The sequence below is a fragment of the Megalops cyprinoides genome, chromosome 8 (assembly GCF_013368585.1).
Source record: "Megalops cyprinoides isolate fMegCyp1 chromosome 8, fMegCyp1.pri, whole genome shotgun sequence".
NCBI classification, from domain to species: domain Eukaryota; kingdom Metazoa; phylum Chordata; class Actinopteri; order Elopiformes; family Megalopidae; genus Megalops; species Megalops cyprinoides.
In genome coordinates, this window is record NC_050590.1 from 35,938,384 (window position 1) to 36,057,863 (window position 119,480).

Sequence of the window (119,480 nt, forward strand, 5' to 3'; positions counted from 1 at the left end):
AATTTCAGTAAAACATCTTTTCACAATCAATGTTAATAAAACAAGAGCAGTCGTGCAACCTGTAAGTGCTTTTATGTTGGCTGATATCGGCCACGTCACAAAAAAAAAACATAAGTTGTAATGCATAGACGATGCGAAGCGGTTTCAGATCAATAAGCATTAAATATTCGCTGTGAACTGCCAGTTGTTTCTGGTTACGTAAACTCGCTGGTGCCCGTCAAGTGTTTCAACAACGTAAAATGTTCACACATGTGGTACAAATTGGGCAGGAAGACAGCATCCGAATACTCATACTTCCATACTATCATAGTACGCAAAAAGCAGTACGTCACAACCCGTAGAGTGTTCGAATACTCAGTAGGCATTTAATGGTAGTCGAACGGTACCTGGATGACCTACTACATCCGAAGTATGCAAACGTAGTACACTACGCTATCCCATAAGTCTGCTGGAGCCCGAATAACCGAAGAAGAATTTCACGGGAAAAAGAGAAAGAAGACGGCGATGTTGTCAACTTGGTTAAGTTAACAAATCAATTGACTTGTTACTTAACGTTAGCTTTTCGTTTTACCTCAGGTTGACAGTCAGCTAAGTAAAGCAGACTGATTTTTAAAACATGTAAACATGTAATCATCAGAGGTCAAAGGACAAGTAAGATGGTGGCGGAGTACGTCCGAATTGTGTCCTTACTATTCACTTGCATACTCAATAGTACGTACTACGGTAACGGTCGGGTAGTACGTTCTTAATCTAAGTTAGTGCATACTGAGTATTCGGATGCAGCTGTTGTGTTTCCCAGCGAGCATGTGCGGGCATGTGCAGAACGGATCGGGCAGCAAGCATGGAACGTGTAATGACAGGGTGCTTCCTGCAGCTGATTGCACCAGCAGAGCGTAAGGTCGATCGTATGTTCGAGTGTAAAGTCCATCTTAACCTTACTTTCGGAGTAACTAGTGACAATGTAAACAGGAAATACAGCATTTTCCACATTTGTTATGCACAGTAGCCTGCATGTGTCATTGTGCCGATTCAGTTGTTCTAGCTTTCCAGTCAGAGGAAAAAAGGCCTACATCTGTCAAATTTGTAATAATTATCATAGACAATTTTGCCTCTTTTAACCTTTCATACTAGCCTGATAGCTACCCGGCTGCCCTACATGAATGCCGTTAGGTGTATGTCTTACAAGGAACGGCGGTGTATTTTACAATAAAGTACTTAACATATTCATTTCTTGTGTGTATTTATTTTGTACCAGTGTGCATTTGCTCATTCACGATGGTTTGTGGACTGCGCTTTCTCTCGAGGTGCTGAAGGTTGTCTAGCAACAAATTTTAACTGAATTAACGGAATAACTTTCGCTGAACAACTAACAAAAGAGCCAACTGGAGTTGCAAACCACATTAAAACTACACAAGAACGAAGAAACAATAAGAGGTAAGTTAACGTCATAATAGTAACAGAAAAGTTATCAAGGTTCACCTTTAGCTGACTTATTACCGTAATCTTTAGTGTAAAATTGTTCAAGTTGGCGATAACAAAAATGTGTTATACTAGCCTGTCAACTGTTAGCTAGCATTACGCATTACGCATTCAATGTATAAAAAACTGTAAGCCTATGTAAGTCACTCCGGATATTGAAATTCCATCCCCTCAATTAAATTACATTTCAGTTGTTTCATTATTGCCAACTGCTTTATTTGTTTAAAAAATGCATAATAATCATCTTGGCATTGTTCAAAAGCGTGAGTGTTCTCAAAAATGTGCGAAATAATGAGTAAAAGTGAGTAAGATTGGAAAGTGTATGATCTATGACACTATGATCAGTCACCTGGCTCCAAGCAATGCATGAAACATGTAATGACATAGACTACTAACTTCTATAGACAAAACTGTAACTTAAATAGACCAAAGGAGAATCTACTTTCTTTGAGGAGAAAAGAGGTAAGATCCGTTATTCCTTCAACCATATTCCAAAGCAACAGTTTCTCCTAAAATCACCCCCAAGCTCTACCCTATTTTTTCAATTCACACCTCTCCCCAAATCTGACATCCTCAATCTCATTTCAGCTCATAAACCAACCACTAGCACTTTAGATCCAATACCAATGCCTCTCCTCCAATAAATTGCATCCACCATCCTTCCAGATCTCTCTCGTGTAATTAACTCATCCAAACCTCTAGCATTGTCCCTGAGTCCTTTAAGCAGGCAAGGGTCCACCCACTAATTAAAAAACCCACTCTGAACCCCTCTCTAGTCAACAACTATAGGCTGGTCTCCCTACTCCCATACCTCTCTAAAGCTGTGCTGTGCTGTGTTTAACCAAGTCTTAATTTGCTTGACCCTAACCAATCTGGTTTCAAAGCTAATCACTCTACTGAAACTGCTCTAATTGCTTTAACTAATGCACTTCAAGCTGTAAAAGCTGCCTCTCTCTCTTCTGTCCTTATCTTCCTATATCTATCAGCTGCCTTTGACACTGTCAGCCACCAGATCCTCCTGTCTAAGCTGCCAGCCCTGGGAATCACTTGAACGGCCCTGGAATGGGTCTTCTGGCAGGGCTCCATCTCCTCGCCCCAGTTCCTGAAGACAGGTGTTCCACAGGGATAAGTGCTAGGACCACTCTTGTTCTCTCTCTACACCAGAACACTTGGAGAGGTCATAACAGCACCTGGCCTGTCATCTCATTCATATGCAGATGATACACAACAGTTCAAACACAACTCAAGTTGTGATCCAGGCTCTTATCCTGTCACATCTGGACTACTGAAACTCGCTGCTTGCCGGCCTCCCAGCATATGCCATCCGACTGCTGCAACTTATCCAGAATGCAGAACCCCGACTGACGTACAACCTCCCCAAGCAGGCACAAGTGACACCTCTCTTTGAGTCCCTCCACTGGCTACCGGTTACAGCAAGTATCAAGTTCAAGACCTTGCTACTAACCTTTAAGGGATTTAATGGATCAGCGCCCCCCCCCCCCCCCCCATTCATACAGGACACAATCAAGGCCTACAAGCCAGTAGGTGCGCTGTGCTCTGCTATCTCGCCTCACCTCTGTGTCCTGAAATACAAGGGCAGCATTTCTCGGACCTCCACATTGGCTGAAGGTACTGGCTCCATATTGATGGAATGAGCTTCCTGCTGAGATTCGTAAAACAGACTCCCAAGAGTCCTTCAAGAGAAAGCTGAAAACTCATCTTTTCAAGCTGTATCTGTAGTCTACCTTCCTCTCTATCTATCTATATCTATCCTATTTATCCCTATTTTCTATAAAAAAGCACTCTACACTAGTTTAGCACTTAACTCATTATCTTACTGACCTCTTAATAATTCCTGATAACTACTCTTAACATAGTGATGCACTTGGTTGGAAGTCGCTCTGGGTAAGAGCATCTGCTAAATGACAAAATGTAATGTAATAGAAACGTAATATAGTCAAGGTACCTTCTATCTGAAAACAAAAAATACTGCTGTTGCTGGTTGGAAAATGTAAACCTTATACTTTCCACAATCAAGGTTAAGTTTATAGCACAACAATGACACCATTGTGAAGTTACTAGACTAAAGGCCTTACCATGTTTTAGAATGTAATATATTTTACCAGGGGAACACTCACCTGGACTGGGTTCAACTACTCAATTACACATCCTCCAAACCTTTGCAACCTTTCTGAGGTTTTTTAATGCACCAAAATAAGGACAGTGCAGTAAAAAAAACCATCAGGCCTCCTTCTTACTTTTTGAGTGATTTAGAGGGACGTCACCTTGAAGACAGAGCTTTGTATCTGTCCTAGGTTGCCAGATGGGTCACTAACGAATTAAAGCAAAGAACACAATATATATGTGAGTTGAAATTAACACCTAGATATTGCTAAGGAAGCACAACAGTTCTGGTCATTATTTTTTTCAAACTTTGGTGGAAACAGGTGCGCCTGTTAACTATTGTGTTCAGACCTTCAGACGTGGGCAGAAGACACACCTCTTCAGACTCTACCTGGACTGACACCCTTGCCATTTTGACCTTGTAAATCTAAGATTCTTGGCTTGTACTTGTAGCTCTATCGCTACAAGTACAAGCCAAGTAATACCTTGTATTTGTAGCATATTTTTGCCTAGGTAGTATAGCGGTACTTTTTGTTTTATTGTCCCAGTGACCCAGTGTATTCGATATATGTGACCTTAGATCAGATTAGTTCTGTCTCCTCCTACACTGACCTTGCGCTCAGCTTCAGCACTATCTGCATTGTATGACCTGTACACATCTTGCCCTTGTGCCTGTTTGCCCGCTACATGCACTTTTGTACGTCACTTTGGATAAAAGCGTCTGCTAAATGAATAAATGTAAATGTAAAAGACCTCAGACATCGGTGTGAGCTGGAGTACAGTAATGTGTGTACATAGTGATGTCTATGTGTGTACTTTGTGAAAATTTGCAGTTATGAAGTGTGTATTCAGATACTTGGCACTTGATTTCCTCTAGCACTACGCTACATTTCACATCACCTCCTCTACAAAATGTTGTGTAACATTTTGCCTGCCCACTTCACCTCCATCCCAGAGACAGACAATTATAGTCTATGTTTTGTATCGTTTTGACATACATTTGACCTGGGTATATGAATCTAAAGATGCTGCGCTACTCACAGGAACAACAAGAAGCAGGATTCTGCACACAGGAAATAAGTTCCATTCAAATCCTGAGACTGAACGGTTTTCCCACATCAAACTGGACAAAGTGAGGAACCCCAAGCACATAAGCATGACCAGAAGTTAGTGAAACCAAAAACATGTTTTATTGTAAAATTACTGACATTAAACCCTCACTGATGTGACGAGATAACAGAACTGAAAAGATGATTTCATTCATGTCCTCTTGGATGACAGCACTGGATGGAATTGCATGAATGTTGAGTCCCCCCACCCCCCACCCCCACAAGGGACCTCAGTGCATAGTTATTATGTCACAGATACATCAGATTGGTGTACACAATTATGAACAAAGAAGGCCAGGTCGTACACAATTATGAACAAAGAAGTTGGTGATTATAAGCACCATAGCAAAACCCATACAGGGTTTGTTTTTTATCTTGTATAAAAATTATTAAAAAGTGGCATATAAACACATAAATTACATGTAGTATACATATAACTGAGCACAGAAAGCCTATTGAGCTAATTTGATCAATTGCAAAGTAACTTGAAATTCTTCAGAATTCTTGAATTCTCCAGAAATTCTTCAGAAAAGTTGCCTTTTGGCCACCAAATTTTGCAAGATATGGCAGTGCATTCAAAAACTAGGATATCGTCATTGCTAGCACCAATTAATACAGTATGATTAAAAATGCTGATGTATTCAGTTAGAAAGATGGAGCAGAAAGAGTTAGGCAAAAAAGTCTTTCAAGTCCAAATGAAATCTTTAGATTCTGTCAAGCTGTGATATCCCTCAGCCGCGGTGCCTCCACCTGATTCACACTAAGTGTCGTGAAAATCAACCTACCGCCATTCAAAACCATATTAAGAGCTTCTTAAAACCAGGTGAAAGACAGTGGTTAGTTTTGGGGAAAATAATTATCCTCAGCCTTCATTTTCTTCTGTCTCTTTGGTTACAGGCCCTTTCTGCTTCTGGCAGTTAATGGAGTATGATCTGCACCCTCATTCTCAGCATGTCCCCCAGCTGTCCCATGAGGTAGTCTTTGTCATGCTTGTCCTCCAGGCGAGCGAGCTCCTTCTCTCCATAGAGCGGCACGCTGCTGATCTGTAAGTAGTATGCTCCATGGAGCGGTTTCTTCTTAGTCAGGTGAAGGTAGCTTATTCCTTCCTTCTCATTGATCTTGAAGAGGCCTTCAGCGTTCCCAAAGTCAATGGCATAGCGAACATGCTTGGTGAGAGTGGAGAGAGCAGGGGTTAGCTCCAAGAGGTGGTCTCTGTTGGTCAAACTGCTGATGTTGAAGTTGAACAGGAGGGTGTCTTCAATGTCCACACTGGCCAAGCTGATGGTCTCCTGATCATTCTGCAAATCCAAATCAGTGCAAATCCCAATACAGATCAAATTAAAACCATAAATGCAGATCAAATGAAAATCCCAAATTCCAATCAATTTCTGTTTCACTCAACTAAATATTGGACCATTGTACCCTCAAGCAAGGTACTTAACCTGGAGACTGCGTCAGTAAATATCCATCCAATCTGTATATGAGCTTTATGAATCTGTACGGAAGTGTCTATGTGCCTTGTTCTGGGGGAGTAAACCTGCTAAACAAACTTATGATATAAATAATGATTGGATCAGTGGTGTTTCCCTACATAACTAAGGTCAGAGGAATAATAATGTGACCAGTGAGGGGGGTGCACATGTTGGCTTCCTGTCTATGTCATGAATGTGGGCAGATAGCTCAGAGAAGTCAGTCCTGCATCACCTGAGACTCTCCCAGCGGCCATTTGTCTGTTCTGTTGGCACTCCGGCGACTCCTGCCCTTCTTAGGGAAGCCGTTGATTTTGCACTCATAGCAGGCCTCAGGAGAGAGGGAATTGTCATCCGTCTCTCCCCCCTGTTCAGGTCCTGTGCCCATGCTCCCAAGGCCAACCCCAGATATGCAGTGCCTGTGCAGCAATTGCAAAGATTGAGGAGGCTTGGCTGCCAAGAAGAGAAGAACTCTGTATCTGGAGCTCTTGCAATCAGGCTCAAACAACAGTCTGCTATGAATGCCATTAATGTGCCAAAGACAGATCAAGATCCCTAACTTTTTAACCATAACTAGAAATAGACTTGGATTGCTGCCACATGATATGGTCAAGTACGGCTTTATATGGTCCACACACAATACATCATTGTTTACAAAAACAGAGGCACATACAATAAGAGCTCACACTTCTCCCTACAACTTCTCCCCATGTGAAAATGAAATATACTGTAATATATTGCAAAATATATTACAGTATATTTCATGAATGAATATATAGATTTTCAGCCCAAGAATACATTTCATATATATTTAAAATCTACTGATGTAAAGCATAAATATATTGCAATATAGAAAAATGTCCATCATTTACATAGTTTCAAAATATTGACTGAGTTAAAAATATTTTCTCTAAAATACATCTCAGTATTATCAAAATTATTATTTGTATGGGTCCTCAGCTTCAGCTGCAGGTCACCACTACAGGCAGTATTTTCCTTCAAGTACTGACCTAGGGTCAGATTTCCCTACTACAATTCAAACTTTAACCCTTATAAAACAAACAGCAAAAGTGATCCTAGGTCAGCAGGTTTTCCTGAAGCCAGCATATCTGTTGTGTGACCTATGACCCTGCCCTAGAAACCGACAGGATCATGTCAGTCATACCCTCAAAATCTGTGTGATCATTGTATTCCCTCTCTTGTTTCTATACCTTACAACTAGGCCTGACAAACTCTTCCAAGCAATTCAATTGTCAGTTCAATTGTCAGTTCAATATTAGACTTTGATTAATTTAATAGTTTTAAAAACATCCCCCCCACCCCCAATCAAGGTATGACAGCTGAATTCTTTTAGTGAGAAATCTTTTCATTGTCAGAACCTATGAAAACAATTACTGATGTCCAACAACTTTTTTTTTTTTTTTTTTACCAAATTATCAGTTCTTCTCCTTAATAAATTATGACAAGAAAGAATGATGCTCTGGATCTTTCTACATTTTTCTGCATTTAAGCACTGATGCAAGCAGCTAATGGCCAGTCACTTCCTTAATCAATAATCAAAAAATAATAACCAGTGCTGATCAGGTACAGCCAGAGGGCACTCACCCCTGCCCTGCCCTGTAGTAGCCGGGTGGGCATCCGCATAGGTAGCCACCATCGGTGTTGGAGCAGCCGTAGCTGCAGGGGTTCTGGGGGGAGGAGCACTCGTTGATGTCCTGGCAGGCCCCGCTGTGCTGCTTGTAGCTGAAGCCAGTGGGGCACAGGCAGCGGAAGCTCCCCAGTGTGTTGTGGCAGGAGGCACCCCCACAGATCTGGCTGTTCTGACACTCGTTCTCATCTGCAAAAAAACGCAAAACAGAAAAAGAAAGGCCCAAGTCAGTTCGCTTTTCCATGAGGAACAGGCTAAAGGTTCAGTCTTAAGGTTGCGTAGTGAGAGCAGAGAAAAAAGCTTGGTTGTTTTATTTTCAAATGTCAAATTGTACTATTTAAAGTGATTTTTATTCACACACATGAGCTCCTCTTCTGAGCACCAAGGCTGTAATCTGAAACTGGTACAGAGGAAACATCGCTGGACAGAATACTTCTGAAAAAACTGGGAGACTAGACTACATTCTTAATATTTGTTCACACAGATGAACTCTGAAGGGGAATGTCTAGATGGTCAACTACGGATCTTTTTGAAAACCAGCAGCTTTCACGATGGTTACTGATATTATGAACAGACAAGAAGCTTTCAAAGGAGATGTTAAAAGGAGTTCTATTTTAAAGCATGTGTCTGCATCTGGCTTTTGTCCAAAACTGGTAAACTCTCCACCATTCAAATTAACAAATCCTTTGCTGGAGTTTAAATAATATATTTTCAGTGATTCTTGAGATCTGGGACAAAACATTTCTACCAGATAAAACAGTTTTTGGGTAAAAAATGTGCATAATATTATTCATACAAATAACCAAAAGACTAACCAGGATAACGATAGCACAACAAAATATGATTTCATGTTGTTTTATACTTTTTTTTATTCTAAATGATATAATATGTGACCAATGCCTGAAAAAACCCTTGTCCTGAAGCAGGTCTCATTACATTACAATAGCTTAAAAAGAATTAAAAGTAATGTAAAATTAAACATCATAACTACTACGTGTAAGTAGTTGAGTAAATAATTTCATGAGTATCAAAAGTTACAATTTAAAAATTATTTTAATGTACTTTCTAGTTGATTGAACTTGTGTCCTGAGTTTTTGTCAACACCATCAGACATTTTTTTAAATAAAAAAATCAGGAATTATTGTGGGCAGCTAAAACTCTGAGGACCCCTTTACCACTTCATTGTTCTTCCTCATGCCATGAAACCACTCTAGCTCTGGTAAGTTTTTAATATTCTTTTTATTTTATACCAATTTGTTAATACCTTGCGTGTCACAACCATAGTGTGTCAACACCATAATCAATGAAATGCAAGATTTGTGTGAAATTTTCTGTAATAAAAGCTTAATTTAAGTAGATTATAGAGGTCACAAGCAAGTGATGATAAACAAGATGGCTCCTGTGAGAAACACGTGTTATAAGAGGAAATATGGTATTTTGTCAACTTTGTCAGATGTCAACACCATCAGAATTTGTGTCTGACGGTGTTGACTCTTTCTCTGACAGTGTTGACAAAAGCCACTTCAGTGTGTTATTCACTCATTTTAATGTAGTTTACTTAAATGATATTAATTCCTGTGCAATTGATATTACTGTGGCACAGTTTTATGTATTGAATTTCAAGCAATTGCTGTATAGCTTTATGTTTTGAATTGAATCTCATTTTAATAGCCTCTCAAGTACTTGATATGTAATAAGGTTGTCAGAACTCAGGCAAGGACTCAGTTGCAGACCACAGGTGCGTCGGTTTCTGGGCAGATTTAATAATATCGTAAGCAAAGATCGAATACAGTACACAAGCAGGGTCAAAACCAGAGAGGCAGTGCGAGGGAAAATCCAGGTACAGGTAAACCGGAACAGGCAGGGTCGAACAACAGGCAGGCAGAGAGAGTAGTACACATACACAACATAGCTCAATGCGCATGGTGTACCAAGAAAAGCAGAAAATTAGCAGTATATTTGACAATAAAGCAGTGTACTGTGAATTGTCTTTGTAAACATTTGGAAGGGAATAGCAGCATGTCTTTATAGCAGCATGTCTTTATGGTATATTTGTCAATAAGTTATCTTTTTAGTCTGTACAAAAAAAGTGCCAGGTGCAGCATGAAAAGGATTGCACTAGTGGAGAGAGGTGTCTGTCTGGTCTTATGGGGGGGGGGGGGTAGTGGTTCAGGGGCAAGAGTGTTCATGATCCTCACAGCCTGAGGTATGAAGCTGTTTAGAAGCCTGGTGGTCCTGGTACAGATGCTTCTGTACCTCTTCCCCGATGGCAGGAGGGAAAACAGGCTGTGGGAGGGGTGGTCAGGGTCCTTGGTGATGCTGGAGGCTCTGCGGGCAGAGTGCTGGTGGAAGATCTCCAGCAGGGATGGGAGAGGGGCACCAATGATCTTCCCTGCTGTTCCACCTATCCTGTTCAGCTGTTTCTGTTCAGAAGTTGTGCAGTTTCCAAACCAGGCAGTGATACAGTAGGTCAGAACACTTTCAATGGTGCCCCTGTAGAAGGTGGTGAGGGCCGCAATGGGTAGGCTGGCCTGCTTGAGCCTCCGGAGGGGATGGAGCCGCTGCTGGGCCTTCTTGACGATGGCCATGGTGTTAGTGGTCGAGGGCAGATCCTCCACCAGGTGTACTCACAGGACCTTGATGCTACTTACCCTCTCCACGGCCACGCCATCTATGGTCAGCAGGGGGTGGTGCACTGTGCGGGTCTTCCTGAAGTCGATGACCATTTCCTTGGTCTTATCAACATTCAGGGAGAGGTTGGATCTGTTGCACCATGCTGTCAGCTGCTCCACCTCCATCCTGTATGCTGACTCATCACCAATATTTGCAATATTTTAAAAGGTTCAGCTGTAATTTTGAAAGATTTTGAATGATTTGAATGTTTATGTATAAGCAGCATATATTTGAAGAGGTTGTGGACTTTACAACTGGGTTATATGTGCATTGTCTGTTGCCTGATGTTTAAAGTCTCTCTACTCCCTTGAGATGTGAATCCAAGAAAAGAATGGTTACGTAATGTTTTCTTCATGTATTGCAATGTTACAATGTTTGTGAGAGTTCAACGGTCATTTTGAATTAAATATTTTCCTGTTCCTTACAAGTCACCACCATCAGTTTTGCATCACCACCATGAATACCTTGTCAACTCCATCAGATGGACTTTATGTTTTGTTCCCTCAAGAATATCTGTCTATAAAATCATTGCATTTCCAAAGTTAATGTGTAATTTTCATGCTTCTAAATATCACTGTTCATTAATGAGATTAAATACAAAATTGGTTAATCTATATGACCTAAACTGCAATTATTAAACATTGACTAATCTAACTTTTAAAAGGTGAGATGATTCATTTGAAAACATGTGTGCATAATTAAGAGAACCAAGAAACTGCTAAGAGTCAAAATATCTGTGATAAGTTAATTCAAAATAATTTTAGACATTTCTGTGTCTGATGGTGTTGACAAAAAATGTAGTGCTGATCCAGCAAACATGTAATGTAAAAAAAAAATTCCAAAACCCAAAACATATTTAGATAGCCAAAACCACATTTAACAAAGATGTATACATAGAATGTATACATTTAAAATGTATACATTTTGAAAATAATCAAGATATTCTTTTAGAAAATCAAAACCTGTTTTGTCCCTGATCTTAAGAATCACTGTTGTATGGTAGTTTCTGTGCCAGTTTTAATACTAGTACAACTGGAAATATTAAGGTGAGGAAAAACTATGGGGATATTTATGACAATGCTTTCACACAAAAACAAAGGAGACTCTTTAAGCTAAACATGGATTACAACATTAAGAACCCTTCCATTCTGGGGAATCTTGGAGGGAAAAAGCCAGTTCATTCAGGAAAAGGTGATTCAGTCAGTCCATCTTACGTACACAGTACAGAAGTGTGGTCATTCATGATCATGCTTGACGGATCTTTCTCTCCCTTCATTCCTTTCACTGTCAAACCCTTGCTCCCAATCAATGAAATTAATTTCAATTCTATTTACCCGTACTATGTGGTATACAAAAAAGCATATTCTAACACTTTAGAGTGACTCAGGGTCTTTAAGAGAAAGGCTACTGTTGGTTACAGGCATTAAAATATTTCACAGGAAAAATGTGGGGAACCATGAATAGAAAAAAGAAACTATGTTGGGTACAACACTGAAAAGAAAGCATTACGTTTAATTCAATTGTTCAATTCAATCATTAGAGTGGCCTCAGCTTGCTTTGACAACCAAAATGTCACATTTTACCTTCAATGTGAGTCCTGCATTTTTCTTAAATAATATTGTTTAAAATGGCACAACACCACAGTTGTTTTAGCACAATTCGCCCAATTTGTCAGATAAAGATTTTCACTGTTGTGTATTTTTTTTATCTATATCATTGGATCATAGTCTATCGAGAGAGCAGGAGACAGAGCATGAAGGATAAATAAAACGATCACTTCAGAGGACAGTGGCTTTTCAAAAGGCTACCTTAACATTAGAAAATTAATCATTTCTACTGACGCTTGTTGCATGTGCTGGTGATTATCCAGGCATAAGATTTTAATATCAGACAGATAACTGTCAAAATTTAACTGAAAGAAAGGGATACTCATCTACTGGTCTTGAGACCAGTCTTTATTAACTAGACTGCTGTTTTATCCCCGGCCACTAAAAGGGACTGGCTCTTGTTAGAGAATCTGTATTTGATAGGAAGTTTGTGGTAGATCTTTCCTATGCAGTATTTGTCTGTTTCTTTCTCTCCCCACCCCACTCTGTCTCTGTGCCTCTCTCTGGTCCACTCACCCACACACTGGTTCCACTGGTAGTGCTGGAGGTACCCCTGTGGGCAGCTGCACCGGTATCCACCCACCAGGTTCTGGCAGCCATGTTGGCATCGGTGGTTCCCATCGCATTCATCCATGTCTGCCGAGAAACAACTGCAGCATCAGTGTGACATGTCACTGATAACATAGCAGCACTGATTTGCAGCTGATAGGGGTAAGCGCCAACAACATGACAGCACTGATCTGCACTAACAACTCAATAGGTCTGATTTGTGGCTAACAGGACAAAGTACAACAAGAAGGGACACCTTCCTGGTAATGACCTGTGGCCAGCGGGGCGGGAGGGGGGGGGGGGGGGGGGTTGGGGGCGTTGGGGGGGTGGATAGAGAGTGTGAGCTCCATCTGAAGTTTTTTTTTTTTCAATAAAAAAGGCAAGTGCTGACACTCACACTAACTTGAATTGTGGTTCAATTCAATGCTAATCATGAAGTTCATTCATACATTAGCAAATTATATCACTGCAGGAAAAGTACAACTGCAGGTGGGAGTGACAGGAGTGACGCTGTAGAATAGATGGGAGACTGAGCAGGCACCTATGACAACATCATGTGTGCTAGCAGACAGAGATTAATATGCTAGTCAAACAGATGGGGAATATATGAGGCAAGATACAGTAGCTGCTGCCAGCTAGCTGATTTGTTGTGGTAGAAGACAATGTGACAGAACACTGTGACATAACAAGGTTGCAGAAGCTGAGGGAAAGGAAAAATCTGTACACGATTCAAGTTACACTGTGAATGAGCAAGGCTGAAGGGCAGAGCAACACGCCTGTCATTTAAACGTGCACAGCATGAGCCCTTTAGACATCCTAGGCAGTCATGTGACATCATCACAAATCATAGCCCGGTCCTGGGTTGTTCATGCCCCCCACCCTGCCCCCCTGTGAAGCTGGTCCACCTTCACAATTCTGGCCACTCTGGTCCAAGGAGAACCCACGCTGGCACTCGCAGTTGAAGCTGCCAGGGCTGTTCCGACACACCCCGTTGGACCCACACAGGCCTGGCTCTGTGGCACACTCATTATTGTCTGTAGAGACAGGGGAAAAAGACATTGGTCTTAATACTCTGGCAAAGAAGCACTACAGTCATATAGACATATAACATTTCTAGGCACACACTCGTGCACACGCACACAGGCACACACACACACACACATTGAGCAACAAAAATTTGAACTAGGTGGTCAAATTTCAAAGTGTATTAATCCAAAAAGGATGGTAGTTGTATCTGTATTCTCTAAATGAATGACCCTGTAAAACTGTCTCTGTGCTACAGTATATGCATGAGTGTCGATTTGCATGAGAGAATCTGTAACTGTGACCTTGTTAGTCACAAATTCAACGTTGCTGATCTATAACAATGCCCAATTTTCTTTTCCAATAAAGGCAACAATCTAACAGAAGGAGGCTAAAGTGAAGAAAACTGATCCCTTTCCAGGAAAGGCACTCTGTCATTTTTCAACATTCAATAGTTTGATTCAGTTCAGCTTAAAAATCATCATTGTGAATAAACTCTGCAATAAAAATAATGCCAAAATAACTAAAATGACATGTGGTGTTAGCTAGCTGGCTGTTGAGGAGTTGTGTTAAATACTACAATAGTGCAAAAGCTTAATTAGCTAAGGGATGGATACCAAATTTTAAAAATCACTCTTTAGTTCACCAGGGGTTTACCTAACAGTAAGAAGATATAAATCAAAAACCAATTAACAGATGAGTTTGGCATACTTAGAAACAGTGTGAAGTTATGTGAACTCTACCTCCATCTCTTGTGTGCTATTATCTCTCTCTCTTTCTCAGGTTGTCTGGCTCTTGAAGCCTGATATTGGTATACTTTCGTTGCCTTTTAAAGTTTTATATTAAGTTGTTTTTGCCTGTAACTCTGTGTGCTGCTAACGTCTTCTGCCAGGTCTCCCTGGTGTAAGAAACGACAGCATTCTGCCCCAAAATGTCTATTCCAGCAGGTATGATCTAATTTGAGTAGCCGCATCATCTCAATGGGCTTGAGATCATAGAAACCCCCGACAGAATGGTCCACACCCCTGCCGACACCCTAACAATTGGGTCAGGCGAGATGGCAAACAATCATAGAATGGAACTGGGAATGGGCAATCGAGAACCTTCTCAGACAGAGGGGTATCCTGGCTTACTCAAAACTGGAATTCTGATTCCATTATCATACAGGCGACAGCTCCGGTTCATTTACATTAAGAAACATTAACTGTATATATGGGAATTAGTTTGAACAATCAGGGTTCACTCTGACACTGCTGAACCTGAAGCCTGTGTTTTTCACGTGCTCCGATACTGTTTTCTACTGAATTAAAGACTTTCATATCAACATACATTCTGCTTCTCCTTCCTCTTTTTTTTCTTATAACTGGTGAGCCACCCAACATGGGATTTTTCTGAAAAACAAAAGTGGGGAAGGTGAACATACTACTAGCCTACTGCTAAATTTCTTTCAGGTAATTTCCTTGTATTAACGAATGCAGAAAAGAGTTTTAAGGATAGGGAAAAGGTTGTTTTGCTTAGTCTTTGTTAAGTATTAAGTGGGAGGTGTCATAGGCCTAATTCCTTATGACTCTGTAAAAAATTCGAAAGTAACTGAATCAGCCCGAAGTACTGAGGTGGTAGAGTTGTATTGGAATTATAGTTTCTAAAGTAACTGAAACTTGAAGTATTGTTGCAAGCCCAACAAACTGTGGCTCTGTGAGGTTTAAAACTAACCCGACGTAGTGTGGTTCCTGCCCGATGCACTGCGTAATAGTGAGAAGGAAGAGGGGCCGATACTCTCTACCACTGCTAGGAGGTTTAGTCCCATGGAGCTACAGGCTGTGATTAATAACACTGCAAAATCTGACCCATCCAAGCACGACCCATTGGAATTTCCAGCAAGCCTAGAACAGTACGCAGATGTGTACAGTTTAATTGACAGGGATGCATGTATCCTGTTAACCACGTGCCTACTCCCTACTCTGTCCAGAGCCTTAAACTGCAAACAAAATGGAAAGGAAACAGGCATTGTTTCAGGTTTTTGGGGTGGTGACAGTAAACTTGGTCAAGATAACAGAGGTGACAATGAGAAAAGGGGAGCATGTGGCGATGCACTTGACCCATCTCTCCAATTATAATGACATAATTGCAAGAATAACTGAACTAATTGATAAATGGTAAGAACTCCCAGAAAGCAAGCCGGTTCTTGGAAGTTCTTGGAAGAATGAGGGACATAGTGGCAAAGATAGAAAAGAGAGACCACCACCTTACAACCCCGATGCAGTCCCTGTGTGTTATTCATGTGACAAAGTGGGCCATATTGCTAGAAAGTGCAAGTCCACTTTGAGGAGAACAGCTTCCAAAGTATCTCTACATTCTGAAGTGACCAAACTGTTGTAAGCCAAAGAACAGACAGTTTGTAAGGAAATGGTTCCATGCCAATCAGTCAAAGGCAATCAAAAAGTCAGATGGCGAGCCTACATAGCTGAATACATAGTGTCATATAATGTCTTGTTATGTGTTTGTTATGTTATTCATCTTTTTAGTTAAATGTTTTATGGATTGTCTTGTGTGGGGGGGTATTATTTCTGTTTGCATGAGTTTTTCACATTACTCCAAAACCAACATAAACCATAAACCAAACTGCACACCTACACTATATGGACAAAAGTATTCGGACACCTGACCATTACACCAACAGGGACTGTAATGACATTGTATTCAAATACATATACTTTAATATGGAGTTGGTCCCCCTTTTGCAGCTATAACAGCTTCCACTCTTCTTGGAAGGCTTTCCACAAGATTTTGGAGTGTTTCTGTGGGAATTTGTACCCATTCATTCTGTAGAGCATTTATGAGGTCAGGCATTGATGTTGGACGAGAAGGCCTGGCTCGCAATCTCCGTTCCAGTTCATCCCAAAGGTGCTCGATGGGGTTGAGGTCAGGGCTCTGTGCGGGCCAGTCAAGTTCTTTCACACCAAACTCATCAAACCATAAATGTGTTTCCATTGGAATGGGGCCGGAGTAGTTTTATGGGGCCGGGCCGTTTACAGGTGTAGGTACAGTGTCGTCCACAGACAGATTCGTCTATTATAGTCGTTCAACTTTTATGGACAGTAATGCGTAAATCGCATTTAATGTGAAACGCGATCTCACAGGAGGTGATGTTGCAGTTTTATGACCTCTCACCCAACCAAAAAACAGCTACAGTAAACAGGAACTGAGATGTGGGGTCTTTGTATGCGTATCGTTTTACTAACCCCCGGTATCTCTTTTTAATCCGCACAGAATAACCCCACGGTTATCAATCGTCCGAACATATCCTGTACCAAACAGACGTTATGTTCGTTCACACATGCACATAGGCAACTCAAACTCGCCGCCACACGCATGTTCCTTTGTTCTCTTTGAACGCGTGTGTTCAGCAAGCACGCGCAGCACACGCACCACTCAGAACAAAGGGGCACACATCCCATGACCCGCTCACACATTTGCGCAAGACATTCACTCATACCTACATACATGTGTAAATACACACAAATGCCTCACTCATATTGTGTATAACTGTACTGCATTACTACTTCGGTTTTATATTTCAATAAATGCATTATTTTTCCAAGGTTGTGTGTTGTAATATTACACGTGGAATGAATATCGCCAACCTCTGCTGATCATAATTCTAAAGACCTTCACCTCTTAGTTGAATCAACAGTGTTATTTGTTTAGTTAGCTAAATAGATACTATTGTGAGTTGATTAAGATTAACTATTGATGTGGTAATTTCGATTATGATTATTAATTTAATTATTAATTGAAGTTCCAAATTAATAGTTTAGTATATTTTATGAGACTGATATACGAAACAAATTTGAGACTGATATTTTATTTTAACCACTATGGTAGACGCCATATTCTGTATGGCGCCTCCATGTGTTTAACTTAATTATCACAAACATAATTGGTACCTCATGTAAGGATATTCCTTACACGGAAGCGGTACCCCTCTCTAATCATAGGCATTGTCCCTACATAATTGGCATTGCCCCTGTGAGGAACACTAACTTCCCCCTACATAGGGCCAACCCCCTCCTCGGTCCTTTCAGCCGTTGTGTCTCCATTAGGAGAGTAAAGACCCAGGTAGGACCCACTGGCCTTTGGTATTGACGTAATCATTCTTCGACAGTTTCGATTGCAACATCAACATGAACACAGGGTAGGTGCGAAAAACAAACTAGAACAACGAGATCAACATGGAAGGAGCTGAGATGGTTGCTGCGTTTCTGTTGGCTGTGCTTGCATACACAGCTTTGATGTCGATGAATGAGAAGAGAAGAGTCGAACTAGAAGAGGACATTGAGAGGGCTGAGAGAGCAAGAGAGGAATCTAGACAGAGAATCCTGCAAAGGATTGCTTTGTTTGAATTTGCGACGACACAGGACAGAATTCAGCATCAAAGACAAAGACAAAGGGTAAGTGTAATTTCGTGAACCAAAACTAAACAAGAGCATGGCAACCAACAGCTCAACTCTCCACAACAAGTAATGGTTAAGGTACCGTAACAACAAATCAGTCGAGCCTAATTTGTATTTCTAAGATATAAAACTTAAAGCATTAACTCTAGACCAAATTAGAAGAAAAAATGTCATAAAAGGAGTTTTTAATGGAGAACAATGAAAAGTTAATGTTTACATTAGTTCAGCCATGGCAGAACTAACCCTAAGAGTTGCAATAATTAAAGAATATGTGTGTGTGTGCATGTGTGTGTGTGCGCATGTGCAAGTGTGTATATGCTTGTGTATGCCTGCATCTGTATGTGCGAGCATGTGTGTGTGTGTGTGTCTGTTGTTACGGGTATGCCACATGACGTCAGGTAAAGGGTGCACGGAAGTAGGGGTTATGGGGCATGTGACGTCAGGGTCACGGGTGCACAAAGGTGTGCACCTCAGGTATTTTAAATGTATGGCGGCAAGCACAGCCGTTGGGGAATTACTGTGAGTACCAGCGTGGTATATTGTGCGAATATAGTTGTTTTCTCACTTAGAGTTTATGTGCAACTGTGTGTATAAAGTCCGTGAGACAGTGGTGCAATTTTGTCGCATTTATTTTCTAGTTTTTGTTTTGTTGTTTTGTGTAGGACGGTGGAGCCGGTCCGATAGTCCAGTGTTTTTCAACCACTGTGCCGCGGCACACTGGTGTGCCGCGAGATATTGTCAGGTGTGCCGTGGGAAATTATCCAATTTGTGTGCCTGTGCAGTCTAGCGCCTGGCAGAGTAATCATGTAGTACTCTTCCATACCAGTAGGTGGCAGCAGCAGCAGGTAGCTAATTGCCTTGTGCTTAGAGTCTAAGCCTTAGACTGGTATGGAAGAGTACTACATGAGACAAGCGAATTAGTGACGCATGGATGCAGCGACAGGTGGATAGCAGGACGACGGTTAAAGCGATGGATAAGTTTTTGAAGAGGAAAAATGCTGACTCTGAATTGGACCCTGGACAAAATCCGGACCCAGATGAAGGCCCTAGTATGAGTGGAGGTCAAAAGAAAGCAAAGACGTCCAGCAAAGTTTCTGGCGCGAGGCAATACAACGAAAGCTATCTTGCATTTGGATTTACTTTTACCAGAGATGCAACGGCACCGACTCCGTTGTGCTTGGTATGTGGTGAAAAGCTCTCCAACAGTGCTATTGTCCCAAGTAAGCTTAAACGCCATCTCCAAACGAAACACCCTTCACTTCAAAACAAAAATGTGGAGTATTTTGTTCGCCTGCGTGAACACGCGGAGAAACAAGCAACTTTCATGAGAAAAACCGCAAAGGTAAACGAGAGAGCCCTCAAAGCTAGCTACCGCGTCGCTGAACTTGTGGCTAAATCAAAAAAGTCCCACACTGTGGCAGAGCAATTAATACTTCCCGCCTGCAAAGCCATTGTAAATGAGATGCTCGGACCCGAAGCGGCTAAAGAAATAGCCAAAGTCCCTCTCTCAGATAACACAATTTCCAGACGTATTGATGATATGTCTGCAGACATCAAAAGTGTGGTTTTGGACAAGATCCGTATCAGTAATAAATTTGCGTTGCAACTTGATGAGTCTACTGATATAAGTGGACATGCTCAACTCTTGGCCAATGTGCGTTTTGTAGATGGAGACACAATCAGAGAAAACTTTCTATTTTGCAAGGCTTTGCCAGGAAAAACAACAGGAGAGGAAATTTTTCGGGTCACATCAGAATATCTGGAAAAAGGAGGACTTAAGTGGGAAAACTGCACGAGTGTCTGCACTGATGGAGCCTGCAGCCATGGTCGGGTGCACCAAAGGCTTTGTAAGCAGAGTGAACGGAAAAAACCCCAGATGTGATCATTACGCACTGTTTTTTACACCGCGAAGCCCTCGTAGCCAAGACTTTACCAGCAGACCCTCGTTCCTGTGTTGGATGATGTTGTGCGCATGGTAAACTTGTGAAGTCACGACCTGTGAAAAGTCGCATATTTGCGGCTTTGTGTGAAGAAATGGGAGCGGAGCATAAAGCCTTGCTGTTTCATACGGAGGTCTAATGGTTGTCGCGCGGCAAGGTGCTGGCCCGTGTGTATGAGCTGCGAGAGGAACTTAAAGTGTTTCTGACAAATGAGGGGTCCGACCACGCAAAGCTGCTTGCAAGTGATGAGTGGTGTGCAAGGCTGGCATACCTGGCAGATATTTTTTCATCATCTGAATGAACTGAACACACGAATGCAAGGCCGAAATGAAAACCTGCTTACAAGTACAGATAAAATAAATGGATTCCGTTCAAAGGTGCAACTCTGGCAGCAACATGTGGAAAGTGGCAATCTTGAAATGTTCCCACTCACCAATAATTGGCAAGATGTTAATACTGCTGCACTGTGTGAGATAATAGTTAAACATTTGAAAACTCTTGAGGAGAAGATGTCATTTTATTTCTCTTCAGCCTCCACGGAGTGCCTTGACTGGGTTAGGAACCCATTCAGCTCAGCATCAGCTGTTGGAAAGGACATGACTTTACAGGAGCAGGAGGAACTAACTGAACTGAGACAAGATCGTGGTCTCAAGCTAAGCTTTGCTGATCAACCTTTGGACAGTTTTTGGTTGGCAGCTGCCAAGGAGTTCCCCATGCTGGCCAACAAAGCTATTTTGACATTGCTCCCATTTTCCACAACATACCTGTGTGAGGTGAGCTTTTCAAGCCTGACTGCTGTAAAAACTAAAAACAGAGAAAGACTGAGAGCTGTGGAGGAAGAGCTTCGTGTGTGTCTTTCATCGATTCCTGCCAGGATATCAGCTCTGTGTTCATCCAAACAGGCCCAGGTTTCACACTGAGTGAGTATAAATATGAAAGATTATAAAATACTTTTTTCTTTGTGTTTATTTGATTCCTATTCAAGACGTTATAATATAACGTCATTCTTCAATGTTAAAAAACGCTTATATTAACAATATAACACTTATATTGTTAAAATAAGCTTTTTTTTTTCACATTTTCAGCTGGTGGTGTGCCGCGGGATTTTTTCAATGAAAGAAATGTGCCTTGGCTCGAAAAAGGTTGAAAAACACTGCAATAGTCTATTGCAGACTGGCCGGTCCCCACCGTTTTATTTCATTCTTTTGCGCACCGATCTCCAGAACTCATCTTTTCTCTAATCCACATTACCTTCTTCCCTCTCTCAAACCACTTTCTGAAATTCCTGTGCACTGCCATCTCTTAATCTACCCTTTCTCTGACCCGTATAAATACTGTTCAGCTAGTTAAAACTCCGAAGCACTCGCCACCACGTCGTCTGCCCAGCTGGACCAAACACGGAAGAGTGAGTAGCCAGGTTGTTGTACTTTTATGTGCGGAGTATTTATCCTGCCAACTGCCCTGTAGCCTGTAGTCTCCTTTGGCAGGAGTCTGGCCGTAACATTGTGTATGTACATGTATGAATGAATGTGCAGGCATGTATATCTATGTTTGTGTATGTGAGTACGTGTATGTGTGTGTATTGTATGTGTGTGCGTGTTTATGGCTCTTACCAATGCAAGCCATGTGGTGCTGAGTGAACCCGGGGGGACACTTGCAGGTGAAACCACCAATGGTGTTGACACACAGGAACTGGCAGTTGTGCTGTTTGGTGGAGCACTCGTCCAGATCTGTGGGGACAGAGAGGACAGTGTTACAGCACATCAGCTCGCCGCATCCTTGGGGACCACTGCAGATGGCAGCTAAGCTGCGTTCTTCAGTAGATAAAACCAGCTCTGTATGTCTCTGTCTCTTCCTCCACTCTCCTCCGAAAGGCAACCCCTCTCCTAATGTAAACCATCCACATGTCCAGGGCAGTAAATCACAAAAAAGAGTAAATTGTGGACAGGAGGGCCAGAAAGTGTGGCTTTTATTAGGGGAGGAGTCAGATGGCTGTTTGTGACTCGAGGGGGCTGATGGAGGATTGGGTTACGAGGCGGCATGAACTCCCATAGAGATGGACAGGCTATGCTTTCTGCTCCAGGAAAACCAGGCCAAAACCAACACACACAATCTTCTGCTCCAGCAAACAGACAAGCCCCAAAAACTAGCCATTCATCACAGCCCAAATGGGGAAGGGGGCTAATTGCAGGTTATTTTTCTCCCATCCATAGGCAGAGACCTGCATATGAGCGAGATAGTGGAACCCTGAGGAAAAATCTATGTGCAAATAAAATACAAATAAAAAGACATGATATTATAAGATGCAAAAGATGCAAAGTTACTTCTTCTGAAAGTGGGTTCTACTGCCTAATTCACACAAATGAACTAAATTAAAGTTGTGGCTTCTTCGTGTATGTTAAACTCAGCCAGCAAATGGGGAAAATGACCAGATGGGGTGTGCTTTAGTACTCCATCATCTTTACCACAGGAACACTGGGGATTCAGCCACAGGCCCCCCACCCCCCCCACCAAAATGCTGACCTTCCAGTCAAGCATGGGACTCCTCAGCAGTCTGAGCTTGGCTGCAGTCAGAAACCATCCTGGGTTAATATTCCAAGGCTTGGGGCTCCTGAGTGGATCAGCCAACTAAAACATTTGCCCCCAGCACAGACTGAGCCCAGGTTTGAGCCTAGCCGTGTCATCAGCAAGCAATGACTGGGAGCCCACACTGGTGGCACATGTTGGCTTTGTACTCCTGTGAAAGGACCAGGTTTGTCAGCAAAGGGATTCCATGTCTCTCCACTCTCAGGCACCTTGTAACCTGTCAGGTGCCTCTGAGCTGGGTGCAGTGAGTGGAGCTATGTTGATCCTCCTATCAGTATTTCCTTCACTGTGACACTCTGAGAATGGAAAACAGTCCCTAAAGGTGTGTGAGTATATTGGAGGACTACATTCACTACTCCCAATGCTCTTGTGCAGATATTGTGATAAGGTGATCCTAATATGCAACTGGGGAAAACTGTAAAAAGGAAAAAAACATGTAAAAATTCAGAAATTTCACATGATCATCAAGTAACTGCACACCTCTGTTCTGGCTCCAGGTAGTGGAAGCTGTGCTACTGTGAGTGCCGTTGCAGAATAGCAATGTAGGGAACTGGAGATTTAGCACTTAGAGAGTCATCGGTTCTAGATCCAGTGAGGGGCACAGCCCTTGGGTAAATCCTCAGTTGTGTCAGGGGATGATACATATTCCCTAAGCTTTGTCAGGTGTAGTGGATTAGCACATTAGCTCAAACATATTAAGCGAGTCTTACCCTTGCAGCTTTTGCCATCCACCTGCAGGATGTAGCCTCTGGGACAGGAGCACAAGTAACCCCCCTCTGTGTTTTTGCAGATGAAGTTGCAAGGTTTTGGTGCCTGGATGCACTCATCCACATCTGTAACACAGAGATGCCTTTATCAATGTCTGTACCGTATAGTAAAAGCTCCCTTAAGCTTTGCTCCTGTGTGTAAAATACTCTAAAACCTGTTTGAGGTTTTGTGAGAACAGTAATAAGTTGCATTAACTTACAGAAACAGTTTTACTGTAAGCAGTCAAAACACAGGTAAATGTCACAAGCAAGCAGCAGTATCATATCACGAGCAGTGTATCATATCGTCTGCAAACATATCCATCACTGCATGAATGAAAAACGATCATCCTAAAGGTATGCATTGTTTTTTTGTGTGGACACTGCAGCAAGGGGGTAAAGTCCAGGTATACAGCTATGTCTGTAATAACTGTACATGAACCTTTGTCCAGGTCTATAAAGTGTATAAGGTGTATAAATCTTACATGAAAAATTTCTCAACAATGAAGTATGTCTGGACCCAAAGGTCCCTGTGGAAGTTGATCTTGGCTGTACAGTATGTGGGGTGTATAACAGCAAAGCTGCCATTTCATGTACGCCATCAGAACATAGTTGAGCATTTGGGGAATCCCTTACCTATGCAGGTAGTGTCAGTGATGTCAGTGGTGTACCCTGGTTTGCAGATGCAGTTATAGGAACCAAGTGTGTTCACACACTGCCCATTATGGCAGAGGTTTCCCATGACATGGCACTCATCAATGTCTGGAGGGTGGGAAATGAAATAAGACAAAAAAGAGCACAAAAGATCACAAAACCAACGCTCTTCACCATCACTGATATTAACACTCACAGATAACATTCACAGCTTGGTTCTGGTGTGAACTATCTGAAAACAGCCACATCCACAGTACCTTTGCCATCAGTGGTATAGCCAGGCCCGAGTGGGCACATTTTTTTGTAGGCCGTGGTGCCACGCAGCGGGCAGAGCTCGCAGTTGGACCCCCAGCCACGCCCCCCGTCGCAGCAACACTCAGACTTGGTGACACTGTTACGGCTTCTGGAGGCCACCTGGCACAGCGTCTGCAGAACCTCCCTGAAGCAGAATCCCAGCCTGTTATCTGCAGCAGGGGAGAAAGTGTGGTCACACACTACCCACAACGCACCTCTGAGCTGGGCCTCCCCCCTTTCCCACAAGGTTAGGGCTGAATGGGACCAAATGTGCATTGACGACACAAGCTGTGCTGGTCTAAGGCGCTATGAAAATGTACATGGTTACCCCGTGAGGTTAAACAGGTAAAGATCAAAGAAGCTAAACTGTTCAGGATTAGCTGACAACATGAACAGGTCCGCACCCCTCGGGACACAACACATGGCAGTTTTGCACCGTTCCCAAACTTTCTCAAGCAGTGGTGGAAACCACACCAGATAAAAACCAGTTCACAACATCTGACCTCTCGGTACTGTCTGGTATTAGCCCTGCATACCTGTGGGAATTTTGCTTTTTTCTGAATAGTCTTTTTGATTTCATGGATAGTGCAGCATTGACATAGCCAATCAGTCAAATCATCTTCACTACATAAAGGGCAAAGTCACTAACACTCTAGTGATACTATATCTTAATGGGTAACAAGATTACATTCCCATTAGTGGTCAATGTGAATTTTTACCACCTGGATACAAATGTAGAATTCTACTGGGAAAGAGCACAGAAATCCTTGCGAACAAGTATTTCTCCTTTCACAAAGTAGTTATCCACTGCACAACAACAGTATTTTAAACCAAGCCCCCCTATGTTCATGTCTCTTTATGGAATACAACGTGGTTTCCTGTCATATGTTCAGGGCTGCACTATTTGTGTAAAGTATATTTTTAGGTCACTACTGTTTGTCAAGAAGTCTTTAATTGATACATTCAGGATTGCTACCAGGGACACTTATCTTTAAAGACTCTACTAAAAACTGGTAAAAGTGAATGATAAGGAAGTTCAACACACATACACTCATGCACACACACACACACACACACACACACACACACACACACACATACACAGAGCAATAAAATTTGACATTTACCAATGCACTCAGTCTGTGTGGGGTTGGCAGTAAAGCCCTGGTCACATTTGCATCGGTAGCTGCCAACTGTGTTCTCACACCGACCATTCACACAGATTCCTGGCTTGGTGAAGCACTCATTCAAGTCTGGCAGAAATAACAACACAAACACATAGAATGAAACAGAACCATTCACATTTCATGACAAGATGTAGAAATGTAGAGAAAGTTTCCTTTAACAAGGGCACCTGCCATGCCAACACAAAATAATAACAAGGTCATAAAATAATACATAATGTTTCAAAATTTAACACCTTTATTGACTACAAGGTAATTCATTATCTTTTGACTTTAACAATATCACATAACTGATTTATACATAACAAATGCTATGCCTGTTTGAAACTGAAAATTAAACTGGAACACAGTAAAGGATCTCATACTCAGTCTTAGTGACTTACAAGGCTGTAATGGCAGAATTCATTACACACATTTTGCAGGAGCAAACAGAACAAGAACAATGATAACAGCTACAGAACAGAAGGAATTATAGTAAGTAGGCATCAACTTGGGAGAATGCTACAATAAAGTATTCGACAATAAAAACTCAGTGGCTAACAATTATTAATTAACAAATATTTAATGCTGCAAACAGCATTAGAGCAACAGTAGTTTTATAATATGTAGTTTCATATTATAAAAGTAGACAGGCAGTTTATGGTCTCCTATCAAAGGGGATGTGGTATGAGAGACAGGGGGTGTAGCTTTTACCCATGCAGCCATCTCCATTGGGCTGTCTGGTGTATCCAAGTGAGCAGATACACACGTATGTGCCGATCAGATTTTTGCAGGTCATTCCTTTCTTGTCACAGTCGTCAACCCCATCCTCACACTCGTCCTGGTCTAGAGGACACAACGTGGACACATTCATTATGAGTGTGACTCAGCACACCTGTGCGCACATGCAATGTGCATGTTTTCTTTTCTTCATGTGTGTATGCTGTGTGTTTGATTGTAAGTGTATACTGTATATGCATATGTGAGTCCATGAGAGTGTGATATGTGTATGTGTGTGACAGAGAAAGTCCAAGTGTGTTTTAAGTATATCCCTGTTCTGGGTACAAGTTTCTTTGGTGTTAGGGCCTTTTGGTGTTAGTGACCCACTGATGACAGCTGAGTGCATTAAGTTTGCTGACTTCCTCTACCCTACCAGATACACAATCCGTTTCTGTGCAGAATGTCATAGGCAGAAATGCGTTTGACCAGCTGTTTGAAAATCCTGTTTTTAATATTATATTATATTATATTATATTATATTATATTATATTATATTATAATAATATATATCAATGATCTAATATAATTACCACCCTACAGCCCTGAAAAGGTAAAGGATTCAGTCTGTTTGGCCCTCTCTGTGGTAACTGTTGATTTCTTCTGCAGTGGTGGTGCATAGCTTGAGGGCCCCATATGATTTCCCAGACCCCCTATACCAGTGAAAAACTACTACTACTCCACTACACCACCCCCCCCCCCCCCCCTTTCTGGTCTACACTGTCAGCATTGAACACCCTGTCTCATTCAGCACAAACTGCGCAGGTACATCAAAATAAATCTAAAAAACAAGCAAGTTATTAAGTTTTGTTGTGTGTGTGTGTGTGTGTGTGTGTGTGTGCATGTACTTGCGTGTTCGTGTGTATGTGCCCCTATTGGAATCTGACAGCCTCAGTGTAAGTGTCAGTCTGCCTCAGATAAAAGCAGCCAGTCTCTGACTGGTGCAGAGGAAACAGAGTACCTCTACACATTCTCTTGTCCTCATGCAGGACGTAGCCAGGGGGGCATCTACACTCATAAGAGCCCAGTGTGTTCACACAGCGGAAGGCACACAGCAAAGGGTTCTGGGAGCACTCATTCACATCTGCAGAGACAGGCACCTGATCAGAATTTAATACAACAAATTGTTCTGTTTCTTTTTCAGATGACCCATAATGAAATGAAATACTGTATATTGTGATCAAGGTCGATAAGACTAAGAATATGTTGCAATTAAAACATATGTAAATCGGTAATATAGTGCAATATACCAAAAGTTTATTATTATATAATAATTAAAGTGATTGAGTTAGATATATGATCTCAACTTACAGCCTCTTTTTAACTTTAATTGGCATTAAGGGGCAATATTACAACATGGACTAAAACGCATGGTCACAGTGTAAATGTATCCAAAATCAGACAGTGCCTTCACACTGCATCATGGGCCCGGGTTCGAAGCCATCGTCACATAAGCACTTGAACGCCCCAATTGTGTTTTGGCATGTCCCATTGCCGCAGGGGTTTCCCAGCTCACACTCATCAGTGTCTGTGAAAACAGGGAGCCAGGAGCTATCACGCTATGAGTCATGCTGTTTGGTCATATGCATGTGCTTGCATGATCACAGCTCACCAACGCAGCTGATGCCAGTGAAGTCTAGCCGATACCCGAATGAGCACTCGCAGCGAAAAGACCCATCTGTGTTGATGCACTGGCCGTTGTGGCAGATGCCAGGGTTCGCCACACACTCGTCAATGTCTTGTTCACAGATAAGATGCACAAGCATTCAATGAGAATGAGAGAATGGGCAATGACACACATCAGTCTTGATCCCAAAAAGAGTTTAACTCCATCAAAATATCAGACTGACAAGAGTGCATGTTAATGATGAAGGATCCTCTCTTAAAAACGAATATCTTAAATCAGTGTACTGACATATTAAATGCATACATATCCTGAATGAAAGGAAGTGAGAGCCATCCTACCAATGGTGTTATCGTCTGGGCCTATGATCTGCCCGTTGCCTCCACACAGCATGCTGAATCCCACTAGAAGAAAAGAAACACATGCCCCACTTTTCACACTCAGCCCTTACTTTTCTCCATGCAACAGAGTGACAGCTTCAGCAATGTGCCTGTTTTTATTAACACTGGTGTTATACACATATGCTGAATTGGGAAGCAGCATAGTGCAATGGTTAAGGAGCAGTGGTTAAATCATAAGTGTTGTTGGTTTGATTGACTGTACCCTTGGACAAGTACTTAACCCAAACTGACACAGTAACTATCTAGCTGTATAAATAAATAACACATAAAAATTGCAAGTTGCTCTGCATAAGAGTGTCTGCTAAGCAAATGTAATGAAGTGCATCTAAATGGTATAACACTAGAGTCTGAAACCATTATAAATAAATTATCTTAACATCTTGCAAGATTCTTCCATATAGTCCAAACTAACTACCAGAAATGCTAGTCGACTGGCACTCACATACTAATGTTTTATTATGTTATGTTGGTTTTCCCACATACTGCCTGGCATGGTGGGCCATGATTAAACATTCTTGCCGTGTTATGGCACCCTACTGATATGGGGAAGAACACTCAGGGGACACTGCTAAGACACTGACTCCACCCCGTGCTCATACAAAAACTGACTCAACCCCATAGAGACTCCATTCCCTAGTACAAACACACACAGATTCCACCCCTCATACAGACATCTCTCACATGCATTGACTTGTGTCCTTGTGTGCAATTCCAACCTCATGCCACACAGACTCTGCCCATAATACAAACATACAGACTCCACCCCTTGCACTCAAAGGATCTGAATCCAGATTACAAACAAACTATGAGACGAGTGACCACTACAGTCTCTAAAAAGAAGGTCTTACATCATGGATAATAGGGGTGTAAGCCTCTGCGTTAACAAAAATACGATATATATCAATATCTAGATCAATATCTATCTAAGAATTCACTTAGATGGAATACATTACAATTCCATACAATTTGATTTAACAGAACAGGATTTGAAAGAAAAGTTGACACAAGTACTTGTGTCATATTGTCACGGTTCAGGCAAATACTCAGTCGCAGACCACAGGAGCGTCGAATTCCGGGCAGTTTATTAATCACAGGCAGGGTCGTAAAACGAAAAACAAGCAGGGTCAAAACCAGAGAGGCAGTCTGAGGGCAATCCAGGTTCAGGGAAACAGGAGCAGGCAGGGTCGAACAACAGGCAGGCAGAACAATTGCAATCGGCGATCAGGGCAGAACGGCAGGCAGGAATCAGGTCGAACAACAAACAGGTCAGAAAACAAGATAAGTGCACAGACAAAAAACGGCGGGGACGAAACAGGTGAAATACACGCTGCTACGAACTAGCAACAGGACAGGGACACGCAGAGCTGACGAGGGGATGGGAAGCAGGTGTGCAGGCAATCAGGCGGGTGGAGAACCGGGCGGGGAGCCGGAAAACAAAAGCACATGGACAGGAAAAACAAAAACACCACAGCTAAGGGGGAGCACTGACACATCCATGTTGCTGCATTAATATGAATAAAAAAATTAATCAAGATTTTATGCCACATCAGTACAACTGTAACCTTGCTTTTGTGTCATTGCATCGATACAAATCAATGTATCGTAAGTGTCATGCCACTCCAGAATCCTTCCTCCCTGCCCCCAGCCCCTGGCCTTACCTTCATTCTTGGTGGGACAGATTTCGCAAGGGTCCCCCCAGCCCTGCCCTGGCAGAAAGCTGCAGCAGCACTCTGCCTTGGTGGTGTTGAGTGGTCGGGGGGCTTGGCATCGCCCACCCTCAAACTTGGTGTAGCAGTAGTTCACCCGGAAATCTGTGAGAATCACAGTGTTTGAGGGGGTCGTCCTCATACAAAATGAAAGAATAAGTGGAAGAATTAATGATCCAAATGTGTTTGGATTGGATGGCCCTATAATCGTGCCTCCTTGGGGTAATAAAAGTGCATTTAAAAAATGTACTTCAGGAACATCTAAGTGATGACTGTAAAATCAACACAAGAACAGGAAGAATGAAGGTTTTATGTATGGTGGGAGATGGTGCTTCACAATCTGATGAACAGAATCAATGGAGGCCACCATTTCATGACAGGACCATAGGAGGACTATTTAATCAATTAAAACAAATGGTGTTATGGATAGAAAAGTGTTGTGACATCACAGGGCAACAATTTAAACACTTATTTAGCTTTTTCCTCACATTCAATAAAATCAATTTATTAAAATGTTCACTTAGATCTGGCAGTTATATCAAAAAAAAATTGTTCCCACTTCAAAAACATGTTTGTTACAGAACATAAGGAACTACTCTGTGATATACTAGGACACTTTTGATTTTTTGCTTTCAGTATTCATTATTGAAGACAACATTCAGTATGATATTGAAATATCAATCCTGATATTCACGTAAAAATCAGTATCACCTAAATACCAAAGGATACACCTGGAAGAACTTTTAACAGAATAACCACTTGGTACGTAATCATTTTTTTACTGCCCCATTCATTTTAGCGATAAATTTGTTGATTACCAGCTATTAAAGTTACTGTATGTAGCAGTCAGAGATGAGATTATACTGGTACTGTAGTATTGTTACACTTTAGTGCAGGGGTGGGCTGACACTTATGTGTATCTCCTATCTGAATGGCAGCCATTTTAAATCAGAATTTTTACCATGGAAGAATCAGCTGAGGTGGAGAGGGAGGGGATTATTTTAACCATTGAAAATAAGGTACTTCCAGTCGTAGGTAATGGAAAGCAAGTACAAGAGAACTGGGCCTCTAGTGCTGTATATGCTCTGCCTGTGCATACAACTCATATGTCATCTTTACCAGTCCTCTATACAGCACAGACACCTAGCCCATAAGCATCCTGGGAAAACACACCTGGTAGGATCGCTTGTATGCTCCCTGCGCAGATGCCCTCTCCCAATCATCCAAAAGCATAAAGATTTACGCTGGGCACTCTTCCTATAACAGCTGCTTCCCGAAAAGTGGGATCATGGGAAATGTTTAGACTGTTTGAAGTATGTCTAATTTGATCAAGATTAAAGAGTGGATGATGCACACCTGGGAGTTTGAGCCGCAGCTGTGGTATACTGTAATGCTTGGGAGGGCTGGTAACATGCTCACATTTATCAGTTAACTGCATTTCCCTTAGCTCCCAAAGCCCAGTTTTGATTTTTCTGAAAAACAGCATTTTTCCATCAGCTGTACTCCTCCGCTGGTAGGCCTACTCTGTCTGTCCCTAATGTATAAGCCATCCTAGCTCATTCTCAGCCATTGCCCCCTATAGTGGTGGGATATGCCTCTCTCACTGTCTTGAAGTCTGACCTCTGCAGCCTGCATGCATGTTCATCTGAGTCAGACCTGCCCTAATCTGTTGGATGAACCAAGATCTTGGACACATCCACTGCACTGATAACCAACAGCTACTTATGATGAGGATTTATAATGGAGCTGCTCTGGAGATTTGTGCTGAAACTATAGTGGGATGGCTCCACGGTTGGTTTTTGGACAGCTGTCTACTGTAAGTCATATTGTGCTTGCTTCTCTCCTAAAGACAACTCCCCCTTATCCTGGCTAAAGGTCGAGAGTCATGGACAATCAAAAATATGGACAATCTGCAAAATGGCATTTTAGCTGTTTATGAACCCTTTAAATAAATAAAAAAAAGATAAAAGAGGGTGACAATGGTTAAGCTGGATAGCACATAAATGTTCTGTTCTATACATAAAATATGTGTTGTGGTAAGATACAAGAGTAAGATGGTAAGGTAAGATGCAGAATATAAGAAATCATAACACAGAATACAACTTCAGTCCACTATTGCAAGTGCTGTTTACATTTATGTAGAACATGTAGTCTTTTTAACATTTTCCACATGTGAAACCAGGTGGTATATAACAGTTACCACACTTCAAACACACTTAATTGAAATAAATTTAGTTAAAAATTTAGTTAATAAAATTTAGTAAACTAAATAAATTTAGTTAAAAATTAAGTTAAAACAGCTGAATACTACAGTGTATTGTTTAAAAAAAGATAGCTAGGCAGTTACATTTGGCTAAGTCACAATACCAATGAACATTATTTCATTGCCTGCAAGTCTCTGTAAAAGGTTGTTCATCACATGAAGAAATGACAATAAACTTCCCACTGCCACACAAGAGCAGTGGCAAACCAAGAGATTTGAACAGCCCCTCCCCTTTTTGGTTGATTGTGACATCAAAATTTTTAGCAGGGAACTCCCACTTGAGACCTCCACACCCCCCACTTCTGTATGACAATGGAAAACTGCTCTCAGGTTTGTCTGTACAGGCAGCAAGATACCAGAGGGATCATCTGAACTGTGTTGAACTATCATTTAAGTTTCTGGTAAAAGACGTGTCAGGCTATGCCGTGTGTGTGTGTGTGTGTGTGTGTGTGTGTGTGTGTGTGTGTCCATTTCACCTCTGTGTGACCTCTTGGATTGATTTATCTTCACTAATATCACCACACAAAAAAAAAGTTGCACCCTTTAATGCCTGGCTAGATGCCTGGCCTGGCTGAAGGATATTTTGTATGCACAGTAAGAGCAGAATTGTACAGTAGTGTCCATCTCAAATGATGTGGTTACAGATCAACAATTCATAGTTCCCGTAGGAGACAAGGGTTACACTGCAGATAATCTATTATGAGCAGATATTTATCTCCTATGTTCCTTCGATACATCGAATGGAAAAATCCCATTGGAGGTTCTGGTGCTGTTGTTGTTGCTGTGCTGACTATGGATGTTCTGTTTTAGACCATGTCCCTTCATAATTATTCACTACAAGCTAGCAAATCAGAACATTTGTGGCTTCAACAATTGCAGAGGCACAATTTTCAATGTGGAATGCACTAAGCTGATCCATATGTAAAAGATTTGTGGTAACACCATGGGTGGGAGGGAAAGGGGAGACTCACCCACACACCTCCTCCCTGAGGAGGAAAGCTGGAAGCCCGGAGGACAGAGACACTTGAAGCTGCCAGCTGTGTTGGAGCAGGTGCCAAACAAACAGATGTCTGGGGTCTGGATGCACTCATCGATGTCTGTGCACAAACACAAACAAGGACTTTAACCGACCAGCAAATGCTCTAAGCACCCCCATTTCAAACGCTTCAGCTAGTGGCTGTGAATGAAACAGCGCAACCTTTGGAGCTCATCAGGGAACATTTCCTGGAAACCAGGCCAAGGTAGATGGTGAATTCACAAAACTGCAATCTAGTGTAACATCAAACCAAAGAACAAGCAAAACAAGCAAAAACAAAGGAAATTCCTGGATATTTCCATGGAATATTTTATTTTCCGTGACTCGTGTAATACATCAGCAACACTTTTTAGAGATCAGATGCGATCCTACCCCCACAAACTGCAGTGTAGTTTCCTGCTGGTTTGTATGAACAGGTGAAGGTCCCAGACTACCCCCCGACCAAACAAGTGTAGTTTCACATACAACACATTTAGGCCATCAGCTTATGAATGCGCACTTTAGACAAAGAGAACTTCTCTGTTTTTTTTTTTTTTTACTTTACTGTTTTAAGAAGTATTTTTCTTTTTTGTCATGCTCTCATGAATGTTTTTTATTCTTTTTCCATGTGCCTTCAACGGAACAGTCTGACTTGAGAAAATTATGCAAAAGACATACATTTCCTCTAATTCTAACAAAACTCCTAGTACAAATACTGTAAATGCTCTATAATAAATATATAGAATATAATGCAGTGTAACAAACACCGTGTTTTATTCCTAGTCCTTGAGTGCTGAAACAATTCAAAGCTACAATTAAACTTATCTACAGCCCAGCTCTTGGCTAAGTGGCCAAACCTGTGTATTTGTGGTTCAGCTGAATTGTCGTCTCCTTACTGGCGGTTTGACATGCATGATGAGGGACTGGGCTTGCAACCAGAAGGTTGTATGTTCTATTATTCTATTACCTTCACATCTCTCATCTGTCAGGTAGTACCCAGACGGACAGATGCACCTGTAGGAGCCATCCAGGTTCTGACAGGTTCCAGGGCCACAGGTTCCGGGAGTCACCAAGCACTCATTAATATCTGAGTCAGAAATCCAGTGTTTCAGAAATTTTTGTATTGGGGAGCATAAAAAGATACACAGAACATAAATAGATATGTTAAAATGTGCAATTTCATTTTTTAACAGAAGATAACAGTGGGGAGTGACCAGAACAATAGATGACAGAGACAATAGGACAGCAAAAACACACAACTCCCACGCATCTCACTAACCCCACCCTCCACCAAACCTTCAGCCACTTGGTCTCAACAGTGAAGCATACTGTACCTATAAAATTTCCACTTCCTTGAGGTAACAAATAATTTCCAATCTCTACCAAAATCTATCAGCCTATCATTCAGAACAAACTAATTCTCTCTTCTTGCAAAGTACTGATTAGTTCATTGAACCACAACTGAAGAATCTTCATTTTCTTTGTTTTACAAACATTTTAAAACAAATGTTTTAGCAGTAAAGAGGTTATAGGAGATGAAGAACTGTTCAGCAACCCTAAGCGTTGTCAAGGCATTTCATACCCTGTGCTGGTAATTCCAGAGCGAAACATTCATCTTGCATGCCTGATTACTAGCCTGAATCAGATCTCAGGAAAGTGAACCAGCAATTTGACCGGAATTGTAAAAGTTTACACATGAAAACTGCACAGACATTCAAAATCCCTGAAAATCAGAAATGTTCATTTGTGTGTGTTCTGTGCATTGAAATAAGCAGCATATTTTAAAAAGATCTCTTCATAAGTCTGCCATCAGTGAGGTTATTCAAACAGAGGATAGTGAATTATAAAAATTGACCAGAGAAACAATGATGTTGCATAAGGACAAACAAGATGCATAAACAACGGTACTGCAATAACATGCTGCTGCACTCCAGAAGGCAACACATGAGGCTTCTCATGTTATTGCAAAACATGCTGTGGGGATGAGTCATGCTATTCATCATTTACTTTTGGATAGTAAACCTTCTGACACTGAACGTAAATAAACAGCGCACCACACACATTCATAAATTAATATAATCTTGAATGCTGACATACTTGCAAGATCATGCACATAAATCCTGCTGTTCACTTTGTGGTGATTTATTTCTCGGCACTGTTTCATACTTCACTGTTTCATGTCCTCAGCATTCGAATTAAGGTAAATGTAAGAGCTGAGGTCAATTCAGAGATGATGTATTCCCCAAGTCAGTGCTTTCAAAGAGAGAGGGGTGGGGGGGTTGTGGGAGAGCAAGGAGGGGAATAAGGAAAGTTCGGAGAGACAGAGAGAGAGGCAAGAAGGAGCTGTGCATCTGCATGCAACAGGCCAAAGGTGGGTAGAGCCTCACCCACGCAGACCCTGCCATCGGGCGTGAGCTCAAAACCATCGCGGCAGACACAGATGAATGAGCCCAGTGTGTTTATGCAGTCCCCATTCCTGCACAGGCCCCTCTGTGTGGTGCACTCGTCTGTGTCTGAAACAGACAAGTGAAACACAGGGTGAACCTGATGTCCCAGTTTCAGCTGAAGCAGAGGAACTTCACAGAGCATGAGCACAGAGCTCCAGAGCATGTTAGCATCCAAACTCGAACCAGGAACAGGACTACACTACATGTTCCTCTACAAAGCTTTGCAGACGTCAAAACAACTAAAGCTAAAATAATTGATACTTACACAGTAAAGCTCTCAAAAGTAATTAATAACATGAACAACTTTTTGACTACATATGGTTCCCATTTATCAGTTCAGGAGCATCATCAGGAGCACGGTCATCATGTCATTACTCTTCAGTAATATTCAACCTTCCTCAGCTTATGTTGTCTTTACAAGCCATTTGCTAACCTAAATCACCTGGTTACTTTTATTTTGATGTGAAAAACTAAAAGTAGATGTGGGGAAGAGGCTGGGGTGGTATTCTCCTCACCAATGCAATCGTTGTTGTGGGAAAGCTGGAAGCCTGGGTAGCACAGGCAGCTGTAGGATCCCACCGTGTTTTTACACGTCCCGTTCCCACACGGCTGCCTCTCACACTCATCAACATCTGCAACAAACACATGCATGCACATCCAGGCTGGTTACACAGCTGAGTATCTGGCAAACAAGCTCTGGTCACTTAAATCAGCTGTTCATGAGCCATACCCCTTTAGTATATTCCATCACTGCACTGTGTGATAAATCCCATCTCATAGTAAGCACGAAATCAAACAGGCCTTTTTTATGCTTGTCAGGCAAGTGGCATGAAAAACCTACCGATGCACATAGATGCATCCAGTGTTGGCTTGAATCCATTGGGACAAACGCACCGGTAGCTCCCCACCGTGTCAATGCACTGGCCAGGGGTGCAGATGTTGGGGTTCTCTGTGCACTCATTACGATCTGTGGGACAAGGATAGCCCATTTTGCAAATCATCAAAGGAGACAAGCCCCCCAAAATCAATAAGCGGCATAAACACAAAAACCGTTTCACATTCTGATATGTTTTGCCGGGGAGTAACACAAAATGTTTTTAGAAAGCTGCAAATTCCCAGACCTTGAGTCATTTGTATCTCGCACAGATTAATAGCACTGGGTTCATATACAACACAGGAGGGAAAAATTTCTGAAAAAAATTCTGAAAAATTCTCCAATGCCCAGAATAACACATTTTAAAACAAAACAAAACAAAATCCATGTTCTCATATTTTCTATTCCCCATTTAATCCAAGGTTGATCTTATGCTTTGAACATAGACCAGCGTGTTTAATTTTCACAATTTACACAAATCCTGTATACCAACCTAAGGTGATCTAGTTCTTAATTTCTGTTATTTATGAGACTTTATATAAAGATAAAAAGTGTGATAATGACCATCACAGATTTTCCACAATCCTGGCTTCAAGGCCTTATCAGATTCTGTTTCTAAGAGCAGTCAGTGCTTGTGTCGGCACCTGCTTCTGTATTTTCGTGCCATATAAAGCAAGAAGAATAATAAGAAGCGTCCATATCTCATACTTCAGTCACTGAGTCCATATCAAATGCTGCTGTTAAGCCTTTCCTGAGAAAATATGAGTTTTTTTACAATGTGGACTGAAACAGAAGAACTGCAACCCCTGCTGGTCCCTTTCTGAGAAGAAAATTTTAAAAATTAACTAACACAAACAACCTTGTGGATGCCGAAACTACTGACATGTCTTTTCTGTGTTATTCCACACACAGTCTAACAAATATGCCCATTTAATTGCTCATAGTTTATTCCCCCTAAAAACACATTTTGTTCGGCTTCAGACCCAGCAGTAAAGGAGGTGGAACGTACCAAGGCATTGTCCAGTGGGGGTGAAGTGGTAGCCAGGCTTGCACTCACAGCGGTAGCTGCCTGGGAGGTTCAGACACACTGCATTCTTCTGGCACACTGGTCCATTCTGGCACTCATCAATGTCTTTGGGGAATATAGTCGCAGTAAAACACACAGAAACACATAAAAGCACATCTGAACTATGATGTACAGCACATGATTAAAACCCATTCCATGCATATCAAAAAATACCCTTATGTCTGTATGGTTGCCAATTTCAGAATGTCACCATTTCAAAATTCTCAGAATAAAACGTAATAATGGCTGCATCAAGAATGTGATGTTATACAGAATGAAGAAACATTTTTTACATAAAGTAGTCATTGAAAGTATATTTGTCATATTTTGACATTTTGCAATACTTGCACACATTGACCTTTTTTCGTGGGGGGGACAATGGGTAGACCTTTGATCTGACCTTCACAGATGAGCAGCTTGTCATTGTAGATGAAGCCCATAGGGCACTCGCAGCGGAAACTGCCCAGCATGTTGATGCACACGCCATTCTCACACACACCCGGGATCTCCCTGCACTCATCAATGTCTGGGAGACAAATACAATATTACAGAAATAGCAGCACTATTATTACTAATACTGCTACACTGAAACACAGCTCCATTACTACTATGCTGTTATACTCAAACACAGTACTTGTTCTGTTACAGAATGCACATTTCTTATTTTCCACCTAGTTTGTCTCTAGGCAGTTCCAGCGGTGATACAGATGTCAGCATTTCATTGTCACATGACAAGGAAGTTTTGATGTTAGACATCTTGTAGGTTCATTGCTGTCCCATAAAAAAGTTAATATCAATTCATTTATACTCCTTTGACAGCATCGTCAGTAAGTGATATCAATTCTCAGGTCTGTTTTATTAAGAAATATATGGATGTCATAAAGACATAAAGTCATTCATATTGTTTTTAATATATGATTTTGTTAACAGCGAAGCTAGCTATAGGCTATGTATTCTACAGTGACATTATATGTAGTTCATCTCCTAATGTTTGTTACCTCTTGAGCAATGTAAATATTATTAGGTTTATGGTATGACTAATATATGTTTATATATTTTTTCTTCAGTTTCACCCTATCCCACTGTCAATAAGCCGTCAATGTTTTGGATAACGTCTCTGGTGAAGTGATTGTGGGAGGATTTTAGCTATCTGTCAAATTATGCTAAGGATAGCATAAGGAGGACAAAACAGTACTATTACCGTTATATTATTTAACTCAAACACAGCACTATTAATATACTACTGCACACAAATAGCACTGTTACGACTAATAACACTACACACAAACACAGTACTGTTACTACTACAATAACAACTCATGTGTTTAATCATAACACAGCACTATAACTGGTAAGACAAACATATTAACAGAATAATAACAAAGAAAATATGACACTCATGTGCATGCATATCTTACCTATAACCCGTCCGGTGTAAAAGTCAATGTAATATCCTGGTCTCTCACTGCCACATAGGATGGAAAAATCATCTATGGAGAGGTAGCCAAGAGAGGGTGAGGGAGTATATATTTGTGTGTGTGTCTGTGTGTGTGAGAGAGAGAGAGAGTCTGCAAGTAAAAGTGTGCTGTGTGAATATACATGTGTATTCATTACTACAGGATTCTTCTAGAAATGTTTTTTTTTTTTTGCTGTGTGACTACTCTGTTTGCAGTTGATCCCCTTCTACTGAAACTCTTGGACCTCACTAGTATGAGAGGTGTGATTCATTCTTGTTGGGAGGGATCTCACTGGGTTTTGGGATGGGGTTCAGATGTTGACGGTGGGGCTCCGTTATAGTTCTCAGTTGTGTTGGGGCATTGGTGTTTGGGCTGGGATTTGATACAGTTTTCAGTGGTGTTGGGGTTGGGTGGGGCTATGATACTGAGGGGGAGCACTGGTGCAGTTGTTACTTGCCTTGTAGGAGGGACTCTGTCTTTGAGGTGGGGCCCTACCGCTGGCAGAGAGGCTCTAGTACAGTATTCACTGGCACTGGTGGCAGGGCTCAACTACAGTATTAACTGGTCGTGGGTGAGCAATCACTGGTATTGAGGTCAGGACTCTGGTGTTGAAGGGTGGGACTCTAGGCAATTTCCTTTTTGGATCAATAAAGTACTTTCTAAAGTACTATATATCTAATGAAGTACTCACTAATACAGGGGTGGGACTCTAGTGTTACGGGGTGGGACTCTAGTACTCACTGGTGCTGGGAATTGGGCACTGTTCACATGGGTGGTTCCAGGCCTGGCCGATATTATAGGAGCAGCAGCACATCTTCTTGGTCATGTTGAACGTCAGCTCTCCATCACACGTGCCGTTATCATAGAAGTTCCTGTAGCACAGACTCCTCCTCATGTCTGGGGAGTGAATGCAAAGAGGTCATTCTCAGAAGAGTGCTCAAAAGCTGTCCTAATATTTCTTATGTAAGCTTCCTCTGTCCTTCTCTCTCAACTCTTTGTTTCCCAGCAAAGACCATGAAGTTTGTTAATGAAAACTATGAATAAAACTATTCGTCAATGACCTTATTTCCCAAGAAAAAAGAAGACAACTAGACAGAGCACCTTTAAAAAAACATAATCAAAACTAAACATTGTATCATTTTCACGAATGACAACATGACAAGATGAAATTTTCAGTGATAAACATTCAATCCACCACTTTTGCCTGATATGTGTTTGGTCCAATCATAAGGATGGACATGTTGCAGAAAGTAAACAATTTTCAATGTTCTTCCCTAACGCAGTTCTTTCCAACGCTAGCTAAGATATGCTGACTGAAAAAGCTACAATCTGAGTTATACTCTCTGCTGTTCTTACTCTGCTGTTTTCAAACATTAGCTTACATCAACATGCCCAAAGGCTGTGTTTTGATAATAATGTTGTTAAAGGGGAAACACACAGTAGTGTTCACTGAGTATAGAGAGTAAAGTGTTTTATGGCTACTTAGTAAGCTATTCAAGTTAAATGCTTTCCTCCTTGGTTTAACTTCCTTGCATTCAGTCTATCTTGCTGTAGCTAAATATATTCATTTTGGACACCAATTCATCAGTTAGTTTAACTTCTGAGGCTCAGTGCAATATAGTATATCATATCATCATATCATCATAGCAACATCTTAATCTTCCCACAAAATCTAAACCTGATACACTGGCGTCACAAAAACAACATTTACATTTACATTTATATTTACATTTACATTTACATTTATTCATTTGGCAGACATAATAGTAGCTAGTAAGTAACTACCCCATAAGGATATAATGTCGAATTGTTTGAATTTGAATTGGATATACTTCATGAGCTTCAATATGTATTTTAGTCAGAGACTAAGACTAGAACTAAATCTAAAAAAGCTGCCAACACCAGCACTCAGAAATATATTTCAATGTAGCAGCACAAACATACACATGCATGTAAGCATGTTGACACCCACTCATGAAGACACATGCATATGTACATACTGTATTAACACAACCACATGCATACACACACACAGGTTAACACAAACTCACAAACAACACACACGCAAACACACATTACCACAAACACAAGCACATCCACACATGCATATATACTCACACACAAATGCACGCACATACAAACATTCTTACCCATGCAGTTGTTTCCACCGTTGACCTGCATGTAATCAGGAGGGCAGATGCAAGTGTAGTTTCCGATGGTGTTGTAGCACTGGCCCGGACCACAGATCCCAGGTCTCTCACACTCATTCACATCTGCACCAGCAAAACAGGATATATTGTGGGGGAAAGCATCAAATATGCACAGCTGAGCATAAATATGCTCCAATGCAGAAATATAAACATGTTTTGGATTTCTAGACATTGCTCTTCGATACTCGTCTTCAGCAAACACAGCCCAATTCAAAAGACCATCAACTGCACTGACTTCTCCCCTCAGATCGAGTGGTTTGGCTGAGTGAGCTATTACCATTAAGAAAAAACTGAGAAACCAAAACACAGATGACTGGTGACTGGCATTCAGCCATTTTCTGCACAAGCGTGGAAAAATAATTCTCATTTACAGAGAGTCAGCTGTAACTACAGTGCAAGAGGGTGAGCTAAACCTGTGCTAAAAGCCTTCTCAACTTCTTTTAAACTGGTTGAAACAAAACATCCCCATTAAATACCCACAGGCTGAGTGAGTGTGAGACTGGAGCAATGTGCTATTTCATACCTTCACAGATTCGGGTCTCCTCGTTAAGCTCATAACCCTTAGGACATTCACAGTGGAAACTCCCAAAGGTATTGATACAGTTTCCTCCTTGGCACAGGCCAGGGAGCTCCTGGCATTCATTTATATCTGTCAGGGGGTAAGAGGGAAAGAAGGTAATGCTGAGCCGAGCCCCGAACCAAACCCTGGGAGCACTGTATCCCCTCTGAACTCAATCAGATCTCACCTTCCAGAATGACGGTAATAGGGTTTGGTCGAAAGCCTTCACCACCTGGGCACAAGATCCTGTATGCAGCTGGAAGAGTAGGACAAAACATCCATTTGTTCTGACAACAGTGGGTGTGCACATGTCAGAGAACCACAGGTCTCGAGATCCAGCTCGATTCTTAGTGATGCAATTGGAGCCACTGTCTGGGAACCTGGGTAAACTCATGCTCCAGGTGCCAAACAACTGCCAGTATGTAGGACATCTCTAAAACAGCTGGCATGTGAGAGGCAAAAGTGTGGTGGTGGTGGGGCGGACTTACAGGAGTTGAGCGGGGGACATGCTTCACACGGTGTTCCCCAGGCCTGGCCCAGTGAGCAGCAGCAGGAGGCCTTGGACACCCCCACGCCGATTTCATTGGAGCAATCCAGGCTCTCCGATGCATCCCCCCTCGACCGGACATCCAGGTAGCAGTTCCCTGATCGGGTGTCTACAAAAAAACAAAAAAACCCCATGCATGAGGTGTTCAAAACATTCTCAGGAGGTCAGTGCTTTCTCCTGATCACACATTAAATCCAAAATACCTCACCCTGGGAGTGGGAGTTTGAGACTGGATTAATTTATCACAATGGCTCTTACCATTAAAAATAACCACATTTGCTTAAACACAAAATGTGACATGGAGTTGATGATTTTGGTGAGGGGTTTATAGAGGCCCCCTCTGTGTCTCCGGCGCACCCCCTCACCCACGCAGCCAACACGAGTGGGATTGAGCTCAAAGCCTGGGGGACAGTTGCAGATGTAGCTGCCAGGGGTGTTGACGCAGATTCCGCTGATGCAAGTTGTCGGGTCAGCACACTCATTGATGTCTGGAAGACAAAGAACATGAGGCTGAATGGCCATCAACGGGAGGAGAAACAGAGAGTCTCAGAGAGGGTCACTGTGGTCCTGCAGGGCAAGGTGGGGGTCTTCTCCATGGGGAAGACTGGATGTTTTTTGGTGAAGAGTTAAAGGCCTAAACCTAAGGGTGAGCAGCTGTGCATTGCATTCCTACCTGTGCAGTTGCCTCCACTCCTGTCCAGTTCATACCCGGTGTGGCATTCACACCTGAACAGGCCAGGTGTATTATGGCACCTACCATTGACACAGATGTCAGCAAAGGTACACTCGTCTATGTCTGTGGGGTGGAGGGAAACACAAGACAGCTGTTAGGGGTTAACGAACTGTGGGAAGAAGGGTATGGAACAAGAGAGAGATAGACATGGAAACAGAGAGATAGAGACAGATAACCAAACACATGTTTGACTACAAAGTTTGACCTTAAGACCAGACATCACTGTTATAACCTCAGGGTGAGAGGGAAAGGTCTCAAATTGTGAGCACTGGGGACTCCACACCTTCACATGCCTTCCCATCCGGAGTGGGGATGAAGCCCATATCACACTCGCAGCGGTAGCCTCCCGGTATGTTCAGGCAATGGCCACTTTCACACAGGTTCACATTCTCTGCACACTCGTCACTGTCTGTTACACAAATTAACACACAGGGAAAAAAAACATCCACAGAGGCCATCACCGCTTGAGAGATAAATGTCTGCTGGTTGGCTGTAATTGCCTAGCATGTCATGGGAGTCTGGGGAAACTCTATTTCCCACAAAGCTGCAGGAATGGCATTTTTTACAATGTTTCTCACAACTGCACTATAGCTTACATTGTTTGGTGTGTGTGTGTGTGTGCCTATTCGTGTGCACTCTTTGATCAGAAACATGCAGTTTTCAGTGACACCTACTGTCCTTTCCATGACTAAGAGTCATAGGTGTCATTTACGCTAGGGACGCTGGGGACATGTCACCACTGCTTTTTGTCGTGGCCCATTTCGTCCCCACCACTTTAAAAAGGTGTGAACACATCAAACCCGTCGTTGTCCCCAGCACTTTTCAAAACAAACTGACACCCATGCTAAGAGTAACAGGCGTAAGCAGAGGTGCGCATTTCCATTCATTTGAAGTGTGATTAACCTATGGCTCCTATGGCTCTTAAGAAACTCACATATTTGAGTAATCTAACCCCATACTCTGTTCATAACTCTGATGCATTGACTAACACTGCCAGCCCAGAAGAATGATCTGTTGTTGTCCAATGCAGGCCTCTACAGCCTTCTCCTGTACACATTTGGCCTCTTCTCATACTTTATGAATTTCCCTCAGTTTTGTCAATATATTTTGATAATTTTCAAGTTTCTGAACACAAATCCCAAGCAAGTGATTAGTGATATTATGACTGTTAGAGTAATGGAGCACTTGGCCTCAGTCTTCATTTTAAGGCATTGTGCATGTGGGTTCTGGGTATGTGTATGTGTGTGTGTGTGTGTGTGTGTGTGTGTGTGTGTGTGTGTGTGTGTGTGTGTGTGTGTAATAGTGTAATGGAGGACCATGCCTCATTTTAAGGCGCTTCATGTAGGAGTGCATGTAGGGGTGCATGTGGGGTGCAAAAGGGGTCCTGACCTGTGCAGAAGAACCCGTCCCCACTGAAGCCATCCTTGCATAGACAACGGTATGATCCCATAGTGTTCTTGCACTCTGCATTGTGGCTACACATGTGGGTGCTGTTGGAGCACTCGTCCAGGTCTGAAACACACACACAAACACACACACATGCACGGATGTAAGCATGGATGAAGGCACACATGCAAGCAAGGATACACAAATGAAAAAACACACACAAGACACACACAAGCATGTCCTGCATAGATCATGTTCAGTTGTGAAAAGCCACAGCTGGCTCCCGAGCCTGAAGTTAATGCCAAGGAACTGCCAGGGTCCATTTCTGCAGCAGTTCACAAATCCCGCCACAAAATCTCTCTTATTCTGGTGTCACAACAAATATTTTCTGTAAATGGACACAGGTGATTACACTACATTATTCACACAAAATTCTCACTCATGTTTAAATGTAACCTTTATTTAAACAGGAAGTTTCTTGAGATTGAAATCTGATTGGTGGGTCAGGTGGGCCTCTCACCTGTGCACTTGATCCCATCCCCTATCCAGCCCATGCTACAGCTGCATTTGAAGCTGCCAGCGGTGTTTGTGCAGGAGGCGTGCCTGTGGCAGTTGTGAGCTCCGATTTCACACTCGTTGATATCTGCAGAGAGAGAAGGCATCAGAAAACAGTGGGCAGCTACTTTCTTAAACATGCCAGAGCAGCAATACATGCAAACACTGTGTTCCATTCAAATCATTAACAGAAAAATACAGGCTAGCAACAGGCACTCTGGAAAAGATATTTAAAAATTAATCACAACACCAAGATGGATTATCCCAGCAGAACAACCCTAGTGGGAGGATGCCCTCATCACATAACTCATTTCACCTCTTGTTTCCTGGGCAGGTTCTTGTTTGAGAGCCTGTGAAACACTTCATTAGAGATACTCACACTGTAATGATGGAATAATGTGCTGTGAGCATTAGGGCCTAATCTCTGTGTTTCAGTTCTAGGCACCTGTGTTTTTGAAGAGATGCAGAACAAGAAGGCGTGCTACAGTCCTCACCACCATCCAGTTCCTTGTGGCAGGAATCCACCCAGCTTCATACAGGTGAAGCCTGACATCATAGCCCTCCTGACACTCTAACCCTAATTAATCTCACAGTTCTCTGCTGGCAATCACATCACACTATTGTTTTTGGGGAAAGGGGTTTTCAGATTGAAGATGTAAAAGGTTCTCAGCAAGTTGAAGGGGAAAATGTCACAACATTTTGCATAGCTAAACAAGCTGACTAAATGCACTTTAAAAGGAGGTGGTTTGTTAGGGAGGTGGCTTGTTTGCCAGGAAGTTGCACGAGTTTGTGTGGGCTCTGCAGAAAGCTGGCCAGCCCACAAGGCTAATGAACATCAATCATTTAGGTGGACGGGCGCTCGGACAGTGCTGGCATCTTTCTCTGTCATTCTGTCTTTCCTTCTCTCTTTCTCTCTCTCTTTCTCGCTCTCTATCTCTCTCTCTCTCACACACACACACACACACACACTTTCTCTCTCTCTCTAAACTGAAATCAAATCAACAAGAAGCAGGTAAGTAGAATTTTGTTTTTTGTTGCTGTTGATTTGTAATGATCTCTCAATTAGAACATTTTGGGATGTGTGGCAGTGAGTACCTTAATAATCTCAGTTTTAAAGCAGTCAAGGAAATTTGAGTATGAAACAAATACATATGAATGGGATGACAGTGACAGCACACTGCCTGCCATCTGTCACTAAGAGCTTGACAGCAAATAAACTTGTAACAAATACCACCTGAATGGCAATCCTCTACCCAAGCTCATTCTAGACATGTATTCTAGAGGTCTCTTTATTGACGTCACCAGTTCTGGAGACTATCACAAAGACCTAAAATGTTTATGCAAGCCTGTGTTTATGTGAAAATTAATAATTCTGCTTTGGACAAACAAAGAATATTGGAGAAAAAGTCTCAGATGGTCAAAAGTAGCATGATAAGTGAGCACACAGAATGGCATAGTTCGTCCAAATTCAACCACATCAGAAGTCCAAGTTTCTCAACATCAATGTTTTTATCATGCATTTGGATACGGTTTTAATATTGCTCCAAGTCAAGAATATGAATGCTCAATAAATATTTACAGTTTTCTCTGATTTTCACACCAAAAACTCTTATTAAATTCCTTGCCATAAAACCAACCTCATATATTAATGCAAGGTCTAGAAAATCTGACTGCAGGAATATTGGCAATATTGATTTGATTACACACACTTCCTATAAACCTCTGGAGAAACAACAAGAAACACACATGGAAATAATGTGCCAATAAAGAGAATAAAATATAGGTTAGAGCTGGTGCGTGTTTCAGTCACAGGTGGAGGCCAGGTGTCGTTATGTCAAACACAGATTTTAAAGAGGCAAATCCTCCACATTTTTGGGCTGCTGACCTCAGCTAGATATCCCCCTGTGGAAGCAAAATTCAGTTCTACTAACTCATTCCACTGGAGTTCTCCCTGGCCCGCTCCTAAATTTGTAAACCCCTCTGTATGGGGCTTAATGGTTAGATTCCTGTCCTGAGAAATTCATCGCAGGGTTCTACATGAGAAGAGCAGAATTTGAGATGGGGGGCTAAAGCACACAGCATCAATATAAAGTAACTGCAGCATGTGTCAGGGCTTCCCAAAAAGCGATCCCTGCTGGGGCCCCTCTTGTGTGTAGCTTTTTTTTTTACTTGAAAGGGTCTTTAAAACTGAAATGCCAACATACATGTCTAGAAAAAAATAATCTGAATTGGCCCATGATAATCAATTTCAAATGAGTTAACTTCAGGAGCACTCCCATGTTTCTGGATAGAACGATTTTGTTTAAACTGATTTCTGATTCAGTCAAGGCAGCCTGCATTTTAAGTGCTACCATGACAGGGTTTTCCCACTGAAACCAGGTGCCAACACAGCTGCATTAGAATTGCTGTGATGATACACTGCCTTGCTGCTGATGCTGCTAGAAATTATGTCCTTTTTGATTGTCCTGATTGCTGTAGATATTTTGAATGAAAAATTAGTTTTTGAACGTGAAGGTGGTTGCTTGCTCACAGTGTCCTAGTAAACATACTGCTGAGTCACTTCAGTGTTATTACTAGTATCTGTCTTATATATACCATCTTATTCAGCACTGTCAAAAGATCACCTTAATGCAACCATAATCAGGAGATGAGATGGATCCAAATAAGTTTGTTATCTGTCAGAGCTCATCCCACTGCTTAACACCTGATATTTATTCCACAACATACGCATGTCTGGCTACATAATAAGGCTTTAGAGGGCAGACTAAAAACTGGTATTTCAGACCAGAACTCAAATATAAACTCATAACAGGGACTCCCAAGTGGCTTAGTCAGCAAGGCATGAATCAAGTCCTACAGCCCCAGCTGGAAACTGAACAAAATTGGCTTTGCTCCAATATGTGGGCTGTCCCCTGTCCTGTCAGGCACCCCATGATTTATCATGCTCCTGTGAGCTTCTTGGATGACATCAGTAGAGTAGCTCCTACCCCAAATGAATACCCACACACTGTAGTACGCTGTGGGACTTACAGTGTGAAAAATGAGTGTGTTGAAGGACAGCATTTGTCTTGCCTCAGCACTCCTGAGCAACCACAAAGGTTGCCATGAAACCATTGCAAACAGAGCTGGAGCCCCTGGACTGACGGACTGAGCTCTGCTTTATACACAGTAATGCAAATTCAGGGTAAAGAGCAGGCCACAGCTGGCTGAATATCCCTAAAATAACAATGTAATAGCCATTTAAACATACTGATGATTTATATATAAATATGAGTGTGTGTGTGTGTGTTGGTGTGTGTGTGAAAAGTAACCATTGCTGGTGATCATTATGAGGCCTGTCCATGACAGTGGGAATGTGGAGTGAATCACAGGGTATCTATGGTAGGCAGAGACAACAACGCTATTTTTGTTTCCTCCTTTGTTCTGATTACATGCCATCAAAGAGTTGGAAAAACAGTGATGGAGAACAAAGTGTGCTCTTTTTCTATGTGCAACTCCCCCGCAATGTAGTCTGAAAAGAAGGAAAATGTCAGACATCTGCATGAGATGGGAACGCTAACAGGAGTTGCAGGAGACAGGGGGTGGGGGTCCTACAAAGTTTGTTCATGATTTTTTTTTTTTTTTTTGGGGGGGGGGGGGGGGGGGGACTTAAGACACAAAAACCAGTTTGCTTATCAAACTGGAAACAATTGGTGATGACATGCAAACTGAGTAATGCGGTCCGAACGTTAATCAGACCCAGAGCTCCTCGCGCTTGGCTGTTCTCATCAAATGAGCATTTTCCCAGCTGCGCTTCCAAAACCAAAAAACCAAACAACCAGCCTTGGACTGACGCCACTTCTTACCCAATGGTGGGGGGGGGGCACCCCCAGAAGGATTTGCAACTGTAGGCAGACTACCGTGAACATCGACTTGCAATATTCTGAGAGTCTGCAGCATTGGTCCCAGCAATAATATCTGGCCATGGCAAACAGCCAAGGAACACTCTGTGTAACATTATTCTTTTTCTTAGTGGGCGGTCTTATTAAGTGCAACATTCTCTATACCCTGTTAGTTTTTACAGGTGAATGCTGAAGCTCAGGGGGCAGTGCCTCTCCTCCCCCAGGATGTAAGGCTGCATCCTGCGATGGCTCCAGTGGTCCAACAAAGGACCAACAAAGCAACTTGAACCTTACTTCATTAACGCAAGATCTTGATGACATCTCTGGTCTCATTGGAAAATGAGAGGAGCCGGGTCAAGGAGTGTGAGAAACCAACAGTTGTCCAGCAGTTCTCCACTTCCACTTCCGTAAACTACTGTTACTGGACACTGAATACTACCAATAACGCTAGTCCTGAGGTTTCCTGTCTCACAGTGGAATTGCTTTCATAATTTGTCCTGCAGCCAGAAAGTTTATAGGTTTGATTTCTAGGTGGGGCACGGCTGTGGCACACTTGAGCAAAGTTCCTGTCCTGATTCACTTTAGTGAATCCCCAAATGTATAAACAGCTGGTCTATAAGACCAGGTGATTTACTCTGGATAGGAGTGTCAGGCCCTCTAAGGAAGTTTCAACTAATCTCCAGTTGTATAAATGGATAATAACTACATATAAATGGGTGACTTCAACATCCAAACCAAGAGCTCCTCAACAGCTAGCGTATTCTCACTCTTGCACTCCTTCTCCCTCACCCTCTCCCCGTCTCCTGCAACCCACAAAGCTGGCAAACTGCTTGACCTTGTGCTCTCTCTCTCTCACTGCCACCCTCAACTCCTCTGATATCCCCACTACCACCTTCAGGAGGAACCTCCACTCCCTTTCACACTCCACATTCACCTCCACTGTTCTCTCCACCCTCCCTCCCCTCACCTCCTTCTCAAACATTCCTGCTAATGCTGCTACAACTGTTTTTAATGCATGTCTATCTCAATCTCTAGATGCTCTCTGTCCTCTTATCTCCAGGACATCACGGCCGTCGCCCTCCTCCCCATTGTTGACCGACTCCCTCAGCTCTGATAGAGCTGCACTGCGGGCCACCGAGAGGAAGAGGCAGAAATCCAGATCCTATGACGATCTAGCGTCCTACCACTCCCTCCTGACAGCATTTACAGCTGCAACAACAACAGCTAAGTCCTCATTTTTTCAAAACAAAATCTGGAAAAGCATCCAGTCACCACCTGTCCTCCTTCTCTACACTCAATGATTCAGAAGTTCTTCAACTCATCACAACCCACCATGCTACAACCTGCCCTCTCGACCCCATTCCTTCCACCCTTCTCCAGTCTATATCCGGTGAGATCACCCCATATCTCTCCTCCATAATCAACTCATCTCTAAATACTGGCCTTGTTCCCACAGATCTTAAAAATGCTCTGGTTACCCCCTGCTAAAAAAACCTACCTCTGACCCATTTGATATGAACAATTACCATCCAGTATCCTTCCTGTCATTTGTATCAAAATCCCTTGAACATGCTGTACTACCAACTGTCTCCCTTTCTCCACAAGTACAACCTCCTGGATCCCCCACCAGTCCGGGTTCAGACCCGGGCACTCAACTGAAATGACACTCCTGGCAGTGACACTCCCGGAGGGCCTCTGATCTACTGTTTATCAGCCAAGCTCTCTCCTCTTCAAGAGCTCTCAGTTACTGTTGACCGCACCACAGTAACTTCCTCCACATCTGTGAAGAGCCTGGGTGTCACCCTCGACAACAGGCTGGACTTCACCAACTACATCTCACAGACAACATGCTCCTGTCAATTCCTTCTCTTCAACATCAGGAGGATTTGCCCTTTTCTGACCACCTGCCCCACCCAGCTGCTTGCCCAGGCCACAATGCTCTCCCGCTTGGACTATTGCAACACCCTCCTTGCAGGCCTTCCAGCCTGCATCACTCAGCCGCTGCAGCTCATCCAAAACGCAGCTGCTAGGCTGATCTACAATCTCCCAAAGTTCTCCCGCATCACCCCTTTACTGAGATCCCTCCACTGGCTCCCAGTCACAGCCAGGATCCACTACAAAACCCTGACCCTCACCTTTTCTGCTGCAAAAAAAGACCACCCCAACCTACCTCCAAGACCTCATCCTACCCTACGGACCCGCTCGACAACTTTGCTTTGCCACATCCAGACGTCTCGCTCCTCCCATCAACAGAACAAAAGGCCCACGCTCCTCTCAATGTCGCTTTTCCATCATTGCCCCCCAGTGGTGGAATGAACTCCCCACCCCCCTGAGAACAACTCCTTCACTCCAACCTTTCAGACGTGGGCTGAAGACACACCTCTCCAGTCTCTACCTGGACTGACACCCTTGCCATTTGACCTTGTAAATCTAAGATTCTATGCTCATACTTGTAGCACTATCGCTTACGTTGTATTTGTAGCACGTATTTGCCTACGTAGTATAGCAGCACTTTATTGTCCCAGTGACTGTATTTGATATATGTAACCTCAGATCAGATTAGTTCTGTCTCGCTACACTGACCTTGTGCTCAGCTTCAGCACTATCTGCATTGTATGACCTGTACACATCTGGCCCTTATGTTTGTTTGCCCATTATATGCACTTTTGTATATCGCTTTGGATAAAAGCGTCTGCTAAATGAATACATGTAAATGTAATGTAAATAATAAGAAATCATTTATGATGAATAAGCAGCAAACCTAATAATAAAAAACAAAATCATTATCATTGTCATCACCATTATCATAATAATCACAATTATAATAAAAATATGCTTCTTTGAAAAATTAAGTCAATCAGAGAGCTGAAATTCATATATCCCAATTCTACACCCTCTGTCTGATGAAGTACAGGGTGAACACACCCAGTATTACTCCTCACACCATGTGAGCGAGTGATCAGACTGGGTGTGCACCTTTTACCTGTGCAGCCCGTCGATCCTTTCCTGACTGAGTAGCCCAGGTCACAGTGGCAGATGAACGAGCCCTTGGTGTTCTCGCATTTGCCGTTCAGGCAGATGTTTGGGTTGAGCTCACACTCGTCCACATCTTTAAAAGGCAGGAGAAAGGTGTGGGGGGAGGAGAGCATCATAAGGTTTGAGATCTAAAAATAAAAGATCAGTCTGCCCTAACCCAAAAAGGCTCCTCTGACTCTCACAGAGTGCGGGGACAAGCTGAATCTGTCACTTCATCAATTTATGAAATCCAAATATGCTTCTGAATTCAAGCCAATTCATACCAATAGTACTGTCAGACTATTTTAAATCTTCACAAAAATCCTTTCCTGCATTTGTGTTCAGTACAGTTGGGCTGAGATTCAGACGAGCGTACCGAGACAGGTTTTCATGTTCTCTGAGGACATGAAGCCATCAAAGCACAAGCACTGGTATTCTCCAGGGATATTGGTGCACTGGCCTCCAACACAGATGTCTGGGTTCTCTTCACACTCATCAATATCTACAAGAAAGAGCAGGTATGCACAATGTAGTGATCGACAGCTAACAGTTAAGAGGTTGATAGGCCACAGCTCTGTGGAATCCATGGGCCATTTTACCAATACTTTACAGAAGTTATAAAATTACTGCTATGGATGTCTCAGAAAAGCACCCAGAGCGACTGCCTAAGGCAGGAGTCTTTTATCCACCAATGTGACTGCAGTGCTTCAAGGTGTACACATATACATGTCCACAGGTGAGTCCAAGTTTTGTTGAAGTGTGTCCAGATATTTTTAGGCATTTATAAAGGTGGGTCTGCATTTATATTTAGGTGTGCAGGTATGTCTTTCAGTTTGTGTTCAGCGGTATGTATCCAATGGTGTCCAAGAATGAATACTGGTGTGTCCAGGACTGTACTGTCCAGGTATTCCCATATGTGTGTTCCAGTGTTTCTAGGTGCGTACAGCCATGTATTCAAGTGTGCCCAGCTATGTGTACAAGAAGGCATCCAGATGTGTCCTGGTGTATGTGCAATCTTGTTAAGGTGCACCCAGTTGTGCAAACATGTGTATCAAGATATTTCCAGCCTTTTGTTCAAATGTTTCTGGATGTACAGACGGGTGAAAATTAAAAGAAAACCCTGAATAAATGAGTGGGGAAACATAACGAATGCAGATGCTTCCACATAGGTGTACTGCATAGTGCAAGTAAGCAATTAACATCCAATCACACTCTGCAGCATGTATAACAATGCTGAGCAGGCCCAGCTGATCTTGATTTTGGATCAAGATGGCAAGAGGAAAAGATCTAAGTGACATAGAAAGAGGGTTCGTTGTTGGGGCACGGATGGCAGGAGCTTCAGTCACAAAGAGTGCTCAACTGGCTAGTGTTTCAATAGGAACAGTGACTAAAGTGACATCTGCATTTAGATTTATGGGAAAGACATCAGTAAATAGGGTCGGAAATTGTGGTCAACAGCACACATTCTATGACCGTGATGCTCGTGATGTATTAGTGTGATCTGTAAGGAAAAACAAAAGAGCAACTCTTCCTCAGGTGGCTGAGAATGTCAATGCAGGATGTGATCAGACTGTGTCAGCAAGAACAGTCCTTCGATAATTGCATAGAGAGGGATATTATAATAGGGTTGCGGTGCATAAACCCCTCATTACAAAGATGAATGCACATTCGAGAGTTCAGTGGTGCAAAAACCATAGGCACTGGTCTACAGAGATGTGGAAAAAACTGATATGGTCAGATGAGTCATCCTTCACCATATTCTCGACAAGTGGGCGAGTGCATATGTGGCGTACACCAAGAGAACAGTACAGGCCTGAATGCTTGCCCCACACAGTGAGGGGATCCGGTGGCTGTTATGCTGTAGGGGGCATTTTGCTGGCATGTTTTGGGTCCACTTGTCCCCTTAGAGGAAAGGGTCACTGCAAATCAATACAAAGTTGTTCTGAGTGATCACCTTTATCCTATGATGAAACATTTCTATCCTAATGGGAGTGGGCTCTTCCAGGATGACAATGGCCCCATCCATAGGGCAGGAGGGGTCACTGGATGGTTTGATGAGTATGAAAATGATGTGAATCATATTCTATGGCCTTCGCAGTCACCAGATCTCAACTCAAATGAACACCTATGGGAGATTTTGGACTGACGTGTTAGTCAGCGAACACCACCACCATCATCAAAACACCAAATGAGGGAATAGTTTTTGGAAGAATGGTGTTCCATCCCCCCAGTAGCATTCCAGAGACTTGTAGAATCTATGCCAAGGCACATTGAAGCTGTTCTGGTGGCTTGTGGTGGCCCAACACCTTACTAAGACACTTTATGTTGGTTTTTCCTTTAATTTGTCACCCGTTTGTATGTGCCCAAGTGTATTTCAAGTCATATCCCAGCATATGTACAGGCATGTGTTCTGATGTATTTGCCAAGGTATATTTCCAGAAATGTGTTCGGGTGTTTCCAGGTGTGTGTAGAGGTGCGTCTCACCTGTGCAGCTCCTGTGGTCCGGCATGAGGGCATAGCCACTGTGGCAGCTGCACTCGTAGCTGCCTTCCAAGTTTGTGCAGAATGTCTCACAGCCACCATTCTGGATGGTACACTCGTCAATGTCTACAAGCAGGAGGGTACAGAGAGAGACAGTGGACAGCATCATCATATATTGCAGTGGTCAAGTACAGCTTAAACCACACTATCAACTGAAACACAGGCAGTCTAGCACAGCCCAGACAAGCATGCAATCCTACATTGCATTTTTACAACAGCATACTGTTTCAATGCTACATTACAGTGTATCTGCAGTCATTTCTTACCAACACAGGAGAGGTGATCCTCTGTGGATTTGTATCCTGTGTCACAGGTACACTGGTAGCGCCCAATCATGTTCACACACTGCCCATTCCTGCACAGTTTATCGCTTAAATTACATTCATTAATATCTGTAAAAAGTAAAAAGATCACACACTAGTACATTCATCCTTCTGTAAATGTCCAAAGACACATGGGGGTATAATTTTACAGCTCAACATCTCTCTGTGTATGTTTGGGGTATGGTTTCCTTTAATCCTGCAGTAAAAATATGATAGATACATGAGCACTTAGCACGCATGAAGTCACTGACAGCCAAAATGACACACAGAAACATGAATAATCCAGTCATTACAGTTGAAGCAGTGGAAACATACATTTGTGCAGCTTTTTCAATCATGAAAGGCACAGAATCTGGGTCTTTATTGCAATCAGATACATCTGCCAACTATGTTCAGACAGAGTGTATTTATTTTTAATGAGGGAAGCTTGGGTGGAAATGAGTGGTTTCCATCTGTCTCTCCAGAAATGAGAACACGATGACCACAGGGCTGATCACCCCTCTCAGAGTAAGCAGGGATTCTCCTAGGCCCATCTAAACCCCGGACACATCTTTACCAAAACCACAAACTCACACACTCCAGGTACCCAGAAACTCACCCACCCAGCATGGGAACCACAAGTACACAGAGTAAATTCAACCATTCAAATATCCATTAACTCTTTCATGCATACGGTCACACCGGTGTGATTAACCCTTTCGCATGTATGGTCAAACCGGTGTGATATTAGAACACAGTGGATTGGAAAAATTCTAGTTAAGGTTAGCTTTGAGGAAACAGTGATTTAACATTGCAAAGTATACCAAATGTGGCAGTGAAAACTATGAGAAGCTTAATAATGCTAATGACAATGTAACAAACCATGTAACGTAACACACATGCTACATGGCGTAAAATAAGTCTCATACAAAAGGGTTAACAGAAGAAGCTCACCTAACATGTCGCTAAATATCCCAGCCACCAATACACCAAACCATACAGAGTTGATGACATGGGACACAGTCATCAACCCAGCAACTCACACACTACCCCAGCAACTCACACACTAACCCAACAAGTCCCACACAAACCCAGCAAGTCACACACTAACCCAGCAACTCCCACACTGACCCAGCAAATCATAAATCATACACCCAGCAACTCTCACACTCATATGCCCAGCAACTCACAAAAAAAACAGACATTAGATCATTTTTTTGGAGTAAAGTAGGTAGTAGGTAGCTAAGTATGGTAGATGATAGTGATAGGCTTGTGTGGATCTATTTAGCGACCAGTTTCACATTAGTCATATTTTGAATAATTAGGCAACAGCGATTGTAGCCTAGGCTATTAGCTAGCTAGTTTCCGTACTGTTGAAACTACTGTACGTTAAATAAAATTTGACTTTAGGATACGTTGAACTCATGTTAAATGATGACTGCAAGCACAGTAAACCCATTAAACAGGTTTTTATTTTCGAAGATAACTCCGGGCTCCCTCTCATTGACACAGCAGATTAACTGGGACGACACAGCTAGCTACAACAGTCGTTTAAAAAGCACTGGGCTAAAAAAAAAAAAAAACATTAAGTTCACGAGGTAACTGCTTTTGCAAATCAAGGACGTAGGAAGTATTCTGGGCTACTTACCGCACGCTATTTTTGGTATCAAATTCTCTGTAGCCCACTACTGAACAGTATTCTGTTTGAGTATGTTGTAAATATTCATATATAACGTTAGCTTGTTACTTATTTCGCTGTTCGTTAATGAACAAGCTAATGTTAGCTAGCCAGCTGTTTTGTCACTGACATAGGCCTATTGCTGAGATAAGGTTAGCATCAGTTAGCTAGCTAGTAATACCAGTGGGAGAATTATGTGACCAACTTTGTGAAGTAAACTTCACCACAGTATTCAGTCAACATTTTAAGTTTTAGAAACTGCAGACGAATAAATGTTTTAATTAAGTTAAACAAAAACATACACACAGTATGTACTGTACTTCCATGCTTTCCTGTTATTCAAGGCCACAGATTTTCATCAACGTTACACCTGTTTTCCCTGGCTATACAGTGAGGGAAAATCCGTCTGTTGTGTGTAGTCCATATTTGGCAGTCTTCTGCTGGGATTGGATGGCATGCACCATTCATTATATCAAAGTGTGACATTTGGTTATGTGGATTAGTGTCATACACTTTCCATCTCCACAAGGAAAATAACTCCTCTTATTTATAGGCCTAATGAGACACATCCTAATGTTGGGTGACACACCTTCATGTTGGGCAAACTCTGCCCCATCTCCTATGTCCAGATGAGCTTAGTAGTAACAGTGGTGTGCAGCTCTTCTTGAAAGCACTTAAGCGGCGTTTACACGTGCATACCTTCTTATTTCAAGTTATCCTGATATTGTTTTGTTCTTCAATGAAGATATATGCTCCTTTAAGGACTGGGATTACATATACAGACATAAAATTCATAGCAAGTTGTGTCCCCCCCCAATATCAAACTCTCTCCTACACCCTTGCATACACCCAGCAACTCACAAACCAACCCAGCAACTCTCACACTCATACACCCAGCAACTCACACACTAACCCAGCAACTCATACAATAACAACTCACAAAACCATATACCCAGCAACTCCAACAATCTTACACCCAACAACTCACACACTAAAGCAGCAATTTCCACACTAACCCAGCAACTCACACACTCATACACCTAGCAACTCACACACTCATAAAACCAGCAACTCCCACAATAACCCTGCAACTCACACACGGACACAGCAACTCACACACTCATACACAAAGCAACTCATACACGATGCCAGCAACTCCCATACTAGACCAGCATCTCCCACACTCATAGACCCAGCAACTCCCACACTAACCCAGCAAGTCAAACACTAACACAGCAACTTCTAAACCCATACACCCAGCACCTTACACTCACATAATCACAACAACACTTACAACTCACATAATCATACACCCAGCGACTCCCACACTAACCCAGAAAATTAACACACTAATACAGCAACTTACACATACATACACACAGCAACTCACAAACTAACCAAGCAATTTGCACACTACTTGCAAAATAACACAGCAGCTCCCACAGTCATACACCCAGAAACTCACACACTAACCTAAAAACTTGCATACTAACCCAGCAACTCATACAATCATACACCACCATCTCCCACACTCAATACACCCAGCATCTCCCACACTCATACACCCAGCAACTCACACAATAACCCTGCAACTCACACAATCATACCACCAGCAACTCATACACTAAGCCAGAGGTCTTCAATGTCTTCAATGGGCATAACACTGTGGTAGAATGTGATAGAAAAACTCCCTCCTTTCCCCCCTTTGGTGGCGCGTCACCCGACAGCCCTAAGAAACAAACCACCCCTGACAGGTTGTATTTATGTTAATGTGTATTTTCGGACACATTTTAATTTTTGGAAGAAAAAAAGTTAATTAATTTGGCGGACCCTTTGCAGTAACTCTGAGGACCCCCTAGGTGTCGCGGACCCCCTGTTGAAGATCGCTTGTTAGCGCCGGAGATCAGGACACAAACGCGGACCGCAGGATGTTCCGGTTCCAGGCGATAATAGAAAGGGACAGGCAGTTCGTAAATCCAGGGACAGGCAGGGTTCGAAACACAGAGAAGCAATCCGGGGGCAAATCCAAAATCGGGAGTCAGGGAGAACAGGGTCAGGAATCAGGCAGGTGAGAGGCAGCGATCAGATCCAAAACGGCAGGCAGGAATCGAGGTCAGGAAACAGGCAGGATCGGCAATGTAGCAACAACTCTCGGGAAATAAAGCGCGGGGACGAGACAGGTGAAACACACTGAAATGAACTAGCAACAAGACAGAGACACGCAGGGAAGATATAGGGCTGGGGTAACGAGGATATGGGAAGCAGGTGAGCAGGCAGGCAGGTGCAGGCAATGAGGGAATCAGGTGGGCGGGGACCAGGCGGGGAGCAGGGCGGAGAGGAAACACAAGGAAAACAAAAGCACAAGGACAGGGAAAACAAAAACACCGCGGCTTAAGGAGCCGGAGCCCTGACATCGCTACACTAAGCCATCAATTCAAACAATAACCCAGCAACTGCCACATATATACACCCAGCAACTCACACACTAACCCAGCAACTCACACACTAACCCAGCAACTCGCACACTGCCCAAGCAACTCGCACACTAACCCAGCAACTCACACAATCACACACCCTGCAACTCAAACACTAAACCAGCAACTCATTCAACCAGAAACTCCCACGCTCTTAAACGCAGCATATACCCAGCAACTCACACACTAACCCAACAACTCAGCAATCATACACCCAGCAACTCACACACTAACCAGTCAACTCACACACTAGTCCGACAACTCACACACTAATACACCCTGAAAAAACCAAACTCATACATCCAGCAACTCACACACAAATCCAGAAATTCATACACTAATTCAGCAACTTTCAAATTCATACTCAGCAGCTCACAAACTAATCCAGCAACTCACACACTAATGCAACTACTTACACAAAAACCCAGAAACTCCCACACTCATACACTCAGCAACTCGCACACTAATCCAGCAACTCACAAAATCATACACCCAGCAACTCACTAATCTAGCAACTCACACAATCATACACCCAGCAACTCACACACTAATGCAGCAACTTGCATACTAACCAAACAACTCACACACTCATACACCCAGCAACTCACACACTAACCCAGCAACTCACAGACTAACCCAGCAACTCATGCATCCAGCAACTCCCACACTTATACACCTAGTAACTCATACACTCACACACCCAGCAACTCACACACTAACCCAGCAACTTGCACACTGACTCATCAGGTCACACACTCCCACACCCAACAGCTTGCACATTAATCCAGCAACTCATACACTAAATCAGCAACTCACACATTAATCCAACAACTCACACAATCATACACCCAGCAACTCCCACAATAACCTAGCAACTCCCACACTCACACACCCAGCAACTCTCACACTCATACAGCCAGCAACTCACTCACTAATCCAGCAGCTCATACACCCAGCAACACCCACACTCATGCATCCAGCAGCTAGCAAACTCATACACCCAGCAAGTCACACTCTAACCCAGCAATTCCCACACTAACACACCAACTCAAACACTAAACCAAAGACTTCACACAATAACCCAGCATCTCACATAATCATACACCCTGCAAATCCCACACTAACCCAGCAAATCCCACACTCATACACCCAGCAACTAACACAGTAACCCATCAACTCAAACAATCATGCACCCAGCTACTCATACACTAACCCAGCAATGCACACATACACCCAGCAATTCGCACACTAACCCACAAACTCACACACTAACCCAGCAACTCGCACATTAATCCAGCAACTCATACACCCAACAACTCCCACACTCACACACCCAGCAACTCACACACTAACCCAGCCACTTGCACACTGACTCAGCAGGTCACACACTTCTACACCCAGCAACTCCCACATTTATACACCCAGCTACTCCCACACTAACCCAGCAACCCGCGCACTAACCCAGCAACTCCCACAATCATACACCCGGCAACTCACATACTAACCCAGCAGCTCATACACTATTCCAGCAATTCACACACTCATACACCAAATCAAACAATCATGCACCCAGCTACTCATACACTAACCCATCAATTCACACACTAACCCAGCAACTCCCACATTTATACACCCAACTAGTCTCACACTAACCCAGCAAGTCACACACTAACTCAGCAACTCACACACTAACCCAGCAACTCCCAGAATCATACACCCAGCAACTCACATACTAACCCAGCAACTCATACACCCAGCATCTCACACACTCATGCACGCAGCAGCTCACATACTAACCCAGCAACTCATACACCCAGCATCTCACACACTCATGCACGCAGCAGCTCACACACTAACCCAGCAACTCACACACTAACCCAGTAAACTCATCCACCCAGCAACTCACACACTAACTCAGTAACTCCAACACTTATACACCCAGCAACTCATACACTAACCCACCAACTCATCCACCCAGGAACTCACACACTTATTCACCCAGCAAAAAACAGTCTACCCTCACTCTACCCTCACACATATACATCCTGCAATCTACAAACACACACACACACACAGCAGACCCATATACAAAATAAATCACACACCCACACACTTAACATCTTTAAACCCATCCATCCATACATAGCAACACTGGTTAAAAGAGAAAATCATCTGACCATTTTCCTGACCCAGCAACCCTGCCCAATGCAGCACTCACCCAGGCAGGTTGACCCATCCATTGCAACCTCATGCCCCTCAGGACAGACACACTGGAAACTGCCGTCTGTGTTAACACACTCCCCACCCCGACATAGCAAAGGGTTCCTTTCACACTCGTCAATGTCTGAGGAAAAGATACACAGGGCACAGTATTAAGGTATAGACAGAGTACAGTATTACAGCACAGATTGTGAAACAGAGCACAGTATTACAGTACAGTGACATGAAACACAGTATGGCAACACATTCTGATATACACAAAGTGCAGTACTGCAGCCCAGAGAGCTCACAGTATTACAGCACAGAGAGACACAGTACAGTATTACAGCACAGAGAAACAGAGTACAGCATTACAGCATAGACAGAGCACAAACAACAAGAGACTGAGTGCAGAGTTACAACACAAAGAAAAGGGCACAGTAATACAGCACGAAGACACAGTGGAGTATTAAAGCATAGACAGAGTGCAGTGTTACAGAAAAGGTATAGTACAATATTACTAAAAAAAAATAGGAAACACAGCATCAGGCAAAGAAACAGCTCAGTATTACAGCACAAACAGAGAGACAGGGCATAGTATTACAGAAATAATTTTAAAAAATCTAAAATACATTTAGACAGACAATGAGACATGAAGACGAGAAGGTATGATCATGTATAAAGCTTGCACAAAAAGACTGACAGTATGTGTGTTTCTGTACTGGAGAACTGGGCTGTAACACATTGCCACATTTGCACCGCTGGAAACACATGGAGCATTCTAAAGCACTGCCACTCAGTCTCCCATGAAACCCCTTGAACTGATGCAGCACAGGGCAATTCACAGGATAGTTGCCTAGTTCCTATGTATTCTCCAGAAATATGGGCAGTAATTACAGCTATGACTCAAATCCATAAAATGGGTCATTATATTTATTGAGGCTTTCTGTAGAAAACAAATTTCCTTGCATATTATTCATTATAGATCACATCTTATATTTATCAGTTCATGGAATATTACTGAAGTCTAAAGCCGTGACTCTCTTGGGTTTGGAGCATGGAATGTGTATGGTATAATTTTTGTGTCTTGGGCTTAAAATGCATCAGTGCTGTATGCAGATCAGTACATGGTGCTTACAGTAGTTTGGAGCTGTGCAGCGTAGTACACTGATTTAAGAAAGTGCCAGTGCTGTGCACAGTAAAGCACACTGCGTTCATTGTAGCAGCAGTGCAGAATAGCACACTTATCTAGAGAGTGTGTGCAGTGTAGCACAGTGTGTTCAGAGCACATTGCAGATGTGTGGAGTATGGGCATGTTCTTCACTCACCCATGCAGTTCTTCATCATCATGAAACCGCTCTCATAACCCTGGAAACACTTGCACATGAAGTCTCCCACTGTATTGACACAGGTGCCATGGCCACAAAGGTCTGGCGAGATCTGGCACTCGTTGATGTCTGCATTGATTCACACACACACACACACACACACACACACACACACACACACACCATTATTGCTGAATGACACACACACAAAATTAACCAACACATACACACACATATATACACACACATACACAGTACAGTATAACAACAGTGTGTGTCACATAAAGAAGTATCCAATGGAATGGAGATTCAGGAGTTGTTATTATTAATAGTCATGGTACATATGTGCAGCTCAATAGCACTGGGAATTAGATATGCCATCTTGCCCTACTGAGCAGGAAGCTCACCAGTGCAATTCCTTTCAGCTGAGTCCAAGGCGAATCCGCTGTCACATCGGCACTTGAAACTGCCCACAGTGTTTCGGCACCGGCCATTGGTGCACAGAGTGCTGATCATCTTACACTCATTTATATCTGAGCATGCAGAACCGGAGAGCCAACATTAGCACAGTCATGCACACCACTTGATGCTCAATCAAACAAACACAGTCAATATGGTCAAGTGGTCTGAGATTCACAGACAACCTCTTTTTGAGGCTGCTCTTAAACAGAGAGATTCATATTCTGGTGCATTTTTCTTAAAGGATCCTAAATTGTGATTTGGACATCTGCCCCTATGATTGAAGTTTTCTTACACAGAAAAGACATGACTTTTTTGAATGGTAAAAAACAGTCACACGCTTCTAGTTTAAGATAATGAGAAATATTTTGTAGGACATGGGTCCTTTTCCAGGATATGTTGTATGATGTGTGTAGCTGTTGTATCCCAGCGTGCCTCAGTACCTTTAAGGAAGGGCTTGCCATTGAAGAAGTCGCCCCGATGGGAGAAGCCAGGCCCCCGTGGGCAGAGCAGGGCATACTCGGGCGAGCCTTTCTCAGGGCATTCATCGCACTCTGGTCCCCAGGCCACACCCACCGAGCAGCAGCAGGCATCAATGCGGTGTCTCCCCAGGATGGGGGAGGCACAGCGCTCGTCCTCATGGCTGAGGAAGCACTGCTCGATGCGCAGGTCTGCAGGGGGCACCACGCGCACACACACACACACACACACGCACACACACACATGCACAAACATATACATGTGTGCACACATGTATAGACACATACGCACAGGCACACACATAGAGATACACACATACACACACATGCACATACACACACACACATACACATGCACACATGTACACACACATACATACACAAACACACAGAAAAACGTACACACACATGCACACACAGACAGACAGACACAATAGCAAACGTGAAGACACAATTGCAAACACACAGAGACAGCTGTTTATATCCGAAGTCACTGACAACAAAATTATGTTGGAGAAACAAACAACAACAGTACTACTAGCACAGCAAAAAATCTGAATTCCAGCAGCTGAGATGAGAACAGAGCAGCAGGGTGCTGGACCACATACATACCAATGCAGGTTCGGCCAGAGGTGTCCACTGTCATGCCTGTAGGACACTGGCACATGAACGACCCCACTGTGTTCACACACTTCCCATTGATGCACACTCCGGGAAACACCTCACACTCGTTCACATCTGGCACCAGGAAAGAAAATTCACAACACATCCTAAAATCTATTATTAATCACCCGAGAATAGTTTCACCAGTTTCAAAATAAGGACTGCCAAAATATTCACAGATCCAAACCCTGTGAATACACACCCTGTAATTGCCATGCCTACCAAAAAATTTTATAATTTTTTTTATTTGAATTTTAATTTAAATTTTTACCATTAGCATTATCAGCTCCATATAATGTATCAATCCCATACCAACAACTAAAAATAATGCCAACTATAAATCCCTTCATTGTTCAGCACCCCTATCAAGAGTACTTTGGGTTGACAGAAGAGGCGAGCAGGACATCACTTGTAACACTGTAAAAAGTGAAAAAAGAGTGACTTGCTAAATACCTGTGTCTGTAACGAGCTACAGCATCCCTCATTTCCTCTTCCCACCCACACACCCCCATCTTCCAAGTATTCTTGGACAAGACATTGATTTTGTCACACAGTACAGGCTTTTTCCCCTGTGAGTTTTTTCAAGGAATCAGTTCAGATTTTGAAATTCTTTTGCATCAACAACTGATCGCAATAATGATACAGCATCTATTTTTTTTTAGTTTTACAGAACTGTGATTACTTAGCAATGTTTAATTAGTTACGATATCCATGAGTGTCATGTGAGATTTTTTTGCTGACACAGTTGTGACATAGGTCCCTTTATTGACAGGATTTAAATGTTTGTCATAACAGTTAAATTTATTGTTATAGTATGGTTGTTATAGCAACCTACCTGTAACATTTTACATTTTCATTCATTTATTAGTCGATTTGTAAGGGAAGTTATAAAATACTTTGACAGATTCATAAATGCAACATCCCATGTAGTGTAAATGTGTTTATAGCAGAAGATCATTTTTAACACCAATCACCTCCAGGGTTGGGGAGTAACGGAATACATGTAACGGCGTTGCGTATTTAAAATACAAAATATGAGTAACTGATGAGTTATATGAGTATGAAATTTCACATGTTCAAAACTTCGATTACTACAACAATTTTACACTACGCATGTTATACATTAAATTGTTAAGATACTCTTTTTTACTCACAATGTATTTAGGGTGGCTCGTGCCTTTTCTAACTTTTCATGTAATGTACAGATTTTGAATTAACATTTACAATTCTGAAGACACTGTGATGAAATACCCATAGACTTAACATGGGGGTGCCAAAATGTTAGCCACAACAATGCTAAGTGAACATTCTAAAAATAAAAGTTCAGAACCTTAATGAGATGAACATTGTTTAAAAAATGTTATCATAATTTAAAAATATAGACTGCATTTTATGTATTGCAGTAAAAAAAAAATCACTCAAGTTTAGCAATTTAGATTTTGACATCACTTGGACATAGTTCGTGAGAATCACCCAACCAGTATATGGCACATTCACACTTTTAGTAACATACTTTTAAAAATTAAAAACATAGTGTTCAGAAAGTAATCCAAAGTATTTAGATTACATTTCTTACCTTGAGTAATCTAACAGAATACGTTACAAATTAGATTTTAGCGCAAGTGTTCTGTAATCTGTAGTGGAATACATATTAAAAGTAACCCTCCCAACCCTGATCACCTCATACAGGTTAGCTAGCTGTTCAGCTATTAGGAGCCTGGGACTTACCTTCACAGGTGCTCCCTTTGACAGGCGCGTACCCTTTAGAGCAAAGTGGATCTGAACATGGAGGAATCAAAGTGTCTCAGAATCAGAACGACTACAGAGCATCAGCAGCGAAGATATCTGATTTCTTTAAAAAAGAGCACCTCAGGTCATTCTTCTACACGTACCAATCCACATGCTAGCTTTGCAGTCATTACCTTATATGTCTATCAAGTCATAGCTTGAAATTCAAAGTTTGCTGGAGCAAGTGAAGGAGCATTTTGCAATGAGGAGGTAGTGTGACTGGATAACAGGTGATGGTCCTTTTCAGGGTAGATTTATGAATGCTTGGTGCACCAGCCTGCGTCAGGATACACTGCCTATGAACCCCTCTGAGGTGCACTGCACTGAATCATCAAACTTCAATGCCTGGACTTAGTGGGCACCACCTCTAAGCTCACCTTTTGGGCACACAGAGCAAGGGCTGCCCCATGCTTCTCCAAGAGTGGCGCAGCAGTGTGACTTGAGCGTTGCTCCGTTGATGTTGATTTCACACCGCCCGTCAATAACTTTGAGCCAGCACGTTCCTTTAGTAGTCTCTGTTAGAAAGAAGAAAAACAAAAGGACTCCATTTTTTGCTGACTTCTCTAATGTATGCACACACAGACTGGTCCCACACCTCACGCTCTGCCCTAAGCAACCAGAGATTCCACCCAACAAAGCCACGACCCAGAGTCCACCCCACACAGACCCACCCTACTCACCCACACACTGAGTTCCAGAGCTGTCTGTGGTGCTGCCTGATGGACACTGACAGTAGAAGGACCCCACATTGTTTTTGCACTCCCCGTTTACACAGGGGTTGGACTCACACTCGTCAATATCTGTGAAGGACAAAATGCACCTTCAACGTATTTGAAAATACACACACATATGCGCAGACTTCATCCCTCACATAAACTGAGTCCGCCCCTCACATACACTGACTATATCCAATGTGTCCAAGATTCTGATTCCACCCATGGACCCTCACAAACCCATCCCACATAGACTCTGCCCCTTGGACTCAAAGGATCTGAATCCAGTTTACAAACAAACAATGAGATGAGTGACCACTGTCGTCTCTGAAAAGAATGTTACGTCATGGATTACAATGGTGTAAGCTTCTGGCTTAACGATTAACGACACTTAAAGATTCCACAGAAATATATTTAAGAAATCACTTCAAGACAATGCGATACAATTCTATACAATTAATTTTGATACAATATAATTAACTACAACTTTAAAAGTATTCTATGTGCTTAAAGAAACACTCAATGTTGAAAGATAACTAGGACTGTTTCAAGCACTCTAGTTTCATCCAACCTTATGCATTAATATGAATTAAAAAATAAACAAAAAATCAATGGTATGGATTGATTCTAACACGAAACATAGATCTATTGTTGCTTTTCTATCAATTAATTGATAGGAATAATGGATTTGGAATGAGCAGAATGGATAAAGAGGAGCTGTGGCCACCTTCGCACACGTCCGTCTCCGGGTCAAAGACGAAGCCTTTGGGACAGTGGCAAGTGAAGCTGCCAGGCGTATTCCTGCATAGTCCGTTGTCACAGAGGAGTCTGTTGGCCGTGCACTCATCAATGTCTGCCAGGAGAACAGTCACATGACAATTTGACATACCATTGCCTCCAACACACCATTATGCAAACCCAAAAATGGCCACATCTACCCACCTATGCAGTTTTTGCCTGAGGAGTCCACTTCAAAGCCCAGGTTGCAATTGCATTTGTAGCTCCGCAACATGTTCTCACAAACTCCATTCTGACATATGTCTGGGTCCAATGCACATTCATTTATATCTGCAATGCAGGAGCATAAAGGAAGAGAAACTCATTCTCATTTGTTCCATAAAGACCAGAGATGTTTACAGATATACTCTGTCAACTACTCATTCAGGACTGTTTATAATTACTCTACCCATACATATGAGTGTTATTATAATAACAATCAAGTACATACCTCGACCATCACTTGTGGTGCCTGGTCCATGAGTGCACAGTGCAGAAAATTCAGCTGCAAAACAACAGGATCTACTTTTAAAACTTCCAAATTCAGTTCTAAAAGTAATAAATAACTCCCACATCAAATACATTCACTAACCCTTATTGCGTAATGACTGCAATCAACATTAAGGTCACAGTGTCTGTGTTCAAGATTCAGTCCCAACTGTTAAACGAATCTACATATGGACAGAGACATCCACTCACATCAGACTGCACTGTTGTCAATCTGAATATCCCAGAATGTCAAAAAGATAAAGGCATTCCTGAATCAGTTACACTTTCTCATTTGTCCTGTGTTAGGCAGAATACACCTTCAGATTTGCCCACACCCATAAAAACTGAAATTTTCATATTCTGAAACCCCAAATAGACTAGGGGCTGACAGGAAGATGAGCATGTCTCATGAATATATGCAATATATGTGTATAACATTAATGCAGCCAATAGTTACAAAGTTAGCACATCAGGTGACACAGATCCCTAGGGTACTTGTGTTCTGAGTTCAGAGCTCTACTGTGATTGGCTGAATTGACCACTGGCCACGTCTCCCCCACGGCCGTCACTCATAGAGGGGGGTTTGTGAAAGTCTGCCTTGCAGGAACACTGCCGGTGTCTAAGGTCCAAGAAAACTTTGGCTCCCAGCAGCTGTTTCCTTGCGGTATTTGCACGCAAGAAGAAGCGCCAAGATACATTCAACTTGCTTTGGACTAAAATTTCAGGAACACTGCTTTCTGAAGTCACTGAGGCCCACAGAGGAACGAGATCCATCTCCTTGAAGCCCAGGTGTTGTGTGCCCTGTTGACCTTTTTCCCAAAGCTCATTTCACCTTATCTAAACGGAGTGCTATGGTTACAGAGGGCATTGTAGTAATCTACAACAGAATGCAGTGAAGTTTAAGCAGGGATGGAAGTAACGAATTACAATTACTCTCGTTACTGTAACAAAGTTGATTTTTTGTGTACTTATACTTTTTTGAGTATTTTTTAAAGACTGTAATTTTAATTTTAGTTAAGTATGTTTATGTTGAGGTATTTTACTTCGCTACAATTTAAATTGCCTCCGTTACAGAGCAAAAAAAAAAAAAAAGTCTCCATGAACTACGCGCCAGGAAATGACGTGATCTCCTACGCCAAGACAGAAGCTAACGTCCTATAAATGTCTCTGATGGAGATCGGAGAGAGAATTATTACGCCAGCTTTTACACTAAATATTACATGTAAAAGACGACACAATTGTGTCTGACATAATTAAAGTATAGACCATTTTTGGATTGTATAATCGTAATAGCATGTGCATTTATTAACATTTGGAATTTATTGTGCTTTATTCAATTTCTATCGAAGCAGAAATTAGCTTGCTAACTAGGTGTATCAATTAGCAAGCTAGCTTGCAAGCTAAAGTTAGCTTGCTAGTCACCTGCAGCTAGCTCTCGGCACACTGAGGAAAGTAGCTACAAAACAAACAACAAACTGTGAAACACCGACTTTATTAAATACCGGGCATGACATGGTGACCACCTCTGAGTGTTTACTGATATTCACATGTCATGTGCAAGTCCACTTCACATATTCTCCTCCAGCTAAAATGCTATGTGATCAATGTCTGGGCTGTTGTCACCGCTACCACGATGACAGACGGCAGACTCACTGGATTTGCCCTTATGAACATTCATCCTGAAATGAAAATAGACAGTGAAGAATTGCGCAAACAATTCGATGTGACTGGGAGAAGGAGGGTAAACTTCAAATTAATTCATTAATCAGTCAGTGGCGTTTCTCTCTCCCAGCTCTCTCTCTCGATGTGTGTTTGCGTACATGTACGTGCACGTGCGTGCTGTGGTCAGGTTTCTGTGCGTACCCTAAGAAGAAATCCTGCAGGTGCCCCTGCTCGTTGCTAACCATATATCATTTGGGGGAAGCCTGCAAAGCAGCATTTAGTGACTTAAGTGAGAATAAAAATCAGAACAACTCCACATATCTTGGTTTGGTTGAGCTAATGGGTGGTGATGCTAGGGCTATTGCGACTGCACTAATGGATTTTCTGGTCAAATGTGGCTTAAAAAATGAAAAATCTGATTGGCATGCCGCTGTAATGACTGGCATAAATAATGGTGTTTACCATGTTTACCAAGTCCTTCAGGATGAGTACGGCCTGTCCAGTCTTGTGCTCATTAGATGTGTGTGCCATTCTCTCCAGCTAGCTGTCAGCCATGCATCACATGACACCATACCAAGAAGTGTGGAGTACCTTGTGAGGGAGACATATAATTGGTTTTCTGTCTTCTAAATGGAGGGATTACAGGGCAGTCTATGAGACAACAAACATTGGAGAAAAGCCCCTGCAAATCACTCAGGTGTGTGCAACACAGTGGCTGTCCATTGAGCCTGCAGTTGACCGCATCCTGAACCAGTGGGATGAGATGAAGCTGCACTTTGGCCTTACAGAGTCTTCTGAGCATTGCTACATAGCGGAGACACTTTATGTAATGTACAGTGACCCTCAGAATGTACTATACCTAACATTTTTAAGGTAAATTCTATCAGAGGTCCAAGCAGCTGTGAAGGCTTTTGAAGCTGAGCACAGAGACCCGCTCAGGCTTTTAGAAACTTCAGTGACTGGTCTCATTAAGTCTGTCGCCACAAGTGTTTTAAATCCAATGACAAAAATTAATGTCCTTGAGGAGGCAATTGATTTTAATTTTAGTATAATTTATTTTATATCATGTTTATTTTTTATTTCAGTTTTAAATTGTATTTATTTCATGTTTATTTATTTCATTTAACTTTTTATTAATACATTTTATTTTATATAATTTTTATTTTTATTCCATTTAAAAATAATTATGCAAATATTTATGCAATGTTTATTTTATGTTTTAATTTAATTTGTTAATGCACTTTATTTTATAAAGGTGATCTGAAATTAAAAATAACATGTTATATACATGCTCTTTCCCTGTCTGGATTGCCTGGGAAAGGTACTAGAGGACAATCTATCTGCACCTCACCAACCACACAGTTAAAAAAAAAAAAGTAACTTTTACTAAAAGTTTTACAAAGTAAATTTTAAATAAGTTACTTTTTACTTTTATTTGAGTGGATTTTTACACAAGTAATTTTACTTTTACTTCAGTACAATTTCACCAGAGTAATAGTACTTTTACTTGAGTAAAATAATTTAGTACTCTTTACACCTCTGAGTTTAAGGTTGCTGCACATTTTACTGATTCTCTGCTTAATGATGTTCTCTATCTGTGATATTCAAGAAGACAAATACTTAAATGTATTGTAGCCTTCTTGATAAGACTCATGCCTTTCACTATGAGCATTTTCAATTTAATTCAAATAGCACACACTAACAAATACATCTGCTTAGACCAGTGCAATAAAAAAAAGATATTATCAACATTCATAAATAATGTACACACTTCTGTGGCTTTCCATGCCTCCAGATTTCAGCTGCATGGAGAGCTAGACACTGTGGTTCACCTGCCAAATGTTCTTGAGGATGACTCCAACAGTGAAGCAGAGGTGTCGCTGGCATGTCCTGGATAAAAGGTCACACAGTACCTGAGTTTGGTGCTGGGCATGGCTGGCACGGCTCCCCAAAGGCATACTGGGCATTGGCGCAGCAGCATTCAGACTTGGTCACAGCACCAAAGAAGGGCTTCACACACTGCCCCCTCTTGTAACCTCCATAGCATGTGCTGCGCATGTGTGTGTCTGGTTTAAAAGTTGGGTGCAAGAGAAAGAAGAGAGAAGCATGACAGACAAATTTCACTGTATTGAGGATGCACTCACTGTGGAAACAATGTGGGGGTACAACAACACCTTGGGATCTGACATTTTGCCATGATAATTGGACATGGACTGTTCTAGTTGATGGATGTTTCCAATCTGCACAACATTATCAATGAGCAGACAAGGTTGTTAGAGGCATGTCCACAGTCCCCCTGTGAAATCTGCCTGGCCACCCCTGTGCACCCCAGCCCAGAAATTCTTAGATTTGATAAATTGTTAGTCCTACGTGTCAATCCATTACTGTTGAGACCACAAGAAAGAGAGCTTGCTACAAAGCTACAAAGTTACGGCAATCATCACTTGAGAGCAGGAAACAGTAGAGTAATATCTTTTGTCTGTCATAAATTAATTGAGCATTCCCTGTTGCAAAACCAAACTACCAGTAGCTAACACTAAATGTACTGTTAATGGACAGGTACAATTTAATCTTTAGAACAAAGGGAAGTAAGGAGTTCTTGTAGTAAGTCATTTGAACATGTGAAACCTTGGTTGAGACAACATCTCAGAAGCCAGTTTGTTTGCTAAAAAACCTACTTCCTGATGAACTGTACTCAGGGAAATAGGTATTCTCTACGTTCTCTTTCTGCAACACACATTGTGTGGGGGTATGATAGCTTGTCTGAGCAACAGTAACTGGGGGGCGGGGCTTAGCAAAGATTCTTGAAATGTACCAACCCTAAGTTGAAACGTTTAATGTGTTGAATCATCATCAATTATAATTATATTGAAGTGCTGACTCCAAATCCAAATTAAGGTTCAAAAAGTTATGTCCCCCCTAAACAGCTTCTGTGCCCCACCTTGGCCACCCAATTAAAAATTCAAAGTGGTATTTGATGATAATTTGTGATAATTTCACAAATTGTGATAGTTTGCGACGTACCATCCCCTCTGACACACACAGGACCGTCCCTTTTGTCCCCCACACAGGGGGACAGCATTTGCTGCAGCCTCCTTTTGAGCTACCTGTTGTATGATCCAAGGTGTGTCACTCACCGACACAGACGCGCCCATCAAGTCCCACGGCTAGGCCAGGCATGCAGTCACAACGGAAGGAGCCGTCTGTATTGACGCAGTGGCCATTCATGCACATCCCCTGAGTTTCACACTCATCAATGTCTGCAACGGGGGGTTGGGGGGGGGGGGGGGGGGGTGTTAAAGTACACTCCATCAACAAGACAAACTATCACTAACCCTCCTTGATATGAAAAAATAAAACCACGTCCTCTTCTACACTGAATTTGCCAAGCCCTACATAGAACTGCAGACATATTTTCACCTGCTGATTCCCGAAGCTTCCTAAACAGACTCAAAAAGGTGTGCCTACATTTCTGTTTTTCACTGAATTCAAACTGAATTATCACAAAAAGCATTTCATCCTCTCTAGAAGAAGTGGAAAAATTCCCACTGCAGCAACTTCACCTAGAAACCTGCAGCCCTTCAAAGGAAATGTCCATGGCAGAAATGTTTTGGGGCCAATTTAAGCCTTTGGAATATACTAACGACAACACATGCCAAAATTCTGCCGTAATTATATCCATGTTCACTGGCAGCAGGTACACAAAATGTGGATCAAGACTACACGTAAACATGTTCGAACTGCTCAGGACACAAGGAGGGGCACCCTGGGCTCCATTATGGTTTCCTATTATGTCTGACATCACTGAACTGTAATTTCCAAACTGCAGACTGTTTTCTTTTTTAGGAAACCAACCACCAGATCTACCCCCAGATCTAGATAGAAAAGAAGTCCCTGAGGTCCACTAAACTATACAAAGTGTTAATGGGCAAGCTTTACAAAGTGCCCAGGCTTTGTCTGGCGAAAGAGGGCCGCAGTTTCCCCTCCCTTCGCCGCCAAGCGGGAAAAACTTACCTATGCAGAAGCGGCCAGTGGGGTCCAGACGGAAGCCCTGTTTGCAGATGCATTTGAAACTGCCATCCTCGTTGATGCACATGCCATTCATGCACATGTTCCTGATGAGACACTCATCCTGATCTGGAAATCAGCCGTGAAATTATGTTACATGAAAGTTTTCAAGTCAACTTGGTCACACATCTGCATGCTGTGCATAGTGGCCCCTACTACAGCAAAGGAGGTCCTTTGGCAGCCTTCTGCAAAAGACCCAAAGTGACAGGAGCTGTAGTCCTCACAGGTCCTCTGCATTGTTGATATATACTGCATGCCACCTCGAAATGTCTTAAACCACTATAGACAGGAACATGCCTCATAATGTCATATACTCTTATACACAGAAACACTTGGTCTTACATCATCATATACTATTTATAGAGTAACATATTGCTAAATAAATTCATATACTGTTATAAACAGTGATATACACAGTAGAGTCATAAAGTCACATAACGTCACAGTAATATGCTGTTTTATACGAACACATACTATCATATTTCACAGACATATATTGTCATATAGACACACAGTGTCATAAAACAAACACACAAAAAGAGAGCTCTGTGTGTGTGACAGACCACTGTGTGTGATGGAGAGGCAGACCTTGGCAGTTCTTCCCATTAGGGGAAACCTCAAAGCCAGCATTGCACACGCAGTGGAAGCTGCCGTCCGTGTTGACGCAGCGGCCGTTGTTACAGATACGCCCATTAGCCACACATTCGTCTAGATCTGTGGGACACACACACACAGGTGGAAACACACTGTAACCACTACTGACCATGCCGCTCCCTTACACCACTACACCCCATGCGCGGTCATTTACAGTGACTGTAGATCAACCTGCAGTCCAGTGGAGCTGGATATGACTGTGGGTATGTAGCACAGATGCAGTCCTCCCTCACCTCGACACTCAGTCCTGGTAGCAGTACTTTGGAAGCCAGGGGGACACTGGCAGAAGTACGAGCCGGCCATGTTCACACAAGTCCCATGCACACATGGACTCCGCTCACACTCATCATCGTCTGAAGCAAAAACAGCAATCATACCATCAATCAACCACACATCAATCTACAATAAACCCTTTATCAACTGCCTACCAACAATACATAAACCTCCAATTAATCTCTAATAAAATGCCAACCATCAATAAAGCTCCAATCAGCTACCAATCAACCAATCAATAAACTTGTAATTAACTGCCAACAAGTACTTAACCTCCTATCAACTATTAATGACTCCCAATAAAATACCAATGAAGTCCCAATTGACCAGCAACCATCAATCATGAGTAACATGTTACATAGACCCTTAATCTTACTAAACATTAAGCTCGCTGTTTTCATCAGCCATCACAAGAGGTTGCATCAGGTAAAAATTCATGCTCAGGGCATGGTACTCAGCAGCAGGTACTCACCGACACACTCCCCTCGCATGTCCAGCTTGAATCCCATGTTGCACTCACACCGGTAGCTTCCAGGGGTGGGTACGCAGCGGCCATTCAGACACAGGTTCCGGTAAACCACACACATGTTGGTGATGTTCTGGGGCAGGACAACTAGAGAGACACAGAGAGAACCTCAGTGCATAAATGCTGTACAAACAAACTACACTTACTTCAACTTCAGTGTATGAACACTGTGTGAACGTCTTACCTTTTAATGACTTATTATCAATCAGGTGGTCACACTGATCTTTGTCAGGTCTGCAGAATGCAGGAGTCAGGGTTAGTGGTTAAAGAATGGGGTTTGACTCCAAAAGATCGCTTGGTCAGTTCCTAAGTGGGGGACTGCTGTTTTACCATTGACCTCAGTATTTAAGCTAAAGTGCTTTGGTAAACATCTAGCTGTATCCACTAAAGCTAGGTGGCTAGCTAGTTCTTTTGTCCTGACAAGCTGACAATGATTGAATGGTACATAATTAATTTGAATAACATATATGCTCTCTCACACTAATTACCAAAGCACCTACCACATGAGAGTTATATTTATTTTATTTGAGAATATAATTGATGTGTCCCAAAAACATGAAAAACACACATTTCTCTGTTGCCACTGATATTCACACTCATCAGTCTAAACTCTGCACTTGCTACTGTTCGTTCTGCTATTTTGACATACATTCAGAACAAATAAAATCCATATTCAGATGCATGGATTCGTTTTAATAAGGGGTGCACTGTAGAGCATGCATTTACACAGTAAAAAGCTTAATGGCACGTACAGTTTGAGAACCTTTGACCTAAATGATGGGCGTTTGTGTGTGTGTGTGTGTGTGTGTGTGTGTGTGTGTGTGTGTGTGTGTGTGTGTGTGTGTGTGTGTGTGTGTGTTTCTGTGTGTGTGGTGGGGGAGGCTGCATACTTGGCCGATCAGGTTGGGGCCCCGGTCGAGGGACCTGGTCAGGTAGTGGATGACGGTCAGGAAGGTGAGGAGGACTGGGCACTCCTTCGGGGAAGAGTTCAGGGATGAGGTCAGGTCGCCCAGGGATACCCGGCCCCACGGGCTGCTGAGTGCACAGCTTCAGGTGCTCCTCTGGAATGTAACGTTTAAAATAAAAAAGGTCTAAAATCTATTTATTTAGACCTGGAAGACACAGTAATTCAATTAGGATGGCCTCTCTTTCACTTACGATGCACAGCAAGGCAAGAGTGCTAATACAGTACGGCCTACATTACAGAGTGATGGTGGGCCCTGCGGGTGGGTGTAAAAAAGGGGTACAGACCAGTTCCCCTGGTGGGGCATATTTCGGTGGTCCCATCTGACCAGCAGCGCCCACTGTCACAGCAGCACTGCACCTTGGTAAGGAGCTGGGAGTTCTGGTTAGCACAACGCCCATTCAGCAGACTGGAGTAGCAGTAGCCAGTTCGGGCATCTGTGAAGGAGAGAGTGCTCGGGTCATATGACCGTTTGGTCAGGACTTTTAACCCAAATTGTAATTCCTGGGTGAGGCACCCCTGTTGTATAATTTGGCAAAGTGCTTAGCCTGGACTGCTTTGGTAAATATTCATCTGTACAAATTATAAGCTATTAAAGTCACTTTGAGTAAGAGTATCTGCTAAGTGAATGTAATGTCATGTGACATTTGAAAAATAACACAAGAAGCAGAAAATAACATAAAGAGGCTGAACTGAAACCCTCTCCATTTTGTGGAGCGAGTTAGCCTCCCAACTGACATGCTCTGAAGTGCCTTGACAACTTCATGAAGGTCCACTGTTGCCTGGTTTCAAAGCCTTGTGGCAGGCCTGCCTGGCTCAGCCAGCCTTCAACACATCTGGTGACCACCATGCACTTAACTGAGCTAAGTAAGGACCACAGAGAGGAGTGTTGCTTCCTGCCCTCTTGTCCCTGCTTTGATTGACCTTTCACCATATATTATTTTAGTTTAGTTCTGGTTGCCAATAGTCATGTTGTAAAGCTTTACATGTGGCCGGTACGAGAGGCTGGGTATACTGGAGTTAGTTAACTGGTTAGGAACAGATTCTGCTCTGCAACAACAGGGATATCAGTGTGATATGAGAGTCTGTTGCTGTCCCGCCCAGCCGGGATGTGGGTTGAATGTGGTTGGGTGCATTCAAGACATGGTCAGGAACCTTCTCTCCTGATTCAATGAGCTGAGTTTGGAATGGCAGTTAGCCAAGGCTCTTCAACCAAAGAACCAATCTGAGAGCAAGGGCATGACGTTCTGCAGGAGGAACTTCATCACAAATACTGGTAACTTATTAAAATAACCCTTTGGACTGACGAGGAGTAAGAATATTAGGGAACAATCCAAGTTCCCAGGCACACCCCACCCCAACTTGGACAGCTATTAAATTTCATGGTAGGCACCCCCCTCCACACTGTTTTTGTTATCTTGTTATCCCCCTCCTGAATTTGAATGTGAATTTGAATTTGACAGAAAGAGGGCAGGTGACAAAGCTTCAGGGATAGAGAAATGGAGAGAGAGAGACTGAGGCCCTGTTCACACCTGGCATTAACATGCGTCTTGGGTGATCTGATCACAAGTGGACAGCGCGAAGTACAGGTGTGAACGCACCCAAGACGCATTGAGGATGCACTGAGATCCATATATATATATATATTTTCCCATGTTATACTTGCTATTTGAGTTAAAGGAGCAGTGCAATTGCACTGACACATTCCATGGATAAAACAAGCTCATTCATCTAGAAAATAAAGTATATATATATATTTGCAAAATAAGCTCAAACGAGCAGCCATAACCAAATTCTACAACAGCAAGTGTGCACTAGCTGAAATCACTCTGGTGGCAGTTGGAAATATTTTATAACTGACATGCAAAGGGATTTTTTAAAAAATCACTCAAAATTTACCCCCATTGTAAAGGAGAGAAGCGAACAGCTCGTTGCTGGCTTTGAACGATGCGTTTTTTATACAGCTGTATCTCCTTGAATTCTGGTTCTAGGAGCATGAATTATACATCAAAATGTAGGAAAAACTGTGCAGATTCTCACAATACATTCAATTCAGTGCTGAGATGAGGGAGGGGGATAAGAAGGCACAAGGCAGCTTCAATACTTATATTAACCCTTTTACCGTATGGTCAATAATGCAAACAGGCAACCACATATTGCATTTTCTTCAGGAAATGCACACAAATTTAGTTAGTGTGGTTGCCCTTATTATTAGTGTGGTTGCTTGAAGGGAATTCTTATTAGTGTGCTTTCTTGAAGGGCAAGCATACTACTGTTCGTCTGTTATTATTATTATTATTAATAATAATAATTTTTCTTCTAGCTTTAATACAACCTAAACCGTTCGCTGTACAGACACCAACCCAACGCCAAATGGACCGGTTTGTTCACCTTTGATGTGCTTGTACATTTATAAATTCATGTTTAACCTGTTTTTTTTTTTTGAACAGCAGTATCTCAATACATTCTACATGCATAAAGTATACATCAAAACGGAGGGCAACTTGTGCAGATTCTAACCATGTTTTCAGTTCAGTGATGATGGTTTAAAAAAAAAATCACTAATTTTATTCCTATTCAAAACCATAGGCAAGACAGCAGCGGGAGGATTTCACGTCTGCATTTGAAAACACATTTTTGAACTAGATCTACACAGATAAATTATACATCAAATAGAGGTACGCTTGTGCATATTCTCACAATATCTTGTTCAGATCTGTGATGTACGGTTTTTGAATTATGAGCCAAAATAGTTGCTGAGCTCTGCTTTAAGTCATGCGTTTGCATTCCTTTGTCTAGAGACTCACAGCATCAGACACAGAGGGAGGGGGCGGAAGACGGCACATGGCAACTCGAATAGCGCGTATACTCAGTAATGCACATAGAAACCACACTTCACATTTTCTTCACAAAATGCAAACAAATCTAGTTATTATTTATTCTTCTAGCGCTAATTGCGCCTAAACCATTCACGCTACAGACACTAAACCAACGCCAAAGGGACTGGCTCATTCACCATTGGTGTGCTTTCACTTCTATAAATTTATAGTTTTACACTATAATTTCACCCCCATCAAACGCTAGGAAAATACCAAAAACCATTCATCACAGCGCTGAACCAAAGACATGGTTCTTCTCTATTTTAATGTATAATTTATGTGTGTAGAGCCAGAATTCCCGGAGATACGGCAGTTCGAAAAGTTTGTACCAGTCTGTAACATTTTTAAGTCATAAAATATTTCCAGCTGTCCCCCAGTGTGGCTATTCTGGTGTTATTCCAATTGTAAGAATACTGCTAGCAGCCCAATTAGTTATACTAGCTAACAAGGCATGGAAGTTGGTTAATATCTGAACTAACATCCTTTACTAAAACTGGTTTAGTACAGAATACAGGCCTAGAATTCTGGCAGACATATAGCTAAACCCGGTGTTGTGTGTGCACACTGGTCTTTTTAGTGAATGTAGGTATGATTCATGGTATTCAGAAAAATAGATACATAAATATGAACTGTCTTATTTCAAAATTTTAAGAATACATGATATAAACTGCCGATAGCAAATATTCATATAATTTATTTTTGAAGTGAATAATGAATGAATGAGCTTGCTTTATTCATGGATGCATCAGTGCAATCGCGCTGCTCAGTTGACTCAAATAGCAAGTATAACATGGAAAAAAACGGAATACCACAGTATTTGATGTATGTAAATATTTAATCACACCAGAAACACAGGATTTCAGTATTTTAAGAACTCACACATTATTAGGATTCTCATAGTTTTCTCATTTGCTATACTTTGTAACCTTAAATGTTAGCTAGAATTTTTCAGTTTGGGAGTCAGAACTGTGTTATGCTGCTTATGTTGAAATTTATATGAATCTACATTGAACGGATGTTCATAGGACAATTGTTGCTTTGTTACATCACTTGTAAACAGCCATTCTAATCTAGTGCTCTAATCACACCGGTTTGACCGTATACTGTAGGGACCACTCTAGAATGATCACACTTGTTTGACCGTACGCGCAAAGGGGGTAAGAGCAGTAGTAATGTACACACATACATTTGAGGCATTTTTCTGCATTTATTTTGCAGCTAGTCATGCAGATATCATCTATAGCAATGAATGACAGTCATACTAAGGCACAGGACTAAAAAGTGACTGCTTTACAGATTATCAAACGTATTTGTAAGCCTTCCTAAAGGATGATTATTTAGGTTTACAAAGAAAAAAAATAAAAGTACAGTATAACAAACACACCTACATATACTCCAGCTTGATTTACCAATTATAGACCAGTCTGACAGATAACACCTCAAATCTCATCAGTCCTAACTTGAATGAATTCTTCTGTGGTTGAGTAAAGCTCTTCAGCTCTAAGGACATACAGTATGTACTGTAGGATAGTAGGGTACACATTAATGTTGCTTTTAAGAATCATTCCGCGGTACCATAAAACACAATGCCTTATATTACTGTTGCTCCCATAGATCATTATTTGACTTTACATTCATTTCAGTATAATGTACAGAAATTACGCTTCCTTTGAGGATAATCAGGAAGCACTATGCTTGTGTGATTGTATATTTATTTTAGTGGTTATTCACCTTCATGCCTATCGAGTGTATTTAATGTATCATGTAATACTGGCCTTGTGAGTCACTGTGGACAAGAGTGTTTGCAAAATAAACAAACCTTACAGAATGATAGGTCACTGGCATTGTATTTTAGTCATGAGTAATATAGAGGCATTATATTCAATTCAAAATCTTTACATTAACAGATAGGATAGAGGTACACTTGTGCAGATTCTCACAATGTCTTCAGCACTGTGATGTACGGTTTTTGAATTATGAGCAGAAATAGTTGCCGGGTTCAGTCTCCGCTCTACATCATGAAAACATTCCTTTGTCAAATGGAGCTCACAACCTCACAAAAAGGGGAGGAAGATGGCACAAGGCAACTCAAATAGCTGTCTGCTCAGTAATGCACACAGGAAACCACACACTGCATTTTCTTGAGAAAATACACAGAAATCTAGTTTATTCTTCCTCTAGCTCTAACAAAACTTACACCATTTGTGCTATAGACACCAAACGGACACCGAATCGACCGGCTCATTCACCATTGGTGTGCTTATACTTTTATGATTTTATACTTTTATAGTTTTAAGGATATATTTTTTAAAAAATCACTGTAAATTTACCCCCATTCAAAAGTATAGGAGCAAACAGTGGGGGGATTTCACTCCCGGCTTTGAACGATACATTTTTTTACATCGCCATATCGCCTTTAAATCTGGCTGTACAGGCATACATCAAAATGTAGGAAAAATTATGCAGATTCTCACGATGCCTTTGGTTCTGTGCTGTGACGAACACTTTTTAAGCTATGAGCCTAGATAGTCACTGAGTCCAGCTGCCACTCTAAGTTAGGTGCCCACATTCCTTTGTTTCAGGCTCCGTGCGGCACCAGACACAGAGGGAGCAGGGATAAGAATGCGCACGGCAACTTCAATACTGCTATTAACCCTTTCATGTGTAAGGTCAATAATGCAAGCAAGCAATCGCACATTGCATTTTCTTCAGGAAATGCACATAAATCTAGTTTCATGTGTTCCTGTCCTGGGGGAATCCTCAGTTGTGTCCTTTATCATATTCATACCAATGCATCTGGAACCATCCAGAGGGGTGTAGTATCCCTGCGAACACTTGCAGAAGTAACTCCCAATTGTATTGGAACACTGACCCACACCGCAAACTCCAGGCACGGTTGAACACTCGTCAATATCTACAGGAAAGTGAAAAAGGGAGCAGATGATCAGCTTTGGTGTACAGAGAAACAAGCTGGAGACAAACAGGGCTAAACAGATTTTGGAATCATATCTAGGTTAAAAAAAAACTGGTTTCAACCATCCAGAACAAAAAAACACAAAAAACCTTTCATGACAGGGTACTTTTTCCATCAAATACACCATTGGTAGAAACTGGTTTCCACCTCAATCTATGAAGAAATGGCAAATTGCATTCTTGCAATTCTGAAAACATAACTATATGCAATCCAAAACTCTTGGTTTTAAAATCCAGAATTTTTCTAGTAATCAATTTATTATTTCAAAGCAGTGCAATGTTGTCCTGCAAATGCTCACCAGGCTCTGATTCGGAGCTTGATTGCTCTAGCCTGGACGAGTTTGTTCTGTGTTTGTGAAGTGTTCTCTGTGCTCCTACATTCAATCGGATAAAAATGAAAATTGAGGCTATTCACCTAGCTGTTAAATAAAGTAGGTCTGATCTTCTTCTAAAGTTGAATCTCTTTGTTGCCATTAGGGGACAGAGAGAGAATTTTCCACTTTTTTCCTCCGTTGAAGCGTTGGCCAACGAGCTAGCTTGTTAGCAAACATAGCTAATTCTGCACATATTCTAGCTGACAAGAGGTTTTTTTGTGGTTTTTCACCCTCTCAGGAGCAAATCTTATAGCATCCTTTAGCTAGCTAGTCAGGTAGTTCAGCTAGCAAGCCAATTCGCTTGTTTACTTTGTTTTTACTGTTCTTCTGTTTGCTTTTAGGATATCCTGATTCTGGTTGTGTTAGCACGTCTGCTTTTGCTGAACTGTAAGCATAGTTTTATTGTATCTAGGCTACGTGGCATTTCTTGTGCTTGATTTCTGCCTTTGGCTGCTCTGAGCCACCTCGGTGCTTTTAGCACTTTTTAGCTGGTAATTCTGTCTCTGCAATAAATCTTTATTTAGGGACAGCGTGTTTAGTTAGGGGAGAAAAATGTGGCCAAAACTGTGCGAGAGTAGCCGGATGATCGGAGTTCATGTGCAACCGTTGCTGACTCATTGAGCACTTGGAGACAAAGATTCTTGATCTCGAGGCCCAACTAGCTGGACACCACAGTAATCCTGAATTGTTAGAGTTCCAGGAACGGATTAGTACACTCTATAGGGAGATAGTGTGCTCACCGAAGCCCGGTAGGAGGGCAGATACAGACCAGATAGGGCAAGAGACCTGGGTTACAGTAGGGCATAGGCATAGAAAGGGGTGTACAATTCCAAGAGGGGCAGCAACTCTGGACATCACGGTGACCAACCGTTTCATGCCACTGCAGGACAAGTTGGCCCACGATCCTGAGAGTGGGAGGACTGAAGAGCCCCAGGGCACCCAGGCAGCCTCATCCTCCAAGAAAAGGGAGTTTCAATCATTAGAGGGGTAGATAGCATAGTGTGATCGTGCGACAAGGAGTCTCGCATGGTCTGTTGCCTGCCTGGTGCCCAGGTTGGAGACCTCTTGGAGCATGTGGACAAGCTCCTGGCCAGAGCGGGGGAGGATCCAGTGGTCATGGTCCATGTCGGATCCAATGACATAGGAAGGGGTAGGTTCGAGGTTCTGCAGGACAAATTTATTGAGCTATCGGGGAAGATTAAGAGCAGAACCTCCATGGCAGTCTTCTCTGGAATTCTACCGGTACCACATGTGAGCAAAGGGAAGCAAGCCTTTATATGGAGGTTTAACACGTGGCTACAAACCTGGTGTAGGAAAGAGGGGTACAGGTTTATGGGGCACTGGGACTCCTTTTGGAACAGGGGTGACCTATAAAAGCTGGACGGGTTACACCTGAACCGGAGGGGTACAGCTGCATTGGGACAGCGTATGCTTAGGGTAGCAGAGGGTTATTTAAACTAAGGCCTGGGGGGGCAGGGAGGTTATATAGTGAGATGGGTAGGGATAGACAGACTGCTGGAATAAAACACACCATGGCTAAATATTTTATTAGTAGTGAGGGAACCATGATTGCAAATCAGTCAGAGCAGCACTGTAATAGAGGTGGTTTTGAGCAGCTGGGAGTGGAAAGGAGGGACAGGAAATACACATGCAGGACCCTGAAATTCCTCTGTTTAAATGCTAGAAGCATTAAAAAATGGTTCTAGAAATTACGATGTTGTTGGGATCACAGGGACGTGGCTTGGTGCAGGAGATGGGAATGAGTATAACGTAGAGGGATACAAGCTACTAAGAAAAGATAGAACCAATAGAAGAGGAGGGGGCATAGCTCTCTATGTAAAGGATAATCTTAATACTCAGGAAATACCAGGAATGGAGCCCCTTGGTGTTAGTGAAGACATATGGATTAAAATATTGGGGGAAAATGAAAAGGGTCTGAATGTCGGAGTATGTTATAGGCCACCAGCCTCAGACAGCAGTGTTAACAGTATGCTCTTTGACAACATTAAACTAGCATGTCAGGAGGATGAGACAATAGTAATGGGGGACTTCAATTACCGTTCAATTAATTGGGAAGCTGTGTCAGGTCAAGGTAAATGTGAGGAAGAGTTTTTGGATGTTGTAAATGACTGTTTTTTGATACAGTCTGTTACTCAACCCACGAGAGAGAACACAATCCTAGATCTGGTTCTGTGTAATAATCCTGATAGAATCGGCAGTATTGAGGTAGGGGAACCACTCGGTACAAGTGACCATAGTTCAATTACATTTTAAGTTTTTTGGCAAGTTGAGTCTGCATTCTCCAATGCTAGAGTTGTCAACTTTAGATGAGCTGACTTTATTAGGATGCGTGAGTATACAAGGAATATAAACTGGATACCTCTTCTAGATGGCAAAACTGAGAAAGAAATGTGGAGCATATTTAAAGCGATTATTCTGGATGTACAGTGTAAATTCATTCCGCAAGTGAGAAAAGGGAAGCTGAAAAAGAAGCATTCACAGTGGATGAATAAGTCGTTACAGGATAGTTTGAAACAAAAAAGGAAATTATTTAGAAAATACAAGTTGGACAGCTCAGAGAGTAATAAGATTGAATATAGTAATATGCAAACTCATGTTAATAAAGAAATAAGGGAAGCTAAAAGGTGTTTTGAAAAACAGATTGCACCAGATGCAAAGAGCAACTCTAAAAGCTTTTTTCAATACTACAATCAAAAAAGGATAGTTAAGGATGAGATAAGAGATATAAAAAATAAGGACTGGGTTATGGTTTATGATAACAAAGTTATTGCTGATACCCTAAACCATTACTTTGTGGAGAGTTTCACTAGTGAAGTGTTTTCACATATGCCTTCAGGTGCATTCAGTTCTCAGAGTCTTATGGATTTAAATTGATTTAAATGATGCAGAAGTACTAGATAAACTTCAAAAACTTAAAACAAATAAGGCAGCAGGCCCTGATGGAATATATCCAAGAGTTCTCAGAGAACTAGCGGAAGTGGTTTACAAGCCTCTGACAGTTATTTTTAAGCAATCTCTTAAAACTGGAGAAATACCAGATGACTGGATAGTGTAGTACCTATCTACAAGAAAGGAGACCAGACCGATCCAGGAAATTATAGGCCTGTCAGTTTGTATCACAACTTGTATCACATGTAAATTAATATAATCCATCATTAGGGACAATTTGGAATTATTCCTTGGACAAAATGGTTTCTTAGGGTGCTTTCACACTAGAGCTTTTGGTGTGGACCCGGGTCCGCTTGAGCCGTTGGTTCGGTTCGTTTTGTTGACGTAAAAGCTGTTTTCTGAACTCGGGTGCGCACGCAGGACCATACCAGAGTCCTCCAGAAAACGGGGGTCTGGGGTACAGTTCACTTGAACTCCAGTGCGGTTCGCATTTAGTGTGAAAGCTAGCCAATCTAAAGCCAGGAGGTAAATGCTATTTTTCCTCCCTTTTGTTGCACATTCCTTACGTGTTGATGACATAAACGGACCAGGTTTCGCAACCAAAAATGTAATGGGAAAGGAGACCAGCAGGGGCAGGGGGAGGGGGCAATAATTGCACTTGAGTTCGGACCAAGTGTGAAAACAGCCTTAAATGATAGCCAGCATGGTTTTCACAGAGGGAGGTCATGCTTAACAAACCTCCTGGACTTTTCTGAGAAGCTACAGTGTGTTTAGACTCAAACCAAGCTTATAAATATTATCACTCTCAGTTTACAGGCTGCATTAAGATATCACTAGAAACACCCCTTCTCTTGGGTGCAAGGCAGCAGGGGCTGGGGTGTAGGGGCTTGTCATGATCTCATTCACCTTTGAGAGGCCCATTGTGAATGCACTCCCCCTGGGGTGCTGTCATTCCTGTGTGTCCATCTTGCTCAGCCCCTTCAGACTGCTGCCACTCTGCCAGATTATACAGCCCCCCCACACCCCCCAGCCCCTTGGTCTGAGCTTAGACCTGAGTATTAAGAAAGCACTTAAACGAGTATCACATGATCTCCCATAGCTGTCTAGAAATGTCATATTCTGATTAATAACCTCATGCACATTTAAATCTATTGCAATACCATGGGTTTACAAAAAAAATAATAATTTCATTAGGTTTCATTTCAGAGTGTGAGCCCATCATTATACTGTCTATTCTTTTTTACGGCAGTCTTACATGAATCCTAAAAAACCTTATTGTTGTTATTTATGCATGGGGTATTTTCTATCTGTCTTCACCATGTAAAGCTTTACCTTCGCATTTCTGAGTGATTTCGTTGAAGCGGTGCCCAGCAGGACACTTGCACTCAAAGGACCCAACAGTGTTAATGCAGTTTCCTCCCTGGCACAGCCCCGGAATTGCCTGGCATTCATCCACATCTGCCAAGGAGATAAAAAAATGTGCATATGTCTTACCAAAAACACAACAACATCAAACTTGTTTCCTGCAGTATTTGTCTGAAAGAGAATATTGCCTGAGTAAACTAAAATGTTTCAGTCCTCTTGCAGCAGGAAGTACACTATATGGACAAAAGTATTCAGATGCCTGACCATTACATTGTAATGACATTGTATTCAAATACATATACTTTAATATGGAGTTGGTCCCCCTTTGCAGCTATAACAGCTTCCACTCTTCTTGGAAGGCTTTCCACAAGATTTTGGAGTGTTTCTGTGGGAATTTGTGCCCATTCATTCTGTAGAGCATTTATGAGGTCAGGCACCGATGTTGGCTCGCAATCTCCATTCCAGTTCACCCCAAAGGTGCTCGATGGGGTTGAGGTCAGGGCTCTGTGTGGGCCAGTCAAGTTCTTCTACACCAAACTCATCAAACCATGTCTTTATAGTCCTTGCTTTGTGCACTGGGGCACAGTCATGTTGGAACAGAAAAGGGCCTTCCCCAAACTGTTGCCACAAAGTTGGAAGCATAGCATTGTCCAAAATGTCTTGGTATGCTGAAGCATTAAGATTGCCCTTCACTGGAGATAAGGGGCCTGGCCCAAACCCTGAAAAACAGGTGGGGCCAAATACTTTTGTCCATATAGTGTAGATTAGGTGTTAAGCAGTGGTCTCAGATGAGGCTGGTGATGTGTTTGGAATCCCTTTTACAGTTTCTTTTCTACCAGATGCTAGAGACAATAGACATCTCAGTGTTTTGAATTTCACTTCAGCTCCATCCACATTGGCAGCTCAAACCTTCCTAAAATCCTGACATTTTCCTAAAACCGTAAATCCACAGAAAAAAAACACAGAAGCCTTCCCCAAATGTGAGGCTTTTTATTGTTCCTTTGAGATACGTGGTACACAAACAACTAATGTCATTTACGACACAGGAGATGCCTACACATACATGCAAGGGTGTGTGTGTTGCAGGAGGGGTCGTTAGAGTCAGATAGCCCTCATTTTGCCCTAAACACGCTAAGTCTGGGGAATCTGGGGAAGTGTCCGCAGAGACAGCCAATATTAGGACGATGGGGCTGTGCAAAGGGCAGTGCAGTAAGAGCCAGATCATTCTGTTTTAAAGCAGAGGTGCACTGCCAACCTCTCTGCTAAAATTGAAAGGGCACCTCTCACCACCTCCTCCTGCTGGGCCGGCAGCAAAAGGAAAGGACAGTGTGTGATGGATCCATCTTAAGGCTAGATCCCAGGCTCAATCTGAGAAGTGGAAAGGACATGATACACTGGCAGCAACTCTTGCTGGTAAATCAATGCATATGAGTTACCAGGTATGTCAGGTCTATTGCAAAATAATCTGGAGACAGGAACATTCAGACAATGATGTAGAGTAAATTTTTCAGAATAATAAGATATCAAATCACATGACCTTGTATCTGTGTTCTCATTTGAGACCCTTGTGAAAATTGCACACTAGGGGGTGTTATTGAATAGTTTTGTTCAGATCCTGGGCTTAAGAGTGAACAGGCCTTGGTAACAAGCTGTACTCTTCCAGTGCCAAACATGACATGATAAAAGGCTTTCTGATTAGCTCATTTAAGGCACAATTTACCATAACTAGCTAACCTTTTCTGAAACATATAGTATGATTCTGATACAACATGAATGAATGAGAAAAGCAACAAACATAAAAATCAATGGTCATTCATGGATTGCAAGTAATGCTAATAGGAATATTACAGCATCCCAACTAAAATACAGATCATGTAGAACCACTTAATGAGTTTTGTCACACACAGGATCTCTTTCAGGCCAGTCCTCAGTTGACCATTGTGACTGTGACCATCCCTTTGGTTTCATGCAGTCATTGCAAAAGCACAAAGAGCAAGTCCTCCAATCATAATCATACCCAATCAGAACATTCCAAACCAGCTCATCATAGAGACCTTCCTACTCTCACTACTAGGACCACGAATGAGGGTTACCAAAACAGGGTAGAAACAGACCATAACATATTCACTTAAAAGTTCCAAACAGGAAGTTAAGTCTGCCTTAACATAACCCCAATAACCCTGGCAGGAACAAAAGAAGTGTAGAATTTGGACTCCACTCCATTTGGGTTTTCCACTACAATCAAACCCATTTACATGTGGTCATTTCATAACGAAGCTGGTTCTAGTTGATGGAAACTGGAAATTATTGCACAGCCAACTGGGTGAGAAAGAGAGAGGTCGATACAATCAAAATGTCAACGGGAGCTTGCTCAGATGTTTGGCCAGTTCTCAGCTGGTGGTTCTGGTACCACAGTGAGGATGCATCATTGCTCCCACACCTGGAGTGGAAGAGCACATGAACCGTTGAGAACAGGGAGTGTTCCAATACTTCCAGCTGAACATGAGGGGCCAGTTGCTGCGGCCTTGTGTCTGTTCATGCTTCAAGGGCCCCAAGGAGCATAGAGAGCATTTGCCGCAAGAGAGCATTTCTAACCTGTCCATATCCATTGGCCACCAATAGGAACCCCAACAGGGCCAAGGACTTTGGACAATATAAAAGTTGTGGTGACCTCCCCCACTTCGGTGCTGCACCAGTTCCTGTGGGGTCAAGAAATGGGGACACCAAACTCCTGGGGACAGATTGTTGTGTTGTTGTGTGCATCACACACACACACACACACACACACACACATCCCTTCAATAAAGCTTTGAAATGGACACCTGACCCCTGTGTTCTGACCAACACACCAATGCAACTGCAACATTCTCTTGAACAGAATGCATGGGTGAAACTGCCCCCTTAGTTTCACTCATGAAATAAACAATACATTTGTCAGGGTATTCGAGAGTATGTTCTCTGGAATTAGTTAAAAACATGGATAGTGCACAGCTGTACCAAAAATCATCATACAAACAAAATAGCAGGGTTGCACTCATTTAGTTCATGAATGTTGCTGCTTACAGTTGTATGTAAAAAATAAAAACTGAGATGCTTGGTATTTGCATGCTAAAGAAAAACGGACATTTTAAAGTATTTTTTCTCCACGCAGGGCCATATGAATTGATCACTGTTTTTTAAAATTACAAATAAACTCAACCCAGCCATTCCAGTTCTGCAGCACCTGAAATCTCCTTGCCACCTCTCCAAGAAAGGCACTGTTCACCATAAATTCTTTAGAGGACTTTATTATTCCAGAAATGAAATACTTCAGGATAAAAATTAAAGACTCAGATTAAATTTAATGCTTTTCCTACAAAAAGGAAAACCAAAACAATTTTGCCTGTGGGCAAGAGGAGAAAAAATTCTGGTAAACAGTAAGTGCACATCATTCGTCCAGCAGCCCACAAAGGCAAATCTTTGCACAGCTCTCTGTCAGCCATTCACACTTGCAGAACTCCTCAGGCGGGAAGAGGCTGGTGGTGCGCGTACCTTGGCAAGCTCCTGTTCGGTGGTTTGGGATGAAGCCGCGACGGCAGGGGTGCGGCTGGGCGGGACACATCTCACAGGGGTGACCCCATGCCCGCCCCACCGTAGCACAGCACAGGGTCTTGGTGCACACAATACCAGTCAGTTGCCCCTGGCACATCTGGTTGCTGATGGAGGCGAAGCAGGGCCCCGTCCTGTAATCTGCAAAACCAAATTAGAAATAAAAGAAGAGACAGTGGAGAGCAGAAAGCACATATTCAATGTACACTGCATTCGTGCTATACACTGTGCACATACACTAATGCACTGTCTCTACCAATTTTTACATAATAGGCCAGCACATGTAATATCCTCTTAGACATCACTCCTTGTCCACGGTAATTTACAAAGCTAAATATTTAATAAAAGTACTGATATTTAATCAATTGATACGGTTGGGAGAATTACGCTATTGTGAAAACAGGAATGCATTTGGTAACTGCAAAGGGTTTCCCTATAAAAAAAGAAAACCACACGCACATCGTTCATCTCAGGGTGCTTCAGGTTTAATGATGGTCGCGTTTTGTTAGCTCATTATCGTCCCTGCTGTGCCCTGCCTGCTGGCTTGGCGGGGGGGTTGATGAGAATGCTCAGCATGATTCACACAGAATAAATTTAAGATTTATATCATTGCTCATAATTCCACATGGGAAAGCCCCAATCCAGAAATCATTTCCAAATTTTGCAACACCCAATGAGAACGTATAAGAATGCAACAAAGAACGTGAGCATAAGGCAGCCTGCTCCAGTACTGAAATTATTTGTTTAATGTAACATTGTGCTTTTTCCACTGGATTGGAAATTCAAATGGAGCTGGTTGTGTATGCTCACATCTCTGGGCCATCTTCTCTTTATTGGCATATAAAATGGTTGGAACGTAACTGGGTCATCCTCGTCTCCCAAGCACACTTAAATACTTTTCCAGTCAGAAAATGCACTGCTAAGGGAAGCATGCATTGTCAAGTAAGGGGCGAGTACTGAGAAAAACTTAAGAGAAATGCCGGATGCCAATGAAACCATAATTTTTTTCATTACGACATACTGGAAAAATGAAAAACAAATAAAAATGAAATCATATTTGATTTGTCATGAGAATAAAAACTTTGCAAGACATGGAACTACATAAATGGCACCTGTGATGGCACATTTGGAATCTTTGCTTCTGTTTCCTTTCAATTCCAGCCCATTTTTCCAAAGCAAGGATGTATCAGTTTTAGGAAGCCTTGATGGGGGGTGTTACATTATACTTCCCACCAATAATCCTGCAGTTAACCCCATCTTGGAAACACACTCTGAAAACAAAAAACTGCTTACAACCAGCAAACTAGCCTGAACAATTATTTCCAGACACCCATTCTCAGTGCTTACTTAGAGTGAGTCTGGACGTCTCACACCATGAGGTAATAGCTGCATCACTCCAGCACTCATCCACACATTGTGTCCAAACACAACTGTGGGAAATGCCTGTGTTTCCAAAGTCTTAAAGTAATCTGCCCAGCACAGCTTTGTAGACAGATCAGCAGCGGGCAACAGCATTCCACTTTCTCAAGAATGGGGAGCATAAGTTAGAACAAGGCCCAATGCCCACATCAAACCCACCAACGTCTCCAGCTATGCCTTGTTTTTGTTGACATGTTGATACCTCAGGGATGAGTTTACACTTATTTCAGATGCTTTGCTTTAGAAGTCTAAATTATTGGCTGGTTATGTTTCATTTTCTAAATATCTGCAATTTAAAAGACAATTCATAGTCTTTCTGGCAGCAAAGACAACTCTGAGCAAGCTTGATCATCTTTCCAGCATGTTTACCCTTAAACAATGGCTTTGGTGAGCTAAGCAGAGAGGATGCTGTGCTGGGAGTGGGCTTTTTGTATTCCTGGCAGAAAGCTAGTAAATCCATTTAAACCAAGATGGCGTCCACATAGGCCTGGCCATCCTGCCAATCCCAGTTGTGAACCAACTGTCCATCTGCCTCCTGCATCATCCACTGCCAAACAAAGGCACCCCTGTCAGACAGAGCTATTAGTTTCACAGTCAACAGAACTGTTGCACTGCCCTCCGGCAAGCATGTCAGAGTTCAAACTCAATTTCAAAACTTTCACTGTGAGGCAGAGGTACTGGCTTGTACTTCACCAAATGCATTACCCCATGTCTGTTGTATGCTGTATATAAAGGCTAATTGCCTGTTCCCTGTGTGCTGAAAATCTGTTAGCATCCTAGTCACCACATTGGTCAGTTCCCAAAAACTGAATCAAATCAACCTTGAAACCTTTGAACTGTGACTGGATCAAACTCCATCCATTTAACATGATGGAGAGTGTGTGTAAGGTTCAGCTGGCAGGAGCTAGCAAGAGAACAGTTTTAAGCAATGGAACAGATAGCAGTGACCTCACTCTTGTGCCAGACACAGGCAGTTCATCAGGGAGGAGCAGAGGGATTGATTTGGGGAATTCTCTGCACGCCACAAAAGCTTCACCCAAAAGCATTAAGGATACAAAATGAAACCACTGCTCATGAAACAGTGTTGAGAGTAAATTATTAAAAATAACTAAGCTTATCCATGAATAAATATATAAATGAATGGGCATCACAAATGATTTCTCTTTTTCCATATAATATGTTTCATGCCCTGTCTTTAATTTCAAAGAATCCTCCAGAGCTTTATAATCTTTGCACATACACTCTGCTTTTTCAGCTCAGAACATAAACTGATGAAGTGATACTTTATTTCAGAAGCAAAATTTAACTCCTTTCACATCTTTTCAGTGTGATTATAGCTGATTATGTCTTAACCCCAACAAAACACACTCCATCCTTGAGGTCTGAAGACTACAGGATTCCCACTTCCCACGTGTACCACAATGTGCCAAAAACAATGACTGTGTCTACTCCTCAGGATATGATATAGGAAGTTTTCTATTTAATTTAGCTGTCTGCTGCAGGAAGCAAGAGCAAGGTTTCCAAGTGCACAGCATTAGACCAGGAGGCAGCAGCTGGACCCAGGGAACAAATAAGCCCAACCCAGAAACCACACACAATATCAATTACTGAACCCTAGCTATAAACTTTCCATATATTGGCCATGTGATTTGCATTGAAAGCCCTGTCTCTTGGTTACATCAGGTTCTTACATTTAAATTTATTCATTTGGCAGATGCTTTTATCCAAAGCAACTTACAAGCGAGGCAGAGTACAACACAAGAAAAAAACCATAAGGAGTCAACAATATTAGATGCGCTGCATGACCAGGTTACAATGGTTGGCCAGACAAGGTTCAAGCTAGGTGTAAGATATAACAAGTGTGTTAAACCATTAGAAATTATAGTTTAATAGGAAATAGTTTTGACACATGAGAAATTCCTTTAGGTGGTACTGTTTCAGGAGCTCAGGTGAGAGCAGAAGAGCTGTGTCTTCAGATGTTTCTTGAAGACAGAGAGGGATTCGGCAGAAAGGATGAGGTGTGGAGGTTCATTCCACCATCGGGGGATAACAGTGGAGGAAAGTCCTGGATAGTGATTTTGCACTGCAATGCTACAGGACCACCAGACACCGTTCGGCTGCAGAGCGTAGCAGTCGGGAGGGAACATAGGGTTGGAGCAGTGAGTTCAGATAGGTAGGTATAGTTTTGTTGGTCATCATGTACAGCAAGCATCAAGGTCTTGAACATGATGCGGGCAGCTACAGGGAGCCAGTGGAGTGAGACCAAGAGAGGTGTAACATGAGCCCTTTTTGGTTGGTTGAAAACCAGACGTGCAGCCACATTCTGTATCAACTGCAGACACTTAACAGTGCATGCAGATAGGCCAGTCAAGAAAGCATTTCAATAGTCAAGTCTTGAGATGACAAGAGCCTGGACAAAGAGCTGCACAGCATACTTAGATAGGGAGGGCCTGATTTTCCTGATGTTCTACAGTGCAATTCTGCGTGATCTGGCAGTCATCGCAATGTAGTTGTTAAATTTTAGCTGGTCATCAATCACTACCTCCAGGGTCCTTTCAGACCTGGACGGAGTTAGTGTCTTTGAGCCAAACTGTACGGTGATGTCATGCTGGATTGAAAGGCTGGCTAGAAGGCGGTCCTTCATCCAGACTGAGACGTCTGAGAGACATGCTGTGACTGTGAGGTCATCAGGTTGGAACGAGAGGTAGAGCTGGGTGTCATTGGCATAGCAGTGGTAGGTGAAGCCATGCACCTGAATAATCGGGCCCAGTGTGGTTGTGAATAGTGAGAAGAGGATGGGGCCAAGCACTGATCCCTGAGGTACTCCAGTGGTTAACCAATGGGATGTAGACTCCCTTAGACTTAGACTCCCTTCCTTGGTATAATCTGCATGAAAAATTCTATCCCCATTAGTAAATCGAACAATTTTTTCAGGAGATGAAAAAAACAATCCTCTTGTACGAATATAAACCCCAAAAGGCTGACTCTGGAAGCCATAAAGGCAGGACGTGGAGGTCCTAAAAGCTGGTTATCTAAGTCCTAATCACTGCTTATATTAGCCGTAAATACTGATTTTGTTAGTTCCAAATGATAGTTATATTAGCCCTGGCTGGTTGTATTAGCTCTAAAGGCCAGTTGTTGTAGCTCTAAACTCTGGTTGTGTTAGCTCTAAAAGATTGGTTGTGTTAGCTCTAAACACCAGTTGTGATTGCTTTAAACCCTGATTGTGTTAGCTCTGAAGCCCAGTTGTGGTAGCTCTAAAGACCAGTTGTGTTTGCCTTAAAGACTAGTTGTGTTACCTCTAACGGCCAGTTGCCATAACTCTAAAGGCCAGTTGTGTTAGCTTTAAACCCTGGTTGTGTTAGCTGTAAAGACCAGCTGTGTTAGCTGTAAAGGCCAGTTGTTGTAGCTTTAAATATCAGTTGTGTTACTTCTAAACCCTGGTTGTATTAGCTTTAAAGACCAGTCATGGAAACATACTTGAGCATGGAAAACATAGAGGAGGCTTGGCAACAACTAAGGGAGTAATCTATTCTCCTCCCACACGCACACTTCTCCGAGAGTTAAATTCCAGCACATCTGTATCAAATATGAAAGAATGAGTCAAGATCGATAATCAAAGAGCAGAGCTAACATACATAAAGAAACACAGGGAAAAAGGAAACCACACACACAAACACATGCAGGTGTACACACGTGTACACAAACACATTCAAGCAGTCACACAGAAATTAAAACGTGTAACCACATACATGCACACACACTCTTTCTCTTTCTCTCTCTCTCTCTCTCACACACACATACACACAGAAGTTAAGGAGTTATCTGTGGACCACATATCAGAAAAGTGGCAGATGATCCAATACTTTAACATTTTCCCTCCAATTTTTTCTCTTCTTACTGCAGCTGTTTATGGGTCTTGAAAAATATCCTTATGATCTTACATAAATCCACATCAAATTTCAAACAATAAAAGGAAATGACTACATTACAGTGACAGTCCATAAAGCTTTGAATGTCTTATTTTGAATGTCTTATTTCCAAAAATAAAAGTTATGAACAAAGATATATAACCTCAGGAAGAGGCCTAGAACATAAGAACATCTAGAACGCCTGCATTTACAAACAAGGCCAACCATTCAACCCTGTTCTGTTGCTGAATATTATTCCCTACTCCTTACAGGAAAACAACTGACATATGGAAGAAGAGATTTTCCCACATTATTGTTACAACTCAGATGGTCAAAGGTGTGGCCCCACACACAAGAGGATTCTGAGACTTTTCCACTTTGTGCCAGACCACAACAGATCTGTATTATGTCAACATTGCCAGCTCTATGTTTCACACAAATAGGGAAGAAACTCATGGGGAAGACAACGTGAGAATACAGAGTCTATGTCCACACATTCCAGAAAAGCTTCTGGAACGAGGATGTGGTGTACAATGTTCTCTGGTTTCCCTGGATGATGACCATAGGTGTGCAACCCGGATAATTTCAGGAAGTTTTTGAAGTGGGCTGACCTTAAATCAAATGTGTGACAAAAATGACTCCTAATCCTGGCTGAATACCATTAGAAGATCATGTCAATGGACATCAAAAAAATAAATCACTCATGTCAAACTGCCTCATTCTAGCCCATGAGGGTGAGAAGTCACTTCTCACCATTGAGAGATGGTGCTAAGATTTCCAAGCATGTAAGGGATCACAACACAGACCAGACAGACCAGCAATTGATCTTCACTGATGCAATTTCAACAATCGACTGTCATCACAGTTTTTTAGACCATGATGTCAGAAGGATGGACACTGACATAATGGATCCACTGTAAAACACATTTTGTAAGACAAACCAATGCAGTCATGCCCATTTCTGGAACCTCTCCAAAAAAGGTTTTATTTTCATTACACAAGCAGCCTTCCAGTCCAAATTGTAAAAGTCATAGTTGTCTCATAAATGAGAGTTTAAGCACTCCACATCTGGTTGCGATAGTGGGGCTAACCCTCTTTATTTCATAATTGAAAACTGTGGTTAAAAGGTCTATCTCATAAAAACAAAAAACAAAGCCCATTACCCAGTACACAGTGCATTACTTGTTGTAAACCAAGGACAAGAGTGGGTTAAAGACGACTGTTAAAGGGCCTACCTCTCTCACACTGGGCCCCGGTGGAAGCCATATGAACAGGCACAGCGATTGGGAGCCACACACCGTCCACCGTTCAAAGCACCCCGTTTTCGCAGACAGCTAGAGGAGGACATGGGGAAAAAGACGTGTGAATAGTGATTGATGGCCCTTATGACGGTAAGGAAACAAGAGGTTAAGCTCATCTAGGTCAGTGAGAGCTGGTCCTTATGCGTGGGCCACAGTGTGCCCCAGCTAACCCCTTCTGGCCAAAGTGCGCTGTCCTCTGTGCAGCTTCCTCCATTACACACAGCGGACACTGGAATGCTGGACTGTGCAGCTGGAGAGAGGGACAGTTGTCAGGCCTCACACAGTCCAAAGCAAAAACCCACCTCCTGCTCAACAGACCTTGGGATTCATGTGGGCATGTACATGTATCTGTGCATGTGTGTGATACCTGTGTGTGGCATTTGTGTGTGTGTGCATCGAACAGACCATTCTTATAAAAAGGCCATATACTTCCCAGTAATTCAGCCTGTGGACATAAACCACAGAAATTTCCACGCTGTGCAGTATTTTGTAATAGAATCTAGTGTATGGCACAGGAGGCTAGTTTAGTCTTTCACACCAAACTGGACCCTTTCCAAACGAACCCCCTCACTCACCTTTCTTGACAGTGTAAACAGAGCCATTCATGCAGTGTTATATGTTTTTGTGTTCAGTAAATGTGGCAGAATAGCGATTTGATTTCACATTTTTACACTTCATTAAGATGTGAGATTAAGATGTGAGGTAGTTATCTTTTAGCAAGTCTTAATAAAGTATTTGTTACCAACCCAGAGCACAAAAACAGACAGGACATCATGAGAAACAGGAAATGACATCATCCCATGATCAGAGTAGGAACTTCAAACTATAGGCTGATCTAATAGCCCTCCCATGTGAGAGGTAATGCTGCAGCCTAAAGAAAAGCCCTTCTGTGTGGAAAGCAGTGCACACAGAGATGCACAGGGAGGCTGACTCTGGTTTAGAAGTGCTTGGCTACAGATGTGCACAGAGGAAATGACATGGATGTCAGGCACATTGTTCAACACCCAGTAGTCAAACAGTAAAAGAAAGTGCATGGTGTTTGATGGCATGGGTCTGTGTCTCAGCAACGCACCTGATTTTGAACCGCAAGAGGGTGCAATCTGTCCATTTGGGCAGGTGCACATGTTAGGTCTGGAGCAAAACCCATCCCCGCAGGAGCTGCGGCAAATCGCTGGAAAAAATAAAAACAACAAAAAACAAAACTGTTACATCCTTAACACAGTCCACACTGCAGGATGTCATCCGCACTGCCACACCTAACGAAACCCTGCAGGGTGAGACTGGGTGTAGTGAGGGCTGTATCACAGTGGTTGAGGTCAAAGAATACAGGAAATTGTAAACAGGGCACTGGAGCACCAAAGCAAGGAGGCATGAACAGAAGTGGGTGGAGCTGGGGTCCCAACCCAGGCTGATATAGCCAGGCTGGGAAGGTAGTCAAATTCCATCAATCAGATGCAATGTAAACCACAACTCTGCCACCTCAGCATAGTCTAACAGAGGCCCAGTATCAGCACTAGGAACACTGCACTGATCGGCAGGCCTATGGGCCACACAGAATGTGGGAGAAACAGCTCTGTATATGAGTCCTGGCAGCGGAAAAGAAAGAAAAAGAAAAAAGAAAAGGGAAAAGTTCAGGAGGAACACGAACTAAGAATCAAACTCTAGAAGCCTACATCATATACAGCCTTGTTACCACACAACTAGAGGATCAAGGGCCCTTAATAAGGACCCTTGGACATGGCCTGCTGCCTTCCTCATAGACACCACCAAAACAATTACAGAATTGTCTTGCCATCATAACTTTTTTCTGAATTGTATACACAGTTCCCTCCATTTTCATAACCTCAATAAATAGGAACAAAAAATTATACGTATTAGATCATTTTCATTTTAAAGCAATGCAAAAATGTCACACTTTAATCTTAATATCTCTGCACAGACCAATATTGTATAGTTCACAAATTTATTTACTCAAAGAAGCCCAAGGGTATATTTTACACCTATTAATACAAGTCACAGTGTGGGCATGGCCCACACTATTGCTGTCAAAATTCATGTTTTTTTTTTTTTTTTTTTTTTTTTTTTTTACGTAGACTGACTAAATCTGTCCCTTCGTATTGAGGCCTCGGCTTGGGCTGGTGACTCACGGACAATGCACTGGTTTCCACCCAAGAGGGTCTTCCATCCTGGACAGCAGTAGGCATTGAAACGAGATCCACAGACATTGGGTCTGAAAAGAAACAAAATTTTAAATAAAAAAACAAGTCTAATGATTTCCAGAGAGAACACTTTTTTCTACAGACAAGTTTATAATACATGTGGGTGAACAAGAGTTACATTCAATCAAAGATAATAACTTCATTTTTTAAGGGCCAGGCAGAATGCTCTAATATTAAACCTGAAAGCTGTTTCTTTCCCATTACTTCAATTATTAATTGACTTTTAAGTGAGGAAAAATCAATCAAAAACAAGCACTGATTTATTAATCATGATATGAATTGTTAATTACTCTTAATTACGATCAAGAATAACACTGCCCCACACCTGATACCATTCCACTTTGAAACAACAGTTCATCAAGATGTAAATGTACACATCCTGGTCTAGTATTATGCGGGAATGTTGTCTCTTGTGTGAATCAGTCTTCACTAAAAATGAGATGCATAGCAACAAGACTGAATGCTTTCTGAAATTACTTGATGGAGAAGACTTTCAGTTACATATTTATACAACCATGTCACTGGATTTATGAGAATCATTTTGATTTTTCTTTTGGTGAATGGGCTTTAGTGGCATGAAATTAAAATAAAAATAAATTAAGAAATTAAAATGTTTAATCATTACAGGATTCATTTGGTCTTCCACAAAGAACTTACATTTCATCAATGCAGCTGGCTTTATTAATACAACCTCAACCTCTTTTAAAGTCTCACTTTCAGATGTGTTAAATAATATGACATTTAACAGCACACACGTTTTCAGTTGTAGCCACCATGTAAAGTCGCTTGTTAACGTCTAAAACATCACCCCTTCTGGCTTAGGTAATTAATAAGAATCTGAACCCTCTAAAGAAGCAGCTTAGAAATGCAGCTATAGATTCTGATGATATGCAATTACAATACGTTCTTCGAGGCTCTCCTCTTATAAAAATGTCATTTATCTAATCAATTAACATTCCGTATTAAAAGGACGATACATTTAACCGGCCGCAGCCGTGTTGATGACGTTTCTGTCATGCGACTGGCGCGAAACCGGAAGAATACGAACATCTGCCTCGTACTCTTTTCCGCCTGCCTGTACATAGCTTTCCACTGCTTCGTTGACATTGCGGATACGTCCAAATACATGCTATTCTGAGTCCAATGATCATTAAAGAGATAGTTAGCTATAGCTATACTACCAAAAACTTGTCTCTTACGATGATTAATAACATTGCTTAGTAGTTTATTATCTGGTTAGTAGCTAGCTAAGCTGTAGCTAAGTAATAGTGATAGGTATAGTGAGATAGGTGAACTGGTGACCTAACATTACATAGCGAACAACAAAAACTTACCTTCTTGTTATAATAAATGTATAATTCATAATAAATTATGTGTATCGGTAGCACCATTTGGATGGCTATGTGTGATTTTTTTATAGGCTACCCAAAAGTACAATAGTTATGTTCGCCTTCTCCTCCGTGCCACATTATGTACCCGTACCACCGAAAGGTAAGACATTGAAAAGAAGAAAAGCTGAAAATACTTAAACTCGCGAATACATTAGATAATCGCGTCAATACTATTCACTCGTGAGAATGCAAGTGGCGTCTAACTGGAAAATACCACGAGGAAATCTGGACGTTTCTAAACTCGCAATGATTTCAAGAGACAGTGTAACATACTACAAATGTAATTATTAATGGTCGCATACTGCAGGGTTTCTCAACCTTTTGCCAACTTCGACCCACTTTTTTGTATGCCAGTCATCCACGACCCACTAAGGGGCGAAGTTTTCACTCGAGTAGAACATGTTTTTAACTCAAGTGAACTCGTCGCGAACTCCGCCCATTCGCCTCCTGTCATTGACTTTTCATGCATTCGCGTCGCTCGTAAATTTCGTGTCGCGTTCGGTTAAAACACACCAGGGAAAGTCTCGCGACCCCCTACAGAATGATCCGCGACCGGTTGAGAAACCGTGGCACACTGGGTACTACACTGAAAAATAGCATGCAGTATACAGTACTTGTGTAGTACGCAGTACACAGTATGCAGTAGGCGGTTTCGAATACAGCCACTGCGATTTCTGCAGCGTACTTTTTGCGTCATGTCCTGCCTCCTGCACGCTCTACCCAGGCGCCGCCCCTCACCTAAACCAAACCGGAGTATTTCCTGTAGCTGAGAACGCGTCTGACACGGACAATCTCCTGTTGTGTGCAAGGGCGTAGTTTTGGTCTCAACATTGGTAGGGACACAACAACCGAGGAGACATTGGAATTATGTAATATTCACTCCAAAGATAATGCGAACGAGTTCGTTTAAATATTGGAGTCCCTACCGTCCATATGCAAAATAATAAATTGGTTGTGTGCTACATGTGTTAAGGGGCAATTCCGGCCAATTTCCGGACCTGATTCTCCGTACTTTGTCTGGAGTTCATACATCAGAAGAGAAGCGCAATGGGTAGCTTACTATGTCAATGCCTCACGTTTAATTAAAATAATTGCATCGGCCTCGTTACCCTTTGACTATTCAACAGATGACAGGGAGCCACTGTAAAAAGTCAATGGGAAAGTAAAAAGTTAATAGGCTGAGGCCCTACAACATTTACTGCTATTTATCAAGGTAATGCATGGTTGTCTAAAACTACTATGAAGCTATGGGGTACAAGTTCAGAAAAAGCGTGTGCTAGCAAACGTGGGCAAGTTATTACTATACTCTGTTTCAATGGACTGATTGACTGACTAAATTGCGTTAACCACTCCTGCAGTTCATTAATGCATTACACTTGCGTGTAAAAATTACCCCTTCAAAACATCTTGACTTCCGCCTTTCCTCTTCGTCCTGCTTGGTCGCGACTGGACTTGTTTGTCAGGGTCGCTGTCTCCCGCAGCGCCCTCTGCAGCCACGACCGACAGCGACAGCACAGCGGCGATTCGCAGGGCACAAGTCAGCAGTCGCCCCGGCCACATAACGCCCGATTCTCTTCTATGAAGGTGCTCCACTTAAAACGGAGGGTAAAACGTCGTTTAGCCGTAGCCGTCCTCTTTTATATCCAGCAGCTTACCTTCTCCTCTCTCCTAGCCTTAGGGCAAATCTATGAGGCAAGAATATAGGCTATATTTTCCCCTAATTAAAACAATGCAACAATTAATTAAACAGAACATGCTCACCCAAAACTGGAAACTGTAAATGGACTGCAAGGTGGGAATAAAAGAAAACGATTTCGCCAGACAAAAAATGCAGAACGTTGGGTGTTAAAAATATAAAACAATTCAAATAACTGATGAATAAATTGCACATACAGTAGCTACATGTACATTAGGCTACTTTCCTCACGTAATTCCGTTTTGAAAATACACGACAAAAAGAAAATGAACTCTGCCATACCTTTTCTCCAATGGGAGGAAAAGCCTTCAAACCCGCCCAAGAAATGTTAAAGATTTTTATACGGCTGGTACATTACTGGATAAACCTCTTAACAGGGAAATCGGATTTAAAAATCCAGCGAAGGAAAATGATCAAAAGTCGCTGAAATGAATTATCTGATGTTTATCATCTATATCACACAACATGCGGAGAGTCGATAACCGCTCTCCGCTTTTAAAAATACTGAAAGCTTTTTGAAAACTGCAGGGAGTGATGAGATGTTTATCTAGCCTACCTCTCCGTACTTTTTCCTCTTACTCCAATTCCGCACCCCCCGTCAAAAAAAATTCCTCGCACTCTCGCGATACGTGTATTGCAGAAATCATACGTACATTTATTATTCTGGGGGACGGTACACTGTACTAAAGAGAGCTTCTTTGACCCCCGAAAGTAGACTTCTCAAAGACAGTTAAGGATCTTAGACAGCGTTTGCAGTCTCCTGAGTCTAGTGCTGGAAGGAGCATTTTTAAGATAGAGAACGCGAAAGGTGATGCCTTTTCATATGGTAGTTATTGGCAAGCAGTGTATTGTACGGAAATTATGTTTGGCCGCATTTCAATTCATACCCTCAGATACCACAAACATCACTCTTCATTGAATAAGGGTTAAGCCTTGAACTGTCTAAACTCTGTGGTTTGCAGCTGAGAGTGTTGTACCAAGTTAATTTAAAAACTGATAATAAATAGACATTTGCGAGACATTAAAAAATCGAATAAAATGTATCAAAAACCAGAAAAAACAATGACCATAAAGTATAAACTAAATTTCTTTTAGAAGAACATATATTTTATATACCTGGTATAAAATATATATTAAAATAGTGTATTATACAGGGGTTTCATATTGATAGTTACAGAGACTACACTTTATACTGATGCACAACCCCTACACAAACCTCTGGATGCAATTTGGGAAGTAGAGGATGCCTGGTATTTGACTTATGACTTGTATTACAATCACAAGGCTGTCTGTTTATGTTATTACCCATTGTAAATCCATCATTTTTGCAGGTCTCTGCAGGGAAGTAGACAAATGAATTAAGTCCTCTGCCATTACTTTTGCATCATATTTTTGGGTGTATGCTGTAATCTTCTTGACCTTCTCTCCAAAACTGTTCAGCTTGTCTGAACCTCCTTTGGGCCATCTGATGAAATGGTCATTTGGAAAGAGCCCAGAGGACACTCCCGTGACTCACACCAACTATGACAGCAGACCTAGAATCAAGATGAGAGAAATCACAGATTTTTTCCCCTTTTCAGATCCTCAGCCTGTGTGAATCTGTAATCAGTGATCCTCAGCTAAAATACCTGTATTGTATCTGTAAATCTACAGCCCCCACCCCCCCCCCCCCCCCCCCCCCCAGGCACGTATTTGAATGTGTAGTCAGTAATAGCTTGAAACAATCATACTATATAATTCCCTTGAAACACCAGTATGTGTCTATACTCTATAATCCCCCCACAAAACTCCTGTTCTAGATGTATCTGTAATCACTAATACCCCCTGCGTCACCTGAATGAATATGTAATCTATAATCCTGTCAAAACAGCTGTATGTAACAGTAATCTCTCAGAAACACCTGTATAAACCTGTCCCTGTTATCTCTAACCATTCTCAAACACAAAAATTAATGCATGTCTCATTTGGCAAAGCCTTTGTCTTGAGCGCAGGCTGAGCACTAGAGGTCAGGTTTGAAACCTGCTGACATTTGCCAAAAATGACCAGGAGTCCATGACAATGGAACAAAGTTTCTTCATTCTGCCAAGGTGGGTGTGGCTGGTAGATTCATCAGATGCCTTTGAGTTGCTTTGATGATGTCAGCATAGTACCGCCTTTCCTCCAACTATTGATCACTTCACTGTAGTGCACTGTCTGATTTGTAGTGCAAACATAGCTTTTAGCTTGTCTGTAAGTTTATCACAGAATTGCATTTATCATGCTTCATCTTGTTCCTGTCCAACTGCAGAGGTTGTTGTGATGAGCCAAGTTTAATGTGCAATTGGCAGGTCCAAAAAGTATTGCATAAAGGGAAGAAACATAATAGAAAGATTCACGTGGCAAAGATATGCATAGTGTGTATATTTGTATGTATATGTGGGTATATACATATATGTACACATGAATCAGCAGAAATCTAAACATTTTATTAAAAAAATATGTACAAAGTCTTAATGCAAACGAATTCAATTCACAGACACTTACAGAGTTGTATGTTGTAAAGACACAATCTGCAGAGTGTCTGTAGTCAAGGCCCATTTGACTGTTCCGAACACTTTCCCACAGGTATAACCTAAACATATAAAACATGGGAGTCTGATTTCCCTGTGACATCAGTTAGTTAGTTTGTTATTAGTGTTCAGGCAGTCCATGTATACACAGAGCAGGAGTAGCACGAGGAGTTGCATGGGTATTTGGAGCAGAGATGAAACACATTTTTCTAAAACATGGCTCGGTGAAGAGAATAGATAAATATGAACTGAACATCCAAGGGGTTCAGATCACACAACCTACTGGTTTCATTTGACAGGATCCCAGTGAATGCTGACTCTGAGACTGCCCAGACTCACCAATGTGCAGGTTCTCTCAAGGTAAAAACTGCTTTCTATTCAAGCAGAATTCAGAGTGCCAGCAGATGTAATAGGCTCATTACAGTTGCAACTACATTATATCATCTTTCAGCTATGACAAGACTAAAGCAACACTCAACTACTATTTCTGTCCGATGTGTTTGTTCTACTCCTAAAACTGCTTTTAGGATTTATATAAAGTGTTTAGTAACATGAGTAAACACTTTCCCGTACAGATATGGAAAGAGAACAATGCCAGAATGGGAAACAATGGTGTTAGGGATGCACAATGATATTGGCACGACATCGGTATCGGCTGATAAAAACTTAAGAAGTTAATTATTGGCATCGGCATATATGAAAGTTTCTGGCCGATGTGCCTGGCCGATAAGGTGAAGTGTTAACTCTGCGCACGTGATGACTTGTACCACATAGCTTCATATCTGAAACAGATCCCAGATATGTAAATGTAAATGTATATAACAGAATTGCTATGTGCAATGCTTGTAAAGCACCAGTGATGCAAGGTGGGGTAAAATATATACCTAAGTTTCTCATTCTGGGAGGATGCAATTCAAAATCGATTTGAAATGAAACAAGACAGCCCGTGATTACCGAGCTCGTGCTTTGGGACTTGAATGGAGGGCCTAAGGGTTTCGACCAACCCCCCAGCCTAGGTTTCTCACCCTGTGAGGATGCTAGTTGTGTGCTGCTAAGCTTCTCTCTGCTTTCGGAGGGGAGTGAGACCAAAAATGAGATAACGATGTTGAGTGAATGCTCTGCACACATAGTATACGTTACTCAAATAATTTTACTTCAAAACCCGCTAAATGCCACACTCTGCCCAGTCTGAAATATCAATTTGAAGGCAAAAACCTCTAAACGCCCTTTGGCAGCAAACGCCTCTATGTTCCGAGAACCAATCAGAAGGCGCAAATCAAATCATATGATTTCAAGCGGTTTCAACATGGTCGCGCGCTGAGGAGCCGGCTTTTTTTGTTGACATTTGTGTTGTTATTGTGGAGATTGTATTAGATTGAGATTGAGATTTTTAACACTTTTAACATGGAGTACGATGAAATGGATAAGCCTGTCCTATTGACATTGAATGGCAGAACCAAACATCGTTCACCTCAAAACTCTGCCCATTATAAGGCAAAAGAAAAACGATACAGTGGAAATGGCTTGGTTGCAAGCTAGTATAGCCTGCACTCATAACAGTTCTTTGTGCGCTGCTGTTACTTAGAAGGAATCCGATTTACTATACATCAAACAACAGCTGTATTACACCAACGATAAATTCAAACAAGATGCCATTCTTCTGTCTCATATTAATGTTATGCCATGTAAACGGAGGAAACGACACGTGGAGGCTGAAGAGAAGAGACAACAAAGAGATGTATCAATCAAGTATGCCTTTTTAAAAGAAAAAAAACTAAAGTTCCCATCTGCCAGGTGTCATTCCTGAACATTTTCTGTAAGTACAAAGATCACATGGGCAAGGATGAAGATCAAGCCCAGCAAGTGCAGAAGCATCTCCATAGTCAAAGGTCAAGTCACAGATCAAAGATTTCATATTGCTGGAACACCTGTCCCAACCGTTTCTGAAATGCCAGTGAAGAGCCTGGATTGATGGTATGATGTAAAGCTCAAGGACACCGAGCAATTTGAAAAACTCAAAAAGGATACCATCATGTACATAGCTCGCATCAACAAGACCTTGCTGCCAGGAAAACTCAAGCTGTGGTGCTTCCAGTATGGCATACTCCCAAGACTCATGTGGCCTTCAACAGTGTATGAAATCCCCATCATTAAGGTGGAAAAACTGGAAAGAGTGATCAGCACACACATGAAGCAGTGGCTTGGTCTCCCACTATGCTTAAGTCCTGTTGGACTGTACGGGAATGGCAAATTGGAATTACTAATTGCAAGTCTTGTGGAAGAATTCAAATGCACGAAAGCAAGGTTGGTCATGACCCTCACTGAATCTGAAGATTCCGTCATACGAACAGCGCCCCCCCCAGGTGGCAACAGGGAGGAGGTGGACCCCATCTGAAGCCGTTCAGAGTGCTAAGTCTGCTCTTCACTTCAGAGAAGTGGTTGGCCAAGTCCAACATGGGAGAGCTGGTCTTGGGCTTATCTCAAAAGCTCCTCAGTGGCTCAAAGCAACATCAGCGCAAAAGAGACGGCTTGTGGTGGAGGAGGTGAGAAGACAGGAGGAGGCAGAGCGACACGCCAAGGCTGTCTCAATAGCCAAGCAGGGCCAATGGACTAACTGGGAGAGCCTGGAAAAGAGGAAACTCAGCTGGCGTGACATGTCGGAAATGGAGGGTTCGCGACTAACTTTTGCCATCAGAGCCACTTATGACCTACCCACACCCCAGAACCTGAAGCAGTGGTTGGGAGAAGACCCCACTTGCTGCCTTTGTAAAGCACCTGCATCACTGAATCACATATTAACAGGATGCACTACAAGCCTCACCCAAGGGCGATACACTTGGCGGCATAACCAAGTTCTCAGACAACTGGCAGCAATCTTGGAACAGAGGCGAATCACCACAAATGCCCTCCCCCAAACATCAGATGGTAACGTCCACTTCACACCATTCGTACCAGCAGGCCAACCTCCAAAGCACCAAATAACATCAAAGAATGCAAGCATTCTGCAGGCTGCTCGGGATTGGAAAATGGAAGTGGACCTGGAAAAAAGCTTGTGTTTCCCCCAGACATCGTGGCTACAACACTCCGGCCAGACATGGTCCTGTGGTCCACAACAGCTAAGCGGCCATACATTGTGGAATTGACAGTACCATGGGAAGATGGCGTTGAAGAAGCTTACGAGAGGAAAAAGTCCAAGTACTCCGAACTGGCAAATGAAGCTGCCCAGTATGGCTGGAAGACTAAGATTTTCCCAGTAGAAGTGGGATGCAGGGGATTCGTTGCAATATCTACAACCAGTCTACTGAAGAAGATCGGGGTGAGGGGTTCCTCCATTCAACAAGCAATTAAATCCTTATCAGGTGCAGCGGAAAAAAGCAGCAATTGGCTTTGGATAAAGAGGAAAGGCAACAACTGGGCTGCAAGATGAAGACAGGAGGGTATGGAACCGAGAGGGGTGCACCTGGGACGCCAGGTATCACCATTGAGCCCTCTGGAGATGTCGTGGGCTTATCAACGAAACATCAAAGAAGGAGGGTGCCCACCTGATTACCCCAATGATGGACTTACCCTCCCTTTTCATCACTCCAATCCTGCTGCCAACATGAAGAGTGCAGACTTACCACAGGGATTGAAACATCAAGTCCTATTAGCTCTACATTATTATTATTATTATTATTTTAATGTTGTCAAAGCCATGTTTATCCAATTATCTTCCTCTAGTAAGTGCACAGTTAGGCTATTTTTTCAGCAGTTATTATCTGGTAATGACTCTTTGCGGTATTTAAGTAAAGGACATATAGCCTACTTAAAACTATGACTGTTGTGAATTCAAGTCCTACTAACTTTTTTCCCTCAAGCATGATTCTGTAGTTATTCTTTCCCAGCTCTGTTTATTTCTGCCATTTACATTTTCCTATTAATTTTCACTTTAGGTGTCAAGAAAGACAGAGTCCAAGGTATTACAAAGTACTGGCTTGAGAACGGCAAAGCACATCCTGAAAATCATGGTGGTTACAGGGGAAATGAAGAGCAAACTGCAAAGAAGGACATGGTTCGAAAGCATATACAGTCTTTTACTTATAGAGCAAGCCACTATGCCCGCCGTGGTGTATCTGGGAGAAAGTTCCTGCTGAGTGACTTGAGTGTGGCAAAAATGCACCGGATGTTTCTTGAGCAGAATCATCAACAGGTTTCCTATTCACTCTACTGGAGTATCTTTGTGTATGACTTCAACCTGTCCTTTGGTCATCCTGTCAAAGATGTGAGATCAATCTGTACACCTGGCTGGAATATGAGAACTCAAAGGATAGTAACATCGTCACCTCAGCTCTACAACACTACTTCACCACAGTGGCTAGAGTTGATCTGCGCCAGTGTCAGAGCCTCCGCCTGTTCTCCAACTCTTGTTACGGCCAGAATAAAAACATTAATGTTCTGTCAATGTTGTTTGCCCTGCGTTCTCAGCTGTACCCTCAGCTCAACATGACTTACTTCTTTCCTATACAAGGGCAGTTTCCTTCCAGCTGACAGAGTGTTTGGAAGGATTGAGCAAGATATCCGGAAGCAGACAACTATTCTGTTTCCAGACAAGTATAACAACATTTTGCAGAAGCATGGCACTGTCCATCGATATGGAAAGGACTGGTAGTGCTATGACTTCAAAGAAGAAGCAGCCAGGTTCACAACAACTCAGAGATCATTCAAAATAAGTGATGCAAGAGTGCTGCAAATTTCTGGAGATAAGCTGGGGTTTAAACCTGTGTTTGCTGAATTTTAGTTGGTGAATTTTGCCAGCACTCTGTGCTGAAGCGAGGTAAGAAGTGGTCTCAGTTCAAACCGGCTCCTCTTCCTGATGTGAACTGCGTCAAGGAAGTGAAGAGGACTGATGTCTTGAAGCTGCTGGTCGAGTTGGGAGTGCCAAACGCTGTGCAAGAGTTCTATGAAAACATCCTGTCAAGTGCTGGTGACAAGGACATTGAACAAGACCTTGAGGATGGTGAGGATGAATGAATGACAGCATCTAAAAGTGTCTGAGAGATGTCCTCTTTTTCTCACTTGATTATACGCTACACTATTTTAATCTTATAAGCTTTTTATACTAGATGCACATTGCACGTTTTATATCTTTTGTGGGCAGGGGGATATTGGCAATTGACTAAGAGGTCAAGTCCCATTTATTGGAACAATTTAGTTTAAGACAGTTGTTTCGGCCTTTCGGCCTATATATGACATATAATATTACTTTACACTACTTGAGTCTGATAAGCTTTTTATACTAAACACATTGCACAGATATTGATGTTTTTATTCAGACTGTTATTTTAATGTTGTTTACACATTTCAAAAAAGTGTCTCAGTTTCAGAATGTTTTGCATTGTTCTACTTGATTATACACTGAACTATTTGAATCGGATAAGCTTTTTTATTCTAGTTGCACATAGCACATGTTATGATAGTGGTGGGCATGGAGGATATTGATGTTTTTATTCAGACTGTTATTTTAATGTTTACACACTTTACACACACAGTTTTTATCAGAATGTTTTGCACTGTTTTCACATACATACTTGATTATACACTACACTATTTGAATCTAATAAGTTCTGTTTACAATGTTTGAAATGTTTACAATGTTCTACTTGAATCTGATCCCCAAATATCAGAAATGACACTGGATTGTTGAGATTTTATTAATGTCACTTTAATGTTACTGACTTAATGCACTTACTTGACAGATTTATGTATTTTGAATGTATTTTTAACGTTGGGTTGTTTGTGTAACGTCTGTTTTTTTGTATTGTTAAAATAAATGTGCTGCCATTTTGTACCATTGTGGTTATACTGTGTAAATCTTTTTTTTTTCTTTTTATTATATTTTTGGGCTTTTGCCTTTATTCAGACAGGGCAGAAGAGTGACTGCAGAGAAATGGGGTGGGATTAGCAAATAATTGCAGATCTCATTCAAACATGGGTATGGAATATACCCACTCCACCCCTGCGTAAAGAGGTTTGTCCACTGTACAATTTTCAATTGATTGTGCTTTCATCTTTTTCAGGGTTTCTAGTTGCATCTTGTTTACTATGTCCTGTCCCAAAGAGGTGGCTTTTGCAAAAATTTAGAGGGTTTTGTATCTGAACTCTTCATATATATATATATATATATATATATATATATATATATATATTATATATATAGGTATCTGCATCGGCAATCGGCCAAAATGAGTTTGGAAATATCAGCATATCGAATATCGGCAAAAATCCAACATTGTGCATCCCTAAATCGTGTACAGGAGAAGGTGGGGTCTGGTGAAAATGAAGGAGGGGTTTGAGTTTAATCTCCACAACAGGAAGAGCTAGGAGAAAAGCATAAAAGAGAAGTGTATGCAGATGGTGGGGCAGAATGAATGAGGGAGTGAGGGTGTGAGTTGCTCCATGCGGACTAGCCTGGTTTATTGTATGTTATGAATTATATACAATAAATCTAATTGCATCAGACTCTGTGGATTATTCCTTTTTTTGAAAAGAAGTGCTAAACAGTGTGGAGGGAAACTCTCGGTCCATTCTGTCATGGCTGGGAGCAACACTACCACATTTAATTGGCAAGCCAGCCAGGAGAGGCTCGAGGAAGCTGAACGCCTGGACGGAACTGCTGCCTCTCGATTTAACGGTGGCCACAAGAAATAAGGAAAGCAGAGCATCTCATTTCCCCTCTTGTTGAAAGAAGCATTTATTTTGACACCCGGCTGAGCCTTTTTCAAATCGAGGATGGGGAAGAGAGAATATTTCCACAGCTCAAGGGTGAAATGAGATGTCAATCAGCATCAAACTGCCAGTGATAGCGAATGTAATTTTATGGTGGCACCTGGGGTGGCCAATCAGATATCAAGGGTGTCCAGTGCCACCACCCCGGACACCCCTCTGGCTCCACCACTGAGTGTGTTAGCTTGTTGTTTGTCTTGCATTTGCTGGGGGTTTGCTTCATTTGGTGTTAATGCATGGCAAGTAGTGAGACGAGGGACAGAAAGACAGGAGAATAATAGAAGGTACTATTGGTGTGTGAAGCCCTGTGGATACCGCTCTTCCTGTGTTGAGGAACTGTATCAGGGGGAGGTCTGAACAGGCAGGTGGTTATTCAGCAAGTAGGGGAGCTTTCGGGCATTCGGTTGTGGGGGGCGTCTGGGCGGGTGTTCGGGTCATTCATTTGTGTGCTTGTTGGTCCCCTGGGGCCTCGTTCATTCAGCGGTTTGACCATCCGCCTGAGGGTGTTCACGCATTCGGTTGTTTGCACAGTTGTACTTGTGGGGGTGCATGGTGGGGCGTTCGTTTGTTTGCTCGCCTTTAACTGGTGCTCACTCATTCGTTCTCCCTCCTGTGGGCCCCTGTGGACTTCCATTCATTCAGCGGCTTGTCTGTTCACCTGGTGTTCGTTCATTCAGTTGTTTGCTCGATGGTCCAGAGGAGTCCTCAGTTGGGCGTTCGACTGTTTGTTCACGCTGAGTGGCATTCATTCACTTGTTCCACCAGCCGAGGCCTCTTTGGGGTCCTCGTGTGCTCATTTGTTTGGGTTGTTCGCTGGCCTGGGGCATGTCTCTGTTCATCTGTCTGCTCGACTGCTCCCTGAAAAGAATAAAAAAAGTTTGCCAAGGGGCCTATGGGATGGCAAACTAAAAAGTTGCTAAGGGGCCTACGGGATGGCGACACTGGCCAGAATTTGTGAATGTGCCAGCAATTGTATGAATGGAGAGTGTGTCTGGTGAGTCTTATGTGTTGAATCAGCTTTGTGATTAGGGAATATTTTGAAATAGGGAGCATCTTAATAACAAGAGTAATGGTTGAATTTAATTTAGACTTAGACATGGTGCTGAGAGTACAGTGGGGGAGGAACAGGTGGAGGAGATGAGAAATTGGGAGAACTATAGAAGTGATAAAACTTAGTGTGGGAGATAGTGTAATCTGGAAAACCCATGGGAGGGAAGCAGAAAAGGAATTGATTTTGCTAGAGCTACGTTACCCTAAGAAACTCTCATTTGAAATGGATAGCATACCCCGCCATTTGAACCATATAGGTGTTCAGCACCGGTGGAAGGGAAGCCATGCTTGCATTGTGAAATAAGGTGCAGCCAGTATTATTTTCATTTAACCCCTTTTGGACATTTCTTGGTTGATCGAAAAGGGAGAGTGAGGAGAGCAAGGGCTGGTTCCAGCAGTGGCAAGAGGACTTCCTTGAATGGCCGGTTAACTTAGAGGAAGAGTATCCAGAGGAAGTAGTAATTAAACAACATACACATAGGGACATCAGCCATTTTTGGTCCTCTGGACAGTTTCATTTGTGGTTTTGACCCTCAAATTTCCTTCGGGATTAATAAAATATTTCTTATTCTTATTCTTATTCTTATTATAGATAGAAGTCATTAGAAGGATGATCAACCATAGACGGGGATATAGAAACTCAGTAGCGTACCTACATAGGTTCAGAAGGGGTTGAATAATACCAGGATACACAGTTGATTAACTTAAAACTTTGGCAAATTACTAAGTGGGTAAATTTGAGACAGGTTCAAACAGATTTTCCAGACATACCGTGGGTACCGTTATTGCGAAGACTGTGGACGGTAGGGACATTGGGACTAGTATTAGACTGATTGTGTGACAACCCAGAGGCAACAGCAACTGTGATGCTAGCTGTTCTGGGAGTACCAGAAGGGTTTCAAGGACGGGACAGACAGCTACTAAACCCGTGACTGTGTATTACTGTTAGCCCTAGGACAGTTAGGTGGGAAACGGGTAAGTGGGCTGATATTGAAAAGACAAAAGAGTCTGACGGTTCAGAAAAGTTGACTTTTAGCCCAAATTGTGGCAGGAAACGGGGGTCACAGCGGAAAAGATAATAGTGCTGATTAGAACAAGGGAGTCAGACGGGGATCCAGAAATTTCTAGGTCATTAGCCAGTAGTGCTAGACAGGGATACATGGGGGCAAAACTGGGAAAAGTGAAAAGGAGCAGAAGTGTTGCAGAAGTGGGAGTAACTACTCCCATGGAAATGTTAGTGAAGCGTCACCCACACCACAAGAAGCAGGTTCAGAAGTGTATGGAAACATGGAGCAAAAGAACTACAGGTAGCCAGCAGTGGCCGAAAGAGGGAACCTTTGATCTTGCCTGCTGTTAGGAGGTGGAGTCTGCCATTAAACATATACACAATTGGGGGAACAAGCAAGACAAGTGGGTGAGTGCCCATACGCAATAACAGATCGACAAGATTATGCAAGATAATAGCTGCTGGGGAAAAGGGAGAAGGACAAAGCACATCCACAAGCAGTCATAAGTTGCATTGTACTTTCACTCCAAGAAGTAGAGTAAGTAGTGAAAGTGAAGGAGAGGAAGAAGCCCCGTGAAAAAAAATGGAACAGTTGATGCATGGGAAACTGTGGATAGAGAATGAGTGAGAAGCCAGAGCCAGAAGAAAAACTAGTAAGGAGAAAATGCAGAGCAGGGTGGAGCAGTCAATAAGGTGCATGGATATTACTGATAAGGAAATCAAGGAGCTGGAGGAACAATTGTGGGAGGAACAGACCTGTGGGGTGTTGGAACCCATGGTGTTGAGAAATGGTAAGCAAGTACCTAGAAGGCAAGAGGAGCAGGGGCTGGACTCAAAGGAAGAAGAAGCAACGTATGAGGAAGAGTGAGAACTCGAGATGACCTTAGTTCAAAAAGGGGGTCAGACGCAGTATGTGCCATGGTCATTTATGGACATGGTAGGGTTAGCAGGATGATTGCCAGATCTAACAAAATGACCAGGAAAGTGGATTACAGCCCTAAAGGAGGGTACAGGAGGAACTAGGTTGGCTCTAGGCGACATCAAAGCACTGCTGATGCACACGGTCAGAAAGCAGGTGACTGACGAGGTCTTCAGAGCAGCAGGACTGGACCGGGTAGTAACGGGGCACTCGGTAGATCATGAGGGATATGGAGGATACAGAACCCAAGTATGGGCAGAACTTCGGCAGTATCCCTCAAAGCTGGAAGGAGAAGAGTTAAAGAAAGGAGAGAGTGTGCAGAAGTTTCTGCACACATTCCAATGCAGATGGAGAGAAGAGACAGGAGGCCCCTGGAATGCAAATGCCACTACCCAGAACTTGTTTAAATTGATGATCAAGAAAAGTCTGCCACAACCAGTACAGAAACACCTGGAGGGGGTAGTAGTATTAATGAAGATAGAGTGGCTAGTGTTTTCAGAGCATGTGATACACCATGTGGAACCGTATCGAAAGGAGAAGAAAGACGCTAACGAACAGGATAAGCAGCTGACCAACAAACTCACACAGCTGCAGCTGGGGGAGCTGTCCAAGTCTAAGAATGACAGAGAGAAACACAAAGGCAAGATATAAGCCCCAGTGGTGCTAGCTGAATCACCCACGCCAAATTCAACTGTCGTGACACCAGTGGCTGCAGCAACACCTCAGTCTCAGACACCAATAGCAGCCGAGTCAGTCCTAGTGACACCAACAACTGCAACAGTTCCGCAAGTTCCACCCATACACATGTATGTTAATCAGTCAGGAGCAGGTTATCGACCCCCACTGGGAAGAGGAAGGGGAAGAGGAAGATTTGGACAAAGGAGTGAAATGCCTCAATGAGGAGGTGGGGTAGGTCCACAAGCCAGCCACTAAGTTACCCCAACCAAGGATCACAAACAACAGATAGCCAATCCAGAGAAGAGGTGTGTTGGGGGTGCAACCAGGCTGGACATCACAGGAGGGACTGTCCAATCAATCCATGGGCAAGACCAGCGCCATCCAACTCATGGCCAGAACCACCTCCCGCCAACCCATGGACAGGACCTGCAGCAAACTGGCAAGGATAAGGGTGCCCAGAGAATCCAGAGGGGGAAGTGATGTCACCAATTGTTTCAACACAACCACAAGATGAACCCACCATACCTGTAATCATCAATCAACAAGAGCATCAATTTATGGTGGACACAGGTGCAACTTACTCATGCATTGGGAAAATGGGCTCTGGCCTCCCCCTCTCTAGTTCATCTGTTAAGACTATCGGCTTTTCTGGGAAACCACAGATAATTCCGCTTACACAGCCTGTCCCAATGCGAATTGCTAATAGAACCATAGTTGCACCCTTACTTTGTTCAGCCCAGACCGCAATTAACTGCCATAAACATTATTTATGTCATTATTTTATATGTTTTGTCCACATATATTACTTATATAATTTATTTTCATGAATATTGATTTATTTTGTATTAACATTTCACTGGAAGTATATTTACGTTCTGTGTTGTGCGCGGGACACATTTAGTTGGTGCAATCTCCTCCAAAAGAAAAAGTGAAGCAGAAGTTTACGGCAGAAGCAGAAGATTGAATTGAGGGTGAATTGCGTAGTCATTTTGAAAGATTTATGTTCATTCAAGTGGACTCATTCCCTCTTGGTTGTGTGCAGCCAGCGAGGTATGTTTGTTTACGTGTTTTATGTTTAATTGTGCATAATTATTTTCTACAGTTTCTGTATGATACAAATGCATGCTTGTTCTCTACACTGATGTATTTGAACAGTTCGACGGTGGATTTGATGGTGACAGAAGTGCAGTTAAGACGATTAAATCCATCAGTATCAGAAGAACTGCGGTGTCATGTATTTCCTGGAGGGAGTGATAGTCGAACTCGGACCTGCGTGAAGTTTCCCTAGCCTGCTCGTGACCGACAACTCGTCAAGACGGGAAACACAGATAAGCTACTGTTTAGCGTTATGGAAACACAAGTTCATCAGTTTTTCATAAAGACGTCCATAAGACAGACACTAAAGTTTGTGTTCTGAAGGGTGACACAAGGGATTGAAAAACTAAAATGGACTGTGTGTAGCCGAATAACAATAACAGTGTTTCACAAGATATAAAGGGGCATCGATGTAATTGCTTTATTTGTGCTTGGTTTATATTGATCATTCAATATTTAATTGAAGAAAGGTAATTGATTCACTTTGGAAAAGGAGGAAATCTTTTGTATACATTTAAGTAAGCTGACATTTGGAGGGAAGTTTTCTATTCATTGTTCATATGTTTCTATGCAAGTTCATTGATGTGTTGCTATGAGGACCTTTGTCAGCTGTAATTGACTTTGTATTATATTATATTGTATAGTATTTGCAAAGCTTTACAAGGCTTGTTTTCCTTTAAAAGGTTGATTTGAAAGACAGTGACCTAATTTAGTTTAGCCTATTGACTTGAGTATTTGTGAAAATATTTGTTGTTAACTACACTGCTTATGTGAGACAAGATAATTGTGTACAGGTAATTTCCAAATAATTTAAAATGTCACAAGTGAAGAGACTCAGTGTGTAGTAGAGTCAGAGCAGACAGATCAGTCTAGCGTTGTGAAGAGTCCGCACATTAACGAAAAAGGGAAAAGAATTTCAGAAAGAAAAAATGAAAGGGCTACTACTTCGCTTTGACAGTATTTATGAACGCTGGAAAGCCCTAACTAAGGTGGCTAAAAAATCTGTAATAAAACAGGACCCCAGTAACATCCTACAAGAACACATCAGCAGTATACAAAAGGAATTATCTGAACTGAATATTGTTTATGATGAATACCGAAGGATTGACAGCCCAGTTCACGACATGCTGGATAACTGTATATCAGTCACCAGGATTGTTGTACAGAATGCTCAGTCTCAAATTCAAGGAATAAGGGAGGAGCTGATTTGGCCTGATGCCAGCTCTGTATTCGCATCTTCAATTTCCAGTGTTTCACCTCCAGCCTCTAATTGCTCTAAGGCTAATTCCATTCACTCTAATGTATCCTCAGTCAAAAGACAAGAAGCTGCCGCTGAGTATGCAGCTACGCAAGCTGTATTGAAGATTATGGCCGAGCAAGAGCGCCACCAAGAGAAACTGCAAAGACTCGAAGCTGAGGACAAGCTGATAATTGCAGACCAGGAAGCAGCTGCATTATCTCGCCGTCTTCAAGGAGAAAAGGAAGAGACTGAACGTAGGATAGAAAAGGAGAGACAAGAGGCTGCTCTCTTAAAGAAACAGCAAGAAGAGAATGCTGCAAGAAAAAGGTCTGTAGAAGACTTGAAAAGAGAGCTTGAGCATTTGGAGGAGCTGAAAAGGCTAAATGCAGCCAGAGCAAGGCTTCAAGTCTATGATGAAAATGAGTTCTATCAAGACCAAGGACTTGCACCACAGAACTCTGAACTGCCTACAGTTGTGCAAGCAATTAATCAGGTGGACACTGTGTATCAGCACACACAACCACTAAGAGATGTGGCTCCAAGAAGCGTGCTTCAAGATAACACGGGAGAGTTTGTAAAGGTTTTGGCTGAGGCTATATCAGCAAATAGGCTACCCATTCCAGAGCCTACAGTCTTTAGTGGGGATCCACTCAAGTTTAATCATTGGAGGTCATCCTTTCAGACACTAATTGAGAGGAAAAATATTCCAACCACAGAGAAAATCTTCTTCCTTCAGAAATATGTTGGAGGAGCAGCTAAGGAGGCCTTAGGTCATTTTCTGATTGGTTCAGAAGATTCATATTATGCAGCATGGGACCTGCTCAATGAACGATATGGTGAGCCCTTTGTAATTGCCAAAGCCATCCAAGACAAATTGTATGCCTGGCCAAAAATAGCCTCAAGGGAGAGTGCTGAGTTAAGAAAATTTGTGGACTTTTTACGCAGTTGTGAATCTGCCATTGCGCACAATGAGAGTCTAAATGTTCTTAATGAGGGATTTGAGAATCAAAAACTTACTGCTAAACTACCAGACTGGCTAAGTACCAGATTTAACCGAAAGGCCACGCAGTACCAACTGGAACACAGAAAGTTCCCAAATTTCAATTATTTTGTAACGTTCCTAACAAGGGAAGTTAGTATCGCCTGCAACCCAATAACATCTTACCATGCATTATGGCAAGGTGAACCTGATAAAGCAAGGATCAAGAATCAAAATGTAGTGGCCTCCAAGAACAAAACTTTCGGTGCCAAGATCTTCACAACCAACACCAGTGAAAAGAACATATTCACATGCGTATTTTGTAAGAAAATAGGACACGGCTTATACAAGTGTCGCAAACTTATTGAAAAGCCAGTTGCTGACCGAGTTAAATTTATTCAGAGTGAGAGACTGTGCTTTGGCTGTTTGAGTCCTGGCCATCAATCCAAGAGCTGCAGTAAGAGGATGGTCTGTGATACCTGCTCAAAACGTCACCCCACATGCCTACATGAAGATCGCTCAAAACAAGAACAAGAACCAAAGAAAGAACAATCTAAGGAAACAAGTAACAGTAAAGAAAGAACGCCACAGTCAACACAACTACAAGACATCACCAAGGAAACCACATCCAACAGAGTTGTGCAACATGGCAGAAGTATCCAGACTTCAGCAATAATACCTGTCTATGTATCAAAACCAAGTGATTCAAGCAAGGAAGTTCTCGTCTATGCTCTGCTAGATACACAAAGTGACACTTCATTCATTCTTGAGGAAGTGGCAGATGTTCTGGATATGAACACAGAACAAGTGAAGCTGAAGCTATCTACAATGACATCAAAGATGACAATTGTACCCTTTAAAAGACTCAAAGGCTTACAAATAAGAGGGCTGTTCTCCTCTAAGAAGATCACAGTGCCAACAGCTTACACTCGTGAATTCATCCCTGCTAATCGTACACACATCCCGACTCCAGAGACCGCCAAGGCATGGCCTCATTTGGAGCATCTTGCAGAACACATTGCTCCACAAAAGGAATGTGAAATTGGTGTGCTGATTGGGTACAATTGTCCACAAGCTCTAATGCCTAGAGAAGTTGTATGTGGGG

General features: G+C 42.2%; 2 protein-coding genes across 3 annotated transcripts; both read right to left on the reverse strand.

The window, feature by feature from the left end:
• Nucleotides 1-5,437: 5,437 nt before the first annotated feature.
• On the reverse strand, nt 5,438-96,906 carry LOC118782430 (fibrillin-1-like). 2 transcript variants are annotated; one of them, XM_036535788.1, is made up of 61 exons: nt 96,726-96,906; nt 90,104-90,301; nt 86,540-86,665; nt 81,739-81,864; nt 76,359-76,508; nt 75,998-76,168; nt 75,054-75,194; nt 74,542-74,661; nt 74,243-74,368; nt 73,601-73,723; nt 72,724-72,846; nt 71,500-71,652; nt 67,887-67,940; nt 67,601-67,726; nt 67,386-67,511; nt 66,626-66,745; nt 66,323-66,460; nt 65,886-65,936; nt 64,107-64,232; nt 63,459-63,686; nt 62,964-63,089; nt 62,557-62,685; nt 61,248-61,373; nt 54,842-54,967; nt 54,519-54,641; nt 52,411-52,536; nt 52,003-52,128; nt 45,104-45,226; nt 44,587-44,709; nt 43,481-43,606; nt 43,138-43,260; nt 42,830-42,952; nt 42,406-42,573; nt 42,105-42,173; nt 41,882-42,007; nt 41,299-41,421; nt 39,890-40,045; nt 39,110-39,181; nt 38,092-38,217; nt 37,635-37,757; nt 36,593-36,718; nt 36,267-36,383; nt 35,692-35,817; nt 34,272-34,391; nt 33,261-33,386; nt 29,979-30,131; nt 28,261-28,323; nt 27,908-28,033; nt 27,704-27,823; nt 27,257-27,379; nt 26,233-26,364; nt 25,483-25,608; nt 24,319-24,525; nt 24,044-24,169; nt 23,372-23,494; nt 21,689-21,805; nt 13,564-13,692; nt 12,626-12,745; nt 7,787-8,018; nt 6,417-6,600; nt 5,438-6,010 (listed from the first exon to the last, which is right to left on the reverse strand). In XM_036535788.1, exons 1-61 carry the CDS (start codon nt 96,754-96,756, stop codon nt 5,630-5,632), a joined length of 8,097 nt encoding a protein of 2,698 aa, XP_036391681.1. In that variant the 5' UTR covers nt 96,757-96,906; the 3' UTR covers nt 5,438-5,629. The 2 variants fall into 2 exon arrangements, with proteins under 2 accessions (XP_036391681.1, XP_036391682.1); XM_036535789.1 differs by lacking the exons at nt 75,998-76,168; nt 76,359-76,508; nt 81,739-81,864; ... (1 more) ...; nt 90,104-90,301; nt 96,726-96,906 and adding an exon at nt 75,292-75,306.
• A 703-nt stretch (nt 96,907-97,609) lies between these two features.
• LOC118781674 (fibrillin-1-like) lies at nt 97,610-102,706 on the reverse strand. Its single transcript, XM_036534680.1, has 4 exons — nt 102,654-102,706; nt 101,795-102,086; nt 98,939-99,021; nt 97,610-97,962 (listed from the first exon to the last, which is right to left on the reverse strand). The coding sequence occupies exons 2-4, from the start codon at nt 101,959-101,961 to the stop codon at nt 97,610-97,612; spliced, it is 603 nt and encodes a 200-aa protein (XP_036390573.1). The 5' UTR covers nt 101,962-102,086; nt 102,654-102,706.
• Nucleotides 102,707-119,480: the final 16,774 nt, after the last annotated feature.

Bases quoted from the DNA above. Each gene is read 5' to 3' on its own strand.
- LOC118782430 (XM_036535788.1), bottom strand. From the start codon at position 96,756: ATGGCTTCCACCGGGGCCCAGTGTGAGAGAG. The intron at 38,218-39,109 runs GTAAGATATGCA...TTTGTCTCCCAG, and splicing joins TTACACCGGACGGGTTATAG to ACATTGATGAGTGCAGGGAG. The intron at 24,170-24,318 runs GTACTGTGGATG...CCCACCCTCCAG, and splicing joins CTATACCACTGATGGCAAAG to ACATTGATGAGTGCCATGTC.
- LOC118781674 (XM_036534680.1), bottom strand. From the start codon at position 101,961: ATGTGGCCGGGGCGACTGCTGACTTGTGCCCTGCGAATCGCCGCTGTG. The intron at 99,022-101,794 runs GTAATTTTTACA...GTTTCTTTTCAG, and splicing joins AGTCAAGATGTTTTGAAGGG to ACCCAATGTCTGTGGATCTC. The intron at 97,963-98,938 runs GTGAGTCACCAG...TATTTTTTCCAG, and splicing joins TGGAAACCAGTGCATTGTCC to CGATTTGCCGCAGCTCCTGC.